The sequence below is a fragment of the Crinia signifera genome, chromosome 9, assembly GCF_055691185.1.
Source record: "Crinia signifera chromosome 9, ASM5569118v1, whole genome shotgun sequence".
Classification (NCBI taxonomy): domain Eukaryota; kingdom Metazoa; phylum Chordata; class Amphibia; order Anura; family Myobatrachidae; genus Crinia; species Crinia signifera.
Window position 1 is genome coordinate 129806799 of NC_139225.1, and position 116607 is coordinate 129923405.

At 44.5% G+C, this 116607-nt stretch overlaps 2 protein-coding genes and 1 pseudogene across 5 annotated transcripts; all 3 read right to left on the minus strand.

Moving 5' to 3' along the window:
• Positions 1-5123: 5123 nt before the first annotated feature.
• LOC146036028 (cytochrome P450 2C18-like) lies at positions 5124-34634 on the minus strand. Its single transcript, XM_083159792.1, has 10 exons — positions 34510-34634; positions 34198-34405; positions 19445-19607; positions 19178-19327; positions 17132-17292; positions 12972-13148; positions 12567-12708; positions 10352-10539; positions 7168-7309; positions 5124-5816 (listed from the first exon to the last, which is right to left on the minus strand). The coding sequence occupies exons 2-10, from the start codon at positions 34375-34377 to the stop codon at positions 5635-5637; spliced, it is 1485 nt and encodes a 494-aa protein (XP_083015918.1). The 5' UTR covers positions 34378-34405; positions 34510-34634; the 3' UTR covers positions 5124-5634.
• Positions 34635-59039: 24405 nt separating this feature from the next.
• Positions 59040-83020, minus strand: LOC146036029 (cytochrome P450 2C18-like). 3 transcript variants are annotated; one of them, XM_083159795.1, is made up of 10 exons: positions 82886-83020; positions 80535-80742; positions 76711-76873; positions 76367-76516; positions 69766-69926; positions 67413-67598; positions 66597-66735; positions 64437-64624; positions 59555-59696; positions 59040-59363 (listed from the first exon to the last, which is right to left on the minus strand). In XM_083159795.1, exons 2-10 carry the CDS (start codon positions 80712-80714, stop codon positions 59182-59184), a joined length of 1491 nt encoding a protein of 496 aa, XP_083015921.1. In that variant the 5' UTR covers positions 80715-80742; positions 82886-83020; the 3' UTR covers positions 59040-59181. The 3 variants fall into 3 exon arrangements, with proteins under 3 accessions (XP_083015921.1, XP_083015919.1, XP_083015920.1); XM_083159793.1 differs by having other exon boundaries at positions 66597-66738; XM_083159794.1 differs by having other exon boundaries at positions 66597-66738; positions 82877-82997.
• Positions 83021-86483: 3463 nt separating this feature from the next.
• LOC146036923 (cytochrome P450 2G1-like) lies at positions 86484-103815 on the minus strand (annotated as a pseudogene). Its single transcript, XR_014460973.1, has 7 exons — positions 103607-103815; positions 99742-99904; positions 99363-99622; positions 96252-96531; positions 92123-92310; positions 87701-87842; positions 86484-86921 (listed from the first exon to the last, which is right to left on the minus strand). The product of XR_014460973.1 is annotated as a cytochrome P450 2G1-like (transcript).
• Between the last annotated feature and the right edge of the window lie 12792 nt (positions 103816-116607).

Consider the following 116607-nt stretch of genomic DNA (forward strand, 5'->3'; position numbering starts at 1 on the left):
TCAGTCCAGCTGTGCTGCCCAGTGCCCCGTATCAGTTCAGGGGTGCCCGCTTCTGTCCCATATCAGTCCAGGGGTGCCCATATGTGTGCCATATAATTCCAGGGGTGCCCCCATGAGTCCCATATCAGTCCAGGGGTGACCGTATGTGTGCCCTATAATTCCATGGATGCCCCCATGTGTCCCATATAAATCCAGGGGTGCCCGCATTTGTGCCGTATAATTCCAGGGGCGCCCCCATGTGTCCCGTATCAGACCAGGGGAGCTGCCCTTTTTTTAACGAAATGAAAAAAAATGGTGTTTTACTGTTATTATTTTTATTTTTTATTTCAAGGGCTGTTAAGTGTGCTGTATCAGTCCAAGGGTGAGCCAATTGTGCTGTATATTTCATTGGGTGTTGCTAAGTCTGCCATATAAATCCAGGTGTGCTGCTCTTTTTTTTAATTAAAAGTTTTTATTTTTTTTACTCCAGGAGTGTCGCCATGTCTGCCGTATATTTTCATGTCTGCCGCCATGTGTGCTGTATCAGTTCAGGACTGCCGCCATCTGTGCCGTATAATTCCATGTGGGCTGTATCAGGTCAGGGGTGCCCGCATGTAAGACGCATAATTCCTGGGGTGAGCCAAGTCTGCTGTATAATTCATGGGGTTATTCCAAGTGTGCTGTATCAGTCCAGGGGTGATGCTAGGTGTGCGATATCAGTCCAGTGTTTGTGCCCCCCACTTGTGTCGCTTATCATAGTCATCCAGCTACCTTGGTGCAATATTGTGAGATGTTCATAATAGACTGGAAATGAGTGGAAATGTATGTTATTGAGGTTAATAATAGCGTAGGAGCAAAAAAATAAAAATGATGCGATTTTAGCATTTTTTATGCTTTAAAAATAAAATAAAAAATCCTAAACCTTGAGGGGGTGTTTTGGAAAAACCTATTAGAACCCAAAACCTGAAGGTAATCAGAACCCAAAACCCAAAACGCGAAAAGTGGCCGGTGCACAACCCTATTATAAAGGTCCACCTATTGAATTTATATTGAAAAATATTATGTTTAAGCTTCATTATGAAAATCTCACTGAATACTACTGCATAGGTAGTTAGAAGAGACAGGGTAAAAGTTTGCCCCATTGTATGTGGATTCACATTTGGATAATTACAATATCTCCATCTTCCTTCCATCTATGTAACATAATCTTCTTCCTAAAACCATTCATATTAGAATCCACTGTTCGGCAGCTCATGGTGAGGCAGTTTCAATCAGTCTTTTGGCAATCAGTCAACTGTGCAAACTAGATAACACAATGCTGCAATGTGTTCTGACTGCTGATTACTGCAGCTGAGTTCAGAGCCTTGCTTAGTATCTGGACTTGTGGTATTCTGTTGATCATTGCATATAGGGAGTTCCCTCTTACACTCCGTTGTGGGTTTGAATCAGTTGGATTCCTTCAGTTCTGGTGATTACTTGTTATGTGCTCTTCAGTAAAGCTCATTTACAGAATCTTTGTCATTTGGAAAATGCAACAATGCACTAATCTAGGCAGGGCCGGATTATAAATGGGCCTGATGGAGCTACAGCTTCAGGCCCACTTTCCAAATAGGCCAATTTTGTAGATGAGGACTGGAGCTTTCCAACGAGCCTCGCCCCATGTCGCTAGCCCACTGGAAACCGGAGATACTGCCGGGTAAATCTGGAACGTTTTCCCCATAGGATAACATCAGACCTGCTAATTCTGACCCCCACCCAGATCCCACGGCTGCCAGTTCCCCCCCTGGCATCACAGAAGCTCAAGGTTGATCTCATTCAAACCCAAATCGACAATGGGCCTTCAATCTGATACCAGGCTGGTTTATATGCGTTAATTGGGGGATATTGCGGGTAAACTGATTTTTTTTTATTTCTGAAATGTAATTTCATGGCTGGTCATGTTGTTTGAGGGCAGATTTCTCTGGAACCAAATGGCCCAGTTTCATGAGACCAAAATAATTTTAAGACCACTTAAAAGTTATTCAATATGATAAATGTAATTTGATTCCAAAGATATAGCCGGTAAAATGATATAGCCGGTTAAAGGGGGAGGGGGGGGGTTATCTCCCCTTCACACCACAAAATGCAGGGACAAGGCTGGTGTAAAAGGGGCTAGCCCGGGAATGTCCCTGCATGATCCTGGGACAATATTCCTGGATAAGTCCCTGCATTTCCTGGTGTGAAAGGGGTATTATTTCAAATAGCTGGGACCCCCCTGAATACAGCTGGGCACCCAGGGCCGGTGCAAGGTTTTGTTGCACCCTAGGCAAAACTGTTGCCAGCTGCGCCCCCCCGAACACCCCCACCCCCCCACCCCCTTCACAGGCCTGATGGATTTTATAAAAATTACAACTATACACTCACTGGCCAAGTCTGCCTGCCCGAACATGGACCACCCTGTTGCCGGGCCTCTGTTACTTCAAATAGCTCCATAGCACCGCTGGCAGCCGGATTGACGCTGCTGCTGAAAGACGGGAAGGCGGCACTGACGACGGCTGCGCCGCTGCTGCTAGGGTGCACTGACGGTTTAAAGGAGGACGCTGCTGCTGCTGCGGAACGGGCAGGTGTGACTGATGACAGCGGCACTGCCTCTGCTAAGGGGCGCGCAGATCGTATAAAGGACTCTGCACTGCTGCTGTTATGAGATAGATGGGCGATATTGACGACGGAGGACTGGAGCTGCTACTGATAAGGGGTGGACGGGAGGGTGGCTGAAGGACCGCAGATTGCTGCAGAACAGTATACCTTTCCTCTCTCTCCTAACCCGGCTGCCTGCTGCCTCATCCTCTCCCTCTCTCTGCCCACATCGCTGGATATCTGTTTCTGGGTGCTGGGTGAAACGTGGATGCCACAAAAATCATCATAATAAAATGTTGGGGAATTAAGTGGTGCCCTCTAGTGGCCTGCGCCCTAGGCAGCTGCCTTAAGCTGCTTAGTGGTAGCTCCGGCCCTGTGGGCACCCCCCCGCTCTCTGCCCGGCTGTCAATGGCTGTCACTTCTGCCCGGCGGTGGCTGTCCCCAGTTACCGCGGCTATCCCCCAGTTACTCTTGGCAATGAGCATGTAATGCCACACGGCAATGAGCATGGAGCCCCTGGCAATGAGCACGTAGGTATGCAGCACTTAGGTAGCATCATTTTTAATAGGCATATGGTGTGTGGCTTAACATGTAATGGGCATTATGGTGTAAATTTTTAATGCATGCCTTTGGCGTGCAATGTCCCCGTTTGTGATGCATATTGTGACTTTTGGCTCAATCTGTTTGGTATAGTGTGTATTTTGGCTCAATCCATGTGGCATAATGTGTTAGAGGCAAGTACAGTATAAGGGGGTTATTATTGTGTTGCATGATTTGTATGAGGGGTATATGGTGTGGTAAACTTAGGTGACCACATAAAAGGTGCTGAAATGTTGTCTACCAAGTTTTGGCTTTCAGTATTTTTTTAATGACTGGAGTGCCTCCTCACCATGCAAGTATCTTAGGATATCGGCGTCCTGTGGGTGCACCTTTGGAGGACACGCAGCATAATATCTCCCTGCATCCTGCGAGTGTCGGAATTTGTAATATATATTACAAATATATTTTATATGCCATTGCACTCTTTGGCTGGAGTGTATGTATGTATATATATATATATATATATATTATACTGCATAAATATATAATTAGTTGAAAGTATAAAGACACACCCATGAGCTGACCACCCAACCAGAACACATTATCAGGTGCTGGCCACAAATCCTATTATTATAATAGGCCCATGATAATTTTCAGCTCCAGGCCCATTTAGACCTTAACCTGGCACTGAATCTAGGTAATTTATTAAATCTACCCAGCGTCGCTTTCCAGTTCATTTACCTGTGTAATTTAGGAGTCCTGCCAGCATGTGTCTACAGTGCAACTAATATGTACTTGTATGTACTGTAGTGTAAGGTTTACAAAAATAAATACTGTAGACGGGGATGGAAAAGGAAAGGCCACTATAAAAGAGAGCAGCTGGGAAATTGGGTAGAGTTCAGCTTTTCGAGACTGAAGGCAGATGGAAGAGGAAGTTACTGGCATGCTGGGGAAGGATGGATTTAGGAGCCCGGGGAGAAAGGGGTTGTGGTGTAAGTGGGGGAGAGGAAAGGGTAGGAAAGAATGGTGATTCTCATGTCAAGGCAGTTGTACAGTATAAGTGAGAGATAAGAGGAGAGAGAATAATGGATGGGTATGAAAGAAGACAACACAGCCTCTCTGTATGCTTGTTTTCATAGATTTATCATTGTCAGTATGTTCTTGCATGAGCTCTATACTTTGTGTGCAAGCTCTGTCTGAAAACAGTTGTATTTAGGTCATACCTGCCTACCTGACCCTCTCCATGAGGGAGAAAATGCTCTGTGCCTGGACTTCCCTGGTAATGTAGGATTGCCATCACCTGTGGGGAGCTAGGTAATTGAGAAGAAAGGTGTCACCACAGGTGATGGCAATCCTACATTACCAGGGAAGCCCAGGAACAGAGCATTTTCTCCCTCATGGAGAGGGTCAGGTAGGCAAGTATGATTTAGGTACCCCTACAGTACAACTCTGCATAGCCTGCAGTTCAATTTACATGTCCTAACTGAACTTATCCTATAAGAAACCCCTCCTATTTCTGCCTACTCAGTCATCGGGATGGCCATTGGTGCAGTTGCCATCGATAGTAGTAAACTATGTGATGGATGACCATTGATAGTTTTATCTATCGATGGTCATCCATTTTCTTTGACTGACTGGACCGTGAGAAAATAAGGGGTGGGGTTTATTGGGTGTGGGGGCGGAGCTATGCTCAGTGTCCCAGTACTTTGAAAAAAAAAAAAACATACATTTTGGTGTGCCATTGATGGAGGGGTTCTCTCCCGTAGATGGCAAAAGTTTTTGACATTGGCCGTAAACCATTGCTGATTTCAAATCATCGATGGTTGATGGCCATCCCTACTCAGTCACAAAGAAGATATGCAGTAATACACTCTCTCACACACACACACACACACACACACACACACACGAAACAAAATACAGTACAAATGGTTTTGAGACTGAAATAGTTGCTTTAAAATCACTGTTGGCAAAATCAAATCTAGGACAATTTTGAAATGACTAATTCCTTTATTTATAAATCAATTTTTAATTATTTGTAACATGCCACCATAACAAAATCCATACTCCTACCAAAAAACATAAAGATAAGTAGAAAAACCTACTAAAAAAGGTTACTAACAGTGCAACAAATACATTTTACTTCTCAGAGTCATAACCCGAGATGCAAAACATAAACAACCAACTAACAGGAACAGAACTGTGCAAATCTACAATGCTCATGAAAACTAATATAACCATTTGATTATCAGCTTAGCTAATTTTATTTGTGTTACTGACAATGGATGACAGGAATTGTACAAATAAGTCAGCAGCCTGTATGGAGGCACTTTTATGGTCAGTGATGAGATTATCAGTTTGAGAAAGTGAATCATGTAACATAGGTCCCCTATATGGTCTTGTAATTGGAAATGTTGAATGAATGTAGCAGTAAATACTATGTAATACAAGTAACATCTTAATTCACTCTGGAACTTATTGAACAGCTAGATGAAGCAGTTAGCGTGGGACAAAACGCATTTCATAAGGGCGAGGGATAGCGCCGTTGGTGTTGGGCAGAGGGGAAATGTCTATATCTGAAGGGTCCTCATCAGATTTTAAGTTGAAATTCTGCAGGACATAGGTAAGGAAAATAAAGATCTCCATCTTTGCCAACCCTTCTCCAAGACACATCCTCCTACCTGTATAGACAGCAAGACAGGAACATTTACAGGATTGGTTACTTTTAATTTAATTTGCAGAAAAAAGCAACACATTCATGCATTAATACATAGAAGGCACGAATAAAGGAAATAATGGCACTTATGCACAGCTGCAGTTCGAAATTACTGTATTATACAGAGTAGTCTAGCCGTCCGACGGACAGGTGAAAGTTTATGCTTATGCAATTCTTGTTCCACCTTCCCCACCCAACCACAGCAGGGCAGAAGTTGCTTCAGCAGGTACAGCAAGTCTCCAACTATTCACCTTCCCTTCCCAACCACAGCAGGGCAGAAGTTGCTTCAGCAGGTACAGCAAGTCTCCAACTATTCACCTTCCCTTCCCAACCACAGCAGGGCAGAAGCTTCTGCAGTAGCCAGTCCAAGGGGTATATTCAATGCCCTATGACGAGCTGTGACAGTGAGCAGTGCCTATTGCTCACCGTCACAGCTCACGGGTCAGTATTCAACTGATCCCCCTGCACTCTATCCTCACCAAAACAAGCCACACCCTCCCCGGCGGCATTGAATACCGCCCCAAGTTTCCAACTCTCCACCTACCCTACGCCAACCACAGCAGGGCAGGAGCTGCTGCAGCAGGGACAGAAGATCCCGAAAACCCTCAATGAATAAGCAAACAATGAAAGAAAAATAAATAACTTACTGGGGATCTCACAACGATATCTACATAGTTCAATTCACAGACCACTCTGCCGATGATTTGCTTATTCGTTTCAATTTGTCAGAAGTTTTGTAAAGTGAAAATGACCCTTATAGTCCTTTAAGGGTCAACTTAGGGGAGTTTGTTTATTGTGTTGTATTCAGAAAGTCATAAGCTTTCCAATGACATATCTCAATACAACAGACCTTTATGACAGCACCCTTAAGGGCTCGTCCGATTAAACCCATCTCCGAACTTAGATTATCCCTTAAGATGATAAGGTAGTGTGCAAAGTTTGAAGACGATTAGGTAAACCGTTCAAGAGTTAATGTGGGACATCCATACACACACACACACACACATCATTCAATTATACTTACAGTATGTAGATAAATTTTACAATATAACAACGTTCCTTTTGTTCTGTTAGTGAAATGAGAGTGCCACAGCTGGGTATGTTATATGTGACACTGTATTAAATATCCTTCACTTATTAAGTGACTATGAGGTAGACTTTGGTTGCACTCCATTTGTTGTTGGTTTTAATGTAAAAATAAATAAATTATATTTATTTTCCTTTGTTGTTTTGTACAACTTTATGTATATTTTTTTCTGTAATTTATTTTTCGTTTTCATTTGACTCCCCCCCCCCCCCCTTATTATTTTTTATACCTGTGGAAAAGGGCATGAAAGCTTCATTTTTTTGGAACCTGCCGTTCTCATCCAGAAAGTGACCTGGATCAAATTTCTCTGGGTTTCTAAAGTGTTTTACATCCTTCAAGACAGAGGTCAGAAGAGGAAACACGGTGGTGCCCTAATCAAAAAGACAATCAAAATAAAAACAAAGAGGGAAAATTGTAAATGTATAGTTCCAATGCTTTGGATTACAAATACAGTACTGTACTGTGGAATGTTCTAAGAAAGAATTGTATGAAATAGTTTTGGATACAAATAGTTTTTGCTGCAAGACACTCATTGGCTATTTTCACAGGAGTCTGATGGCGGGCTTAGAAGAGTGGAGCAAATGCCAAGACATGGGTTCCCCATGGTGGTTATAGTGCTAAGCGTTGCTGCTCATCTGGATACACTACTACAACATACACTATATAGACAATAGTATTTAAACGCCTGACCATTACACCAACAGGGACTGTAATGACACTGTATACAAATACATATACTTTAATGTGGAGTTTGCTCCCCTTTTCCAACTCTAGCAGCTTATACACTTCTTGGAAGGCTTTCTACAAGATACTGGAGTGTTTCTGTGGGAGTCTAATGTTGAATGATGGTTCCCAATCTGTGTTCCAGTTCATCAGGGCTCTGTTCAGGCCAGTCAAGTTCCACTTCCACATTAAACCATGTACCTTTAGTTAGTCATTGCTTTGTGCAATGTTAGAATAGAAAAGGGCCTTCCTTAAACTGTGGCCACAAAGTTGGAAGCATAGCATTGTATAAATGACTCGGTAAAACAATGCCCTTGCTCCGGGCACCGTGACACCTAGCTGCACAGCTGACTGTCCCATACCCTTATCCCTCCGCCATGAAACTTCACAGTTGGCATATTGCAGTCAGACAGTTAAGATTCTCTCGGCATCTGCCAAACCTACTTGCCCATCTGACTGCCAACCAACCAAACAAAGAAGAGTGATTTGTCACTCCACAGAACATGTTTCCACTGCTCAACAGTCCAGTGTTGGTGTGCTTTGTACCGCTACATTCGACACTTGGCATTAGACTTGGTGATGTGAGCTCATGGAAACCCCTTCTACTAACCTCCTACCATCAATGCTTCCACTTTCTAATAGTATCAATTATAGTATCAATTATAGTTGACTGTGGATTATCCAGCTTGGATGAGCTCTTCAAAATGACCCATTTGTAACACCAATCGTTGCAAATGGAGACTGCAATGCTAGATGCTTGGTTTTATACGGGTTGGGATCATTTGGTCTACAGCATTATGGTCGACTGTCATTAGGTCAACACCATTATGTCAAATTTGGAAAGGTCGACATGGGAAAAGGTCAACATGGTTCTTGGTCAAAAGGTCATTAGCTCGACAGGTCGTTAGTTCGACATTGTCTAGGTCGACATCTGGTTTTTCACTGTCAAAAGGTCAACATCAGTTTTTTCACTGTTTTTTAACCTGAATGTCAACACAGTCAACATGGACACAGTTTAAAGTGCACCGCATCTGCTCGCTATGCGTCGGGCACGGTGCCTCGCTGCGCCTGGCACACTATTTTATTCTCCCAGCGCCCTAGTGGATGGTAGGGCATGAAATACTGCCTGTCGGCACATGTTGGCTCAAAAAACAGTAAAAAACTCCATGTCGACCTTTTGATTGTCGACCTAGACGATGTCGAACTAACGACCTTTCAACCTTTTCCCATGTCGACCTTTTACCATGTCGACCTTTTCCCATGTCGACATTTTCCCACCTAATGGATGTCGACCATAATGCTGTAGACCAAATGACCGCATCCCGTTTTATACACCTGTGGCAAGGGGTCTGATTGAGACACCTGAATTAAATAACTAACATTTGTTCAAATACTTTTGTCCATGTAGTGTATATTACATACATCTACGCCTGCACAGTATATTTATATGTGCTCAGAGGCATCCCCCGCACAAGGTAGTCAGTGCTGCAGCCAAGGCTGATTGCATGACTTTGTTATACACAGCGGCAAATGCAGTTGGTATATGTCACCTTAATTAAGAACTCGCAAACTTATAAATAAATCAGGGTTGCCGACCCTCCCGGAATTTCCGGGAGTCTCCCGAAATTCGGGTCCCCCTCCCGGCACCCCGGAAGGGTGGGCAACCCTCCCGGATTCAGGGGGAACCCCCGCTGACCCCCGGATCGCGGCATTAAAATGCCGCAATCCTCGGGTCTCAGAGGAGGGGACGGAGCTAAAATGACACAATCGCGTCATTTTAGCCCCGCCCCCTTAATGGAGATCCCTGAAATCGCTGGTTTACCAGCATGGGGGCGGGGCTTAGTGATGTGACGCTTAAGCCCCGCCCCCTGAGCGGCTACTGAAACTCTCCTCTCCGGGCTTCTCCCGGAGAGGAGAATAAGAAAGTCGGCAACCCTGAAATAAATAGACTAGTATCTTAAAATTAAGACTGTTGTATCTAGCAAAATAATGCCTAGAAGGGGAGGTTTGAGGCATACTCCATCATCAAAAGCATACAATGTAGCAGTATAGTACATTTCCATCAATTTCATTAACTGCAAGCAGAGCAGTTTGAGCCACAATCACGATATGAAGATGACAATTCTGTCCATCATAGTATATATTTCCCTTTCCCTTCTAACTGATGCGTCTAAAGCTGGGTAGACACCTGAAGATGTATCTGTCCTAACTGTCTAGTGGGAACAAAGATATGAAAAAGAGACATTGGGGCAGATGTATTAAGCCTGGAGAAGAGATAAACTGGAGATAAATTGAAAGGAGATAAAGAACCAGCCAATCAACTCCCAACTTTCATTTTCAAACACAGTTCATTGGTTGGTTCTTCATCTCCTTTCACTTTATCTCCAGTTTATCTCCAGGCTTAATACATCTGCCCCAATGGTTGTTAAGACAAATTGGTTAAATCCATTTGTTTTAACAAATTTATCCAAACAATAATTTTTTGTCCATTTTCCAGAATTTTTGCGCAAATGGTTGTTTATCATTTTCTCCCATAGATGACCTGATTTTTGTTCCCATCAGACAGATTACACAGATACATTGTTATGTGAGTACCCAGCTTCAGTATGCTAGATCATTATATCACACATTAGTATATAAGATACATTATGCATAAACAGATTATAGAATTAATAAACAGTCCCTCTGACCTTGGGGATTTTGTAGCCTCTGAAGTGGGTGGTTTCAGATACTGCATGGGGTACACTCATAGGCACGATATCTGCAGTTCTTTGTATTTCATGGATGACAGCATCTGTATATGGCATTTTGTCCCGGTCCTCTATAGAGGGTAGACGGTTCTGGCCAATCACCTGGTCAATTTCATCCTGAACCTTGGCTGAGGAAAGATGAATAATTGTGTAAATTAAATGTACGTTTAGACTTTGGGCTCCAGCCTCCATATAATAATAAAACGTAATCACTTTAACAATTGCTAAAATGGTTATTTCCTCCGTTCCAGTAGCAGTGTGCTTGGCTATAGCTGTCCATACTTGTTTTGCCATATGTAAGTCATCTTGTTACTAATTATTTTATAATCTGTCAGCATTACACCCTTTTTCTGTACAATAACATTCCCATATTTATATGTATGGCCTTATTGCTCTAATCCAGCGGTTTTGAAACTGTGTGTCATGACCCCTAAGTGGGTCGCGACCAACTCAACATGTGGTCGCGCTCCATGTTGCTGACCATCAGGCTGATGATTTCTCGTCTCAGAAGTCAGTGATTTGAGGAGTCTGAAAAATCTATAAAATTTTCTGTTACTTCAGACTCCTCGTATCATTTTGTGAGTCCACAATGTTGCCATGCATGTGCTGTCTGCTGACCACACATATGTTGTGACCATTCTGTGGTAACTTGCTGGAGTCCTGTAATAAATGTTATTGACTGATGGGGTCCCTGTCATGTGGTAAACATAATATAATAAGGACTTTTCTTTTTAAACTCTGGACATGTTTAAAGGTCACAGACCGGCCGTCTATTACAAATCTTTTACTAGGGGCAGGATCAGTGGCGGCTCTTACCATTATAAAGGAGGGGGGCTGCCGCAATTTGCCCCCCTCAACTTCTGCTGCAATCGCCGTCCCCAGCCACTGCCGCTGTCCCCAGAAGTCCGAGGAGGCGCGCACCCCCGTCCCCTAAACGGGGCCAGCGCATGCGCAGTACCTTCATACAAACTGCGCATGCACTGGCCCAAGCCTCCGGGGGCTGCCTTTGCAGCAGCCCCCGGAGGCTTGATCGGTTCCCTGGTTCTGGCGCATGCGCAGTATGGTCCGCGATACTGCGCATACGCAGAACCCGTTTTGGGGGCTGCCGCACATTTGCGTAGAGAGAGGCATCCCGGAGGCAGGGAACACCTCCCGATGGGATGCCTCGAGTGACTGGCAGGTCAGACTTCCAATAGGTAATCACTGCCAGTCACAGTGAAGCCAGTGCAGTCTCATAGACTGCATCTGGCTTTACTTTAGGCAGAGACAGTGTCGGATTTTACCTGGGGGGCTGCAGCCCTGCAGCCCATAGGTAAAAACCGCCATTGGCAGGATGTATTAAGATACATTGCTGCTCCTCGCCGCGCCGCCACACTGATGCTAGCGCATATGTATTAACATATGTGGCTAGCATAGCCGTTCAGTGACGGAGGCCCCTCCTCCCCCCTGCAGTCGGACATCCAGCTGTGACATATGCTAGGGGGAGGAGTTTCACAGAGGACAGGGAGGGGGGCAGGATTCTGCGACGGACGATGGGCAGCGATCGACGATAGAAGCCCCCAGGCTTTTATAGGGTATCGCCACCCAAATTTGACGATACCCTGCCCTGCGATGACACGGCGGCCGGGTATTAGTACATTAGAAAATGTGGTTAAACGGGGGTTTTACCGCATTTTCCTCTTAGTACATCATTCCCTCAATGAGGATAAAGTGCTTTCAACTTTCAACTTTAAGTTTTAAATGTTTTTAAACACCTATTCAGAATTCAGCTGTGCCTGCATTAATTGTACAGGGCAATCATCAAAAATGGGTTGTTTGCCTCATCCGGCATAAGTACGTGGGCACTATGCACACACTGCAATCTATAGGAAAACATGGGTATGAGTACTATCGCAAACAGATCGCACCTGGCACAAATCATGGTACATTTGCAAATATGGCCCATTTGCGCATAACAAGTACCACCTACAGTCAGGAGTTAAATTAAAAAATTGTCCTAAATTACATGAAATCTCAAAGAAAATTTAAAAAAAATCTCAGCACTCTCTTCAGTGCCACCAAATCACAGAAAAAGGGCAGCACTAAAATATCCCCCAAAAGGAGGATTTTTTAATAATTGAACCTTACAGTATGTTTCTGATTATAGCTACTGTACCTTGAATGTCAGAGTACTTGAGCAAAATCCTCAAACTATATCTTAATGTTGTGGTTGTCGTTTCTGTCCCAGCTAAGAAAAGGTTCATCACGGTGACAAATAAGTTTTCGAAGTGGAACTCTGTGTCAGGATTTTCCTTCTCCTGAAAAATGTAGTAAAAATATTAAAGAATTTTTCTGACCTAGATACATTTTGAATTGTTTCAATGATACTAACTCAGTTAAGTATAATTAGTGGAGGCATCTAGTTTGTGGACATTTTCTTCCATTTTCTTATAGAAAATTCATTAGAAAACAATAATATCTCTTAAACAAACATTATGTGGGTTGAACAAATATTAATTTATAGTCCAGGTTACAATAATTCTGCCTCCAATATCGGTAGGCACAGGTGAGAGTTACGTGCCTCCTCCATCTTCATAAGGTAGCAATCAATAAAATCCCTGGGGAAGTTCTTGTCCAACGTCTCCTGATGTTCCTTCACTTTTTCCTTCACAAACTCTTTCAATGCGGAAAAGATGCTAATTACTTTCTGGTGAGGTCCAGGAATATTACTGATAAGTTTTGGAAAAGAGTTGAGAAGCTGTAATGTAAATACAAAAAAATAATAATTATATATATATATATATATATATATATATAAATACACACACACACACTCATATATATATATATATATATATATATATATATATAATTATCCTGTTTTTAATTATTATAATAATTAAAACAAATTGATGTGAGAACTTTACCAAGGGCATTGTAAAATGTAGATGAATGACTATTAGCAGTACCTAGAAACTCTGTAATTCATCAGTGGTCCAGCTCTGACTCTGGAACTAGCTTCCCTGTACATGTTAAGTTCCCCTTGCTAGTCTCAAGACTTTGCTGTTTTCTCAAGCATTTCCTCAATGTCCTTTTATTATCCCCATGCTCTCTATATTTTATAAAAAGCTTTTCTGTACTTCATTGTTTCAATGTACTATCTGTTAAGCACCTTGAGTCATATTGTAGAAATTGCAATATATTAATAAAATAATAATAATAATACTTATTATTATTAAATATCCACATCACACTATTAGCATATCTCCCAACATTCAACACTTGTCAGTCGGTACATTTATGCAGAAAGGCCACATTGGTGTCCAAAAGGGGTGTGTCCTCAACAAAAAGGTGTGGCTTTACAATAATGATGCTGTCACAACAGTCCCTGAAAAAAAAAACAGGACTGTCCCTTGAAAAATGGGGCAGTTGGGAGGTATGCTATTAGGATTCATTTGCATATTTTTGGTGCAAGAAATTGGGTATGGATCATTAGGTCACCAGAGAGTAGGAGAGTAGGTCGACAAGCATTAGGTCGACACCACTAGGTTGACATGCAGTAAAGTCAACTTGACTTAAGGTTGACAGGGTCATTAGTTCGACATGGGTAAGGTCGACATTTAAAAAGGACATGTTTTTTTTTCACTTTTATTTTACCTGAATTTCGACACAGTCAATATAAACACTAAAACTTACTACTGCGGCCCCTCGCATGGCTCGCTATGCTCGGAACACTCTTTTATTCTCCCACCACACCTAGTGGATGGTAGGGCATGAAATAACGCCTGTCGACACATGTCGTGTCAACATGGACACTGAAACATACCACTGCATCCCCTCGAAGGGCTCTCTACGCTCGCCATGGTTTGTGCATGGTGCCTAGCTACGCTCGGCACACTATTTATTCTCTCACCACGCGTTAGTGCATGATAGGACATGAAATACCGCCTGTCGGCACATGTTGGCTCAAAAAACAGTAAAAAAAACTGTCAACCTAACCCATGTTGACCTTACGTCATGTCCACCTTCCCAGTGCCAGATTAAGGTCTAAATGGGTCTGGAGCTGAAAATTATCAAGGGCCTATTATGCGCAATAATAGGGGTTGTGGCCAGCACCAGTGTTTAGGTGGTCTGCTCATGGGTGTGTCTCTATTTGTGTTAATACTTTCAACTAATAATATATGCCTGGAAAAAGCAGGGGGCCAGCATAGGAAAAATGCAGGGAGATATATTGGCGGGTGCCCTCCAAAGGTGCACCCACAGGATGCCGATGTCCTAACATACTTGCGGGGTGAGGCGGCACTCCAGTCATAAAAAAAAAACCTGAAAGCCAAAACTTGGTAGACAACATTTCAGCACCTTTTATGTGGTCACCTACAATTAACACACCATACACCCCTTATACAAATCATGCAACACAATAGTAACCCCCATATACTGTACTTGCCTCTTACACATTATGCCACATGGAATGAGCCAAGATTTACACTATGGCACACTGATTGAGTCAAAATTCCTGTTATGCCACACAGACTAAATCAAAATTCACATTTTGCCACATGGATTGAGCCAAAATACACACTATACCAAACGGATTGAGCAATAATGCACAATATGCTTCATAAAGAGGGGCATTGCGTGCCAAAGGCGCGCATTAAAAATGTACACCATAATGCCCATTACTTATTATGCCAAACACCATAATGCCTATTAAAAATTATGCTACATAAGTGCTGCTTACCTATATGCTCTTCGCCAGGGGTTCCATGCTCAGTGTCATGTGGGATTGCATGCTCATTGCCAAGGGGGAATACATGCTTGCAGTAACTGGGGGACAGCCACCGCAAGGCAGAAATGACAGCCATTGAAAGCCGGGCAGAGAGCAGGGGGCTGCCCAGCTGTATTCAGAGCAATGCAGGTCCCGGCTATTTGAAAGAACCAGAAAATGCAGGGATTTACCCGCCTGGGCCCTTTTACACCAGCCTAGTCCCGGCATTTTCTGGTGTGAAGAGGAGAGAAAACTACCCCCCCCCCTTTAAACAACCAGCTATATCTTCGGAACCAACTGACCCATTTACATGTCGGCTTCAAATGAATTTCAAATTATTTTGGTCCTGTGAAACTGGGCCGTTTGGTTTCAGTGAAATCTGTCCTCAAAAAACATGAACAGCCATAAAATTACAATTAAGAAATTAAAAAGATCGGTTTACCCGCAATATCTCTAAAACCAATGAACCCATATGGACCAGCCTGATATCAGATTGAAGGCTCAGCGATTTCGGTTAGACTGAGATCAACCTCGAGCTTCTGTGATGTCGTCGGAACTGGGTGGGGGTCGGAATTAGCGGGTCCTATGTGGAAAAACATTGGGGAAAACATTCCAGGTTTGCCTGACGGTATCTCCGGTTCCCGGGCGGCTAGCGACGCGGGGCCAGGCTCGTTGGAAAGCCCTTGGCCTATTCGGAGAGTGGGCCTGGAGCTGTAGCTCCATCAGGCCCATTGATAATCCGGCCCTGGACCTTCCTGCTTGTCGACCTAATGCTTGGCGACCTACTTGCTGGTGACCCAATGACCGTATTCCAATCCATCTTAAGTCAGAAAGATCTCTGCATGTGCTCAACTCTGAATAACCCATTATTTGCCTACACACCCATGATGCTCCCTGATTCTAATCGGAGGTCCAGCTGACACCCAACTACACCCATACAGCAGTAAGTGGAGATACCACAAGTGGGGATGCAGCTGAACCATGTACAGATCTGTCCATAGTTGCATATTATTGGCCATGGTTCATGGACAGTGTGAAAGATTTAAGTTACACAATATCGACTTGAGCGCAACTCTGAATCAGCCACAAGATGAGCATTCCTGTATATCTCCAGTATAATTGACCGAGTGCTAATTATTATTATTATTATTATTATTTGTGCATTATTTATAAATAATACATACATATTACTGATTACTTTTCAGATAATGAGGCAGATGTATTAAGCCTAGAGAAGAGATAAATGCAAGGGTGATAAAGAGAGATAAACGTCCAGCCAATCACCTGCTAACTGCCATGTTACAGGCTGCGTTTGAAAAAAGTCAGTAAGGAGCTGATTGGCTGGATGTTTATCTTTCTTTATCACCCTTGCATTTATCTCTTCTCCAGGCTTAATACATCTTCCCCCTATTTGCTTCTTTCAAATCAGTTTCTGCTCAGTGGAAATTCCAATCTATATTTCTCCATCACACGAACACACAAGGGTTTATTAACCCGCTGGTATGCTTTTGGAGTGTGAAAGGAAACCAGAGTACCCGAAAGACAACCAATATTGGGAGAACATACAAACTTCAGACAAATCATTATATGGACATTGCCTCATGTCCCAAAGGCTGTAAGGTTTCAATGCTAACCACTTCAAACTATACTACTGTTTTTGAATAATTTAGGCAGAGGTGGAACTACCATTGGGGCAGTAGGTGCAGTGCACAGGGCCCCTGAGAAGTTACGGCCCCACTGCAGCCCCATGTCGATATTTTGATTGTCGACTGTCCCAATGTCGACCTAATACTTTTATCAACCTATTGACCCTGTCGACCTAAGCCATGTCGACATTTTGCGTGTGTTAACCTAAGGCCTCGACACCCAGTGGACAAAATGCACGTTGACCTTTTGACTGTCCTAGTGACCATACACCTATCAGCCTATGTGTCTCTTCAATGCTTTGAAATAGTCCCCAAGACAGCATTTACCGGCCCAATGAAAGAGTTTCTTATTTTGAAGGATTCTTTCAGCATGGCAAGTAGGCCAAGGAAATTCTTGTCTTCATATTCAAAATGCTCTCCAAACACAATAGAACAGATCATGTTCGAAACAGCAATGGTCAAGATGTAAGTGGGGTCAACCGGTGCACCTAGGAAGGGGTTGCAAAGTTATTCAAGAGTCAAGACGTTTAAGTACAGTAGTTAAAATAACAGCTTCCAAGGGATAACTTTTTAATGGTGCAAACAGGTAAAACTTGTAAAGATACAGAAAACAGCAGATGTACTATTAAGAGATGTGGAAAATGTTCTTGTGATTTCTCAAGATTACACTACAGTATTGCCTGGCTTTAAAGATGTATGTCTCTATAAGTAGGTGGTACACCATTCCCTGGAAGATACACAAGTGGCATGAATTACGTTATGGTACATTGAAGAACAATGACATCAATCAATCCATGAAATTCTGCATACAGACACTAGTTATGTGTATTCACAAGTGTAAAACACAACTGGTGACATTTTAATAGGATGTGAAAAATTTTTTAGGTGATATTTTAGCAAAAACCGTCCGTTTTCCCACTTTTTCCAAAATCGCATATTTAATGTGATGCGAAATGCGGCAAAAAACACGCATTTTGCTGCGTATTCGCACATTCTAAATTGGCAATTTTTAGTAACGCCGGAACTCGCATCCAGATGGTTTCCCATTATAAAGTATACAAATCGCATATTTAATGGGATGCGATATTGGAGAAAAAGTTACTAAAAATCGCCACACAAACAGACCAGGTTGTAATGGGCGAACTTGACAGAACCATGCACAGGGAAGTGTGATCTGTGCATGGTTCTGTCCCAAAAAAGTTAAAAATTATTAAAAACAGGAAAAAAAATGGCCGGAGGTCCCCCCTCCTGAGCATAACCAGCCCTGGGCTCAAATAACCGGTCCTGGTTTCAGAAAATCACAGGGACAAAAAAATAGGGGTCCCCTGGATTTTCTAAAACTAGCACCATGCTCAAGGGCTGGTCCTGGTTCCCAAAATATGGGGGGACAAAATGAATATGCCTCCTACTTCCTGAATTCTACACAGGCTCACATGTGGGTGATTGCTTGGGGTATTTAAGGGTGAGTGCTTTGCATTAATTTTATGTTTGCTGTTCTTGATTAAAGCACTTCCATCGGTGAAACATTGATTTAACAACGTTGCCTTGTGTTTCTTTTGTCCGTCCGGAGTGCCTCTGCCATTGGAGTGCATGTGGAGCTGTGTTGGAGGACACCCGGTCAGGAACCTTGATGATTTTCTGAGTTTTTCTGTATATGCATGTTTGTGTGTCTGTGTATATTGGGAGCATAAGTTCTTCGACCTGAGGCAAGTTGGAGTTTCGTGCCCCACCCCAAATATGGTGTATGTCAACATTCACATGTGCATACCTCCCAACATGACCCTCTCCAGGAGGGACACAATGTTCTGCTTCTGGACTTCCCTCTTAATCTATGATTGCCATCATCTGTTTTAAACAGGTTAATGGATAAGAAAGGTGTTTTAACACAGGTTATGGCAATCATACATTAAGAGAGAAGTCCAGGAATAGAGCATTGTGTCCCTCCTGGGGAGGATTCTGTTGGGAGGTATGCCTGTGCATATCATCTCAGAGTCCAGCACCATCACTTGCTGCAGACAGGAGCCATTTTGTCCCGTATTGAAGATGTCAGCTGGTATAGAGCCAATTAACTACAGGTGTGCTGCAGAGCTCCATTGCAAAAACAGTGGTCACACTTGGATCCTGCTGTGAACCACACAAGCGCTGCTTTACATGCAGGTGTCCCTTCAGGGCTTGGAGCCCAGAGGCTGGAGCCTCCATTGCCTCTGGGAGTTACGCCCCTGGTGAATATAACAATTTGAGTACTTTAATAGAGTAAGTAGTTTTATGTGCAGAGAAATATATATAGATAATATGGCCAATATGGCTACTAGATTAAGCACCAATGTATCTGTCTCCTTTTAAAGAGTAAACCTGTTTTATTTTAAAACCAACCTGAGGTTTTCTTAAGCTCATCTCTAAGATTCTGACACTCCTCCAGGATCCGTTCCTCAATGCTTTTCTTCCCCATTCCGAAATTTCGCAAGGTGGTAAGGGAGAAGCGACGTAGCTGTTTCCAGCGCTCCCCATTACTAAGCATAACTCCTTTAGACACAGAGATAACAATTAATGGTCAATTACAAGTTATTACAATTTATCTCTACAAGTCACTATAAACAAGTGTGTGTGTGTTTGGGGGGGGGGGGGGGGGCTTCTACATACCATAGTCTTTAAAAATAAGTTCAGCAGCAGGAACTCTTGCTCTATGGCTAAAGACATTACCATTGTCCACCAATGCCTCCTTAACTGCATCGTATCCATGTAATACAACCACGGCCCTTGGTCCAAGATGAATAGTAAATACATCTCCATAAGTCTTGGCAAGCTATGACGAGACAAACATAAAAATATTTTATCTTTTTTTGGGATCACTTAAATTATGTAAATTTGTCATGGCAATTTGATCATAGATGGACTGACTCATTAAATATATCACTGCCCTTAAGTACACTTTGGTCCTAGAAACCTTTGACTTAATAAACATTACTGTTGTAGATGGAATATAGTAATGATAATAATCTTAATACAGCGAACACCAAGAAGTCAAAGAAACAAACGAGATCTCAGAACTTAGCTTAGACCAGGAAGCTGCAGCAAAGGGGTGCTGGACACTAATAGTTCGCAGCCCAGGAGAACTAGGATACTGGCAGCCAATTCTCACCCATGGATCATCAAGGCAGCACTCAGATACAAGAAGTATAACTGGCACCTACCATTAGGCTTGTCAATCAGTGGTCCGGGATTCAAGTGATGTCAGCCGCCTCCTTCCTCCTGCATCCCAAGTGTTGAAGCACCCCTAGAAGACAAGTACAATCACCCAACAATGGCTCCGACACTTCCACCCAAATGCCACTGCCTGGCAATGGACTTGATGTCACCTCCCGGCCAGCATCCAGCCTCAGATGTATGCTCCCAGCCACTGCTGAAGAACACAATACCTAGACCCCGTCAGTGCCTCTGCACCAGTAGCATGCGATTGCTGGCCATGTGACAGTACCCCCCCCTTGATGAAGGGTTACAAAACCCCTAAACCCTGGTTTAGAAGGGAACAACTGTGGGGCATGAAGATGCTTATCCAGAACCCATGACCTCACTTTTGTACCAAAATCCCTCCAATGGCCTAAAAAACGTAATTGATTCCTCACAACTTTGTAATCTGAGATTTTGTCTATAACAAACTCCTTTTGACACTGAAAGACGATAGGGGCTGATGTATTGATCCCACCTCTGTTTTTAGGTTGGAGCATAGGCTTCAAAAGGGAACAATGAAACGTATTATTGATCCTAAGAGAAATTGGCCAATAAAGTAAGGATCCAACTTTCTTGAAGCTTGCTGTTCTTGCGATGGGACAGAAAACAGAGAGGATAAGAATCCAGAGGAATGGGCTCAAATGAGTTCGCTCTTGGTTGAAGACCAATGACGCAGAATAAAAGTGAAATCTTTGTAGCCGTATGTTTGAAGTTGTTGTAGGTGAATTATGCTAATGAAAGATGCTCTGACCAATCACTATGACATTTCAATACGTAGCAGGGTAGAATTTGTTCTAATGATTGATTTAACATCTGTCCGTTGGACTGTGGATGGTAACCTGAAGATAGACTCATGTGGATCATCTTCCAAAGTGTACAGAACTCCCTCCAAAACACAGTCACAAATTGAAAACACTGATTGGACACGATATCCTGAGGCAGCCCATAAATCTGGAAAACATGCAGAAAAAGAACAGCTAGTCTTCCTGCTGATGGAAGTTTCTCCACTGATACAAAATGTGCCATCTTAGTGAATTGATCAAAAGTCCCCAAGATACAAGAGTACCCGGAAGATCTGAGAAGATCCATTATAAAATCCATTGAAATATGTGTCCACGGTTTTAAAGGAATAGGTAACGGATGTAATAGCCCTAACTGTGGACCCTGAGGGTTCTCAATTCTCGCACATACAGTACTTCACAAGAAGCAATACATTAACATCCTTCAACATGGTTAGCCACCATACTGATTGGAAAAGTAATTCCATAGTTTTTGCAACACCGGGATGGCCTGCCATTCTAGAATCATGAGATTTCTCTGGAATAAACAGCAACTTCAGAGGAGTAATTCTAGGTGCCTGTTCCTGCATCCCCCTCATATGAAAAAAAAACAATCCGGAGCCATCCCCATCAAGATACAAGCAGAGGGAAGAATCACGTATTGTACTTACTTCACCTCCTGAGTGGCTGCAAAACTATGCATATGCTTGAATATATTTGGAGCCTGGATAATAAGTAATGGTAAATTTAAATAGTGCAAAGAACAATGCCTATCGAGCTTGCCTGGCTTTTAGACATTTTGGCTGAATCCAGATATGTTAAAATTATATGATCAGTAAGAATGCTGATATGAAATTAGCACTCTCCAGCCAATGCCTTGACTCCTCCAATGCACATTTAATGGCCAATAATTCTCTATTGTCCACATCATAGTTAGCCTCCGCCAGAGAAAATTTAGGAGAGTAGAAGGCATATGGGCAGAGCTTGCCCTTCCGCTTACTATTTTGGGAGAAGACTGCTCAAATACCCAAATCCGAGGCATCTACTTCAACCACAAATGTAAGGTCAGGGTTTGGATGACACAACACTCCTGCTGATGTGAAAGCTTTCTTTAGCTTCAGGAACACTTGCCAAGCCTTATGACACCAGTTTGTGGTGTCATGGTTAGAGACAATATGGGGACATCAATATCAGGAAAAAATCTTCTATGACAGTCTTTAATAGCCTTTAGACTTGTCGGTTGAACCTAAGCCAAGACCGATTCCAACTTAGAGGGATCCATTTGAAATCCCTCAGGAGAAATAATATAACCCACAAATGACCCTCTAGGAACCTTAAAGTCATACTTTTCTAATTTTGTGAATACATGATTTTCCCTTCTCTTCATGAAGACCGATCTCACGTGAATATGGTGTTCCTCAATATATCTGGACTAAATTAAAATATTTTAACGAGCTCACAACAAACCAACCCAGGAACTCATGCAGGATGTCATTAATGAGGTCCTGGAAAGCCACTGGAGCATTAGACAACCCAAAGGGCATCACCAAATACTCATAATGACCCGAATAAGTGTTAAAAGCGATTTTCCACTCATCTCCTTCCCTTATTCTGAAGTTTTATAAGCTCTTCGTAAATCAAACTTAATAAATAATAACAGCAGAACGGAGCTGGTCAAACAAAACAGACATCAGTGAAAAAGGATACAAAATTGTTATAGTAATCTTTTTCAACTCACGAAAATCAATACAAAAAATCCTTCCCCTGACAGAAGATTTGGATAGCCTAATAAAACCTTTCTTCAGGTTCTTCTCAATATTCCATGGCCTTAGATTCAGGCAAAGAAAGAGCATACAATCTCCTTTTGGGCATTTTGGCCCTAGGCATAAAATTAATAAATAAACAGTAAAAAGTAGCGCAGGGTCATTGCGGATCAATGGATAATAAGACTGACAATCAAGATATAAGATAATCTTCTATTGAAATTCAAAAAATCTTAATGGTATAAAAAGAATATTTGACAATATAAAACACACAAACTGTTATCATAAGCAAATCAGAATAAAGAGTTGGGTTGGACAGCCTGGACCGTGAGGCTACAGCAAAGGGGTGCACTAGGCATCCGTAGCCCAGGAGAACCAGTAGACCAGCGGCCAAATCTCATCCATGGATGATCAAGGCAGCACATAGATGCAAGAAGTGAGGGGAATTGGTGGCGGAGGGGCAGGTATTCGATGGGGTGGCATCTCTGGAGCTCGGTGAGCCAACCAGAATCAGGGCAGAGCCACAGTTGAAATTATAGGTATGGTAGCAGAAACATTTTGAAAATGTTTGTTTGTTCCTAAGCGGGTGGTGACAGGCAGTTGGCTTTGTCAACACATGGCGATGGTCCACTAATGGGTGTTGTGGGCATGACACCGCATTGGTTGCAAACTCAGACACATACTCTATTGTACTCATATGGCCATGGTCTAATGAACAATCTGCACCAGTGTTTTCAATCGCTTTGTCATGGCACACTACTGGGCCTTGAGCTGTTCTCAAGTGTGCTACCAGATCTAGAGGTGTCCATGCTGATTTAAAGCCACCACCACCAATTGTTATTCATGAGGGCCAATGCATTTTCATTTTTTTTACCTGTGGGGACCAGTGTGATTTGTATTTTCATAAGGGATGACTGGGTTTGTTTTTATTCCTGTGGGGACCAATGTATATTTCCCTGTGGGAAAAATCTTGTTTGGTGTGCCGAGAGTTGAAAAAGGTTGAAAATCACTTGATTTATACCAAGCATAATGCTTATACAGGATGCGGTGGTGGGAACGGAAGTTGCATCTACAGATACACCAAGCAGAATTTAAGCATCTAAAGATGCCTAAAGTGTATTTCTCAGTCCTTACACATTCAGTCCCATAGATGTACATCAGGGAAGGTTTTTAGCAGGGTTTGTATGAAGTCATAGAAAAAAGACACAAATTCTGATTCTGCCACATATGACATATGGTCCTAGTGCTGGGCTGACCTGATACACAACAGAGATAACATAATGCTGTGTTATTCTTACTTATTGTAAGTTCACATTGTTTACTTTTTTTAAATTGTATTTATTAGACACCCCCGTTGTACTTTCTATTGCTACTGACATACAATACTGTATATAGAATTTTTTAGTAGAACATTGTGGCGGCAAGATGGATCTCAATGTCAGCATTTCCTAGACTCACATAGGGAAATTTGCTAAGATCAAATGTGTTCGATTGCACCCATTCAATCCTATCCACGGTCAGGACCCGCTGCCCGGTGTCATGACACTCTTATGGGACAACCAAGCATGTGTCTATTTCAACACAATCTTCGCTTGGCACCAAGCAAAATAATTTTAGGACCTGTTCCACGGCAGCTCTGGTTTGCCGGCACACAAAATTATTAATTTGACAATAGCGCTCTTTCAAATACTTCAGAGTCTTGAGCTGGATAGACATCAGGATAAATTATACATTTTAATTTAAGTTAAAATACTATAAGGCTTATTACAATAGAAGGTTTACAAGATATAATGGTAAAAGTTAAAGTCACAGCTAAAAGACACTTTCAAAGAAAATAAAAATAGGGAAATAAAAACCCATCGATCCAATTTTACACAGCAGGAAACAGTGGGACAGAGTGGCATCGCTCCTGGTTGATGGAACATCACAGAGACAAGTTTAACCCCTGTCCCACTCCACGATAATGAACACTTTCCTTACTGTGAGTGGCATATTTAAGATCTCACTCCACTCACTCGCAGCCCCCACCTCAGGAAATATTAACCCTGTCCAAACCAGAATTAGGTATAGTGCTCTCTTCTAAATCTGTATTTTCTTTACTTTTTTAAATTTTTTAACACTAATTTTCCTTACACATTTTTGTAGGTCCACAAAAATTTCAAAGGGGTTCACCTCTGCAGTTGGGGCAAATTTTAAACCTTTGGTGAGTATTGCAGTTTCTTCTTCTGATAGAGGATATTTACTTAAGTCTTTCCTCCCTCATCCTTCTGAGTATTGAGAGGGGATTTTACCTTTTTTTGTTTTTCTTTTACGTTTCCACCTCTCTTTCCTCTTTTGATTTTTGGTTTATTTTTGCTTTTAGGGCTATTAGCTACTTCCTTCTTGGAATCCATGGTTCCTGTCGTAAAAAAGACTGTTTGGATCTTTGAAATGAGTTATCAGTTCTTAAAACGTCATATCTATTCCTTACTGGAATTTCATAATGCCTTTTCCTTTCATTGTCTTTCCTACCTGTCCTATAATAATAATAATCCTGATAATCATTGTCTGTCCTACCTGTCCAATGATAATAATTCTGGTGTCATGATTTGTAATCTGCATTATTAGTCCCTTTTTCTTTTATAGTACCCCGTATTTTTAGGTTCTCTTAATCTACAGTTTCCCTGTTGGTTATTTTCAAACCTATTCTGATTTTTATATTGTCTTTGAATCCATCTGTGTAAATTTTCCCTTTTTTTGGGGGGAATGGATTTTTTACCTGTCTGTTAGGACTCTGGAGGGAAACCTGACCTCTAACTCTGTTGCCTCTCCTCATGGTTGATGGACACGTGTGGTGCTAGTCTTCACCTATAACAACGTCATTCGAAGGAGCTGGTTATGCTCCAACCCAGATGTCGCCAGGCCTTACGTGAGACAACGTGTCCGCCAAGGCAAGGAGAGTGCAAGAGGAAAGCTGACTAAAGAGACACACAGGATGGGGTACCCCCAGAGTCTACACAAATGTGGGTGCAACAATGCACTAAGGTGGTAAATAACAAAACATGCCCAGACTACTGGTCAAGGAAGGAATGACCCCCAGAGGACAAACCAGATCCCCAGTGCGAGCTGCTGCAACAATGCAGAGATGGAACTGTTCAATATAATAATAACAGAAGCAGCTGCAGGGAGAGCCCCTGGCTTATTTGGAATGATAATACACAGCAGACAGAACTCAGGAAGCTGCAGCGCAGGCAGGACTGCTGGCCCTGGACCAGGAACACGGACATCGTAGCACAAGCCAGGCTTGGGGTTCAGGACACTCGACAGGAAAACTTGCTGGGGTACACAGGGCAGTATCCGGGTTCTGACTGGACTAGATAAGGCTCAGGACAAGGCTAACAAGCACTAGGACAGAACTCTGACTAGACTAAACAGAACTTAGACTGAACTATAACTGGCAAGGTCTGCATGCTAAGAACCTACAGATGGAGCCCTCCTCATCTAGCGCTTTAATATGATTAAGTGAGTGATTGGATTACTCTGCTTATCCCCTATTGTATTGTTCTATGTATTGTATGGCTGCTGAGAACAATAGGATAGCCATGGCTCACCATGGTGAGCCAAGACTTTAGGAAGATAGTTGAGAGGGGCTCCATCTGTAACTAAATAACCTTGCATGCAGCCACAACCAAGAAGCAGGGTATACATGAAACCCAGGGAGCTGGATCCACAAAATCCGGAGTACAGATCCAGGGACAACATTTGACATAGAGCTATGGATCCCTCACTATGGAACTGGATGTATTAAGGGTTAACACTGTTAGCTAGAATTATCTATAGCACAGAGTATATGCCCTTAGTTAGGTTAAAGGTATAATCTTTCTTAGAAATGCATGTGTTTGAACAAATGTGTCTTTGAATAGAGCTTATGGGATGGTCATATAGGGGTCAGGAACATGTAGAATGATGGATGGAGGATTGTCTTTGACATGTGGCCCCTACATGACCACCAGTAAGATCTTCATGGTCATAATTATGTATACTGCTGTGTCTAGTGTTTAGCTATAAGTCTTTATATGGTGTAATTAGTTCTGGTTGCAGCTGTGTCATTTGTAGGTTGTACCAATACTATTTAAACAGTGTCCGGCCTAAATAAATTTGTCACTTGGTCTTTGCGACGAAGTCACCCATATGCACATGACAATAATAATCTGTGATGCTGTTTCAACTGATCCTGGTCTATCCTCTCGTTTATTGCAATCACATTTGGTGCCGTGACTCGGATTGGATGATGCATCATTACACGGGACAAGCAGCCCACTGGACCTTCTATCACAGAAACTACTAAGCTGCAGCTGGGTAAGAAATTATTTTCTACCGTCTATTTTCTGAGGTATAACAGTACGGTCAGCCTGTCCTGTGTGGTGACGCTCACTCCAATCAATGAACCTCTTTTTCTGAGGTAAGGATCAGGTGAACGCATAATTATTTTTTGATTGATCATTTAGTAACATACAGTTGGAGCCCCTGTCAATTTAGGTCGTGGCTCACCATGGTTAGCCATGGCTATCCTATTGTTCTCAGCAGCAATACAATACATACAACAATACAGTAGGGGATTAGCATAGTAATCCTATTACTCACTTAATCCAATTAACAGGCTAAATGAGGAGGGCTCCATCTGTAATTCATGTGTATAGGTTATTGATCATTAGACATTGACTATTGACTGTAATGAAAGTAACCCTGTGCATTTCATGTTTCTTGTTTTTTAGTTTTTAACCTTTTTATTTTTCCCATAAGGGTAAAATGTGTTACATTATTTCTGCATCCTGAGTGAAGGGAAGTGTATTTTTATGGTATTGTATTCTTGCCAGACGTAGTGATTGCGGGTAGACGCAGTGTTATGAAATATTGGTCCTGTTTCTTGCTGCGGGGAGAAACCTCATTACTGCCTAGGTAGTCGGATAAGGGAATTGTGTACGTAAGTTAAGGTATAATGGGGCAAGGCCAGTCCGCGAAGGGGGAAGTCCCCCTGAATACTCCAGCTGAGAGAATGAATCGTAAGCATGGTATGATTGCAGAAATATTTGAGTAAATGGAATAATAAAACAAAAGCACAGAACTCACTAACCTTTCCCGTTACAGGAACTTTTGACAGGGACATTTTAAATAACCTAGTAAAGTAAAGTGTTATATATGGAAATCGTATTGTTTGTGGGTAGCTGAATCTGTAGCATTATTACCCCTAGTTGAAGGTCCCCCACCTTATAAAGCACATGCTATGTCTCCAAAACAATCCAGGAAGAGCAGTGCCTACAATTCCATCACACCTTCCTGCCACAGAGGTACAATTGATTACTTTCAGCTCCCATGTTCTGACATGTGTATGCTTATTTAGTGGTTGGGTAGAGGCATGGCCTGTTGCCACAGGAACTGATAGCATAACTGCTAAGAAGATAGTGCAGGAGTTAGTATGTAGATAAGGGTTTCCCCAGGTAATCTCCTCTGACCAGGGTACTCACTTAAAAGGACGGGTATTCCGAGAAATGCAAGAAATGATTGACATTAAACAAAACCTTCATGTGACATATCATCCCGAATCGAGTGGTCGTATTGAAAGAGTTAATTAAACTATAAAAACCAAATTACAAAAATGTATCAAACAGACTGGACTTGCATGGCCTGCATTCAATCTGTACTACCCCAACTGGATCTTTATGACTCTCCCCCTATGAAATCCTATTTGGACGACTGCCAAATATGATGATGACCCCTGCCCCCAACCTTTGCACAGGTCATGATGTGACTGTCATGATGTGACTGTCAGTACTCAACATGAGTAAACAGATCACACAATGCTGTTGTTTCACGTCAATTTGAGACATGCTATGATTTAGAGCCCGGTGGCTTTGTGATGATTAAAAACTTTTTTCATTCCAGCTCCTTTTCAGATCGATGGAAAGGACCTTGCCAGGTGTTGCTGATGACTCCAATAGCCATGAAAGTCAGAGAAAAGTCCACCTGGATACACGCTTCCCATTGCAAAAAGGTTCGCTCGGACCCGCCCAAAGATCAGCCTGAGGACATCCTGCTGACCAGCTCACCTCTTTTTCTTACAGGACTGTGACCACCAGGTAGGACATTATAAAGCCTCCGGTGTGTTGCCACCTAAGTCGGAAAGGAGTAAAACTCTCCTCTACCCGTGAAGAAATGAAGAGGTTTTGGATGCTGTGGATGTTGATTGCTCCATTCATATTGGAGACCCAGATTACTGACTATGGAAAAGAGATTAAGGAGAGAAATGCGATGTTGACCATACATAAAGCGGTTGCTAGAGTTAATAACAAAACTGATTGTTGGGTGTGTACACATTTGCCTATGACAGCAGAATCAGGGATTCCTCTAGTGGCCATTCCAACCTGGGAAGAGGCGATGAGATATGATTGGAGAAACTGGGAACAGAATATCTACCTAGCTAGGAAATATGACAAGATTAGCAAAGAGGGAGCAATCAACTCACCCCCATTAGCAATAGTGGCCCGAGTAGGTACACCAACCATATGCGTAGTACACAATGACACCCCACTTGAAGAAGTTAGCTATGAGAAAAAGGGAAAAGCCATCCGAATATCTCATAGGCAACAGATGGGTGATACTGATTGCCCACAAGGTCTTCTGGTCCTAAACCGGAAAGAAGGTATGATGTTTTCCTTTCAAGATCGCTATGGAAATGTAAATGGTTCAATGCTAAGAATTATTGAAAATAATTTAGATGTTCATGGTCGCAACCCATATAGTGAGGAAGGTAACAATACACATTCATTCCTATCCACCCTACTCATGAACATAAGAACGGGAGGAATGGCCCTCCCTAGAGGCTTTTACTGGTTCTGTGGTAACAATGCGTATTCCTGGTTGGCAATAGGAGGAATAGGTAATTGTGTTTTAGCTAAAGTAGCCCCCATGGTGAGAATTACTCAGGATCTCCACGGGATCCCACAAAACATCGATGAGATACAAGTGTTTTACAGAGTAGTCTGAGGAGTAGGCATACTTTCAGAAAGATTATAAGAATACACACAATACATGGACAAAATAGTGAACGAGACAAGCCATGCCATGCGAGACATGAATGAGGAATTTACCCAGGTATGAGAGGTAGCCCTGCAGAACAGATTTGCTTTAGATCAGGTGTTAGCCTCAGAGGGAGGAACCTGTGCTCTGATAGGACAAGAATGCTGCACATTTATCTCAGGCAATGAGGATATAATAGAGGGACACATCAAGGAGGTAGAAAAGATGCAAACAGAGATAACGAAGATAGGAGGAGAAGGATGGATCCCTTTGGATTCCTAGGGAGACAGGTATCCACCTTGATAGGAGGAATAATACAGTACAGTTTGTTTTTGGGTGTGATATTATTATTCATATATATATAGGAGTAAAATGTATACCAAAGGTGATTAATGGGATGTGTCAGATGAAGGTTAAAAATGAGGAGCTCCCTTCTTTGACTTTCCCGCCCTCTGACTATGTTCCAATGTACCAAGGAGTAGTAGCCCCCCATCAAAGTTTCCTACCACAAGACCCTCCAACAGTGTTTGCCCTATGTGCGGTAACCTTTTGGCCTATCAACGATACCGACCCAGTGGAAATGTATGAGAAAGTGGGTTGTAAGTTTAGACAATGGAATTGTCAGAGGGAGGAATGTCATAGAAATATGGATCCCTCATGATGGAGCTGGATGTATTAAGGGTTAACACTGTTAGCTAGAATTATCTATAGCAGAGTATATGCCCTTAGTTAGGTTAAAGGTATAATCTTTCTTAGCAATGCATGTGTTTGAACAAATGTGTCTTTGAATAGAGCTTATGGGATGGCCACATGCGGGTCAGGAACATGTAGATGGATGGAGGATTCTCTTTGACATGTGGCCCCTACATGACCACCAGTAAGATCTTCATGGTCATAATTATGTATGCTGCTGTGTCTAGTGTTTAGCTATAAGTCTATATATGGTGTCATGTGTAATTAGTTCTGGTTGCAGCTGTGTCATTTGTAGGTTGTACCAATACTATTTAAACAGTGTCCGGCCTAACTGAATTTGTCACTTGATCTTTTTGACTAAGTCACCCATATGCGCATGACAATAAAGATCTGAGATGCTGTTTCAACTGATCCTGGTCTATCCTCTCGTTTATTGCGATCACATTTGGTGCCGTGACTCTTATTGGATGTTGCATCATTACACAGGACAAGCAGCCTACTGGACCTTCTATCGCAGAAACTACTAAGCTGCAGCTGGGTAAGAAATCTATCCTCTCGTTTATTGCGATCACACATTCAAGCTATATATAAACTGCACATTTACACCGATCCGCTGGAGGCGGATAATAACACTGTCTCTCTGGTCATCAGTTTTGTTTGAGGGTTCCGTTGTTTTTCTCAGGGATTCTAAATCTCTCTGATATTTCGTCCTTTTTTTAAAATTTTAAATCAATTTGTGTTTTTTATTCTAATTTTATTAGAATGTCTTTTTCTTTCTCCCTAACTTCCTCTGATTTTGAGAAAGCATTGACAATAATTTTTATAAAGTCAATTTCTATATTTATTTCTTTAAGATCTTTACATCTTTCTTCAATAATTAGATTAGTAAGAGCTTTTGAGCAATTATGTAATATATTGCTCCACTCCACTTTAAAACTTTCTCTGGAGGAATTAAAGGAGGGTGTTTTTTCTAGTTGGAGACCTTTGGGCACCATATTGGTGTTCACATATTGTTCTAAGGTCGCACTTCCCACCATAATCGGTTTTCCTTCAACATTAATTTCTCCAATTTTCTTAAGACACTAATCAGATCTTCGTCACACACATTAATATCTTCAGAAGTAGAAAAAATATCACTATATTTTTGTCTAGATTCTCTAAATGAGAATAATTTTTCAGCAGGAAATAGAACAAACTTGGTGTGTTCGTAGAACAAGTATTTGGAAGTTTGTCTGTTCTGTATTTTGCACAATAAATTATGGGATTTGCAGCCTTTCGGTGCAATTGGAGGTACAGCAACCCCTCAAAAAGAACAACCTTCTTTTATTATACTTTTAACTTATAAGTCAGATCAGATTCAAACCAAAACCCATAGGAAGCCCACAGACTCAAATTCATACATTAATATGAACAGTGAACACCATCAAAGATGGCTGATAAGTATACCATAAGGTCAGTACAAACATCTAAAAAGAAATTGTACAAATCAAGATATCTTAGAACAGGGGTGGCCAACCGGTCAGAGGTAAAGAGCCGAAAAATATCGGTAGTCAAGCTAAAGAGCCGACATCATGCGCGCGCCGAAAAAAGGGGTGTAGTCTATTTTGACCCCGTGGGTGGGTGTGATACAAATATGCCTCCAATAGTGCAGTGCCATATATACATATGCCCCCAATAGTGCCAGATACACATATGCCCCCCACAGTGCCAGGTATGCACCACACGGTGCCGGGTATGCCCCTACGGTGCCAGAAAGCTGGTATGCCCCCACAGTGCCACAAACTGCTATGCCCCCACAGTGCAAATTTCCCAGCAGCAGCACTCACCGTTGTTGCATCTGCTGCCGGGCAGGGAGAGGACAGTCTGGTGTCCCCCTGCAGTCCGACTCCTGTCATGTCACCGAGGGGAGGGGAGGAGAGCACACAAGCACAGCAAAGCGCACGTCTCCTTCCCCCCTTACTTCCCTGTGAATGGTCCGTCCACCAATCAAAGCTCGCTGGCCGGCTTCTGATTGGCTGCTGGCCACGGCCCAGTCACAAGGATGCACAGTAAAGGGTAGGAGAGATGCGCGATGCGCGCTCTCCTCCCCTCAGAAGGAGAAGGGATTCAGGGAACTGGGAGCAGTGGGGACTGGAACGGACGGTGGGCGGCGGGCAGCAGTGGGAGCAGGAGCCGCACTTTACGAGGGGGAGAGCCGCATGAGGCTCAAGAGCCTCGGGTTGGCCACCGCTGTCTTAGAAGAACAACTAATAGAGATAGATAATAGGTTCCAACCAAAGGGCTATCCACAATTTTTTTTTTATAAGAATCGAGAACAAAAATGAATACTATAGAGAGATCAGATCTCCTAAAAGTAAAAACAATATGGCACCTACCATAGAGATATCGAAAAAATTGTTAAGAAAAACTGGAGGATCTTATTGGATGATCCAATTTTGGGGGAAAATATCACTAAAAGACCCAATTTCATCTACAGGAAAGCGCCATCTTTAAAAAGCCTTTTGGTAAGAAGTGCCCTTCCTGAGAAGAGCACAGGTAGTGAAAGAAAAAAAGGGTTCCACGGGTGTGGCACATGCCTTTTGTGTAATAGCACTAGTAATATGCCATACGAAAGAAAAAACACCAGTTTTGTGATAAATGGGAAAACATTTAAATAAATAGTTGTATTACTTGTAATTCCAGATATGTTATATATTTTATATGTAAATATGGCATGTTCTATAGTGGTAAAACGACCAGAAACTTAAAATTAAGGACGGCCGAACACATTTACAATATTAGAAAAGGATGTCTAACACACCCCTTATCAGACCATTTTCTAAAAAACACAATAAATGTGAAATGGGTCTAAAAAGATTCTATGGCATACAACAAATCAAAACAAATTGGAAAAATAGGGACCTAGAGACCCAGTTAGCAAGATTTGAAATGGAGTGAATATTTACTCTAGATATCCTTTTTCCAAAAGGGCATAATGCCGACTTTGAGTTGAAATGGTTTTTAGACAGTTAATGATTATTGTTATTATTGTCTTTAGTCAGTGTCTCATTTTAATTTTTTATATCTTTTTATATTTTTCATGTATTTATTTCCACATAATCCTGGACAAGCCCCCCATACAAAGAATAATATGCCCTCCCGGTATTTTAGGGAAGATCAATGCCGGAATACAAAGTACGGCATAGTGGGTAGAGGAGGACACTTATTTTCATGTACATATTCGTAAAATAATAATAATAAATAATAATAATAATAACACAATTATATATTTTAAATTTTTTAAATATCCAGTTCTGGTAGATACGATAATTTTGAAAAGAGATTTATCAGGGGCAGGTATGCTTTGGCTTTGGTCTTATGCCCTATACACACTAAGCGACTTTATAAATTATGTTTCACATTTTGCCCTTTCTCAACCATATACGTATATACTCGAGTATAAGTCGACCTCAATATAAGCAGAGGCACCTAATTTTACGACAAAAAACTGAGAAAACTTATTGACTCAAGCGGGACCCTCACTCGAGTATAAGCCGAGGGGGGCTTTTTCAGCATAAAAAATGTTCTGAAAAAGTAGGCTAATACTCGAGTATATATGGTAATTTATAATATCACCTAGAACCTGATTCTGGTCCACTTGCTCTCTGCGTGTTCGCACAGGGGAGCGTTGGTAAATGCCTGTGCATGTGCATACACCGTTATACGCATGTGCAGCCACTTGTGCGGGCAAAAGGCAGAATTTGAAGCTTTGCGTGTCAACCAGAATAACCCCCTTAGCCTGTATACTCCCAGAATATCAATGAAAATTTCACTGAAATCCCCATGGAAATCAGTTCAATACATACAGATGAACAATGAGAGATAGAGTTATCACCTTTACTAATGACTGCGGCAGCTCTTTCATGTTCAGCTGTAGGATGTTCCCCAGCAAAGGAAGCGGAGTAGGTCCAGGCGGCATGTCCTTCCCCTTCCTGTTCTCAACATACATGAAGAGGAATATGAGGCAGGTGACACAGAGAACCAGAATAAGGGTCCCAGTTCCAATGAGGTCCATTTTCAGAGATGGTTGAGTGTGAATAAGTCTACAATGTAGACAAAAAACATGGAGGGTAATTTGCTGCTGACAGTGGTCATTACATAGTTAATGGCAATTTAACTAATTGTTAGTATAAATACTAATACTTACTTTAGCAATGTGGTACAATGGCAGAGAAGTGTTATTGTGATCTGGCACTGATAATATGCAGCTGTGTGGTGCTTTAACGGCTAAGTCAGGCCTGCTAAGATGATTTCTTAATAGTACAAAGTCTGAGCAGAAGTGGATGTCCAAATATGTCTGACACAGACACACTGCCAAGTCAGAAGGAGGTGCCAGGGATCCAGGTCACACAGCTCAAACAACTCATCAACTTGAAAAAACAAAAGAGTTGTGCCTGCGCTGGCTGTTCCAAATAATTGTACCAGACGTTTCTCAAAAAATATATATAACAATTTATTACACATAAAAAACAGGGATAATGTTTAAAAATCACACTCTGCATACAGGTACCTAGACATATAGTCCAAGGGCTGGGGTTTTTGAATCACTGGGATAGCAGTTGTGAACACTGGGTAGCTGAGATATAAAAAGGTGCTGACAGGGGTTATATTACCATCCTGGTCGGTCTGGAAGATGTTTGTTTGTCCAGACAATGGAATCACAGTCCAGAGTGTGCCCTGTGATGGCAGGGGCTCAAACTCTCCACTTCGATGTATGTGTCCTTTTTGGAAACTGGGAGAATTAGGGATCAAGCAGATATCCCAATAGATGGAACTCCAGATTTCTCCAGGGAGGACGTCTGTAAGTGGAATGGTCTGTGTACCGTAGTTTCGAAGAAATATCATGGACCAATATTTGGATGGATCCCGTTAGGGAGGTGCGGGGTGTCAGTCGCCAATGTGGGTATTTGGAAAGCTCAACGCATTTCCCCGGATCTGACCTCCGGCTTCTTCAGGAGCAAGTACTCATCAACTTGAGGCTGCGGGAGGAAGCACCTTTCTGCTCTTTGTATGGGCTACAGTTTAGTCTTCAGCATAAGTGGGTAAGGAAATGTGAAATAATGTATGTTTTATGGAGGTATTATTTATTGCTCTAAAGCAGGGGTCTTCAACCCATGGCCCGCGGGCCACGAGTGGCCCGCGGAGCTGATCTCAGTGGCCCCTTGCCCGCCAGTCCGCCATGCACAGCATTTTTTTTTTAAGTAAAAGAAAACGCTGCCGAGGGAGGCAGCGTAATGGAGTCCCCCCGGGTGCCGCCTACCCGATTTCCATTGGCTGCAGGCAGGGCAGAGGAGTGGATCCAGCGCGGCTGAGGGAGGAGGAGGCACGTCTGGTCACGAGCTGGGGAGTTGGGACCCGGCGAAGCTGCGGGAGGAGGAGACGCAGCTGGCGGGAGCAGGGGACCCGGTGCTGGAACTGCAGGAGGAGGAAGCACAGCTGGCTGAGGGGACCCGGCGAAACTGCAGGAGGAAGCATGGATGGTGGAAGCAGGTGACCCGGCAAAGCTGCAGGATGAGGAGGTACAGCTGGCGGGAGCAGGGGACCTGGCAATGCTGCAGGCATTACTGGGGGCATTGTGTGTGGGGCATTACTGGGGGCATTGTGTGTGAGGGGCACTGCTGGGGCATTGTGTGTAAGGGGCACTGCTGGGGCATTGTGTGTGAGGGGCACTGCTGAGGCATTGTGTGTGAGGGGCACTGCTGGGGCATTGTGTGTGAGGGGCACTGCTGGGGCATTAGGTGAGGGGCACTGCTGGGGCATCATATGTATAAGCAGGAGTACAGCTGGCATTATGGTCTGTGGCATAATGGGCATCAGTGTGGGGCATAATGTGCAATGGGCAGAATTTTTGTGTGGATTAATGTGTAATGGGCATCACGGTGTGCGGCATAATGTGTAATGTGTATTATGGATAAACAGTGTAACAGTGTATATTGATTTAAGTAGCCTGTCATTGTTTGGGTTCGATCTGTGAGGCGTACTAGGTCACTGTGTGGGCCTTCATGTTTATATGTCACTGTGCAGCCTTCAGTCAACTTAAGCGTGTGAGGACAACGACCATTCCTGCGGTAACCAATGTCTGGTCATGCAGGTTGCAAAAGAGGTGTCAGGTAATTGTTTTCCTGCTAGTTCACACTCGTTATAATTAGGCCACACCCCTTTTTTGGGAGCGCGCCTACGGCGCGTGCAATTTATTCAATATCAAATTATATATGGGGGGGGGGGGGGCACAAATTTTACTGTTTGCACTAGAACCCAAATCGGCTGCTGATAACTATTTGGGTGTGTGTGTGTGTGTGGGGGGGGTTATGTGCTGAGTATGGGCGGCTGTGCCAACTATCTATGAAGGACTGTGCTGACGTTATAGGGGAGCTGTGATTCTATGAGGCTGTCCGAAATACCGCAGTAGAGTATAGTGGCCCTCGGGCTTCACTGGATTTTTTTAGGTGGCCCACGCTGTCTTAAAGGTTGAAGACCCCTGCTCTAAAGGGACATAAGAAGACATCTGATTAAATTTTAATAGGCATGGGGTGAGATCTAATGGCATGTGTGGTGGAGTCTAATGGCATGTGTAGCGGAGTCTAATGGCATGTGTGGCAGAGTCTAATGGAATAAGGGAAGTGACTGATGGTATGGTTATATTATTATATATGTAGTAAGTCTGCTGTCATGTCAAATGTATTATTATATATTTATTAACAGTTTCTTATATAGCGCACACATATTCCGCAGCGCTTTACAGAGAATATTTGAACATTCACATCAGTCCCTGCCCCAGTGGAGCTTACAATCTATATTCCCTACCACATGTACACGCACACACAGACATTCTAGGGTTAATTTGTTGGGAGCCAATTAACCTACCGGTATATTTTTGGATTGTGGGAGGAAATCGAAGTACCCGGAGGAAACCCACGCAAGTACGGGGAGAATATACAAACTCCGCACAGTTAGGGCCATGGTGGGAATCGAACCCATGACCTCAGTGCTGTGAGGAGGTAATGCTAACCATTACATCCTCCGTACTGCCCTAAATGGGCCTGATTGCATGTGGAGAGGGTCTAATTCAGCTGATGAAGCCGCTGACACACTATTAGGCGGAGAAACGCGTATTGGGAGCCCCGCGTTAGCCCGGAAACAGCCCAGCGCCGCTGCTGCATTGGCACACAGCCTTTACTACACCAGGCAGCAGATTTGACTAACTGGACGGACACCACCTGGAGCCGGTCCCTCTACAATGAGGTAGACCATCCAAAAGGATTACAAAATTCCAATTTGGCTCAGATAAAGGGAGGAAGTCCATTTTTTGATCTCACAGCTAATCCTGCAAAGATCCATTCCAATATATACGGCCCTGTGGACTGGTAATTATAAATACAAAAGCCTCTATAATACAAAAAGCCTCTGTGTTATAATGAACACTTATTTCACAACTAAAGCCTCAGTCTATATGGACTTTTAAAGCCGCACCCAGCTTTGCCTATGATATTATGTGTATGTTATGTTTGTCTAGGAATATCCTCACAGAATCAAGTGAAATAATTAGCACAGGCTTGCCTACCCTCCCAGAATTACCGAGAGGCTCCCAAAAATCCGGTCTGCATCCAGGCCTCCCAGAAAGGTGGGCAAGTCTCCCGCTTGCCAGCCAAAGCCCCTGCATCCCCCTTCCCCGCTGATCGTATTACTGGTGTTTACAGCAAACCGCGGGTCTGCGGAGAGGGGACGAGGCTAAATGATGCAAATTGCATAATTTTAGCCCTACCCCCTACTCGCGGACCCGTGCATTACAGTGTTTGCGTGGATTGGTTGGCGGGGCTTTGAGTCAGCCGCCTTGTTCCCGCCCCCCGACCATGAGATTCAGCTGGCCAATCGGGGCTTCTCCCGGAGAGGCAACTGTAAAAGTCAGCAAGTATGAATTAGCTCCACCTGTGGATCTTTTAAAATGTGTCAGTCAGTAATGAGTGCACCTGTTGGGTGACCTGGAAAATGTGAATTGTGTCGGGTCCTGAGGACCGAGTTTGAGAACCACTCACTGCTATATAGAACATTAGCAGACTCTGACATAAGACTCTGTTGCAGGGAGACTAAAAGGGGGTTGCTGAGAGTCGACATTAGAGACTGCTTTGCCAGATAGTAAACCACTGTGTTTTCAAACTCCTTGGTGGTATCTTGGCTGCAGTAAACAATACAGGAGATTTAATTTATGATGCAGAGCATCAGAAGATAAGAATAAAAATTTCGACTCTCCTGCAGGATCCTGGAGGGTAGGTAACTATGACTTGATGCTTAGAGGAGCCCAGGCAATGGGGCCCACTTTGGGTTTCCCCTGTTCCCCTGTGTGCCATACAAAGCATAACTCAGCATATGGGTTAACAACATTATCTCTGGTTCTGTTAATGCTAAACTTAGAAAATACAGTTCAACTCAGTTTACACTGCTGTGACCCCGGACACTGCAATAACAGAAGAAAAACAAACATACGGAAATCACACTATGTACATTATGGAGAGGATAATTCATGAACGGTCAGCAGTATATAAAAATAGTAACAACTATCAAACACTACCGGATCGATCAATGTGCATATAAACAAATAGAGCTAAAGATACCCAATATTCGTAGTACTAAAAGAATATAGCTATAGAAATGAAGACAATGTGAACTCCTCATTTTAATGGGATACGGGCGTTTTACCGAACAACAACACATCGAATTCATTTACATCGAACTCATTCCACCGAATCAAAACACATCGCCATATCCATCACATCGAACAAGCATACATCGAAATGCATTCTACTTCGAACACAACTTTATCGAACACCACAATACACCGAACACATAACTTACCGATATACAATACACCGAACACATAACTTACCGATATATGTAAAGTCGAACACGGGGTTTTTCGATTGCTATGAACTCGAAAATTATTACATCGAAAAACATAACTAGAAATTTCTTACTTCGATAACATTTATATCGATACTATTTACGTCGAATACATTTAACGCGAATATTTAACTATCGAATGTCATTGTCTAGAAATTAATTACTTCGATTGACATTTGATAGAAGCAATTTACATCGAACAGAATTAAGTCGATTACCTCATTTTTCGATTGCCTTTTTATCGATACTATTTACGTCGAATACATTTAACGCGAATATTTAACTATCGAATGTCATTGTCTAGAAATTAATTACTTCGATTGACATTTGATAGAAGCAATTTACATCGAACAGATTTAAGTCGATTACCTCATTTTTCGATTGCCTTTTTATCGAAGCAAACAGCTTCGATCATTATCTTTTCGAACAACAATACGTCGAACATCATTACACAGCCCCCCGCCTATGCAGACGGCAAGATCCATCTTGCGCCCTGCCGTCAAATGTCCGCACTGACCTTTGAACCACAAGTCCCACAATGACCTGCCAATGTTCTGCCCTGCACTCCCTCTCCTATTACCCCTCACCCATCATAGTCTATACCCTGTTGGTGGGCACCCTCCCCCTATAAATCCGCACTGTCCAAACTGGCACAACCCCCCCGTCTGTGCAGACGGCAAGATCAGTGTAGCGCCCTGCCTTCTAACGTCTGCATTTACCGTGGCACCACAAGTCCCACAATGACCTGCCAATGTTCTGCCCTGCACTCCTTCTCCTATTACCCCCTCACCCATCATAGTCTATACCCTGTTGGTGGGCACCCTCCCCCCATAAATCCGCACTGTCCAAACTGGCACAACCCCCCCGTCTGTGCAGACGGCAAGATCAGTGTAGCGCCCTGCCTTCTAACGTCAGCATTTACCGTGGCACCACAAGTCCCACAATGACCTGCCAATGTTCTGCCCTGCACTCCCTCTCCTATTACCCCCTCACCCATCATAGTCTATACCCTGTTGGTGGGCACCCTCCCCCCATAAATCCGCACTGTCCAAACTGGCACAACCCCCCCCGTCTGTGCAGACGGCAAGATCAGTGTAGCGCCCTGCCTTCTAACGTCTGCATTTACCGTGGCAGCACAAGTCCCACAATGACCTGCCAATGTTCTGCCCTGCACTCCTTCTCCTATTACCCCCTCACCCATCATAGTCTATACCCTGTTGGTGGGCACCCTCCCCCCATAAATCCGCACTGTCCAAACTGGCACAACCCCCCCGTCTGTGCAGACGGCAAGATCAGTGTAGCGCCCTGCCTTCTAACGTCAGCATTTACCGTGGCACCACAAGTCCCACAATGACCTGCCAATGTTCTGCCCTGCACTCCCTCTCCTATTACCCCCTCACCCATCATAGTCTATACCCTGTTGGTGGGCACCCTCCCCCCATAAATCCGCACTGTCCAAACTGGCACAACCCCCCCGTCTGTGCAGACGGCAAGATCAGTGTAGCGCCCTGCCTTCTAACGTCTGCATTTACCGTGGCACCACAAGTCCCACAATGACCTGCTAATGTTGCACATCTGCCCACTCACATCACCCCTGCACGTTGTCTGCCTACCATATACGCACCCTTGTTTTTGTGCTATATCAAATTATGTTTTAAATAGATAAACCTATTATGTTTTACCCCTCATAAAGTTCTAGATAAAATCATGTCTCGAACTCTTTTCGATATAACAATGTATCGATGTAACGATAGTCGACTTAGTTATTTTCGGTATATTTGTGTCGATGTAATGTAAATTCTTGCATTTACCGTTCGATATTGAATTTTTCGATATCAATGTGTTCGATATAATATTTTTCGAACACTATGCTATCGAAGTAAAATTACTTCTACATTGTACACGTCGATCAATTAATAACTTCGATAAATTGAGTAGTCTACATTACAACGGTCGACAACTTTACTGTTCGACCTTAAAGGTTCGACATAGAGACAATTCGACCTGTAACCGTTCGATATTTTAAACATTCGATCTACCATGCTTCGAAATTTATTGGTTCGATTACATGCTACGTTCGATGTATACACATTCGACAGAACTATCCTATCGAACTAACGGGGGCGACATAAATACACTCGAATTTGTGTTCATCGGCAAAACGATCCCATTCCATTTTAATTCATGACCGTTCATGAATTATCCTCTCCATAATGTACATAGTGTGATTTCCGTATGTTTGTTTTGTCTTATATGTGATGTGTTTATATCTTTATTGTGATATTTTCCTACAGGTACATTACGTATCTGTGCATCTCATTGCCATGGTAACCCGGTCTGACACATCCGGCCTGGCACCTGGGAACTAAAAAACCGTCCCCGCGAGCTGGAACACGGAAGATGGCGTCTGACGTCACTTCCGGGTACCCGGCGAGACGCGAGACGGTGATTGCAGCTTCCCGGTGTGCGGTAACGACAGACAGGTGAGTGAGCAGCTTCACGCTACTTAAGGCAGCCTCCCAGTCACCACATTGTGCAACACTATTCTCATTCCCTTTTGAGAAAGGCGTGAGTAACGCCGAAACGGCCCGTTAAGGGATCCTCTCTGTGGCCAATGAAGCCGGATACGTAACGTATACCTGAGGGTGTTATTCTCCGATACTGTTATTGCCATGTGATGTTGGGACTTTGGCTTTTGAATTTTTGATCCTCACTATGGATTATAAAGAAATCTTTTACTTGCAAAGTGTTTTCTGGTGCTGGTTTATCTGAGGACTTGTGACCACATTACTTGGATATGGAAAATTGTTATTATTAACCTGGCCCAGAACTATCCATTGGAAGCGGGTGCGGCATAACCATATATTTGTGTATATATATATATATATATATACACGTACAGAGATGGATGTCACTCGGAAATGGCAAAAAGAATTGACAGACAATAGTCTTATAGCCAACGTTTCAGGACCAATGTCCTTTTATCAAGACCTACAAACCACAAGTGAATACAGTACATATATAGACAAAAAGACTTACAGTCAGGTGCACCCTCCACCAGCCTCGCCTCCCGATCGGAGTCCGGTGACGTCATCTGAGTGCGACTGCAGAGACGATCAGGTCCCACCCCGGGGGGCGCGGTTAGTGACGAGATCTCTGGTAACCATAGCGCCGTAATTTGTATACCTGTGATACAGTCCGTGCTGCCCGGCTTGTAAATAGAGAGCGCTGTGTGACCTGTCACCTGCAGCGCTGACGGCCGGGATTCCTGACGGATAAGTGGCACAGCTAGGTTGGAGAGCCTCTGTAAATGAGATAAACAAGTGAATAAATATAAAATATAAAAATAGATGTGAAGGCAACACACGGAAAAGGTACAGGACAAGCAAAATATGATTAGAGGGAATGCCAGGTATAACAACATGGGGGGCCAGCTATCAGGTCAATGCAATGGATAACCAGTTGAAGAGACGGCTGATTAGACCTGTGGATGAGAACAAATTCATAAGAGAACAATAGCACACCATGAATGCAGGGGTGTATGCTGACAGTAATATACTGTAGGAGACTCCCGTAGGGATCGCTCCTGTGCGTACGACCTAGATAGCTGGTATAAGTCTTGAAAATAACAATCAATGGGCAGCCGAGGGATGAACTGTGGAGATACAGTTACCGAGGGTTTATAGAAATGCTGAATAAGAAAGTATTTCATTGAGGCCTTTAGGGTGCATGGTTTGTAACGTATGTATCCAATAGGCTTCTCTCTGTAGAAGTATTCTACCTCTGTCGCCACCTCTTTTGCTTGCTGGGATATGATCAATCATCTTCATTTTGATATTCGTGATGCTGTGGTGGGCATCCCTCCAATGGCGTGCTACAGGCTGATCTGCTGATTTGCCCTCAATCGCTGCTTTGATATGTGATCTGTGTAGTGCTAGTCTCTCTTTAATTTGTCTCGTAGTCTTGCCGATGTATAACATGCCACACGGGCATTTTATTTGGTAAACAACGTACCGGCTGGAGCAAGTTAACTTGCTCCAGCCGGTACGTTGTTTACCAAATAAAATGCCCGTGTGGCATGTTATACATCGGCAAGACTACGAGACAAATTAAAGAGAGACTAGCGCTACACAGATCACATATCAAAGCAGCGATTGAGGGCAAATCAGCAGATCAGCCTGTAGCACGCCATTGGAGGGATGCCCACCACAGCATCACGAATATCAAAATGAAGATGATTGATCATATCCCAGCAAGCAAAAGAGGTGGCGACAGAGGTAGAATACTTCTACAGAGAGAAGCCTATTGGATACATACGTTACAAACCATGCACCCTAAAGGCCTCAATGAAATACTTTCTTATTCAGCATTTCTATAAACCCTCGGTAACTGTATCTCCACAGTTCATCCCTCGGCTGCCCATTGATTGTTACTTTCAAGACTTATACCAGCTATCTAGGTCGTACGCACAGGAGCGATCCCTACGGGAGTCTCCTACAGTATATTACTGTCAGCATACACCCCTGCATTCATGGTGTGCTATTGTTCTCTTATGAATTTGTTCTCGTCCACAGGTCTAATCAGCCGTCTCTTCAACTGGTTATCCATTGCATTGACCTGATAGCTGGCCCCCCATGTTGTTATACCTGGCATTCCCTCTAATCATATTTTGCTTGTCCTGTACCTTTTCCGTGTGTTGCCTTCACATCTATTTTTATATTTTATATTTATTCACTTGTTTATCTCATTTACAGAGGCTCTCCAACCTAGCTGTGCCACTTATCCGTCAGGAATCCCGGCCGTCAGCGCTGCAGGTGACAGGTCACACAGCGCTCTCTATTTACAAGCCGGGCAGCACGGACTGTATCACAGGTATACAAATTACGGCGCTATGGTTACCAGAGATCTCGTCACTAACCGCGCCCCCCGGGGTGGGACCTGATCGTCTCTGCAGTCGCACTCAGATGACGTCACCGGACTCCGATCGGGAGGCGAGGCTGGTGGAGGGTGCACCTGACTGTAAGTCTTTTTGTCTATATATGTACTGTATTCACTTGTGGTTTGTAGGTCTTGATAAAAGGACATTGGTCCTGAAACGTTGGCTATAAGACTATTGTCTGTCAATTCTTTTTGCCATTTCCGAGTGACATCCATCTCTGTACGTATTCTTCTCTACCAGGATGAGCACCGGAGCAGTTGCTCTTTAAAGCGGAGTGCCGGACATTCCTTGCCCTATATATATATATATATATATATATATATATCCCCCCTGCAGTTACCCATTGACCAAGTTTATACTGCCTTTACTCTGTGTTTTCACAGTGTAATATTCTCCCATGCAGTTTTTGACCAGTAATGACAAGTGCAAGGGGACCCCCCTGTCTAAAGTGCCCCAGGCCCCCCAAAGGCTTAATCTGGCATTGGTTTTTAGGCAACAATTGTACTATACACTGATTACAGTATTTTTTTTTTTATGTGATAATTGTTTTATATAAAGAAATATAGTTACATAATAACATGGTAGGTGAAGTTGCAAAAAAACATTAGTCCATCAAGTTCAACCTACAGGTATAACTAATAATATTTTCTGTTAAAAATTTGTCTAAGCCACTTTTAAATGTATCAAATTTAGTCTGCCATCACAACCTTCTCTGGCAAAGAATTCCATATCTTAACTGCCCCTACTGTAAAGAAACCCTTAATTTATTGGGCGAAAAACTTCATCTCTTTTATCCTTAGGGGGTGACCACATGTCTGGTGCACTTGCCTACCCTCCCGTAATGGCAGGGAGGGTCCCGCAAATTGGGTCCCCCTCCTGACCCCCCGGGAAGGTGGGTAAGTCTCCTGCATTACCACCTACAGCCCCTGCTCCCCCTTCCCTGCGATATAAAATGCTGAATTTCTCGGGTCCGTGGGGAGGGGGCTAAAATGATGCAAATTGCCTAATTTTAGCCCCTCCCACCAAACACAGACCCACAAATTAATGCGGCAACCTGTCATGGGGGCGGGGCTTGGTGACATCCGCCTCGCCCCACCCCCGAAATTTAGCCTCTTCCCGCCTCCCTTTCACTCCTTCTCCCAGAGAGGAGTTTTCAAAAGTCGGCATGTATAGTGCACAGTCCTTTTGGACAAAAGATCACCAGCTACTGTACTTCACTCTTTTCCGATGTACACATACTGTATCTAACCTGGCTAGCCTTGCACATAACCCAAAGACCTTAAAACCTTAATCAATTGTGTTGCTCTTCTCTGAACCTTTTCAAGTTCCAAGATATCTTTTTTACAGGAAGGTGCCCACAACTGTTCACTGTATTCCAGATGGGGATATACCAATGATTTATACAGTGGCATGATTACACTGCCTTCCCTTGCCTCTGTGTCTCTTTTTAACCCCTTCAGTGATGCTCCCCACTAGGCAAATTTTTTAGGGGGGTGCACTCCCTAAAAAAAACACCACTCTGTCTTCTTGGGCCGGCAGCGCAGCTGAGCACTATGTCACCCGCTGCCCAGCCCTGCCCCTGGCAAGCCGGTGTGGCGCTACAGTCATGTCGCAGACTGTCACACAGCCGGGGAGGAGGTCTCGGGATTACCACTGAAGGGGTTAATGCATGTTAATACCTTACTGGCTTTTGCTGCTGCTCCTTTACATTCAGTACTGCAGCAGAGTCTACTATCAATGAGCATCCGCAAATCCTTCTCCAATAACTATTCCCCTATAGTTTCCCCATCGGCCTATTGTTTCTGCTACCAAAATGCATAACCTACAATTTATTAATATTAAACCTCATCTTCCATTTTGCTGCCCAATCCTTCAGTTTATATGCAATGCAATGGGATTTAGAACACCCCCACTATCCATTTCAGCCCGAAGCGTGGCGAGCGCACCCACTATCCACGTCGGCGTGGAGCTGATTTTATAAAGTGTGGCGAGCGCAGCAAGCCACTGAGCCTGAAGATTGGCGAGCGCAGCATGCCCCGCAAGGAGATGCGAAAAACGAGCTGAAGCGTGGCGAGTGGACGTGGAATACACGTCAAGTAAGCTGTGTCCCCTCGCGGGCCTCACTGCGCTAGATACGCTTCGGCCTCCTTTTACGCATCCCCTTGCAGGACTTGCTGCATTCGCTGTGCTTCGGGATCCGTGGCTTGCTACACTTTAGAAGATCAACATCGTGGATAGTGGGGGTATGAACAGGTTGGGAGGATGCATACTGCGCTCACCACGCTTTGGGCGTGGATAGTGAGGGTGTGCTAAATTGCATCACATGCGAATCACATGCACATCGCATGTGATTTGCATGCGATCCGCGGGCAGTGCCGCTGTGAAACTACACAAGTACCTAGAAATTATATGGGTAAGCTAGGAGAGGTGGATGAAGCGCCTAATATTTAAAAATTACTAAAAAAAAAAAGCACTATGCATAAGGAAATAGTGGTGCAGAGAGATGCAACATCTAAGGGGAAGAGAATAGTATCATTAATAAGATGCAAGGAAAGCTGTGTCTGTGTTTAACACCGAATCACATCACTATGAGGGGGGCATCCCAACCCATTGACAGACCCCGCCTTCTTAAAGCCTCCCTTCTCCTTCACAGTTCTCGCTGTGCACCGTTGTCAAGCACCGCCGGAGCTCACTCCCAGGCAGCTATTTAGTCTGCGCCCGCTGTCCCCTCTCAAGTCGCGGCACCTGCTCCTGGTGATCTGTGGTGGCGCTGCCCAGCTCCCTCTGGCTGTCCGTCACGCTGATCATGATTATGCAGTGAAAATACCATAAGTAGCATATTAAAAGAAAAAAAGTCTAAAAACCATATACTGAATGTTAAAGATAACCCCATTTTGTTTAAGGGACTCCATTTTCAGCTTCTGATGATTTGAATTTTAGCTTAGATAGTTGTTCAAACTCTTCTCATAAAAAGGCCTTCACATTCTTGTCTTGAACAAGTTACAGTGTATGAGCAAATAACAAAACATGATCATGTGGGAAGGTCACAGGACAAGGGGCAAGATGTTGCTGGGTTGGAAATGTGTCCACAAATGTATCTGTAGAAATGTATCTGTAGAAATGTCAAGCACAGCTATGGTTTAAGAACAATCAGGGTTTTCTGTGTATGTGAAGCAGAGTTATATTAATCAACCTATAAGAATATAGCTTGCTTAAGTAGGTGTATACTATGCTAATTAATATGCTATGATTACTGTTAGAAACGAATAAACTGGCACTTCTCTTTCTGTATTGAGAGAGTGACCTGGTTACACCAATTTTGTTGTGTGCCTAGTTACTCATCACAGCTGTGATTGAATTATTGGTTGATTGACTGACAGTGTATTGAACTTAGTATCCTGATGTCTTGAAAAAGGACCAGGCTTTAATATGCACAAAACAATATTTTACTATGGGGCCCACAAAGTGCTAGTTACACATCTTGAACAAGCGATGGTCCACTCCTAGACGAAAAGGTGGATTATTTTAAAAAGGAGCTCATGCAGTGGCATAACTATAGCACCGCAGCCCCCACCACCACGGGGGGGCGCTGTGCATATGGGGGCGCCGGAGGCTGCGGTGCTATAGTTACACCTCTCCTCAATCCACCGCAGGCTTACCTATTTCGCTGATCCCGGCGGCTCCGTTCTTCTGCTGAGGACCACCACAAAATGGCCGCCCCCATATAGCACACTGTTCTCTGAAACTGTCGCTGTATGGGGGCGGCCATTTTGTGGTGGTCCTCAGCAGGAGAACGGAGCCGCCGGGACCAGCGCGAAAGGTAAGGCTGCGGGGGATTGGGGGGGTTTGAATGGGCAGCGGGGGGGGGGGGGGGGGGGAGGGGGGCGCCCAAAATGTAGCTACGCTGCTGAGCTAATGGTTAAGTGTACAGATGTAGCCTTGCTCCTCGTTGCCACAATAGAGGCATGGAGCTTGGAAGGAGTAAAAATCTGGTACTGGATGGGTGCAAATGTAATTTGAAATGTATTAATTTGCTCCCAAAATCTGGAAATGGACAAAAACTGGCAGACCAGGTACTGTAGTTAAATGTGTTTGATTTAAACGATTTAACTCAATGTTTTTGTCCATTTTCCTGGGTTTGTTTGCTCTTATACAGTACCAGATTTAGTCCAAGCAACCAACCAACTAGTTGGATGATTGGATAAAATTTGGTCTAGAGTATGGCCATTTGTCCACATCAAGATCCAATATCACAGCCAACAGTGATCTCTCTTATTTGTTGGATAAGAGTGATAAATCCTCTGGTACCATCATATGCATATCTCTTAGGAATTAACACTACTTGATATGGATGGGGAAAAGATGGCAAGTTTGAAGCCAGGCAGTTAGCCATCATTTTAGCATAACGTTTAAGATCAACATTTAAAAGTGTAATTGTTGTATAGTTACTCAGTTCCAAACTGTCCCTGTCTTGTTTTGGAATAACAATTATTCCAGGTCTGGTTGTGACGTCACTGAGTGAATTAAAGTTGTTTTATCACTTCTGCCATTTCCTTCTTGGTAATATAGGAATTAAGAGATTTAAGTATCTGCTCTGTAATAATCTATTCTATTTGTACACTTACTGAATAAAGTGTTGTAGAAGATGGCATAATCTCGTATCTGCATATGGAATAATCCTCCTTACATCTCTGGTACATTAAAAGGAAAATAAAAATGGAAACAATGTGGAGCAATTATTACTTATTTCATATTCCTTTTAGTGTGTGTGTTTGTGTGTGTGTGTACATGTGTGTGTGTGGAGTAAGGGGGGCTGGAGCCATATTTTTTGTGCTAGGACTTGGATGGGATCCCAGACAAGAGGTTACCAGGAAGGATATGCCACGATCCCAAACCCAACGCTGTTAATCCCTCCAGAGGTTATGGGCACCTGCAGATCTAAGGCTTCACCTATAATAGCCACGTTCAAATGGGTAAATTAGGGTCACCCCAACTCCGGTGCCACCAGGACTTTGTAATGAAACAAGGTGCCCAAAGCCTCCAGAGCGGACATGAGAAAAGCTAACTAAAACCCGCAAAATTGGAAACAAAACAAAATATGACACAGCTGTCCTCCATGGGAAAGGATCAATTAACCACAACTGGCCCCACTTAAATCAATTACAAAAAAGTTAATGAGGTGGAAATAGGGGTACAATCCTCCAATGAACTACCATGAATGCAACAATGAAAGAAGATGTTATACGTAGAAATAATAGTTCTCAGCTAAACCTATGAGTGCAGGAATGGAGGAAGGTTTTAAACATAATGGGGCAGATGTATTAAGCTTTAACAAGAGATAAATCCAAGGGTGATAAGGAGAGAAAACGTCCAGCCAATCACCTGCTAACTGCCATGTTACAGGCTGTGTTTGAAAAAAGTCAGTAAGGAACTGATTGGCTGGACGTTTATCTCGCCATATCACCCTTGCATGTATCTCTTGTTAAGGCTTAATACATCTGCCCCAATATGTCACTGCTGACCTCATATATGCAACAATGCATGAAGGTGTTAATAAAATACAAAACAACCCATGTGGAGCTGGATGACAAATACATAAGTAAGAGAGACCATATAACTCCACACAGATATATACCAGCAATGGACAGCAGAAAAACTGTAGGAGATAGAACAAGCACTTATTTCTGTCTCTGCACATATACAAAGTAATTGACATATATATATATATTTTTTTTTCCAAAATAGTCTGTTTTTTTTATGAGTGTCTCTGATTTACTTGATCCTGTGACATCCTAGAGTTTAAGGTATTTCTTGTGATGTTCCAATAAGTGATAGGTGATCATTGCTCAACAAATATGTGAAAAAATACAAATAAAACATATGTGTAAATGATACAGTGTACTGATTATTGATTGAGACATTGAAATTCTGAAATAGTCCTATACGTCTCCAATCCACCCCTACTGTATAGGATGGGGCTGAAGAACGTGTGATGGTATGGGACTTCACATAGAACTAAAGTAGCATACCTCACTCACAATGAATGAGGATTTCATCATACATGTAATGGTTTCTTTTTACCAATAGGGTGGTGAGCCACTGTTAGTATATCTTGCTCACCTCAAAAAGAGAAACCTTAAACATGTAAAGGTTTCTTTTAAATGCAGATAGAAGAAATGGGTGGGGTACCCAACTTATGGAAAACAATATGTAAACAACACTTATAGTGGTTTCTTTTCTCTTTAACCCCTTATTAGGAAAAGACCATATGGCAATAAGATGGAGGTGGCGTACCCCACTTACTAGGAAAATAACAGATTAACACATGTAGAGGTTTATTTTCTCTCCTTATTCACAAATAAGAAAGGATGTAATATCCAATAGGCATACCGTTTACTCACTCACAGTCAAGTTGTATACAAGCATATCATGGTTTCTTTGTAATTTCAACACCCAGTTATCTTTTAAGGAATTTTCTGAGGCTCCAGTAAACCAAAATATACCTTTTTAATAGTAAAAAATGGGTTCCATTTTTTCATGCAAGGAAGGGGAGGCCCAAAACATGCAGACAAAATGGGCTTTATACAGAATCCATGAGAAGAATTTATATAAGGTCCAATACCAGGAACAAACAATTCAAAATGACACAAAAAAATTAAATAAATATAAAAAAAATCCAAAATGTTTAAAAATAGTCCAATAAAATCATGTAAAGGACAAAGGGGGTTATTCTAGTACACTCGCAAAGGCACAATCACGCTCTAATAGACAAAACCAAATGCACTGCAGCAGGTGGGGCTGATGTACATCTGCCCCACCTGCAGTGCATATTTATTTATTTATTAACAGTTTCTTATGGTTTTGTCCATACAAAGTGAACCAGAATAACCCCCAAAATACATTGTGTTTTTATAAAAATATGGCTGCTCACACGTTGGATCTGACAACGCATTTTGGTACACTGGATCTTTATCAAGACATGTCAACATGCTGACCTAATGCTTGTTTTCTAACATTCATATATATACATATATATGTATTCTTAAGTAATGCTTGTAATATAAGTAATGCTGGTAACATAAAAAAAGAGATTTTGCTGAGCGATCTGAGCGATGCTAGATCGCTCAGCACACAGCGCTGCACAGCGATGTGTCAGCAATGCGATCTGTCAGGGTCAGTATTCTCCAGTGAGTACACTGGCCCTGACCAACAATCTAACTTGATTTATCCAGCATGCTGGATCTTAATCGCTGGGCGATAGTGACACGCGGGGCTGCACACTGCTATCGCTATGGCCCCTACACATGGAGCGATGTAGGGGCATTTTCTAAGCGATCTAGTCAAACTAATGGTGTGTACACACTTGTACAAGGTGCATGAGATTTTGACTATATAGTCAAAATCTCATCTGGATCGCATGCAGATTGTATGGGTTTTAACCCTTGCGATCCCGATGCGCGCTCCTGCACCGCAGCCAGAAAGTCTTGGCTGCATAGACTATGTAGTGCAGATCTGCAATATATAGTCTAAATTGTATGCAGATAGTCTAAATTGTATACATAGTCTAAATTGTAATATAGTCTAAATTGTACAAGTGTGTACACACCTTAAGTCAGTTCTATTAGAAAATGTCCTGAAATTGTGTATAGACCCCATATGGGTACAACTTCAGACAAGAGCAGCCGCTGTCCTGGGTACTGAAAGAGGAGCAGCTGTAATGGGGGTGATTGAGAAATAAACCCGTCTTCTCTCACATAACCTGAGTTATAAACTACCCAAATCTGACACTACTATGGCTTTAAATTCTACCCAGCAGCAGCAATTGACCTCGGCATGAGACTGCAATGTTACAGGTTATGACAAGTACACAGCGCACCTCAGTATATGGCACAGCAATGCTATCTCTTTGTGTTAATACTAAACTTAGGAAATACAGATCATCTCAGTTTACACTGATGTGACCCCGGGTGCTGCTATATCAGTAGACAATCTCATTAGAATATCTGCTGATTTTACAAGGAGTTTCCAGCTGATAACTCATTTATCTGTCGCCTCTCACTATCATCTTTCCTAACAGTTGGTTGTTTCAGACTCTGGGGCATATGTGATGGAGGTGTGGGATGCCGACCAAGTTTTAACCCCTTCAGTGGTGGGTTTTCCTGGTTTGTCCTGCCCCAGAAATACTCCCCACTCTCCTGGGGCTGCCACCTGTCTTCTGCTGCTGCACCCAGCCTAGCGAGCAGATCTGAATCAGGCCCTTTGTCATCTGGCAAGTGGGGTAGTGAGGGGGACTCAGAGATTGCAACCACAAGGCACTTGTGAGATTGATACAGCTGTGTCATATTATAGCTTCTTACAAACACTGTATCTTTTTCCATGCGTGGGTTCTTCTTTTACTAAGATAGGAGTTCTATTAAAGATAGCAACCAATCAGAACTGCTTATTTATTTAGCACCTTCTAGAAGATAATGGATAGAATCTAATTGGTTGCCCCCAGCAACATCCCATCTTTAATAGAACTCCCATCTCAGTGAATAAATACAGACCCGCAAGCTGTGACGACAAGCAATCAGCACTGCTCGCCGTCACAGCTCGTTAAAGATCATTGAATACCGCCCATAAGAGTGAGCGAACGCACATACACTAGGGTTTGATAATGTCACAAAATAATGTACATACCTGTATGACACATGTAGAGGTCACTGGAGCACCTCAGTGTACAAGCATTGGAGTACACACAGCTCCATACACATTAGGTTTTGATCAGTATTTGCACCAATGCAGTAATTCTAACCACTATGCAACCATGCTGCACAATGGGCCTGATTCAGAGATGTGAGCAAAGGCTACTGTGGTTGCAAAGTTGTACGCAGCACCTGTGTAAATATTTGAAATTCGACCCGGGTTATAAGAAGGGTTAAACACTGGTTACCCTGTGTATAATTGGCAACCCAGGTTTATTGTGAAAGTGTTGCGATGTGCAAGCAGCATAAGACGTCGGGGCCATTGTAAATGACTACATACCTCCCAACTTCTGTCTGTATGAAATAGGGACACTCGCGCGGCGAAGCCGCGCGAGCGTCCGAAAAGGGGGCAGGGCGTATGCAAATGAGGCGCGGCTTATGCTAATTAGCCACGACCTCATTTTCATACGAGAATAGACGCTGTGCGCATGCGCACAGCGTCTATTCTACTAGATTGGGGGTCTCCCAACTGTCACCCCCCGCAGCGGGACAATGCCTGCCGCGGGTGGGACAGCGGGACAGGACCCGAAAATCGGGACTGTCCCTCCAAAATCGTGACAGTTGGGAGGTATGTGACTACGTGATCGCAGGCTCAAGCTGTCCTACACCTTTACATTTGGGTCACTGCCCCTATTGCAACCCAATACTTCTCCCTTACTGTCAATCACTGTAGAATCAATCCTCTCTGCAACAGGCATCGTTAGACCCCAGTGGCCAGGGCTATTTTTCTGCAGGCTCCAGCAGGAACTGAGGACCTTATTCTAGTTTACTCTTTCTGACAAAATATTTCTTAGATGGACAAAACCATGTGCACTGCAGGTGAGGCAGGTGTAAAACCCAACCCAAATCTAATTATCTCTGCACAAGTAACACCTGCCTCACCTGCAGTGCACATGGTTTTGTCCATCTACGAAATATTTTGTCAGAAAGAGTGAACTAGAATAAGGGCCACAGTTCCTGCTGGAGCCTGTAGAAAAATAGCCCTGCCAGTGGCACATGTTCCACATGACCGGCATGCACACGCAGTAACCTTGACGTTGCATACGGTACATCTCTGAATCAGGCCCATAATGTATTTACATTCACACAAAAAGTGCAGCCCATTGTGGCTGGAGAGGTGAATCAAGTGCACTACAATGAAGCATTAACACACAAGGCCTGCCCCCTAGTGGTGAGTCCTATTAAACTTACATCTGTATGCCTGGTACAAGTTACTAATTAATGATGATGCCTTCTGTACTTCTGTTCCACATACATCTTACATTTTTGGTTTGGTGCTATGTGCTCCATAGTACATACTGTAAAATATGCACCAGTGGGACAACATTAAATCTTTACAGTACAGTAAATAGCCAGTGTAAGTCGGGATTCCGACTGTTGGGACCATAGGTGCCGATTTATGTTTTTTGCTGGTGGGTGCTCAAGCCAAAAATATGAGGGAGTGGCTTCATGTAAAAGGGGTTTGGTCACAAAATAATACCAATTTATATTACTCAGCACAGTTGTCTCAGTCCTCCTTTTTACACAATACAGCCAAATACATAAATACCCCCACAGTGCCAAATAGATAAATGATCCCACAGTGCAGGTACATACAGTAAATGCCCCCACAGTGCAGGTACATAAATGCCCCCCACAGTACCTGTGTCGGCAATGAGGGGGGGGGGGGAGTGCGGTGGGACATGGGTGGGTGGGCCGCTACTGACCTACTCAGTCAGTGCGAGCTGTGCAGCACTGGCATCTAACGTCAGATGCCGGCACCACAGAGCACACACAGGCTGGCCCGTCCCACGTCCGCATATAATTCCGTGGAAGGAATACACTCTTCCCACTGTTCCGGCATAATGTTTCCTAGTAGGCGGGTCTGGTGATGCAGGTGCTGCAGCCGCAAATTAGCAAGATATTATGGCGGCCCAGGAGTGGGACTCGGGCCCGTGGGTGCTCATCAATTTTTCGTGGGTGCTCAGGCCCTTGAGCACCCACAGAATCGGCACCTATGGTTGGGATTCCAGCTGTCGAGCTCCCGATAGTCAGGATTCAGATGTAGGAGAAATTAATGTTGGAATCCCAACTGTCGGTGAGTCATCAGTCACCCAGCATGAGACAGTAATGTTACAGGTTATTACAAGTACACAGCCCGCCTCAGCATATTGGTCAACAACGTTATCTTGTTTTGTTAATACTAAACTCAGGAAGTATAGTTCAACTCAGTTTACACTGATGTGACCCAGAGCACTGTAGTATCAGCAGAGAGTCTCAGGATTAGCTCAGAACTACAGACTTTACAAGGAGTCTCGGGCAAATATTAATATACTGTATCTACTGTATCTCTTAACACTATCATCTTCCCTAATAGTCTGTTATGCTAGACTGTGTTTATTATGGTATGTAAAATCACCCAACTTTGGGAATTTAACAACATTGACTCAGCAACTTTCCATCTGTATTACGGGGTAAGCGCTTTAAGACATAAGACGCACCTGCTTCCTCAATTCTAAACCAGGCAAAATGACAACTTATATATAATTTGTGGAAGTGGCCTCATGTGGACGGCAACAAATCAATAATGGGATGATCCAGCATAAAAAAGGCGGGATTACTACACCAATATACTTAGAGACATCAGTGACAGGCTGTCACGTCTGAGGGGTGACTCTGGTCTGGAGCCAATGGCAGATTCAGGGGGGGGGGACACCCGGGCACGTGCCCCCCCCTGTCATTTCATTTTGTAGCTGAGGACCAGGACTTTCCAACGAGCCCAGCCCCGTGTCACTAGCCCCCCGGGAACCGGAGATATCGCCTGGCAAAGCTGTAACGTTTTTCCCCATAGGATAATATTCCGACCCCCGGCTGCCAGTTCCCCCCTGGCATCAGAAAAGCTCATTCAATTACAAATCGCTGGGCCTTCAATATGATACCAGGATGGTCCATATTGGTCAATTGGTTCCAGAGATATTGCGGTTAAACCAATATTTTTATTTTTTAAATGTAATTTCATGGCTGTTCATGTTTTTTGAGGGCAGATTACTCTGGAACCAAACGTTCCAGTTTCACTGGACCAAAATCCACTCAAAAGTTCTTCAATATGATACTTGTCTCATGTAAATGGGTCAGTTGGTTCCGAAGATTTAGCCGGTTAAATTAGATAACTGGTTAAAGGGGGGAAGGGGTGGTTTTCTCTCCCCCTCACACCAGAAAATGCAGGGACTACAGTAGGCTGGTGTAAAAGGGGCCAACCTGGGAATGCATTTTCTGGTGTGAGAGGGGTATTATTTAAAATAGCCGGGAACTGCAGTGCTCTGAATACAGCCAGGCTCTGCAACTGTCAGTGGCTATCACTTCTGCCTGGCGGCAGCTGTCCCCCAATTACCACGAGCATATATTCCCCCTTGGCAATGAGCATGTAATCCCACATGGCAATGAGCATGGAACCTCTGGCAATGAGCATGGAACCCTTGGCAATGAGCATGTAGATAAGCAGCACTTATGTATAATAATTTTTAATAGGCATTATGGTGTTTGGCATAATACATAATGGACATAATGGTGTGTAACTTAAGGTGTAAGGGACATTATGGTGTAAATGTTTAATGCGCGCCTTTGGCAGATAATGTCCCTGTTTATGAAGCGTATTGTGAATTCTAGCTTAATCTGTGTGGCATTATGTGAATTCTGGCTCAATCCGTGTGGCATTATGTGAATTTTGGCTCAATCCATGTGGCATTATGTGAATTTTGGATCAATCCATGTGGCATTATGTGAATTTTGGCTCAATCCGTATGGCATTATGTGAATTTTGGATCAATCCGTGTGGCATTATGTGAATTTTGGCTCATACTGTGTGTTATTATGTGAATTTTGGCTCAATCCTTGTGGCATTATGTGAATTTTGGCTCAATCCTTGTGGCATTATGTGAATTTTGGCTCAATCCGTGTGGCGTTATGTGAATTTTGACTCGCTCCGTGTGGCATTATGTGAATTTTGGCTCAATCCGTATGGCATTTTATGAATTTTGTCTCGATCCGTGTGGCATTATGTGAATTTTGGCTCATTCCATTTGGCATCATGTGTAAGGGGGAAGTATAATGGGGTCTAGTATTTTGTTGCATAATGTGTAGAGGTTGTATATGGTGTGGTACACTACACTCAAGGACACGCCCCCTGTTCATTGGCCACACCCACTTTTCCGGAGCCTTCGGCGCACGCACAACTACATCCTTCACTTTTGTCACCATGGTGGGCCTGCGTACTTTAAATGCCAGGGCCTATCTTTAATCCCATTCCCACCTCTCTCTGCCGCTCTCTTAGCATGTACACTGGCACCACTAACACCGCCCCCTCCCCCACCCAAACCCTCTTTTATCATGGTGCCCCCCTGGCATTTTATCCTGGATCCACCCCTGTCTGGAGCTGGAGTGTAGCGGAAGCTCAGTTCCTTGATGAACCAAGACTGCATAGAGAGTATCAGGAGTCTGTAGAGGAACCCCACACAGGGGAAGATGAAAACTTTGAAGGATAGGAAGAGCCAATAAGCAACTGGTAAGCGAGATTGGACTCAGGCTTGCAAGGGCAATGAAGAAGACTGCTGAATTAAATCACTGCTGGTAAGTATGCAGTGGCTATCACTATGGTCATCACAGAAGAGGGTCACCGATGATGATAAGGAGTAGGTATCTGGATTTACTGCAGATATGGATGTTAGTCTCTCTGACTGGTGACTTGACAGCTATATTGAGGATAATGCAATTCTGGAACCAATAGCAGGTAGACTGAACAACAAGTGTAGATGGCAATCAGAGAACCAGGTATACTGGAAGAGGATGCAATGTCCTGGACTGGACACTAGAGGGAGTCAGATAGCAGACAGAGTGGAATGCTGCAGGTGCTGAATTAGCAGAAGTACTGGAGAGCTGTGGAAGCTGCTACTCCTTAGGACATCATTGTACTGACTGATTCCTGGCTTCAGTCTCAGGGTATAAATAGGCAGAGCCTGTAACTGATTCGCTGTTGCAGGATGATGTCAGAATAATCATTCTTGGATTGGCTGATGAACTCCTGGGAATCAAACCAATATGGCCACTAACATGTTGGAGACACAAACGATATTTGGTGTGCATGTGGAAAGGCCTGAGGCCTGTAACAGAGAGAAGGCCCTGTGCTGAATGTTAGTGAGCAACAAGGCCGCAGGCTGCGTTCAGCGATGCCCACTGAGATGATCGTCTCTGAGCAAGTCTGACCAAGCACCTGGAGCAGAGGTAAGTATGTCTTGACACAGGCCTGACTAAGGCATCAATATGTCTGGAACTATATACAAAACACATGGCAGCATCCCTGGACGGATATGGGAAACTTAACAGCACCCTTGCAGTAAAAAACTTTCTTTTTCATTTGATAAAAAAGCCAGCTCCCCTGGACTGATGCAGTACACATGGGGCACCCCTGGAATTATACGGCACACATGGGGTCCAGATTGTATTATCCTACATTAAGGTATGGGCTACTAATTCCTTTTTTTCCCATCAAGTTACACTGGTTACACATTTACAGTCCTTTATTAACACAAACTAACTTCACTCATCTGCTGTTTGAGGCTCTTACTGGTAGGGCACTTGCTATTGGCTCACACAAGTCATGGCTCCTACTAGACAAGGCACCTGCATGGCACGTCTCTTACTGGTCAGGGCTACAAATGTCTTGGTCCCCGTTGGTTCTAGCAGTGACAGACATTTCAGCTCTCAGCTCCCTGTGCTGGCAAGCTGAATAAGTGAAAAGTAAACCATTTGCGTGCCCAAACAGCACTTTTCAGGTCATGCCCTGCACTTTGCTTGGGTCTAGCCATGTTACACATCTAAACTTGGCCTGGGTGCAATCAACCAGAATAATAATAAAAAAAAATCTCCCCCATTTCAATCATCACTTTCTAAAGTGTTGGTTGAAATGGGGGAGAATTTTTCATTCTTTTTAAAGGAGCGATAAAAAATTGAATCTCCCCTTCATGAAAAATATGCATTTAGTCATTTTTTAATTGCTTATGGTGGGATTACTTTATATATTATGATATGTTTATCTCCATTATCCTGATTGAGACAACTTATAAATTTAACACAATGAATAATATATATTTTATTAAAAAAACAGGTATTTTTATGTTATACAAGTATAATATTAATAGTAAACATTTAATAATACAATTTCATTATTTATTAATCCTGGAATTGATTGAACAGCTAGATGGAGCAGTTAGCGTGGGATAAAATACATTTCATAAGGGCGAGGGATAGCGCCGTTGGTGTTGGGCAAAGGGGAAATGTCTATATCTGAAGGGTCTTCATCAGATTTCAGGTTGAAGTTCTGCAGGATATAGGTGAGGAAAATAAAGATCTCCATCTTTGCCAACCCTTCTCCAAGGCAGATCCTCCTCCCTGTAAAGACGGCAAGACAAGAACATCACAGGATTAGTCTCTTGTATTTAAGTTGTTACAGATTAATATTATTATTAGTAGTAATAATAATAATAATAATAATAATAATAATAATAATAATAATAATAATAATAAAAATAAGGTTGTAGTTGTTTTTGTAATTGAACCCATCCCCTTTATATTATTTGTACCTGTGGAAAATGGCATGAAAGCTTCATTTTTCTTGAACCTGCCGTTCTCATCCAGAAAGTGACCTGGATCAAATATCTCTGGGTTTCTAAAGTGTTTTGGATCCTTCAAGACAGAGGTCAGAAGAGGAAACACGGTGGTGCCCTTCAAGTACATAATCATGAAAGTAAATGTTAAATGTACAGATGAGTCCTCATACACCATTGCTACAGTCACACCAAACAGCCACTCTTGGCGTGCCAGACCCGTAATAGCCACTGAAATTAACCAAGTTGTATTCAATAGAGTTTGTTTTCACAGGTAAACTATTACTCAGTGGAACAGAATGAACAAGAGAATATGTTGAGCTTGACATTGTTTGCTTCCAGGACAGTATGTGATGCCTTCTGTAGATTATAGATTATATTGGTTAAAGAATAACAACAATCTTTCCCCCCCACCGTGTAACCTTCATAGTGTGCCCAACATAGCTGCCTTACTTGGTGCACCCCCTCGGCCCTTTGACTTCGACTGTATTTTCCTGAATGCTAAGTATGTTATGGTTTTCGCCTGGGCTCTGGGTGATATGACAGCTGGCAGGAGGAAAAAGGTCAGGCGTGAGCCCGCAGCTGGGACCGCTGTTTAGAACGGCCACAGCGAAACCTACACTGACTCTGTTGAGTCCCCCGGGCAGATGGAATACCCCTGCAAGTGCTAGGCTTCGCCTGTAGCCGCCGCGTTCGACAGAGCCAGTTAGGCCGGCTCTGACCCCGATGCAGCCAGGTGTTAGGTAATGACAAGGGGTGAGCAATCGCCAGGGGGTAGCTCAAAAGGATGATCTGGCTAAAGGACCTAGCTGGAAAAAGACCCCTGACTACCGGCACCAGGCCAAGGACGGGAGTTGCGACCCAGTCGCAGACACAAGAGATACAATAGGGAATCTCAGAACAGGGGCACACCAAGGCAAGTGATTCCCCAAAACCGGTTGCAGATGGAAAGGGAAACACCCCTGCCTGATGGAAGCTAGGGTGACAGACAATAACAAAACAGGAGGAACAGCTGGAAAAATGACACAAAGGAATAACGACGGACCCACAGCGGGGAACAGCCACGGCGGGCAAATGAATAATGAAAGATAGAACCACCGGGCTCCAAAGGAGCACTTACATGACCCACAGGGAGAAGAGGGAAGTGGATCAGGCGCAGGCTCTGGCCCAGGACTGGATGACACACCAAGCAGACTTGGAAGCAGGAAACCAGGAGAGCACTGGAATTTCCAAAGGAGAACAGCAGGAACCAGAAAGCTCCGGGGTCCGGGTATACAGGCTGATGCTACAGTGAGCAATGAGCTGCAGAGGATAAATCCTGAGATCCAAACAGCAGACGGAACAGGGAACCAGGTAGCGAAGCTGAGAGCTGACAGAGAGTTCTCTCCACAGGAACTAAACATAGGTTAACAGGAAGCTATCACTGGCACAGATCCCCAGGAGAGCATGGCTTATAAAGGCCTCAGGTGATTGAAACAGCTGGTGAATCTCCAGGCTGCTCCTGATTAACGAGCTAATACCTCACAGCCTGTGAATAATAGCTCAAAGAACACAGGGCTGTAATGGCAACAGACCTACCACTGGAGGCCACCAGTGAGTCAAAAGCCAAACAGAAACAAAACAGATTGAACCATAAAACCTGGCTCCTGACAAAGTATGTTATGAACTCTTCTGTCTTTCCATTCTTGTAATATACAGTTCAACTCCCCTTACTGTTGCGAGCATGCAACGCAGTATCACCTACAGCACAGTTCTCCGGTCAATCCCTAACAGCACATATTACTGTTATTCCCAAGGAGGGGAAGGTCCCATGTTTGCTGGCTAGCTACAGACCTATCTCCCTCCTAAATGTGGATGTTAAGCTTTACGCTAAGCTGATAGTTAACCGGCTCAAACCGCTACTTCCGACCCTGATCCACTCAGATCTGGTGGGCTTTGTCCCAGGGAGGGAAGCTAGGGATAATACGATAAAGATGATCGATCTGATCTGTCATGCAACTTCTACTAACACCCCAATGGTCCTCCTCTCAACAGATGCAGAAAAAGCCTTTGACAGGATTGACTGGGACTATGGACGGGGTCCTAAAACGACTAGGCCTGGGGGATGGTTTTTTGCACAAACTATTGTCTCTATACAGGGCCCCATCAGAACAGGTGAGGGTCAATGGAATCCTATCTAATACAATTCACATTAAGAACGGTACTCGGCAGGGATGCCCCCTCTCACCACTAATATTTTTTCTATGCATGTAAGCTCTGGCAAGAGAGATAAGGGCTAATCTAGACATCTCGGGTATCCAGGTGGGGACGCAGGAGTACCGGTTGGCACTTTTTGCAGATGATCTCCTGGCAGTCATTACGAACCCGATGGTCTCTCTCCCTAATCTTATGAAAGAATTTAATCGATTTGATAGTTTCTCAAACCTCACGATTAATTATTCTAAATCCATTGCCATGAATGTCACTGCCTCAGAAATGACGGTCACAGCCCTCTCAGCTTCCTTTCCATTTAAATGGCATCCAACTCACTTGCAAGATCTGGGGGTACAGATCTGCAATAAATTGTATAATTTATTCTCCTTATATTTTAGCCCCATATTACATAATATACTTAGTGATCTGGCAAAGTGGCTCCCACAAAAACTCACCTGGTTAGGTCGTATAAATGTGATCAAAATGAACATACACCCCAGACTCTTTTATTTATTTCAGATGTTACCAATAACTCTCCCCCCACACTTTCTCTTTGCAATCCATAACATTGTCCGGGATTTTTTTTTGGGGGGGGGGCACCCAATCATCCTGGCACCTCAGGATGATTGTCACCTTGGCTGTCAGCTGGGGTCACCAGAATACACCAACTGATTTCCTCTGGTGCATATATACCTTTTGAGACATTGGCAGAGAAGACAGACCTGAACAAGTTGGACTATTGGTTTTATCTACTCGGCACTTCACCATGTCACTAAGGAGTCTTCGTATATTGGGTAGGATGCTTTCACTATTTCAGAAGATATGTTCCCAACCACAGCCACACACACACGTGATGTCTAATATCTATCAACTACTCTTATCTGCTTTTTTATGACTCCTGAGCCAATGCACCAGGAGGCCTTGGAGAGAAAATTTACTTCTAAAAGGATTAAAATGAAATGGGATAATGTATATCAGGCCACTAGTGCTTGTTCGGCCAGCCTAGAAGTAGTTGGAACCCAATATAAGCTATTGACTAGATGTACCATTGCCCAAGTGTTCTACACAAATTTTGCAGGGGTGTGTCCCCTCTCTGCTTGTGATGAGGAAGGAACAAGGCACTCTGTTTCACATATGGTGGGACTGCCATTTGATAATACCCTTTTGGGATGATATCAGAAGACTGGCTGCTGAAATACTGGGCCACCCTGTCCCAACCCGGGCAGTACTTCCAGTCCACTGGTGTTCGCCTGTATAGACTTCTATATGGCAATGGATAATATTTATTACTCCACTCCTAAAAAAAATTCTACATATGCAGACATGTGGGATGGCTGGTAAGAAATCAAAATGACCCCCTCTTATAAGAACCTAATAGCTTTAAGCTCATAAAACAATCGCCCACTAGTTGAGGCTTGGGATGGGTCTGGTCATCTGCTTTACTGTAGGATGCCAAGATACACCGCTAGATTGATGACTAGAACACCTGTATATGAACTCGAGCCCCCCTCTCCCCCCCTTCTGTCTTTCTTCCTTTTACTTTATTATTTCAATGTAAAAAATCCATGATTATTATAAGACTTGGACGTCATGGTATTGTAGATGATAGCGTTTTTGAAGTAGCTAGATTCTGTCTATGTTTTGAAATTATTTTCATTCACATGCTATGTTACCATGCCATGTTCCCATTGTGTTTCCTTGGATTATTTGCTATATTCTGTTTCTGATATTGATTGACGGAAACTTTTCGAAAATAAAGAATTTAGACCACACACTGTAATGCTCATTACATATTATACCACATGCTCTAATGCCAATGACGTATTGTACAACGCACTATAATGCCCATTACATATTATGCCACATACCATAATGCCCATTACACATTATACCACATCTTGTATTCACATTATATATTATGCCTCGCTTAGATGCCCCCTGCAGTGCCGCTTACACATATAATGCCACCTGTAGTGCCAATTATACATAATGCCCACTGTAGTACCTTTCACACAAAAAATGACCCCTGAAGTGCCAATTATACATAATGCTCCCTGTAGTGAAAGTTATAAATAATGTCTCATTTAGTGAACAACAATGCCCCATGTAGTGCCATTCCCCTGTAGTGCAGACTCACTGCGGCAGCCGGGCCGGCCTGCCTGCAACCGCCGCTGCTGAAAGGGTGGAGCGCATGATTCTTCCTCCCATCCTGCGGTCTTTGGCCATTTCAAATTTGGCACTGGCTTGAGAGCCAATTGGAGCTGATGGACCAGCAGCCAATCACCACAGCTGCCTATACTCAAGCTCTGATTGGCTCGTAAACTGGTGCTGCATTTCAAATGGCTGAAGAGGAATAGCAGTGTGGTACAGCCAGTGGCGCCGACCATTGACTACCACTGCTAATCTTTGCTGAACTTTGGATGGCGAAGGGAAGGGGGTGGACGGCCTCTGGGCAGCCAGACAAGCAGCTGAGGATCATTGATCAGGGCCAGATTCCAGAGGGTCTGTTCACAAACTCCTTAGGACCATTGAGCCCATGGTAAGTGCTTAGGTTGCCTAGTGGTAAGTCCAACTGTGCACACCAAAGGATAAGTAGCTCTGAAACAGTCAGATTTGATAAATATTGCAGATACCTACTAAAGTAATAATAAACATTTCCTCTGACCTTGGGGATTGTGTAGCCTCTGAAGTGTGTGGTTTCAGATACCGCATGGGGTACATTCAGAGGCAAAATATCTGCAAACCTCTGTATCTCATGGATGACAGCATCTGTATATGGCATTTTATCCCGATCCTCTACAGAGGGAGGGCGGTTCCGGCCAATCACCTGGTCAATTTCTTCCTGGACTTTTGCTAAGAATAGATAAATAATTATGTTAAATTACTCTTTGGTTTTGGGCTACATTTAAGAACAAGATATAATCCCTTCAGCACTAGCTAAATGGTTCAAATTTTCCATTCCGTATTTAACAAATGGAGTAATCTTAGCTTATCTTGTTTGTCACTGTATCGCTTACACCATGAGTTTTTCACTTTTTTTGGTCCCGAATTTTGACGTAAGTCTACACGGGCACCGTATCAGTGTACCGCATCCCCTCGCATGGCTTGCCATGCTTTGGGCACTATTCTGTTCTCCCTCCATGCCCTAGTACAGTGGTTCCCAACCCTGGTCCTCAAGTACCCCCAACAGTGCATGTTTTGCAGGTCTCCACACAGAATCACAAGTGCTATAATTAGCTCCACCTGTGGATCTTTTAAAAATGTGCCTGATTAATGAGTGCACCTGCCGGGTGACCTGGAAAACGTGCACTGTTGGGGGTACTTGAGGACCAGGGGTTCGGAACCACTGCCCTAGTAGATGATAGGGTATGAAATACCACCTGTTTGGGGGAAAGAAATTCAAAACTCATGTCGATCTTTTGACTCTCGACCTTCCCATTGTTGACCTAATGCTTGTGCCGAGCTTCCGACCCTGTTAGCCTTTAGTGGTTGACCTAATGTATGTCAACCTTCATAGTGTCAACCTAGCAACCGTTTCCCATTAAGCATGACTACATCTGTTGTTTATTAAACAAACATGTTCTGTAATTAGGACGAGAACAGAACTTAAAAAATAAGAACATTGTTTTAAAAATTAACATATGGTATTTAATAAGATGGGAGTTCTACTTCACATGAGATGTTGCTATAGGCAACCAATCAGATACTATCTATTATCTTCTAGAACAGTGATTTTCAACCTTTTTACCTTGCGGCACACTAAATAAGATTTTAAAATTGCCAAGGCACACCTTGAGATCCCCACAGGGCAAAACACATTGGCTCACACAGGAAAAAAACAAAAACTTATTGGCCCCCATATAAAAAATCAATCACACTGGTCCCCACAGGTAACAACAATAAAATATGTTGTCCCTTTACATGAAAAGAAGAAACCAGCAAATAATATTTTATTTATTATTTATTTACAGTTTCTTATATAGCGCAACATATTCCGTTGCGCTTTACATTTGGAAACAGCAGTGATTAAACAAACTGGGTATATAGAAACCGGTATGGAGGTAGGAGGGCCCTGCTCGCAAGCTTACGATCTGTAGGGATAATAGGCGGGATACATAAGGATAGAATTCCGTAGCATGCAGTGGCGTAACTATAGCACCGCAGCCCCCGCGACCGAGGGGGGGCGCTATGCATGTGCGGGCGCCGGGGGCTGCAGTGCTATAGTTACGTTACACACCGCCGCCCGCCGCACCAACCCCCGCAAACCCCCCCATCCCCAGTATTTACCTGTGTTCAGTATGCGCTGGTCCCGGCTCCCTTCTTCTGCTGAGGACCACCACAAAATAGCCACCCCCATATAGCACACAGTTCTCTGAAACTGTCTGCTGTATGGGGGCGGACATTTTGTGGTGGTCCTCATAGCAGAAGAAGGGAGCCGGGACCAGCGCGTACTGAACCTAGGTAAGACTGCGGGGGTTGGTGCGGAGGGGCGGGTGAGTGACTGGGCGCCCTCCCTTTAACGGCGGGGGGGCGCCCAAAATGTAGTTACGCCGCTGGTAGCATGGCGGTCCCGGTGCAATTAGAACTGGTGGTGGCTGTAAACTGGTTTCTGCATCTCTAGAGATCTGCGGGCACATTTGAGAACAGCTCAAGGCACACTAGTGTGCCACGGCACAGTGGTGGAAAAACACTGTTCTAGAAGGTGTTAAATAAATAAGAAGTAGATTCTGAATAGGCTGCTCACAGCAACATAAAATGTGAAATAGATCTCCCATCTTAGTTAATCCCCCCCCCCCCATAATTGTTCTAATTATAACTACTGTACCTTGAATGTTTGGATACTTGAGAAAAATTCTCAAACTACGTCTTAAAGTCGAGCTTGTTGTTTCTGTCCCAGCAAAGAAGAGGTTCATCACGGTTACAAATAAGTTTTCAAAATTAAACTCTGTGTTATGATTTTCCTTCTCCTGCAAATAGAAATTAAGAAATTAAGTAATACCTGTACATCAGTCTTAAGTAAACTTTGGATTGATTCAATGATATTGAATCTTTTAATTATAAATAGTGGAGTCAGCCAGTTTGTGGACATTTTAATCCTCTTTCTTAATGAGAAAGAGGGTTATTAATTGTTTAGATACTGTCATTGGGCTGATCAAATATTTATTTAAAGTCTATCTTTTCATCTGGAACTTCTGACATCGCTGAGTAATTGTTTCCTAGTGAATAGAAATTCTCCTGAACATTGGTTTGGTCATACTGTACTTCCCAAAAGTCCCGTTTTATGCGTAACCATCCCCTTTTTTGGGGGATGTTCCTGAGTCCCGCCTGGGGCCAGCAGTGTCCTGCGGCGGGAGATGGGGTAGTTGGGAGTCCCCCCTTTCACCGGTTGCTCTGATCAGCATCTATTCCCATAGGCAGAGGGGCTGAGGGCTATGACCCCTCAGTGGCAAAATGGGGACATGGCCTCACTGGAGTGATGCAATATGTAGGCCACAACCCCCTTGTTACCAGGCCATGCCCCCGAGGCACACGCAAGGGTCCTGCCGGAAGTAATTATGAAGCTGGGAGATATGGTTCGTTAATGTTACAATAAGGCGGTCTCCGCTGTCTGTAGGCATGCCGTAATGTAGGTGAGACTTACTGTATTTTCCTCCTTCATATTTATAAGGAAACAATCAATAAAATCCCTGGGGAAGTTCTTGTCCAATGTCTCCTGATGTTCCATCACTTTTCCCTTCACAAAATCTTTCAACGTGAAAAAATTGTGTAATACTTTCTGGTGAGGTCCGGGAATATGGCGGAAAATATTTGGGAAAGAGTTGAGCAGCTGTAATGTAAATTGAAAAAGCATATTGTATTATTCTATAGTTAAATCATTTAAATATAACAAGGTGAAAGCTTTCACAAGAGCATGTAAAGAAAAGCCAGTTAAAAAATACTGGAAACAACACATTGGGCCTAATTCAGACCTGATCACTGCTGTGGTTCCTTAAAAATCTGGAGCCAGTTGCCCTGGGATCCAACTCACATAGCTTGCATGTTTTTGACATGTGTAGGACCCAGGTTAAGGGGCAGTGTAATTAAATAACCTGGGCTTGGTCAAGGATTAAAAGATCAGAGAGTGTCTGTGGAAAGCTGTCATCAGGATTGGAGAAATTACAGCCTCCCTGTATGGTCTGGACTGTTCCGTTTATTACCCCATCCCACCAGTAACAGCTATCCACAGGCACCCTCCCAGCACCCCTTGGATGGACACCCTCCTGCTGCAAGTTCGTGGTCCGCTCCAGTTGGCGTTCAGCAAAATCTGGCACTTTGGAGATGACTACATCTACAAGCACCGGCACTGCATCCGTGTGCAGTGTGATTGACACTGACACCGGAATGGTGTGACTATGACATGCACGTGTGTACACACAAGCATGCCATTGAAGTTTATGGGCAATCACCAGGTGCGATGCTTATACCTGTTCACAGGCATTTTGACAAATGGATACATTTGTGATCTCGGGACGTGGCCCTAAAGTTGATGGAATTTTAATCCTGGGAGTGGAGTTTCCGATCCAGGGATTTCGGGAATACGCATAATACTGTGAGCACCCACTCAGACGTTGCCCGGTTTCATCTATCTCTGGTTGTGTGGCTCTGTGCAGTGTGACATGGACAGAGGTCACGCTGCGCAGGCCTCCGACTGCACCTCCACACCATCTCTCTTGTCCGCAATGCTGCACCGCCCCCCTGCTCCGCTCGTGGCTACACGGCCCATGTGAGTAAATGTTCAGGGCAGCCGGTTTCATTTATTAGGGAGGAATCCCAAATCCCAGGGTTGAAAACATGCCCTGGGATTGGCATGCCTAAATTGTACTGTAACTATCATTTTATAATCTATGCTAGATAAATGAAAGAAGCTGATTGGCTACTGTGGGAAAATAAATCTCTTTATCTCTCTCAAGACCTGATTCATCTCCAGTGGCGTAACTATACATTTTTGCTCCCCCTGTCAGAAAAGTATCTGGCGCCCTCCCCCTCAAAAAAATGTGCCCCTTATGTAATATGACACACACTGTAATGCCCCTTACACAGTTTGCCACACACTATAATGCCATTCACTCTATATACCACACAGTATACGCTACAAACTGTAATCCCGTATACCACTCACACACAATATACCCCATCCCCATTATTTACCCAACACACACACACACACACACACACACACACACACAGTATACAACACCCCCATTATCTAACTGCTGCACACACAGTATACACCACTTCCGTTATGTACCCCTCACACACACACACACACATTGTGATACCCCTATAAGTGAAATCTTCATTCCCCCCTTCAGCAGACATATGTGCTGCACTGGACGGGTTACATATGGGTACCCCTTGAGAGGTGATACATAAGAGAACTCAAGGGCCGTTAGGAGCTAGGGTGAGCCTGAGATGACGGGTTAAGTGGAGCAGCGCTGAGAGGAGACTGTGCGCAGCGGTGCAGTGAGTCATGCTGTGAGGACTAGTGGCGCTGATAGGCAGGAGCCAGGGATCCTATGTACCTGAGCTGTTGGTGGCAGATCTCTGGCAGCTGTGCAGGGGAAAGAGGCACCTGAAAGCAGTTGTGGTCCCCAGTGACAGTTGCAGAGGCTAACTATCGCCTTGGCAGTGGTGGTGATCTGCGGGAGCGGCAGTGGTGATGGAGTCCACCCACCCTGTACACAGTAGCCAATAGCCGGCTCTGTGTACAGTTCAATTAAATGGGGATTTGTCTATGCTCTGTGTCATGGCCGCCCGCATGTTGGCTGACTCGTCTTCCGGTGCTCAGCCAGCGGGCAGCAACAGCAAGTCATTGAGCTGGGCAGGTGCCGGCCCCACAGAGACTGCCGATCGCTCCTCCAAGCGTCAGTGGGGTCTGCCTTACAGTAGTTACGCCACTGTTCATATCCTCTTTTGTCTCTAAATAGAGCACCAAGACAAACAAATAAGTTTACCTGCCCACTGGAAGAGTTTAATATCCTGAAGGCTTCTTTCAGCATGGCAAGGAGGTCGAGGAACTCCTTGTCTTCATATTCAAAACGCTCTCCAAATACAATAGAACAGATCATGTTCGAAACAGCCAGGCTCAAGAGGTAAGTGGGATCAATAGATGCACCTAAGAAGTAATTGTAAAATAATTCAAAAGACAAGGAAACTAGTAAAATAGTTAAAGCTAGATGTATCAAGCTTCAAAAAGTGATAAAAGGGAGAGTGATAAACAACCAGCTCCAAACTGTCATGTTACAGTCTGGGTTTGAAAAATGACAGGTGCTGATTGGCTGGTTGTTTATCACTCTCGCCTTTATCAGTTTTGAAGCTTGATACATCTGGCCCCTAATTACATAAAATAATAGCTGTGAATAATTTTCAGTAATAGCAAAAAGGTACAAATTCTATAGCTGCAAAAGCTAGCAGATGCACCAGTGTTAGGGGACCTTCTTGCAAGTGTAACTAGCTGTGGGGTTCCTGATCTGACATGATATAAAGTAGAAAGATGTTCTAGTTGAGGCCCCTGGAGTCTCAGCCAGCTGGCAGGTAGGAACACACCAAGAGCCCACCAAGTGAGCACCAAATCCTGTGGAACCCACCTCATTGATAAACAATTGGAACTGCAAGTTAGAGAGGAAGCGTGTCAGATCAGCACCTCATTAAGCTCCAATAGAAACTCATGCCAGATCTGAACATCCCTTTGGATGTCAATGAAATGAAATTGTATGGCTGACTATAATCTGCTGTAGCATGCTCAGGTTTACAATAAAAAACTCTAAAAATTCAAGCAAATTATACAGGCCCAGTAAGGACTTTTCTGCAGCCAGTGAAAGCACAATTGAATTATGCAGCTTCCTAAGCATGAATTCTGGGTGCCTGCAACCGCATGAGACAGTATCAACATGAATTCCAAGGTAAGAGGGAGGCAATTAGGTCCCTTCATACTTGTCCAGCGCAATGAGAAAGGAGATCTGCTCATTGCACCATAACAGATGCCCCTGTGCTACAGCGCATAAACACTCAAAATATGTACAAGACATGCAATACCTAATGTCAATAAAAAATACTATCCTCCAGCTGTAACCCCATAAAATGGAATGCATAGCGATGGAGAGACAACAAGCTAAAGGAAGACCTTATAGCCACCTTATACAAGAGTGGGTACAACCCAATAGATTGCCCAATTCCAAGAGCGTCAAAGGACTGATCATAGATTCTAACCCCCCCACCACCACCAAAAATATTGGTTTCATTCAATAAACAGTATGGCAGTTATTAGAAGCTCTGTATAAGGGAATATTTTCCCAATGTCTTCTTTGGTACTATGTACCTCAACCAGAATAGATCAGGTACAATAGATCAGGTACAATAGGCACGGTAAAAACACCATCCATGGGCCCCAGCTGAAATTCCATTTTGACTTTGTCCTTTATTACATAGGGCAATTCAATAGTTAACCAAGTACCAGTCCAGTCATTTCAACAAGACCCCTGGCCCTGATGGACTTAGGATCTTCAGAACTTCAGGGGGAAATCCTTAGCAGGATGGGATGCACCACAGCACATACTATGGTGACAAAAATGACAGTGGGTGCCTGCAGGAAATTGGGCATTTGTAAATGAACAGAAATGACCCTTAGAAATGCCAAATGGTAAGAAGACTACATGGATATGGGAGCAATGCATCAGAAGATGCTAGAGTGGGTTGAGTGACTTTGACAATTCTTAGACGTTGTTACATCAAAGGCCCATAATTACTACCAAATGCTGCTCGCAATGAATTTCCTTGTCATAGCACCTTCACATCAAGCAGTACATCGCACAGATTTAAAAAAGTTGATAGTGGATGAGATTCATGGGCTCTGTAGGCTGCATCTCCCGGTAGAATGCAGAAAATAAGCTATCAAGACCTTTTACATTTGATATATAAGCATCCTTTCCAATACCCCATTTTATTATTGCAGCCAGTAAGGTCTAATGACATCTAGACATCAAAGCAAAAACAAGATACTGCCCTCAGTGATTATGAACCCACATCCCTGCACAAAGCCCATGTAGCCCTGCTGTGTTTGCACATCCACCATGGCATCCCCAGACGCAGCAGCTATAAGTATCCACAGTCTCTACTACAGTGGGATGACAGAGAACTATTTATGTCAGCAAAATTCAAGACATGCTCCGGACTGGAAAATTCAGAAATAAATGACCCATCCTCGGCCTCCACAGAACCTGCAATAGGTGATACTGGTGCAATAAAAAGCCCTACAGTTGAGGCTACAGCATGTACAGGGGTAGAGGATGGAGGTGAAAACAAATGTATCCACGACTGTCCGGACCACATGCCCACATTCAACAGATGTCAAAAGCATGTTTATGGGACCACCGCCAGCTTGGGCAGCCAGAACTAGAAAAACAGAGCCAGATCTAGCCACAGCCAAAGAGACACTGGAGCACCTTTCCACCAGCACAAGCAGCCCCTGCATAGAGGGTCCTGGCAAGTCCTCATACACAGTGGATGATGGAGAGTTTGGAGATCAGCAGCACCCATGGGACTCCAGGAGAAAAAGCTGCAGCCGCTGGAGCCCCAGAATCAGTTGCAGGAACCTTGCCTACTGTGTGCCCTGTGGAACACAAAACCGCTGGAAGTCCGTACATAAAAGTGCATTCCCTGAGTTACTCCTGTAACCAACTGAGGAATCCCCTGACAATTGCTAAAGGTGGGGAAACATGCTAAGGATCACTAAGGAGTGTGTAACTATTAGAAAAAGGGGTTAGTGTTTGTCCTGACAGCTCGAGTGGGTTCCCACAATAGGGATGCGGTCATTTGGTCCACAGCATTATGGTCGACAGTCATTAGGTTGACACCATTAGGTCGACATGGGAAATGGTCGACATAGGTCTAGGTCGATGTGGGAAAAGGTCGACATGGGAAAAGGTTGAAAGGTCATTAGTTTGACAGGTCATTAGTTCGACAGTGTCTAGGTTGACAGTCAAAAGGTCGACATGGAGTTTTTCACTGTTTTTTGAGCCAACATGTGCCGACAGGCGTTATTTTATGCCCTACCATCCACTAGGGCGTGGCGGGAGAATAAAATAGTGTGCCGAGCGTAGCAAGGCACCGTACCCGATGCATGAGGGGATGTGATGCACTTAAAACTGTGTCCATGTCGACTGTGTTGACATTTAGGTAAAAAAAACAGTGAAAAACCCCATGTCGACCTTTTGACTGTCGACCTAGACATTGACGAACTAATGACATGTCGAACTAACAACCTGTCGAACTAATGACCTTTCGACCTATAACCATTTTGACCTTTTCCCATGTCGACCTAGACCCATGTCGACATTTTCCCATGTTGACCTAATGGTGTCGACCTAATGACTGTCGACCATCATGCTGTAGACTAAATGATCCCAACCCCCACAATATTGGGTACCAATAAATTGTGATCTCTGTAATTGGCTGTAATATGGACATTACAGCTGCATGGAAGAAAAAAAATGCCTTGCCGCAAATGATTACAAGTAGAAAGCTTGGTGATACAATTTCTGTTGGCTTGTTGATATGTATAGACTATCACATCCATATACATATATCCATGCATTTAAATTTACCAATTAAGTTCTGCAAACTAATTGTATGAAAGAAAATTTAACAACACTTTACAAAGTTACTGTATTACAGGTTGAGTATTCAACATGCTAGGGACCAGGAACATTTCGGAAAGGGGATTATTCCAGATTTCGGAATATCTTTTTATTTTCATACTCACCTGGGCCTCCCGGTGTCAACGGCAGTGTCTCCCGGTGTCAATGGCATCCCCTGGGTGTTCATCTTTTGACGGTCTCAATGATGCATTGGGTGTGTGCATGTCATGATGTCACCAGCGCACCTTCACAATGCATCATTAGAACTGGAAATGCCTCTGATGATGGACACCATGGATGCAGGAGGACCAGGTGAGTATGACAAATAAAATAAAACTAGGTCCAGGAGGTTAAAAAAAACTGGATTTTCAGAAAATCTACAGTTTTTGGAATATTTCATTTTTTGGGGGTATTCGGATAAGGGATACCGGACCTGTATCAATTGGAGTTAATTGAATTATCTTATGTGTGAACTTTTAATATTGTAATGACTATGGGCGAGATGTACTAAGCATTGAAAAGTGATAAAATAGAAAGTGATAAACCACCAACCAATCAGCTGTCATTTTGCAAACACAGCCTGTGACATGGCAGTTACGAGCTGATTGGCTAGTGGTTTATCACTTTTGAAGCTTAGTACATCTGGCCCAGAGTTTGAATGTGAGACCATTTGCAAACTTACTGTACTTTATGTATTGTATAGTGTTTTTGAAATACAACGGTTGATTGGAAAGTGTAGCTTCTTTAGATAAATGCATCTGTTTATATTATTGTTACAAAAGCTTGAAAGTGTGGGATTGGATTATAAAACAATTAAATGGATAAGAACCTGGTTGCAGGATAGGAAACAGACAGTTGTCGTAAATGGAGTGCATTCTATGGAGGGACATGTTACCAGTGGAGTACCCCAGGGATCTGTACTTGGACCAGTGCTCTTTAATATCTTTGTCAGTGACATTGCAAATGGTATTGAAGGGAAAGTATGCCTTTTTGCAGATGATACAAAGATATGCAACAGAGTAGACACACCAGGAGGGGTAAATCAAATGACTGATGATCTAAGTAAACTTGAGAATTGGTCAAGAGAATGGCAACTACAGTTTAATGCTAAAAAATGCAAAATTATGCACTTGGGACTCAAAAACCCAAAGGCTCAATATAGTATCAAGGGTACTATAATGGAAACTACTGAGGAGGATAGAGATCTAGGAGTCACTATTTCAAGTGACTTAAAGGCAGGGAGGCAATGTAACAAAGCAATGAGGAAGGCTAGTCAGATGCTTGGTTGCATAGGGAGAGGAATCAGTAGCAGAAAAAAAGACGTAATAATGCCACTTTATAGGTCATTGGTACGACCTCATCTGGAATACTGTGTCCAGTTCTGGAGGCCATATCTTCAGAAGGATATAAATACATTGGAGAGTGTACAAAGAAGGGCAACTAAAATGGTTCATGGCCTACATCACAAAACTTACCTGGATAGACTAAAAGATCTTAACATGTATAGTTTGGAGCAGAGAAGGGAAAGGGGGGACATGATAGAAATCTTCAAATATATCAAGGGTTTTAACATAGAACAGGTGGGAAATTTTCTTCAAAGGAAAACAAGTAATAAAACACGAGGACATGCACTGAAACTGGAGGGAGGTAGGTTCAGGGGAAATGTTAGAAAGAATTACTTCACAGAAAGGGTAGTGGATAAGTGGAATAGCCTCCCATCAGAGGTGGTAGAGGCTAAGACAGTAGAACAATTTAAACATGCTTGGGATAGGCATATGAATATCCTTACAAAGAAATAAGGATTAAAAAGGGTTGAGTTTACCTGAAGGGTAAAAAAGGGGCAGACTAGATGGGCCAAATGGTTCTTATCTGCCGTCAAATTCTATGTTTCTATGTTTCTATGTACACATTCTACATATTAAACTAGATGCATTCACCATGCCGGCAACTGAGATGCCGGCAGTCCAAATCCTGGTGCTGGAATCTCGATCGGCAGCTCCAACACTGGCGCCAGAATCCCGACATCAGTAAAAATGAAGATGCCAGAATCCCAGCAGCTGTGTAAGTATGCCCAGAGACTCTGAGCATGAGGCCAGGAGGCCATGAGGGTGGTGGTGATTCGGGTTGGTGAGGCGAGTTGTACTTAGGTTGCGGGGAAGGAGAGTTATAGTTAGGCACTAAAAAGTGCCTAACCATAACCCTCCACCATAACACATAGATTTATGCTATGTGGGTGGAGGTTTAGGGTTAGTGGGAAGAAGGCAGGGACGTGCGGTGAGGTAAATGTCTGAAGGAGTCCCTGGCAAGTACCAGAGTCAGATTTGCACACAATTTATGAGCCATGGGGTACATGCCGGCATTATACAGGCCGGCATTATACACATGTGCATGTACACATCTCACTGCTGGAGATTCGCTGAGTGTTAATAAGAGATGTACAGAAAAGGTAGCCAGGTGAGGCACTGCCTCACCTGCCATAGACTTTTTACTCCAGAGTTTTGACTATAAAATTATTAAAATAATAAAAATAAGATTTTTAAAATATATTCTTTGTACTTTTGACATACTTTATAAACTCAAAACTCCAACATATATGTTAGGATGACAGAAAAGACTGTGCCCCACCTGCCTCACCCCACCGCATGCCACTGGAAAAAGGTACAGTAAGTATACCCAGCAACTGTCCTGATTCTCATAATCGGGATGCCGCTGTCTTCTGACTGCCAGCATCTCGACCGCTGGCCACCAAATTTATAATTTTTCTTAAAAGATCTTAACATTTTTTTAAGGATACTGCTTACTTTTTTTTAAACTTTTTTCTTTTACATACTGTATTTATAAAAAAGTAATTTTACTTCTATAACATATGACCATATATTAAGCACTTTTCTAGAGTTTTCAAATTTATTTTTAAACCAACCTGATGTTTTCTTAAATTCGTCACTAAGATACCGACATTCCTCCTGTATTCGTTCCTGAACACTCTTCTTCCCCATTCCGAAATTTCGCAGGGTGGTGAGAGAGAAGCGACGCAGCTGTTTCCACCGTTCCCCGTTACTAAAAATAACTCCTTTAGACATAAAGAAATACATCATTTAATGTTTAATGACCTGAAATTATAATTGAACAAATCTTATGCCCTGTTGGTTTATGAGAGAGAGAGAGAGAGAGAGAGAGAGAGAGTGTGTGTGTATGAGCACGTGCATGCACGTGTGTGCGTGCGTATGTGTGTGTGTGCGCGTGTTTTGGGGGAGTACTACCTACCATAGCCATTAAAAACAAAGTCAGCTGCAGGAACTTTTGCCCTTTGGCTAAAGACATTGGCTTTGTCCACCAAAGCCTCCTTTACGGCATCATATCCATATAAGATCACCACCGTCCTTGGTCCAAGATGAACAGTAAATATAATTCCATACATCTTGGCGAGCTATGGCCGAACCAACAAAGAAATATATTAGTCTTTATGGAAGCATTTAAATTATGTCAATTGATTGCATCCCATATCCATACCTCAGATAATCAGATCATTATTGTCCATGGAAGAGATATAGCGTGACATTCTATGCTATGCGCTAAATGCGCATGTTTTATTTGCGCACCACATCGCCGCAAATCGCACTTTTAGAAATCGCATTTTTCAGTCAAAATGCGCATATTTAATGTGATGCGCATTGGAGGCTGAAAAGTGCGAAGAGGGGCGATTTGCAGCGAAGTGGTGCGCTGTATTTAGTCCTGAAAATGTGCGATTGTCATGTCTGAAAATCGCACATTTGCAGGACAGCGCAAAGTGTAAAAAAAAAAAACGAGCGCGGGGTCCCCCGCCCGAGTATAACCAGCCCCGGGCTCACTGAGCCGGTGCTGGTGACATAAAATCAGGGTCCCCGACAAATAGGGGTCCCATTGATTTTATGAAACCAGCACCAGACTCAAGGTCCGGCGCTGGTTCCCAAAATACGGGGGACAAAGTGACTAGGGGTCCCCCGTATTTTAAGAACCAGCACCGGACACAACCAGCCAGCAGGGTAATGCCACAGCCGGGGGAAACTTATTATATAAGCTCCCGCGTCCAAAGCATTAACCCCCTTGCTGGTCAGCATGGGCAGGGGTCCATGGGGAAGTGGGGACCCCCCCAATGAAGGGGTCCCCCCCCTCCAGGACTTACCAGCCCATGCTGATAGTCCGGGGCTGTCCCCGATGCCCCTGGGCGGTGGGCATCGGGCTGATGACTTGTGTAAAAAAAAAGAATTAAAACTATTGTTTTATACTGGCGAACCATCAGTCCCAGCAAGCCTACCCCGCATGCTGGGACTTGAGGAACCACAAGTCCCAGCATGCGGGGCATTAAAGGGCCCGCTGGCACTTGTAGTTCTGCAGTGCAAAAAATAGTTCACAAAATCACACTGACACACTGTAAAATAAAACTTTAATACACACAAAACACACACACACTGATACTTACCTACCTTGAGCCCGTAGGTCGGTCCCTGGATCCTGGGTCCGTCCTCTGGGGCTCCAGGGCAGAAGAGTCCGGTTCCGGGCCTTGGTCCTGGTTCCGGGGCTGCAGAATCCGGGGTCCGGGATCCGAGGTAGTCCCCAGGGGTACCTAAGGAAGCAAATCCAACTTACCTGGTCCCCGGCGGCGACCTCGGACTCCTCACCGGTGACTGCGCTGCTCCCATCTGGTACCCGGCTCGCAGGACTTTGACAGGCGCTGAGATGTTTCCTCCTCGGCGTCTCTGCACAGAATGATTTCTTGGCCAATCAGGAGCCGAGAAAGTCGGCTCTTGATTGGCCAGAAATCATTCTAACTAGAGACGCCGAGGAGGAAACATCTCTGCTCTAGATGTGCTGAGATGTTACTTCCTCGGCGTCTGTATTCAGAATGATTTCTGGCCAATCAGGAGCCGACTTTCTCGGCTCCTGATTGGCCAAGAAATCATTCTGTGCAGAGACGCCGAGGAGGAAACATCTCAGCGCCGGTCAAAGTCCTGCAAGCCGGGTACCAGATGGGAGCAGCGCAGTCACCGGTGAGGAGTCCGATGTCGCCGTCGGGGACCAGGTAAGTTGGATTTGCTTCCTTAGGTACCCCTGGGGACTACCTCGGATCCCGGACCCCGGATTCTGCAGCCCAGGAGCCCCGGAACCCCAGGACCAGCCCCGGAACCAGGACCAAGGCCCCGGAACCGGACTCTTCTGCCCTGGAGCCCCGGAGGACGGACCCAGGATCCAGGGACCGACCTACGGGCTCAAGGTAGGTAAGTATCAGTGTGTGTGTGTTTTGTGTGTATTAAAGTTTTATTTTACAGTGTGTCAGTGTGATTTTGTGAACTATTTTTTGCACTGCAGAACTACAAGTGCCAGCGGGCCCTTTAATGCCCCGCATGCTGGGACTTGTGGTTCCCCAAGTCCCAGCATGCGGGGTAGGCTTGCTGGGACTGATAGTTCGCCAGTATAAAACAATAGTTTTAATTCTTTTTTTCACAAGTCATCAGCCCGATGCCCACCGCCCAGGGGCATCGGGGACAGCCCCGGACTGGTAAGTCCTGGAGGGGGGGGACCCCTTCATTGGGAAAATCCCCACTTCCCCAGGACCCCTGCCCATGCTGACCAGCCCGGGGGTTAATGCTTTGGCCGCGGGAGCTTATATAATAAGTTTCCCCCGGCTGTGGCATTACCCTGCTGGCTGGTTGTGTCCGGTGCTGGTTCTTAAAATACGGGGGACCCCTAGTCACTTTGTCCCCCGTATTTTGGGAACCAGCGCCGGACCTTGAGTCTGGTGCTGGTTTCATAAAATCAAGGGGACCCCTATTTGTCGGGGACCCTGATTTTATGTCACCAGCACCGGCTCAGTGAGCCCGGGGCTAGTTATACTGGGCGGGGGACCCCGCGCTCGTTATTTTTTTTTTTTAACCCTTTCTTTTATTTTTTACAGCAGAACCCTGCACAGAACATTGTGATCTGTGCAGGGTTCTGGCTAATTCGCCTAACAGACCCTGGTCTGAAATAAGTGCGATAATTAGTCACCTAAATAATGCGATGTGCAAATGCGCATTGCATTAAATAAGCGACTTGTATAGTTTTCTATACGAAAACATCTGGATGCGATAAAAATGCGAATTTATCTCGCATTTTTATTCAGCATACCTTAACGCACATAATATGCGATTTCAGTCCCTGAGCGCATCCCATTAAATAAACGATTTAATGGGAAAATGCGATATCGCCATTTTGTGGTCTAATTACCGCAAAAAAACGATAATCGCATCCCATAGAATGTCACCCATAGGGTGAGATTTAATAGGATGAGAGATTCAGAAAGTGAGAGATTTTGGAAGAAATCTCGGTACTTGTGTAGTTTCTGGGTTCTATGCTCGCCACAAACTTAACTCCATGCCAACATGGATAGTTCATACCCCCACTATCCATGTTGGCATGGAGTTGATTTTAAATAGCGTGGCGAGCGTAGCGAGCCACCGAGCCTGCAGCGTGGGCGAGCGAAGCGAGCCCCGCAAGGGGACTCAGACGCACGGCGCCATGCTGGCGCCGTGAAACTACACAAGTACCGAAATCTCCAGTTTTTTTAAAGCGGCAATCCCTTACACTGCAAAACCAGTTTGATTTTGATGTGTAAATGATTGCCGCTTTAAAAAAACCTGGAGATTTCTTCCCAAATCTTTCACTTTCTAAATATCTCACCCTATTTAATCTCACCCAAATAATCCCTAAATGAAAAAAAATCAGGTACTGTATTGGCCTGGTTCTGAGTCTGAAGCAATGTTGAAGCGCGGAAGCAGTTGAGAAAAGTCACACTGTGCTTGCATCCTCAGAGTGGTACTGCAGCGGATGGAGTCAAAAACCCGGCGGTCGGAATCCCGGCGGTCGAAATACCGATGCTGGAATCACGACCGCCACAATGCCGGAACTTTGTCCCTCTATGGGTGTCCACGACAATAAAATAGTGTGCCGAGCGTAGCGAGGCACCGGGCCCGCTGCGTGGCTGCAAGGGGGGCCGATCCACGGCCGCAATACTACATGAAATATGCAGCTAGTAATAAAGAATGGTGCTACATGGTGCCATAAATTCTCACCTTTACAAAAGACTTTGGCAGCTCTTTCATGTTCAGTTGTAGGATGTTCCCCAGGAGAGGAAGCGGAGTAGGTCCAGGCGGCATGTCCTTCCACTTATTGTTCTCAATATACATGAAGAGGAATATGAGGCAGGTGACACAGAGAACCAGAATAAGGGTCCCAGTTCCAATGAGGTCCATTGTCACAGCTGGGTGTTGGTGAATTAAACTATAATGTAGATGCAGAACAAGTGGGGTAAGTCATTGTTGACTAGATGAAATACCAACTGAAACATACCAAGGGTCACATGTCAGCCGTAGCAAGAACAATTCAGCAGCTTAAATGATCTTCAACCTCATAACTGCCATTTAATTGTCCTAACACCATGGTTGTCATAGTGGTTAGCATTACTGTCTCGCAGCACTGATGTCATGTGTTTACATTTGCAGTCATGACTGATCTCTCTAGAGTTTGCATATTTTTATTATTAGATTTCCAAACGTACTATAATGGAGTGACACCCCATCGGCAGGTTACACCCAGGTGCAGCACCCTCCTAGTGATGCCACTGACCTGTACCTGGAAAGGTGAATCAGGGGCATTTATAGGCACATGCATTACAAAAGAGGCATTAACAAACAAGTTAGTCCTGCCATATGAAGATGTGTCCTATATAACTTGATTGAAGTTTATGAAATTATTATGTTTTCTATTTTAGGCCTTTTAACATATTTGCAGCTAAATGAACAGATTACAGTATCAGTAGCATCTCAGTAGCATCACTAGTGAGGGGAAGGGGGTGAGGGCAGTGTCACACCTCAGTGTCACCCTCTAAACCATCCCCTGGCTTCATGCAAGGGGATGGTTTCTCAAACATGGTACCGAGGGGATTCAACATTTCATAGCTGGCTAAGCAGCGAATGACTGCACACATATTCCGTAGCCCTTTACAGAGCATAGTTGAACAGTCACTTCAGTCCCTGTCCCAGTGGAGCTTACAATCTATATTCCCTAACACATGTACACGCACACACAGACATTCTAGGGTTAATTTGTTGGGAGACAATAACTCTATTACTCTACCAGTATATTTTTGGACTGTGGGAGGAAAACAGTGTACCCGGAGGAAATCCATGCAAGCCGGAGGTATGGCACTGTGCTGCTGGGGGCCCGGACTGTAGGTCAGTCCCAGGCCCCAACATTTCTAGTGGCGGCCCTGGTTAGGACCATGGTGGGTATCAAACCCATGACCTCAGTGCTGTGAGGCAGTAATGCTAACCATTACACCATCCATACTGCCCTAAATAAATGCAATTAAATCAAAAGTGTACCATTATATTCTACTCTAAAAATGGCCAACAGCTGGTAACAGTCCACAAATCTTACATTCAGTGCTAGATTTTACAAACATATCCTTACGAATTGTTCCAAAAAGAAACATATTTTTTCAATTGTTTGATGAAATTAAAATCTGCCCTAACACTGTGGTACGGAGTTGCTGGGCTGTACCTGGAGACCAGTCTGTGTGCAGCAGACAGAAGTCAGGTGCTGCACATTATGTTACAGTGCAGCACCAGGCTTTTGTCACTGAGGAGGGGTCAGCAATTTGGTGTCAGCATGCCATTGCATTTCTCCCTCCACAATACACTCATCAGGAGCTGTTTTCTACTAAACCTAAGTACTGTAGATGCTCATCTGTTGCACAATGTGCTGTGTCACCGACAGATCTGTATGATAGTAGCAGAGCTTTGGCATGCTGAGACCTAGGTGTAAGAACACAGGTGTGATAAACAGATCATCATTTTTGTTACAGTATAGAGCAGGGTTATTCAAAATGTCACCCTCTAACTGATGTGGAACTGCACATGCCAGCATGTCCTTCCACAGTTTTTTGAATGATGTAATAGCAAAACTGTGGCAGGGCATGATGGGATGTGTAGTTTTACAGCAGCTGGACAGCTGCATGTTATATTTTCCCTGATATAGTATAAATGCAAATACTGGGTTCCTTGTTGCACTGAGTCTAAATTCCTTGTATATCATAAAATAACTTATTTTATTATTATTTTATTAACAGTTTCTTATATAGCGCACACATATTCCGCAGCGCTTTACAGAGTGTAGTTGAACATTCACATCAGTCCCTGCCCCAGTGGAGCTTACAATCTATATTCCCTACCACATGTACACGCACACACTGACATTCTAGGGTTAATTTTGTTGACAGCCAATTGACCTACCAGTATATTTTGGGATTGTGGGTGATAACTGGAGTACCCAGAGTAAACCCACGCAAACACAGGGAGATAAACACAAACACTGCACAGTAAGGGCCATGGAGGGTGTCGAACCCATGACTTACGTTTCTTACCTGCTCTTAGATTTCTCTGCAAAACCAGGTCCACTGCAGTAGGTAGAGACCAACAGCCCACAGCTGGATAAAGTAACGTATTCATCAACAGTGGACACAAACAGCTTGTGAGCTAGAATATAACAAGTCCTGAATAATCCGGCCAACAATATATAAGGGCAAGGTAACAATAGGTCAGACTCAGGTTCCAAAGTCTGGCAACACGGTATACAATATGCAAGAAAAAAGCACAGTCAGGTCAAGCCGGGTCCCCGGATCTGGCAGCAAGGTACCCAATTTGCAGGGCAAAGGCAGTGATAATAACAAGAGGCTCAGAGCCAGCAGAGAAGCATCTGTAGAGTAATCTGACAGCAAGGGGTTTATTTACTAATGCTGCATTCACACCGCAAAACCTGCCTAGACCAGGTATTTAAAATGTTTTTTAAAATGGGGAAGTTTAACCGCTTTCACACCGCATATAAATACATGGTCTAAAGCAGGTTTGCGGTATGAAAGCAATAGTGAAAGCAGAGAAAATCACTGCCCCCCCCCCCCCCCCCCCCCCCGGGCAACCTCCCCCCGGACAGCCTCGCACCCCCCTACTCTCCTACCTGGATTGTGCTGCATTAGCGGTGACACGGAGCTGAACCATTCTAGCCACCCCGCACAGCCCGTTACCCCCCTGCTCCCCGTTGTCAGCCATCTTTCAGTTATATGACAGGGGACTGGAGATTGCAGCTTAGCTATAGGGCAGCGCTGTTTAGAGTGGCGGGGTCCTAAATACCGTTTCAGACCCGTTCAGACACAAAAAAAACGGGTCTGAAACGGGTAGGACCCTGCTTTTTAGCCATTTCCAAAAACCGTTTTTTTGGGGAAATGGTAAAATCACTATGCACCTTTCAGACCGCACATATAACGGTTAAAAATCGGCAAAATAACGTTTTTTTTGTGCGGTCTGAAAGGGGTATTAGATAGGCGTTCAATTGAAGATAAGATGTTGCCCATAGCAACCAATAAGAGTCTTTTTCTTGTTTAATTAGCATCTTCTAGAAGATAATAATAATAAATAATAATTTCAATTATATAGCATGCTTTCTCCAAGAGGACTCAATGTGCATAATAGATAGAATGAATGTAAAACAGTACAGGAACAATGAAGTACAGGAAAGCTTTTCATAAACAATACTTAAGGGAATTAAGGAAATGTTTAAGTAAACAGGAAAGTCTTGAGTCTGTTTTTGAAGGATTCTAGAGTGGGGGATTCTCCATATGTGTGGAAGTGAGTTAGATAGAGTCGGAGCTGTATGGCTAAAAGCTCGACCCCCAGAGGAATTACAGGAGATCCTAGGTACTGCTAAAAGTCCTTCATCTACAGATAGCAGAAATCGGATGGGACAGTATGGAATCAGAAGCTGCTTCAGGTACCTTGGGCCTTGGTCATGTAGGGCTTTGAAACTCAGTAAGTTAATCTTGAAATGATTTGCCATTTTATGGGCAGCCAGTGAAGGGAGTAGAGAATAGGAGTTATGTGGTTAGAACGGGGCTGGTTGGGTAACAGCCTGGCAGCTGTGTTTTGTACCAGCTGTAATCGGAGCAGTTCTTTTGCTGGGAGACCAAGGTAGAGGGCAATTCAGTAATCTAATAGAGATTATATAAATGCATGTATGACTTTTGGCAGATCTGCCAGCGGCGTAACTATAGCACCGCAGCCCCCGCCACCGCGGGGGGGGCGCTGTGCATGTGGGGGCGCCGGGGGCTGTGGTGCTATAGTTAAACCCCCCCCCCCAATCCCCCCGCAGACTTACCTATAGCGCTGGTCCCGGCGGCTCCGTTCTTCTGCTGAGGACCACCACAAAATTGCCGCCCCCATATAGCACACAGTTCTCTGAAACTAGGTAAGGTAAGGCTGTGGGGGATTGGGGGGGGTTTGCATAGGCGGCGGGGCAGCGGGTTAGGGCGGTAGGGGTGCTTGGCGGGGCGGCGGCGAGGGGGGGCACCCCACCCTAACGGTGGGGGGGGGGGGGGGGGGGCGCCCAAAACGTAGCTACGCCACTGAGATCTGCATAGGGAATTAAGTGTTTGATTCTGGCTATGTTCCTCAGATTAAAGACTAAGGATCTGACTGTGGCTAATATCTGATGTTTAAGCCACCATACAGCACCAAGCCAAGATTCTGCACATGATCAGTAGTTTGTAATTCTGTACCTGTAAGTGTCAGTCCAGTTGGGTGGCTGTGCTTGAGTCTTGTCCTGAGATGTTGAGGTCCTATCATAAGAACATCTGTTTTATCAGGATTCAGTCTCAGCCAGCTGGCACTCATCCATTCCTGGAGCTCAGCTAGACAGCCATTTATTACATAATAGGATCTGATTGGTTGCCCATAGCAACATCCCATCTTCAATAGATCTCCCATCTTAGTAAATAAACCCCCTAGTATCAGGAGAGATGCCCTAAAATAGTGCCTGGCAGATTGGAAAGTCAGCACCGGTCTGCACCTACAGTGCATCAAAACTTCTGGCTGCTACATTCCAATAACTGGTATTCGAAGCCTTCAGTCCGGCGGCTCTCTCTGTGCCCCGATGAGGTCCCGGATATAGGGGGGCACCACACACACCGCGATTCCCCTCTCTCTAAAAAGCCAGGAGAGGCAGTGCGCGCATGCGTGGTGCATGTGTGCACATGCGCAACAAAAGGGATACGGTCATTGGGTCACCAACATGCTGGTCGACAGTCATTAGGTCGACATCATTAGGTGCATTTAGTTTGACATGACTCTAGGTTGACATGCAGGAAGGTCGAAATCAGTTAGGTTGACAGGATCATTAGGTCAACATGGGTTAGGTCGACATGGGGTTTTTCACATTATTTTTGTCCCAAATGTTGACACAGTCGACATGGACAATGAACTTATGACTGTCGACCAACATCCTGGTGACCTAATGATCCACACCCTGACCAAGCGCGAACAAATGTCAGGACCTCTTCGGCGACCCAGTCCATCGTTGTCCTTACTGAACTTAAACATAGAAACATAGAATTTGACGGCAGATAAGAACCACTTGGCCCATCTAGTCTGCCCCTTTTTTTAAACATGTTACCTCAAACCATATTTGATCCTTATTTTTTTGTAAGGATATCAATATGCTTATCCCAAGCATGTTTAAATTGTACTACTGTATTTGCGTCTACCACCTCTGTTGGGAGTCTATTCCACTTATCTACTACTCTTTCTGTGAAAAAATTCTTAGCCTAAATGAGCCCTGCACTGCCTACTCTTTAATAAATTATGCCTGAAATGTTTACGATTCTGCATAACACACACTTGTATATTGCTGATTGAGGAACAAAATCAAGAAAAATATGTTCTGCAAGCAACGCAAAAATTATTTTGATAAGCAAGAGTTTGCTTAGAAATGACTGACGGTGGAATCGCAGGTACAACAAAAATTATTTCCAAATTCTGGATCTATATTCCCATGTATGAAGGAAATACAATTAAAACAAATTAATTTACTTAAACATGCTGACAAATAAAATCCATATTTATTTCAAAACAAACAAAAATTAGTACTCTAAAAAATAAGTGCAAAAAGTAATAAAAAGATATTAACAGTGCAACAATTATATTCTGCTTAGTGTATATAGGATTTTATAACCAGAAAGAAAAAAAATCATCATCTTCACTTCAATTTTTGTACGTTTTATGGACATATTAGTGTCTGACAGGAACGTTACAAAAAACAAAGTCATCAAATGAAGAATTGTGTAAGGTAGATGCTTAGGAATTGTCTTATGATTAACTTTCTAATTTTTCTAATGAGTTTTTAGAACTTCAATTTTAAAAACTTGGGATATTTGAACTTATTGCGGAGCTGTTAGCGTGGGACCAAATGTATTTCATAAAGGCGAGGGATAGCGCCGTTGGTGTTGGGCAGAGGGGAAATGTCAATATCTGAAGGGTCCTCATCAGATTTCAGGTTAAAATATTGCAAGATATAGGTTAGGAAAATAAAGATCTCCATTTTCGCCATCCCTTCTCCAAGGCAGATCCTCCTCCCTGTAAAGAAAACAACACAAGAACATTACTGGTTTTGCAACTGTTATTGAAAGTTGTGTTTAAAGGTGCCCATACACGCACCAATATGTGTGCTGTGCGTTTTGTACTTTATTTGTGCCGTGCGATTTTGGCACTTGTAGGGGGATGCAACGCGATGTACTGTACTTTGCGGGTGCGATGCGATTTTAGCCAATTTATTTTTATTTTTTTAAAGTTAATAGGTTCTAATGGACATCGCATCGCATGTACTCCTTTATTGATGCGATGCAATGAAGCACAAAAAGTACTGCCTGTAGATAAAGCACTTACAATATTGTACCTGCGGGGACGCGCATCGCATCCCCACAGGTACACGGTGCGATTATCACACATGTGATGCGTTTTGTACTTATGGGCACCTTAAGGGAGATATCCATTAGCAGGGCGATTCACCATTCCTAATATGTTCGGACAGGGGCTAGCCCCAATGCCGGAATCCCTTCTCCCTGAGACCCACTGTTATCAGACCTGCAATAACTCATGGGATTTGGGATTTATCCTAAATCCCATGTGTTTTCATACAATTGCGGGTCCATTCTTGGCCAGTAAAAATTTCCTCTAAATGGATACAGCGATCCGTCATTACTCGTGATGTCCACCTAATTTTATTGGCCGGAGTAGCATCGGGGAAAATAGGATACCGCCATAAAATGTATACAGAATAAACAAGTTTATTTATAGTTGATTTGCAATTTAGTTTTCATGTCAATCTTAACCCACCACGTATATATTATTTATACCTGTGGAAAATGGCATGAAAGCTTCATTTTTCTTAAACCTGCCGTTCTCATCCAGAAAGTGACCTGGATCAAATTTCTCTGGGTTTTGAAAATGTTTTGGATCCTTCAAGACAGAGGTCAGAAGAGGAAACACGGTGGTGCCCTTAAAGTAGATAAATGCAAAGATACAATAAAACAAACAGAAAATCTTAAAAATATAATTCTCATGCTTTATCTTGTAATATCCTTATCACGTATGAGTCGCACATTGAAATGCATTGCCATTATAACTAGCTGTGTCTGGGCGCCACTCATTCATGTGAGTATATTCACCATGCAATCCTAGAGATCATGCGTGCGTACAAAGGGCCCAATTCAGCGCCAGGAATGCCGAGAGGGGGGGGGGAGCAGGCACTAATTACCCGGGCCCGAGCTTGCTGGAGGGGCTCGGTGGGGGTCCTGGTCCGAACCCCTCCCCCTCCATCCCACCCGGACGGTAGCAGCAGCAGCACACAGGTACAGTATTTACGCCAGTGTGAGAGCTCATGCTGAGCCTGCTGTCAGCACATGCTGTAGGTGTGTGCTGCTGCTGCTGAAGGGGTGCGGGAATAATAACACCCCCCCCCTTTACTTTAGATGTTTTTTTCACTCTCCCCGTAATAATTTTGGGGGCATGACCTAATTGCGGGAGGTGGGCATGCCTCATGTGATTAGACCATGCCCCGATTTAACCGGGGCCCGGCAAACCTCTCGGCTGCCCTGTCTATAACTGCAGATGGGTACTGACATATGCCCAGGGGCCGACTCAGCTAACAGTGGTGGTTAATGGGGCACCCAACAGTAGTGCTGGATGGGTGCAGTGTATCTGCAGCAGAGTAGCTTCCTTCTCCAACTCTGACTCCGGACAGCAACTGTACTCTGGACAGACCCGGACTGACAGAACTTCTGCCATGGAAACATTTTAAAAAGTATGTATTATTATTATTATTATTATTATTATTATTATTATTATTATTATATTGTGTGTGGGTTGGGGGGGGGGGGGGCACTAAAATCTATGTCGCCTCCGGGCACCTGGTAGTCGTTAGGTTTCGGGTGTGAACCCGCAGCTGGGACTGCTGTTTAGGACAGCCACGGCGGGACCCCGCGCTGACTCTGTTGACCCCCAAAGTAAGGTGACCGGTTCCTGCAGATACTAGCTTTTGCCTATAGCCACCATGTTTGAAAGGGCGAGTTAAGCCCGTCCTAGCTCCGATGCAGCGGGTGTTATGATAGGACAAAGAACCTGGGACCACCTAAGGGAACAGTCAAAAGGTAATCTAGCTAAGGAAGCCTTACTGAAAATTAAAGAAAAAGGCAACTTGCCGAAACTAACTAATGCAGCTAATAGCACCAGCGACCTAGTCGCCAATAACCAGCGACCGCATTGCATACACAAGAAAAATATACAACACGAAAAGCACACCACGGACAATATGCACGGAACACTGAACACAGAATAAGGATACGGCGAACTGCTGAAAGGACTCCCTTGCAAACCAAGCAGAGGGTGGGTAAATAACAATATGCTCAGCAGAGCAACAAGAAATAATGAAATAAACCAGGCCCCTAGCAGTGGTATTCACAAGACAAGGAACCAGCTGAAGAGACAGAAAACCACCACAGGGAAGTATTCCCTGGCACTGACAGGCACTGGTTCAGAGAAGGAATATGGCAGCTTACCAGAACTTGATAAATAAACAAGGAACAAAACCAGGATCCACTGGAGCACTTACATGACCTGGAACAGGCACAGCAGGACCGTGGAACATCCAGCAGCTCAGGATGGTAAGGAGCAGGCTGGGACAGGCTGGGGCAGACAGACAGGATTCTACTACTGAAAGTATGCAGGCTGGAACTGTCACAGGCCAGGAAGGCTGAGTGCAGGATACCAACAAGGCTAAAACAAGGCTAGCAAGAACTCCCCTAGTGAATAGGAGCTCAGACAAAACAGACTTGCATACAGCACTGGGAACTAGGAACTATGAGTTCCTACCAGAGCAGTAACCTAACAGAGGCCAGCAGGAAACAGGAACTTTCAGCTACCTGCGAAAGGAACAGGAAGCTAGGACTCAGGAACTGAAGCTATCACTGGCAGGGCAGAGCTAGAGAGAATCCGCTATGAAGGGCTCAAGTGATTAATCAGCTGAGAGAGATCCAGACAGCTCCCAAGCTGTAATAATGAGCTTGTTACGTCGCAGACTTGTGAATAAATTAAACTCACAGAATATTGAGCTGCAATGGCACAGACCTACCACTGGAGGCCACCAGAGAGTCCAATGACAAACACAAACTGAACAGAATACAAAACAGAACTGAACCATTAATCATGGTTCCTAACAGTAGGAACTTACGCCCCTGCATTCGATGGTTACTTACTATCAAATGATTTATCTTACTGTTCTCAGTACTCGCAGCCAACATGTGAACCAGAAGTCAGGCAGCGGCTGCATAGATATACCCGAGCAGGCAGGGGAACAGCTGCATTCACTGGGCTTCACCAAGCGTTTCTATAGCCACGCCCACAATTTTTGTGGGAAAGCTCATGGAATGCTGGGCTTCCACCCAGGAGCACTCCTGCCTTTGACTCAGGCTGCGACTGCCTCTGTGATGAGAAACTTAACCAAAGTTACTCACAGCCCCAGCCTGCACATGTGCATTGGTTACAATGCCCATGCGCAGAGCCAAACATTGGCGATGGGGCCGAATCTGAATCAACCCCAAATGACCTGTGATTGTGAATAGTCAAGGGTAAAATTATTATGGAACATCTGTATGTGGGACATGCCTCCATAAAACAAGCAATCCTGGTATGAAGTTAGTTATATTGCACAGTAATCCTGCACCAGGTGCGTATTTCCCTGTGAGTCCCAAGAGGCCCTATAAAAAAGTGCAGCCCATCCAAAACATTCCGAGAGGACCTTGGGCCTGATTCATATTTGTATGCTATGCTGATGTTCACACAACTGAGCATTTATTGGTAGACTGCACACTCACCAAGGTACTTTTACAAAGAGTGAAAATATAATGCTATGGACATTTGCTCCTGAGGAAGCCGGAGTATAGCATCCGGGGAAACGTTGAGCCTTGAGTCTTGAGCCTTTATTTTCCTAACTCCAACAGTTTGCATTCACCATTCCTTGGCTGATTAACCCTGTGAGTTCCATCATCCATCTCCACAACTAAACTTTGCATATGGGACGTATATTGCACTTGTTCCTAATTAACCAGCTTACAGGTGGGACCGACCAATTTCCAGGACTTTTGAAAGCTCTATAAAAAATCTCACCAAGGAACTTGTGGGAGACACGCTTTACAAATGTGGGAGTTCTGCCATCACTTCCAAAAAATCACATCAGCCATTACATCATAAGGATTGGTAATATACATTCAAGCATATACAGTTGGAAAGTATATCATAATTATACCTCAACATTCAGCAAACACAGCTTTAGTTGATGAAGGGGGAAATTTACTAAAGGAAATTTGTAAAAAAATAGTAGTAGTAGTAGTACGTTTAATTATAAGGCGCTGCAAAGTGTCCGCAGCGCCGTACATAGCAAACAAAAAAACAAATTACAAGGTAACGTACAGGGTGTGTTGAAAAATACAGTATAAATAGTGGTATAGCTGGTAGAACTAAAATCAGCATCAGTTCAGAAGTAGGTGTCAAAATTGTCGAGGAGACTGAAGATGAAGTAGAGGAAGGGAAGAACAGGACAGGAGCACAGGTGAGGTAAAGAGGTAGGGTGAGTACGTGAGGAAGGAGGGCCCTGCTCATAAGAGTTAACATACTAAAAGGAGGTGGGTGGACGAACGAAATACAATAGGATAAGTAGGAACGGAGGGGAACGGAGGCAGGATAGGAGGATCAAAAGAGGTTAGGAGTAGGGATAGGCTAGTCGAAAAAAGTGGGTTTTGAGGGAGCGCTTGAAGGAGGTAAGGGAATCAGATAGCCTGATGGGTGGCGGGAGGTTGTTCCAGTGCAGGGGGGCAGCGCGAGAGAAAAATAGGTGTATTTGTATCCAGAAATACACTTATTTTTGGCATTTACTATCCCGAAAATACGGCAATTCGTATTCGTATTGATAGCACAATACGACTACGAAATGACGTATTTTCGGGATAGTAAATGTCAAAAATAAGTGTATTTATGGATACAAATACACCTATTTTTTTACAAATTTCCTTTAGTAAATTTCCCCTGAAGTGTCTTTGTCAAGACAGGCAACAACAGCATAATAGTTCAGTGTGTAGGTAGGTTGTCTGTCTTGACAAAGACACTTCAGGGTTGAAATGTTGAATTTGGATCATGAGTTTAATACCACACATTAGTACACCGGGAAGCAGATATGATAAATTATGCATAAAACTAATATAGTAATAATAAACATTTCCACTGACCTTGGGAATGGTGTAGCCTCTGAAGATGGTGGTCTCAGATACTGCATGGGGTACACCCAGAGGCGCGATATCTGCAACTCTCTGTATCTCATGGATGACAGCATCTGTATATGGCATTTTGTCCCGATCCTCTATAGAGGGAGAGCGATCCTGTCCAATCACCTGGTCAATTTCTTCCTGAACTTTGGCTGAGGAAAGATGAATACTTGTGTAAACTAAAGCTGGCCAAACCAGTCCTCAAGATCTACCAACAGTTCATGTTTTCCAGACCACGTAGCTGGTGCACAGTTGTAGACATTCCTGATGGTCACATTGTGAAACCTGCTGCATTCATTCCTAACCAACATATTCTACAGATCCACAGGTGGCCTGGAAAACATGGACTGTTGGTAGATCTCGAGGACTAGTTTGGCCACCACCAGTGTAAATGTATATTTACTTTTAGGCTTTGGGCTTCATTATAGAAGCATGGTAACCTTTTCAATACTTTCCAAAGGGTTTATTCTATATTTAGCTGATCTTATCACCTGTTTTTCACTATACCACTTACATCTATAGAAAGCACTAGCACTATGGTCCCTATTGTCCACTCCAGAAAAGCCTTCTAAGTTTTGATGAGTCTGCCTGGTGGTAGCACAACAGGCAGACTGCATAGACAGAGTGATACTATATATATATATATATATATATATATATATATATATATATATATATATATATATATATATATATATATATATATATATATATTATACATATATATATATATTACTTGGCAGCTTCAACAGGGCCATCTCTTCCATTGGGCATAATGGGCAGTTGCCCATGGGCACCATGATTATAAAGGCCTACACTGCCCTTGGTCAGGTAAGCCATGCCTCTCACTCCATTCATTCTGTCCTCTGTCTTCAGGGGACTTGCTGCCGGAACAGATAGCCACTTCCTGTTAGCACTGCTGCTGTGGGCCAACCCTGCCAAGATTGAATCAGGAGGCAGGGAGTCTGCACAAACAGTTGCATCACAAGTCAGCACTTTGTGCAGAATGCATTCTTAGTCACAGTCCACAGCTATCAACAGCTCCATGCGTTCCTCACATTTCTCCTCCCAGCACTAGGTTCCTGCTCTCTGGCTGCTACCTAAAACTGCCTCAATGGTCAGAGAGCACCCGCTGCTCGCGGGGGAGGGGGGCGATCTGGGGGTGTGTGTGCGAACAGACCCACTGCTCCTGGGGGTGAGGGCAGACCTGCTGCTCCGGGGGGGCGTGAAGACCCGCTGAGGGGGGGGGGTTGCGGGCAAACCTGCTGATCCAGGGGGTGGGGTGGTATGCGTGCAGACCCACTGTTCGCAGGGGTTGGGGGTGCAGGAAGACCCGTTCGGGGGGGAGGTGCGGGCAGACCCGCATGGGGGGGGGGGGGCAGGCAGACCCGCTCACGCGTGCGCAGGGGGGGGTGTTTGCGGGCAGACTCGCCGCTCACCTGTTGGCTGTGGAGTGTGGTGTATAATGGTGGATGGTGGGCGTGTGCTGTAGCCCTGGCTGGGCAGGGGGCGGTGTTTTCCAAGGGGGTGGTGGTGTGTATAAGGCTGGTCTATCCCTGGGGGGGGGGGGGGGGTTGTGTATAACGCTGTATAACTCTGTCAATCACTCTTGTAACCCCACCCAGTGTTATACACAAAGGGGATGAGTGACCGATCTGGCTAAATATATAAGAGATTTGTTTAGTTGTCCTTATGTGTGTTTATATCTTACTGGACAAGAGAAATGATACAGTATCTACAGGAATATCTATTTCTCATAGCTGTAAACATAATTCAAAAAGGAGTTTTCGCTTAACCTCTTGATATATTTCCAAGTCACAGACTGGCCTTTTACTAGATGAGGACCTTTTAGTATTTACATTTTACACATGTACCACCTTCAGCACAAATGACAGTAAATTAGAGAAAAAAGTTACAAGTTAATGAATGTGTCTTTAGGAAAAGAACAATGGCCCTGATTCACTGTTCAGATATTTAGGTGTCTGCCCAAGAGCAAGCGTGTATTTGTACATGTGCAGACCTTAGCAACCATTGGCATCAGTGAGTTACACACGCGCCAGGCCGGGCCATTCATTGAGAGGACCAGGAGCGGCGATGACGCTGGACCATTGGAATGCCCAGCGTTTTATTGGCATCTCCATGAAAATGTTGGCCATTTCCATGGGTACGCAGGCGGGCTGGTGCCTGCCGGGGTGGGTGGCTGACATCACAGCCGCCTGCCTCATCTTCGTCGTAGCGCTCGCATATGAAAGGCAGTTGAGGGCAGGAAGAATCATTCAATGGGGGGGGGGGGGGGGGGGCAGGTATTCAGCCAACCAGAATTATGGCCCATGTTTAAAAAAAAAAAATACGGTACTTGTGTATTTTGGCGGCGCCCATCGCATCGCATACCATAAAGCATACGATGGTATGCGATGCGACGCGATATCGCGCAATGCTGTACAATGTCATACAATTTTAAAATTGTATAATTTACAATTTACAATGCCATACAATGCGATGCGACGCGATTAAACATTGTATAAGCATCCTAATGGGTGCTTACAATGTGAAATGCACCCCCACGCCACCCCCCCACTATAAATGTGAACCCGAAGCGTGGCGAGCGCAGCGAGCCCGCGAGGGGCGGCGGTACACATCCTCCGACCTTTTCATACCCCCACTATCCACGTCGGTCGTGGAGTTGAGAATAGAAAGTGTGGCGAGGGCAGTGAGCCACCGAGCCCGAAGCGTGGCGAGCGCAGCGGGACGCGGATACCTGTGAAGCCCGCGAGGGGACTCCGATACCTGTGAAGGTATCCGCGTCCCCTCGACACGCTTCAGGCTCGGTGGCTCGCTGCGCTCGCCACACTTTCTATTCTCAACTCCACGCCGACGTGGATAGTGGGGGTATGAAAAGGTTGGAGGACGCGTACCGCCGCCAGTGGGCCCACTGACGAAGTCCATGACGACGAAACGCGTTTGGGCGTGCCTCACCTGACGCAAGAACCTACACCCAGCACTGACACTGATCGGGAGAGGGAGAGCTGCTGCCGTTGAAAAGATCCTGGTAAAAATCATCCATCCGGTGTATCTTGACCAGCGCGGTTCCCCAGCTGTGTACTCCGACGGTGACGTGTTTTTGGTTGTTATACATATCATGTGGTACTCAAGCCCACACTGATGAATAGTGGGGCACGAGCATATGTATTTTATTGAATCTTTTATCAATTGGCGGTCTGCCTTTTAAAATAAAAAACGTTGTTGCACTAAGAAGCGCTTCCCTCTGTACCTTTTCTGCAGATTGTTTTAATCCCTTTGGATCCAGGGATTCCCCATGAGCTGGAAGCTGCGGTTCTAAATGAGAATCTAGTGCCCCTTTACAGACCCGGAGAAAGGACTGTGAACTGTGATTAGACCCTAACACTCAGGTGTAGTGGTTTTTTAGAAAGACTTTGAAACCTAAAAAAACAGCGCACCTCCCTTCTCCAATTATAAATATATATATATATATATATATATATATATATACCGTATATATATATATATATATATATATATATATATATCGTATATATATATATATATATATATATATATATATACTGTATACACCACATGAAAAGCCTGTGTTTGTCCCTCTGCACCTTACTCTGTAGGACTGTAGGAGACCTCACAGTCCCAGTGCTGCCTCTGATTAAAAACCCTCCCATGAATAGGCTGCTGCTGCTGTCCTCCATGGGCCTGAGAAGCATGTAATGAGCTCACCCAATCAGAGCTCAGCACAAACCTCTCAGCCTCCGCCCTCTTGTACAAAGTGTCATGGGACCTAGTCAACTGCCAGTAATGCACTTCACACTTGTGCAGTCAGTGTGCCTTGGGACCCCATGCTCATTACCATTAATCATTGTCACAATGGCAGATAGGTAAAGCTGCAGCACTACCCCACTCCCATGCACAAAACCTTCAGCTTAAAAAAAAATAATACATGGCAACCACAGGGGGCCTAGCTAGAGGGACGCCCAGGGGTACTGACCCCTTTTGACCCTGCTTTAATCCGGCCCTTTACTGCCGACCTTCGTGAATTTACCTTCATGTGTCTGATTATAGCTACCTAGAATTTCTGGGTACTTGAGCAACATCCTCAAACTATACTATATTACAGTTATGCTTGTAGTTTCTGTTCCGGCAAAGAAAATGTTCATCACGGTAACAAATAAGTTTTCAAAGTGGAACTCCGTATTAGTATTTTCCTTCTCCTGCAAATAGAAATGAAATAATATATCAGACCACCAGTAGATACATTTTGGATTGATGGAAGGATTGAGAGCCCGATGTACTAAACATTGAAAAATGCTAAATTGGAGAGGGATAAGCCCCCAGCCAATCAGCTTCTAACTTATTTTTCAAACCCTGCCTGTAACATGGCAATTAGCTGCTGATTGGCTGGTGGTTTATCACTTTCCATTTTATCACTTTCAAGCTTAGTACCTCTGGCCCTAAATCTGCTAATTATAAGTAGAGGAGGCAGCCATTTTATGGATATTTCCTTCCATTTTCTTAGTGAGAATGATATCTTACAATACATTAGAAAGAAGGGTATGGATCATTAGGTCACCAAGCATTAGGTCGGCATGCATTGGGTCAATACCATTAGGTCGACATGCAGAAAGGTCAACATGGGTCAAGGTCGACATGACATTGGGTCGACACAAGCATTGGGTCGACTTGAGCAAGGTCGACAGTCAAAAGGTTGAAATGGGGTTTTTCACTGTTTTTTTACCCGAATGTCGACACAGTCGACAGGGACCTTGCTTTGGGCACAGTGCCTCGCTACGCTTGGCACACTATTGTATTCTCCCACCCCACCCTGGTGGATGGTAGACCATGAAATACCACCTGTCAGCACACGTCGGCTCAAAAAACTGAAAAACCCCATGTCGACCTTTTGACTGTCGATCTTGCCCATGTCGACCTATATCAGGTTGGTCCATATGGGTCAAATGGTTCCTGAGATATTGCGGGTAAACCTATTTTTTTTTTTTTATGTAATTTCATGGCTGTTCGTGTTCTTTGAGGGCAGATTACTATGGAACCAAACGGCCCAGTTTCATGGGACCAAAATTATTTAAAGTCCACTCAAAAGTTCAATATGGGTGGTTTTCTCTCACACCAGAAAATGCAGGGACTAGGCTGGTGTAAAAGGGGCCAACTCGAGAATGCATTTTCTGGTGTGAAATAACCTCGCGCTCAATGGCTGTCACTTCTGCCCGTCGGCGGCTGTCCCCCAGTTACCACGAGCATGTATTGCCCCTTGGCGTCTGACATCTCTGAGTCCTGTCCCCCCGCGCCGCTCTGCCGGGCAGCGTCAGCGATCTCCTCACCCCCTGCGCCACTCTGCCGGGCAGCGTCTGCGATCTCCTGACCCCCTGCGCCACTCTGCCGGGCAGCGTCTGCGATCTCCTGACCCCCTGCGCCACTCTGCCGGGCAGCGTCTGAGATCACCTGTCCCCCTGCGCCGCATATAGCCGCTCTGCCGGGCAGTGTCTGAGGATGATGAGTGAGCGCTGTCCAGCATGTGCTGTGGCTGCCGCACAATCCCGTAATTACGGGATTGGAGTGTCCAATCCCGGGATGGAAATCCCGCTGATTTTGGCCTAAAATCCCGGGATGCCGCCTGTACATTAAACTGATTTATGTATAAGGAGGCCAATTCTGGGCCATTTTCTTCAATCCCATGATTTGGGATTGATAATTCTCATTCCCGGCATTCCAGGGATAACCGGTATTGGCCTTTAAATGGCAAGCTGCACCGGAACTGGTGTGAAGCTGTTCTTAAGCTGGTAGAGGGGGCAGGTAGGTGTGCAGCTGCGCAGCATGACCTCTAGCATCACGCTGCGCAGTCACACAACCTGGTTGCCGGACAACACCTGGGCCGAGTGCTGCTGGTGTTTAGCACTGCACCGTAGGAAAAGGGAAAATGCACATTTTTATCCCAAAATAAAAAGAAAAGTAGAGGCTCAAATTCCAGAATTTACATCCTGGTGATTTTTGCCCTACATTCTAGGATTCAGCCAATCCTGATCCTACAGTATATCAAAATAGACCAAATCCATCTGTGTGTACAGGGCATTGTTGTGAGTGATTGGCAATGAATTTCCCCAGGTGTGAACGACTGTGAATGTACTCTTTGAGTGCCAACGTCTCTGTAAAATAACCGCTAAAAATGCAAGCGTTGCTCACATTTGTTCAAATAAATTAAAATAAAAAATGTTGTGTAAAAAATTATTATATTTCCTATACAAGGTAAACATTACAGGTCATTATGACGAATAAAAATGTTTACTTGGCAATTTACACACCTATTTTGACAAATTCACTTTACATGTAAAGGGTTAAACAACACAAATAAAGAAAGAAGATACAGGTGGCACTATTGAAACATTACTAATTAGAATTGCCATACATTTTTCAATAATTAGAGATTTGGGCTTACCCACTAGGTTTAGGTAACCTCATCGGGTAAGTTCCTTAAGGGGCCCATACACATTACAATTATTGTATACAATATTGTATAGAATATTGCATCTCATCGCATCTCATCGCATCTCAGTTTTGAGATAAGATGAGATGAGATCTAGTACAAAAAGTATGTGCAGCACATACTTTTTGTACTAGATCTCATCTCATCTGATCTCATCGCAAAACCGATATGCGTTGAGATGAGATATTGTATACAATATTGTATACAATAATTGTACCGTGTATGGGCACCTCAAGATTCTAAGGGTTCAAATCTGGAGCAGGGGACACCCCCAAAACCAACCCGGCAAAACCACCACAAGGCATCACACTAGCGGAGTAAGTGAAGTGTTAAAGAGTGTAATGCTACTGTAGGTACACACCAGAACCATCCTGATCGTGATAAGATCGTGTGATGGTCGCACAATCTGTTGTAGAACATGATCTGCATATGATCTGCTAACGATCTGCATCCAATCCGATCTGGATCTGGATCCAGATGAATGGATGTTTTACAGATCCGACCTGCAGCAGGTATGATCTGTAAAACGACCAAACGAATAATGGGGACGCGCATCAGATAGGAATCAGAGCTAAACATGCCAAAACATGCCCAATTTACCTACAATCAACATACAATCGGTCGGAATTGGATTGAAATTGGGGGAATTGAGGCCAAATCGTTCTGGTGTGTACCCTACATTAGATAGATGTTTGAATAGTGCACCCGCATTGTTTTCTTTTTGTGTGTAGCCCCTTTTATTACATATGGTGCACAGTCTGGGACTTCTCCCTGTTTAATTTTAAACCAACCTGATGTTTTTTTGAACTCATCTCTAAGATACTGACACTCCTCCTGGATACGTTCTTCAATACTTCTCTTCCCCATACCAAAATTTCGCAGGGTGGTGAGAGAGAAGCGACGCAGCTGTTTCCATCGCTCCCCATTACTAAGAATAACTCCTTTAGAGACAAATACACAATTTAATGGTTCAGAATGGACAGGAAATTCGAATTCTCTTTATACTTTGATAAACACTTATGACCTCTTAGTGAGACACCAGGAGGTAAGTACTACCTACCATAGTCTTTAAAAAACAATTCTGCTGAAGGAACTTTTGCCCTGTTGCTAAAAACATTGGCATTGTCCACCAAAGCCTCCTTTACGGTATCGTATCCATGCAAAATCACCGCTCGCCTTGGTCCAAGATGAACAGTAAAAACATCTCCATGGATCTTGGCGAGCTATGGCGAGACCAACATACAAATATCATAATCTGGGTATTTCCCTAGGAACACAGGCTTGGCATTGCCAGCTCGGGGTGGTGGCTAATGTCATATGACGTCAGCGCCCGCTCCTTATTTGGCGATCAGCTGAAAACAATAAAAGTCAAGACCATTGAATGATTTTTCTCCCCTTTGTTAAATATCAGTGTACAGGGCCCCAAGATCTGTGTTGCCGGCCCTGGCAGATGCAGCAGACTGCAGAGCAGTGGGGCCAGTCATAAACCCGGATCTCCACCCGGACCCTCCATATGGACTTCCCACCAATCTCATGGCACAAATGCTCAGGATTGCCTATGTTTATCCGCTGCTGGGCAGCGGCGTAACTATAGCACCGCAGCCCCCGCCACCGCGGGGGGGCGCTGTGCATGTGGGGGCGCCGGGGGCTGCAGTGCTATAGTTAACCCCCCCCTCAATCCCCCGCAGACTTACCTATCGCGCTGGTCCCGGCGGCTCCGTTCTTCTGCTGAGGACCACCACAAAATGACCGCCCCCATAGAGCGCACAGTTCTCTGAAACTGTTTGCTGTATGGGGGCGGCCATTTTCTGGTGGTCCTCAGCAGAAGAACGGAGCCGCCGGGACCAGCGCGATAGGTAAGGCTGTCACTGTGGGGGATTGAGGGGGGGTTTGCATGGGCGGCGGGTTAGGGGTGCTTGGCGGGGCCGCGACGGGGGGGGGGGGGGGGGGCAAAACGTAGCTTCGCCACTGCTGCTGGGGCCAATGAAGCTGCTTCTATGGACACAGCTACTGGCCCCCACATTTTCAGAAAATGGGACCAACTTGCCACCATTTTCTATAACACTGCTCATTGCTCCAATGTCCAAATGGCTTATGGGGAACTGCAACCACCATTGCAGAAATGGTATACGGTCATTAGGTAGACACTATTAAGGTCAACAGAGCTTGGGTTGACACACGAAAAAGGTCGACATGACATAGGTCTACAGGGTCAAAAAGTCAACACAAGCATTAGGTTGACAATGGGAAGGTCGACTTTCAAAAGGTCGACATGCGTTTTTACCATGATTTTGAGCCGACAGGCGGTATTTCATGCCCTACCATCCACTAGGGCAGTGGTCTCCAACCTTTTTTGGGTCGGGAGCTACTCGCGACAAAATAAACCGCCCGAAGAGCTACTAAAGTAAAAAAAAATTAAAAATCTGCATAATATCCCCAAAAATGCCCTTTACACATAATGCCACAAACTGTAATGCCCCTGACACATTATGCCACACACTGCAATGCCCCAAAACATACCTCCCAACACTGGACAATTAGAAGGTTCAGCTACTACCGTGGAACTCCTGCGAGGCTACATCCCCCATTTTTTCCGCTATGGGGGCATAGTCAGCTCTCTAAGAGCTGTAGCCACATGGGGTGCGGCCATGGAAAATGGGGGTGTGATACACATATGCCCCCAATAGTGCCAGAAGTAGGTATGCCCCCACAGTGCCAGAAACAGGAATACCCTCACATTGCCAGGTATGACCCCATGGTGCCAACAATGCCCCCACAGTGCCGGTTATGCCCCCACAGTGCCAGCAAGTATGCCCCAACAGTGCCAACAATGCCCCACAGTGCCAGCAAGTATGCCCCCACAGTGCCAACAAGTATGCCCCCACAGTGCCAATAAGTATGCCCCCACAGTGCCAACAAGTATGCCCCCACAGTGCCAACAAGTATGCCCCCACAGTGCCAACAAGAATGCCCCCACAGTGCCAACAAGTATGCCCCCACAGTGCCAACAAGTATGCCCCCACAGTGCCAATAAATAAGCCCCCACAGTGCCAATAAATAAGCCCCCACAGTGCCAATAAGTATGCCCCCACAGTGCCAATAAATATGCCCCCACAGTGCCAATAAGTATGCCCCACAGTTCCAAATATGCCCCCACAGTGTCATGTGCTCCCCAGCAGCACACTTACCATTGTTGCTGCTGCCGCCAAGGAGAGAACTATTCGGCCATCCGGTGCCCCCTGTGGTGCTGCTGGCACTGTCTCTGTCCAGCGGTGTCCTCCTGTGTCGGCGTGCTGCTTCCCTTTCAGGGGAGAAGAGCACAGCACAGCACAGCACGCATCTCTCCTTCCCCTCACTTCCTTGTTACTGCGCCGTCTGCCATTCAAAGCTCGCGGGCCGGCTGCTGATTGGCTGCCGGCCCGCGAGCTCTGGTTGGCGGACGCCGCAGTCACAGGGACCTGGGACGCACAGGGAAGGGTAGGAGAGAAGCGCAATGCTCTCTCCTCCCCTCAGGAAAAAATTGAAGCAGGGGCAGACGGCGGCGGATAATGGAGGGCGGGCGGTGACAGTGATCGAGCTACCCCGATCACTGCCGCGAGCTACTGGTAGCTCGCGAGCGACGGGTTGGCGACCACTGCACTAGGGCATGGAGGGAAAACAGAATAGTATGCAGAGTGTAGCCAGGCGCCATGCCCTACACAGGGCACCGATATTGTGTCCATGTCGACCATGTTGACAATTGGGACCAAAGTAAAAAAACTCATGTCCACCTTCCCATTGTCAACCTTTTGACCCTGTCGACCTTCTGTGGTTGACCCAATGCATGTCGACCTTAATTTGGTTGATCCAATGACCCATACCCAGAATCAGATCTGCACGTATACAGTACAGATCCTGCACATACTGGGGCAGATGTATTAAGACTGGCGAAGAGATAAACTAGAGATAAAGTGGAAGGAGATAACGCACCAGCCAATCAGCTGTGTTTGAAATATGACAGTTGGGAGTTGATTGGCTGCTGCGTTATCTCCTTCCACTTTATCTCCAGTTTATCTCTTTGCCAGGCTTAATACATCTGCCCCATTGTATGCAGATCACTTAACATCAAAGATGTGGGTAAACCATCGGGTTTGTGCAAATCTCTCAGGCCCTAAGACAGCAGATGGCAGTAGAGTAATGTGCAAGAGGCAAAATGTCCTATATTGCTAGTAGTATGTCAAAGTTAATTTGTAACAAGATCATAGGAAAGCATTGTGTCCGCTTTATCTGCTCAGCGAGACATATTTACACTTAATCGTAACAAATGCAGCCTTAAGGCCCCCATACACTAGGGCGACTTGTCCTTAGGACAAGTCGCCCCCGACTTCCCCCTGAGCTTCCCCGGCTGCTCCCCGGGGGAGCTTGATTAGATTGGCACTTGATGTGCCATTTTTTACATGTGATAAATCGTCTCGATTTATCACATGTAAAAAACCCGGGGAGCAGGGGGGGTGGGGGTGGGGGGGGGGGGGGGGGCTAAGAGGTGAGAGCTGGTGGGAGCAGGGGGGCTGGGGACGCTGCGGGGGACACATCTGTGTCCCCCGCTGCTGGGGACAGCGTCTGTGCGGCGATAAGGTAGAGGGAGCAGGGGGGGCTCTGTGCCGGCTACAGCTGAGCAAAGGTTAGAACTATTTTTAACATTATCTCATGCATATTTTTTCTACCATACAGAAGCAAATATATAGAGTAAATGCAGAATAATACAGCATTTACAGTACGGTAGGCGTTCACTAAATGAAATCATTTACATCATTATTTGTCAAACTGCTTATTTTTTATTTTACACTGAAAGGTTCTGGGATTGTTTCTGCCACAGTAAATGCCCTTATGTCCTTAGGTTCATACTAAATTGTCTTGGAATATACTGTAGAATATCCAATTCTCACCTTTACAAAAGACTTTGGCAGTTCTTTCATGTTCAGCTGTAGGATGTTCCCCAGGAGAGGAAGCGGAGTAGGTCCAGGTGGCATGTCCTTCCACTTCCATTGTTCTCAATATACATGAAGAGGAATATGAGGCAGGTGACACAGAGAACCAGAATCAGAGTCCCAGTTCCAATGAGGTCCATTGTCACAGATGGGTGTTGGTGAATATGACTATAATGGAGACAGGAATTGTAAGTCACTGTAGACCAGGGTTGCCTACCCTCCCGGAATGGCCAGGAGTCTCCCGAAAATCGCCGGAAGGGTGGGCAACCCTCCCGGATTCAGGGGGGACCCCCGCTGCGCCCCCGATCGCGGCATTTAAATGCCGCAATCCGCTGGTCTCAGAGGAGAGGGCTGAGCTAAAATGGCAAAATTGCGTCATTTTAGCCCCCCCCCTCCACGGAGATAAGCAAATTCACCTGTTTACCGTCATGGGGGCGGGGCTTTTCCCGGAGAGGAGAATATTAAAGTCGGCAACCCTGCTGTAGACCAGTAATTGGCCAACTAAAACCCTTGAAGTGTTTCAGCAATAAAAACAAAATCAGCCTTCCACATGATCTCTGATCCCCACTTCACATCTGCCATTAAATTGTCACTAAAACATGGTTACATAGTGTTTAGCATTACTGCCTGAGAGCATGGACAATATTTACTAAAATCTAATGGCTATTAAGGAGGCAAAATCTGCCGGGAATCCTATTTTAGAAATTTACTAAGCACAATAATTGTCAGATTTCTCGAATTTAAAAAAGTAAGTCACAGTAGAACATACAGTTCATATACAAAGAAAAACAGTGTAAGCGGCGCTTTAATGACTACAATTCAAGTATCAAAATATAATTTATTTATATATAAAAAAACAATAAATACAGTATATAGTACCACCGGCCGGCAGAAAATACAATTATCGAAAAAAATATATAGACAAAAATTATGTTTTAAAAACACATTACTGCATAATCAAATAACTCCTCCACGGTTATAGTATTCCAGCTAATCGACCTTTTTGTAGTCACCCAGCTGTTTTTTTTTCCTAGAGGCTCTTTTAAGCCTTGGGTGAGGTTTTGCATAGAATAGTAATAATGTCCTGTTTGTTTCAGGGAGAATGAGTCTTAATGAGCAGAATGAGCAGTAGTCGGAAGTGACGGTAGGATGGATGACGCGTTTCCCCGCCTTCAATACGTCAGCGGCTTCATCAGATACTGCTACCACTCGAGCCGGGGAAACTAACGCCGGAGCCGGGAGTCCTTGAGAAGGCTGCATACAACGGGAAGACCAGCAGCCGGGGACCCGCTCCAGGTGAGCCGCATCTTGCCCCCAGTGGAGTACAAATCCAAACCCTCCTGCCCGGGTCCAACGGAGCATAAGTATTGAATCCATTCTATACTAATTGGCTGAATGAGTGAGCACTAAACAGCTTGTTTTGAAGTTGCCTGGTCTAAAAAGACTAACTAAAATCTTAAAGTGTGACTGACTAACCTGCTTACCATTAATTGCTTGATGCTGGATAAGATTAAAATCCTCACTTATTCTCCCTGAAACAAACAGGACATTATTACTATTCTATGCAAAACCTCACCCAAGGCTAAAAAGAGCCTCTAGGAAAAAAACCCAGCTGGGTGACTACAAAAAGGTCTATTAGCTGGAATACTATAACCGTGGAGGAGTTATTTGATTATGCAGTAATGTGTTTTTAAAACATAATTTTTGTCTATATATGTTGGGATAATTGTATTTTCTGCCGGCCGGTGGTACTATATACTGTATTTATTGTTTTTTTATATATAAATAAATCATATTTTGATACTTGAATTGTAGTCCTTAAAGCGCCGCTTACACTGTTTTTCTTTGATTGTTGTCCTTCCCAAGGGTTGAGTATCCCTTATAAGCGGCAGCTAGGACTATAATTAGTGCCCTGCGCTTGGTTATAACATCTGTCTAAGTTCATATACAAATCAATAGACCATCAGCCAAACTTAGCAGGACTTTTGCATAAGCACCAGCCCAACACGTAAACTTACTGTCATTCATATCAGTAAATTCATCCGAAATTTCAGTTGAACATACGAATGGCATATAGACCACCTTTTGCCAACCAAATTTGCAGAAGCATGCACGGCTCAGTGAGATAATAAAGGAGTCATACCCTGTCAGGGTACCCAAGGGCCAGGCCTGAAGCCTGGACTATCTGCAGCACCCCTGGCCAGTGGGTGCCAAGTTGATAGTATTTGTTGTAAAAAAAAAAATATATATATATATTGTGTTCTACCTGTAGAACTACAGTACCTGTCCCATCAAGTTGCCCCGCATACAGGTAGTTAGAGAACCACAAGTATCAGCATGCAGGACATTAAAGGGTTTAAAACTTTCATGACCAGAATGTATTGGATGTCATATGTTTTAAGCATTGTTTAAAAAAAAATTGGAAACTGTTAATTTTATGAAATAAAGACAATTCTATTCTTTGAAGTGGTTATTTCCCTCAAGCCTATGAGGGGAAGTTGTGGTTCCAAGGTGGTGGTATCCCACTAGCGCACTTTACTATTTCCATTCCTGTTTCTTTTTTCCTCCACTAACAGGGAGGATTAGTATAGTTGCTGCTACCCTCAATAGCACAGTTACCCCCCCCCCCACCCCCCCGTCTTGCCGCCTGCCGGGAGCTCACCTGTGGTCGGAGCCCGGGACCCGCAGAGGATTTGTCTGTGGTCCCGGCTCCCCTGTCCACTCCTGGCTCCGAGTCCAGTGTCTAATGAAAACGGACCATCACAAAATGTCTGCCCCCATACAGCAGATAATTTTCTGCTGTATGGGGGCGGACATTTTGGTATGGTCCGTTTAGATTAGAAGCAAAAGCCAGGAGGGGAGAGGGGAGCCGGCACTGCGGCGCAGACAAAGGTTCGGGGCTCCGACCACAGGTGAGCGCCCTGCAGTGGCAGCGGTATTACAATAGCCCCACAGACCCAGGTTCCCACACCTATACATCGCCTCCCCGCAACCGCGGGGTCTGTGGGGCTATTGTTATGCCAATGGACCGGCTATACAAAATAAAGATCTTCATTTGAATACCTGTGTATATATATATAATTACCAGGTAGTGTAGTTTCACAACAGCTGGAGGGTCCTAGTTTGGACATATCTGCTCTAGGGTACTTTCATCAGGATGCAAATGACAATCGTGATTGTTATTTTAAATCCCGGTAAAAAAGCCCTAGCGGCTTTGAAAAGTTCGGGTCGGATAGTAAAGTATGAACCAAGTCTACCTGCACCAAAAAATTTGAAACACTCACGTCGACCATGTGACTGTCGACCACACTCCCATCGACCTAACGCTTGTGTCGTTTCTGTCTATATGCAGTCAACAATCTTTAGGCATCTAACTAGACACATTCCACTAAGCAGGGTCGACCAGAAACAGGGGTGCCTGTCTGGGGGATTTCCCATCAGGTGGCGGTGCCTGTGACACCTGGGAGACGAGGAAGGAGAGATTGCAGCCTCCCTGTATGGTCCAGGAATGTAGTAAACCCGGAATTGTCCAAACCGTACGGGGTATATAATTTTATAATTTTTCCATCCCAAACACCCCCCCCCCCCCCCCGGTGACAGCTGTCACAGGCCCCCTCTGTACAGGACTCCCACCAGACAGGCACGGATGGGACACTACAAGCTCTGGAATGGCAGTGTTTGATGAATGGAGCTTGTCCAGTCCAGCATATTAGGGTCTGTTCCGGTTCCGGTTTTTACATTATCCCGGTCTTAAATTTTTTAACGTACAGGCATTTGCATAGAGGTGCAGCTTTATATTCTTTTCTAAATAAAGACAAGAGTTGATAACTGGGGTATGGGTCGATCACAGAATGTCGACTTGGCTTAGTTCGACAAATGAAATAGGTTGACATGGCTAAGACTGACAAAGGCTATGTCGACAGTCAAAAGGTTGACAGTCAAAAGCTTTTTTGCCCTGAATGTCGACATGGTCGACATAGACACCGTCAAAGTGTACCGCTACGCTCGACATGCTTTGGGCCCGGTGCCTCGCTATACTTGGAACACTAGTCTATTCTCCCTCCACCACCTAGTGGATGGTAGGCATGAAGTATCACCTGTCGGCACATAGCAGCTCCAAATAAAACGTGAAAAATTCATGTTGACCTTTGACTGTAGACCTAGCTATTGTTGACCTAATTCTTGTGTCGACATTCCAACCCTGTCAACATTGGCCATGTCGACATATTTCATGTGACGACAGTGGTGGACTCAATGCATGTCAGCCTAAAGACCGTATACCGATAATTGTACATAACGGCCTGTCCTAGGCTTTAAAGCTAAATATGGCAAACAATAATCACATTCAGTAAACAGGGCATGATGGGATCTGTAGTGCTTTAGGATCCCCTGCCATGCAGTAGCATCTCATGTGACCTGCAGATGGACACTGGCTCAGCAGCAAAATATTCTCTACATATTTTAAAACGTTGCTGTCAGTATATATATATATATATATACTTCAGAATGTCTTATATTTGAAAATCATGTATAATAAACCATAAACTGTAAAGTTACACGGTGACTATTGTCAGTTAGCATTGTGATATTCAGCCATTCACTCACACTTGCAGCACAACGCACATATCTTGTTTACCTCCTAGTACTGCTCTTCTAGTCTGCTGCCCACAGAACTTGCCCACAGTACTCAGTTCTTCTATACTGTACGTTACTGCATGTCAGGACCTCCCACATGTATAAGTATTGAACCCAGCTCCTCCCAGGGGCTCAGTAATTGAGGAGGGGGCCCATCCATGCCTAGCTACTCTAGCTGGTGATACAAGTGAGCAGTGTTTCCATCTCAGAATACACTGGTGCAACCTGTTTTTCCTGGACACAAAGTTCCTCATTTTTCCCCCCTGTCCATTCTTTTTGGATAAAACACTTTCATAGATGCTTTAAGGAACTAAGATCAGTTCAAACATTGCAAAATGAAAGTTCCTATAGGATTTTCTTTGTGCGTAGGGTGATCAGTCTGCAGCATAACAAGCTACAGTGACTACATTCCTTCTGCTGCTTTCCCTGATTATCTTCTCCCCGCCCTCCCCTCTTCATTCCATCCCGTCCCTTTTGTCTCCACCTTCTCCCCTATGCTAAATGGCCATATAGAAAGTATTATACCCCTTTCACATCGCACTTTTAAAACGGTAAATTGCCGTTTTTTTCCCTTTTTAAAACGTTTAAGCCTGCACTGTGAATGCACCACAGCCGATTTACCATTTAAAGTTAACTGGCATTTCGAACCGTGTAAAAAGCAGAGTCCTACACGGTTCCTTGCCGTTTTTTGTGCAATGTGAATGTGTACAATGTGTCTGAAACGGTATTTCAGGCAAACAACACAAGCTACAGAGCAAAATGACAGGCAATGTTGACACTCTGGCTTGAAACGTGTTCGTGATGAACCGGTTTCACTGCTATGTTGAATGAGACTTAACCGGTATTTAAAACGGTAATCTGCGGCAATGTTAAGGCTCTGACCCGTTTCAATTACCGTTTTAAAATACCGGTTTTTAAAACGTGTTTCGGCGATGTGAAAGTGGTATTAGAGAAGAGATCGATGCTCTTGAAATTCTAGAACAGTGGTGTCAAACTCACGTCCCTCCAGAAGTTGTGAAACTACACTTCCCAGCATGCTCTGCCACAGTTTTAGCAATCCTTTATATAAAATCTGTGGCAGGGCATGCTGGGAAGTGTAGTTTCACAACTGCTGGAAGACCATGAGTTTGACACCACTGTTTTATAACATGGTTGCCTACCTGACTTTCAGGGAGAAAATCCTTTGTTCCTGGCCTTCCCTGGTAATGTATGATTGCCATCATCTGTGGGGAGCTGGGTAATTGGTAAGATAGGTGTTTCACCACAGGCAGTGGCGTAACTACAGAGTGTGCAGCTGCTACGGGGCCCAGCGGCTCTGGAGGCCCGAGGGCCCAGCGTGCATTCCCCTGCATCCTCCTTAATTATTATTTTTTTTTTTTAACTAAAGGTGCGTGGCAGTGGCTGCTGTCTTGGCTCCGTTAGTTTGTGCAGCTCTGAGCGCAAGACCCGCCGCTGGCAGCACAGGGCTGCATCTCTCTGGTGCTGGGTCTCCTCTCATGCTCACACTCAATACAGCTGCAGGAACTGGCGCAGCCAAGGCAGCGTCGGCGGGGATCGCAGAGAGGAGGAAGCACTGCGTCGGGGATCGCGGGAGTAGGAGGCCATGCTCCTAGGTTTGCAGGGAGGAAGAGACAATGCTCCGGGGATTGTGGGGAGGAGGAGGCCAGCTGCTATGCATTGAAAACCTGGTGCCGCGGATCGCGGGGAGGAGGCCTCGCACTGGGGATAGGACCAAGTGGGAGGCCCAGCACAGAAGGAGAGCACCCTGAGGTACATGCACTATGACTGAGGGAGGATTAATGGCTGTCACTAAATTTTCAAACCCCTACTCTCCCCCCACTACAACCCCCCTCCTACAACCCCTCTCCTCTTCTACAACCCTCCTCTTTCCAACAATATAACCCTCCACTCCTGCTCTACACCCCCATCCTACTCTAACCCCCATCTCCTCCTCTACAATCCACCCTCCTTTAACCCCCTCCTCTCCTACAACCCCCCTCTCTTTCTCTGGTTGCCTAGCGGATCCGGATGCCAGGACTACGTGCTGCGATCAGTGCCTGATAAAAGGTTCCAGGTGCCCTAGGCTAATATACATGTAGCTCTCCCTGTAATACTGCTAAACACACGTGTATGAGCACTCAGGGACCCACCAGTCCTACTGCCCATGTGTAGGTAACAAAGGTAATACAACTGGCATGTATGATCTAATGCTTGTGGTGTGTGAAGGAGACATAGCTATCGGCTGCCCAGCTGACACTGTAGCACATTGTACATAAAGTAATGGTTCCATCAGTATTTTTCATTGGTTCATCCTTCTGGAAGTCACCTTTAGAACTCTATCCCTCACAGTACATTAGGGCAGAGGTTCCCAAACGCGGTCCTCAAGGCACCCCAACGGTCCAGGTTTTAGGTATATCCATGGCTCAGCACAGATGGTTAAATCAGACTGACTGAGATACTAATTAAGTCACCTGTGGCCAGGCATGGATATACTTAATACCTGGACCGTTGGGGTGCCTTGAGGACCGCGTTTGGGAACCTCTGCATTAGGGTGATAGCTAAGAACATACTTGCCTACTTGACACTCTTCAGGAGGGAGAAAATGCTCTGTTCCTTCCCTGGTAATGTATGATTGCCATCACCTGTGGGGAGCAAGGTAATTGATAAGAAAGGTGTCACCACGGGTGATGGCAATCCTACATTACCGTGGATGTCTGGGAACAGAGCATTTTCTCCCTCATGGAGAGGGTCAGGTAGACAAGTATGTTCTGAGCTATCACCCTAATGTAGAGGGTCAGTTAGGCAAGTAGGCTAAGAAGCATGGAATAAATTAGGCCTTATTATATTCCTCGACTGTCATCTGCAAGGGTTCTCCCCCACCAGTCCTGCCACCCTAGGGTGCAGCATAATCAGCCTATTGGTTAAACAGGCACTGGCTGCAATGCAGTGGGTTCTCTGTTCCTGTAGCTCAGCGGTGGGCAACAGGCAGCCCGCGGGCCGGATGTGGCCCGCGAGACGCTCAGGTCTGGCCCGCCGCACTGACTTCTTACACTATGACAAGCGGCCCGACTAGCTGAGCCGCTTGTCATTTAACCGGCAGCCGCAGGGCTAAAAGTTCGGTACTGCAAGACTGTGCCCGCCGCGCACAGAATTACTGGGAGTGTGGGAGTGACGCGGCAGCCAACTCCCCGCCATTGGTTGATGCAGCTGAGGCGGGCGCACTGAAGTCGGGTTTTGCCGGGTTGTGCATGACGCGGCTGACGGCTATGCAGGCATCTCCAGCAATGGCAGGAGGCTTCCCCTCTCTCAGCACCTGAAAAATAATAAATAAATAAAAATAATAAAAGTAAGGAGCTGACAGAAAATATTCTATGTGAATATGCTATATATATATATATATATATATATATATATATATATATATATATATATATATATATATATATATATATATATACAGGTCGGGTATCCCGTATCCGGGCATCCCGTATCCGAATTATTCCAAAAACCGTGTTTTTTTTGAATAATTAAAAAAAAAAATTGTTTCCCCCCTCCCCCCCCAACCCTCTTTTAATACTTACCAAGTCCTCCGGCGTCCATAGCAGGCCTTTAGCATCCTCTCCGGCGTCTCCAGCGGTCCCAGGAGAGCTTTGCGCGAGTGCGCGCGCGCGCCGGTGACGTCACCGGCGCGCCTGCGAACTTGCGCAAAGCACTCCTGGGACCGCTGGAGACGCCGGGGACGGTGCTGGTGGCCTGCCGTGGACACCGGAGGACTCCATGGACCCCGAGGGACCATCGGGGACCCACCAGGGGCAGGTAAGTATGGCTAAAAAAAATTATTCCAAAAAACGGAATATTCCCTTATCCGGAATGCTCGTGGTCCCGAGCATTTCGGATAAGGGATACTCAACCTTTATATATATATATATATATATATATATATATATATATATATATAAATGGGCAGTGATGGGCGGCACTCGGAGGTAACTTTCAAACGGTTTAATCAGGTGCGGCAAACGACCAACGTTTCGGGGTGCGGTAACCCCTTTGTCAAGGTGCTCAAACGGAAAACAAGTGCAAAATAAAACATCTTACCTTTAAAGGTGAACATGGACAGTCCTCCCCGTCCTCCCCCGTGTGTGCGCGCCATGCAGAGCCTTCCGGTACGGAAGTTCAGAGGGCGGAAGTCGTCAGAGCCTGTGTGCTACTGACACGCTGGTGACCCGCATGCTGTGAGTAGTCATGGCAACCTTCCGGATACAGCAGTGTCTGCACCGTCGGCTCTGTCTGACGCGGACAACACTAAAGGGGCAACAAAGAGAAATGTTTACAAGTGCATCATGGTGACTCAATATAATAAAAGCGTGCATATCAATAATACAATTTAAAAAGCATGTTATGGTGCCCTGTGTATAGACGCATCAGAGTGCGTGTATCAATAAGACGCTCCTGTCATTCAGTAAGGAGCGACCGCTGTGCAGTACAGTAAAGGGGCTGATTGAAAGTGACATGTGCATGTAGTAAACTAAATTAAAAAGCGTTTCCAGTACCCCTTAGGGGGGGGGGGGGGGGGTTGTAGTCAGGTTATCAGTTACAGTGAAACATGGGACATATAATGTACTTGAGGAGCGAACCTCTTTAGGCATTTATTGGGTGGCAGAAACCCTTGTTAAGGGGGAGAAAAGAAAAGGAAGTTCTCAGATACTCGGGAGAGAGTCACGGCCACCGTGGTGGTATTGCAATGTTATGACTACTGTTTGGCAATTCTTTTAGGGGGGTTTCTTTCTCATAAAAATATGGACAACGTTCACAAAGAAGGGCGAGGAGTGCAACCCCCAGAATACCGGCACATTCATCAGATGCGGACAGTGACTTTCAGGTGGAACCTGATACACCCAACCAAGCTGTCCCTTTAGACGAACCGGCCGGAAGGCCACGAAGGGCCAAAGGGGCTTACCAAACCGCAGACCGACCACCCGTAGGGGGGGCCAGAGCACGCGGATACATAAAAGCCGCTGCACGCCAGAATCCATAGTGTACAATCTGTCTGACCGACAGTTCAGTGAGGTGGAGATGAGAGTTCTCAATTACGGCCTATCCTTTATACCAACTACCAAACACGACGATTTATCGTGGAAGACTGATCTGCATCGGTTTGGCCGAAGCTTGAGATTACAAGAATATTTCCAAGCCCAACCAAGAATAATTGATTCCTCTCCTCACCACCAATTTATTAGTCAAAGAAAACTATCCAAATTTGACCCACAGTCCAATAATTCCTCCATTTCGTCCTACCTGCGCCTCATGGATGACTCGGTAACGAGATATCTACAAGCCCCGCACCCGACCCATAGCAACCTGACCAGACAGGAGCAAGAAGCACTTAAAGCACTGGGGTCTTACCGGGATGTGGTATTCAGGCCAGCTGATAAGGGCGGAGGTTTGGTTGTGCAGAACCTGACCACGTACACATCTGAGATCAATCGACAACTCAGCGACACGTCAGTGTATGAGAAGCTGTCCCAAGACCCCACCGATAAATACAACCGGGAGGTGGATACCACCCTCAAGGAGGCCTTAAACTGTCGATTCATCACAGAGAAACTCTACACAGCCCTAAAACAAGAACATCCTGTGGTACCAATTCTGTTTACGGTTCCTAAAATACATAAGGCACTACAGGATCCACCTGGCCGTCCGATCATTAGTGCCCATAATTCCATCTTTCAGCCAATCTCTCAACTTTTGGATGGGATCGTACAACCAATAATCATACGGCAGCCGTCACACATACGTGACACTACAGACTTTTTAAATGTTTTGGCCCAATTACCATCTATACCAGATGCGGCCTTATTGGTCACCATGGACATAACTAGCTTGTACACTAGTATCCCCCAGGAGGAAGGTCTGGAAGTGATGAGAGAGTTTCTAAGCAGCAATGACATGACTGACCTGAACTTGGACTTGTTCATGGACCTCATGAGACTTACCTTGACGAGGAACTATTTCCTATTCAATGGTGCTTTTTACAGACAAAAATCGGGTTGTGCAATGGGGAGTCCGATCTCTCCATCTTTTGCCAACATCTATATGTTCAGACAAGAAAAACAGATGTTTGATGAAAACCCCTTAGCCAGAGGCAAGATCCTGGCACTAACCAGGTATATTGATGATCTCTTCCTGGTATGGACGGGCAACTCCAACGAGGTGGAGGCCCTAGAAAACAGCATTAACAGCAGACAGTCACCCATTAAGGTCACCTGTCAATGGTCTGAGAGAGAGATAAACTACCTGGACGTCCTGGTCAAATTAGAACACGGCACACTGTCCATGAGCTTATACACAAAGCCAACGGACCGCAATGTAGCCCTAAAAGCCAACAGCTTCCATCCATTGGCATTAAAGAAAGCCCTACCGAGATCACAAATGATCAGAGCGGCCAGAATCATCAGTGATAGAGATTCTTTACCAGAGGTCCTGGAAGACATCAGTGCCAAGTTTGAAGTTAGAGGCTATGACCCCCACCAACTGGCTCAGCAGCAAAAGGCGATTCTAACGTTGGATCGGAATACCCTGATGTCAGCTGAAACCAAAACCGGGATCCATAACACAAACCGCCTACCATTTGTGGTCAAACTAAGCACATCCAGCAGCATACTACCTAGGGCAACCAAGGCCTTGTGGCCAATAATTAAGACGGACAAGAGCCTACCAGGTCTCAATAGCCAGGTGCCCATGCTGTGCTACAAAAAAGGCCGCAGTATCAAGGACACCATAGTCCATAATGACATCACGGACTTTGGGAGATCCAGTCAGCCTTCACAGAATTTTCTATCCAGGGCTAACGGGTGCTACAAGTGCATCAAGTGCACCACCTGCCAGGACATGCTAACAGGTCCAGCCTTTGTACACCCTCGTAATGGCAGGTCCTTCCCCATAAAATATGTCCTCAACTGTCTGTCCACACATGTGATATACGTCATCAAATGCCCATGCAACCTGCTATATGTGGGTAAAACTATCCGAACAGCCAGGGAGAGGATGGCCCTCCATAGATCGGCCATCAGTCAAGTCTTACATCCCAAGAAGAAGAATAACAGCCAGGAACAACCGGTGGCCAAACACTTCGGTGAACACAGACACAAACTGTCGGATCTTAAACACATGCTAGTTGACCACGTCCCACTTTCCATCCGAGGAGGTGACCGAGATCTAAAATTATTGAGACTAGAAGCGAGATGGATCCATCGTCTCAGTACCACCAAGCCTGAGGGACTTAATGACACACTGCCGTTGTCCATATTTTTATGAGAAAGAAACCCCCCTAAAAGAATTGCCAAACAGTAGTCATAACATTGCAATACCACCACGGTGGCCGTGACTCTCTCCCGAGTATCTGAGAACTTCCTTTTCTTTTCTCCCCCTTAACAAGGGTTTCTGCCACCCAATAAATGCCTAAAGAGGTTCGCTCCTCAAGTACATTATATGTCCCATGTTTCACTGTAACTGATAACCTGACTACAACCCCCCCCCCCCTAAGGGGTACTGGAAACGCTTTTTAATTTAGTTTACTACATGCACATGTCACTTTCAATCAGCCCCTTTACTGTACTGCACAGCGGTCGCTCCTTACTGAATGACAGGAGCGTCTTATTGATACACGCACTCTGATGCGTCTATACACAGGGCACCATAACATGCTTTTTAAATTGTATTATTGATATGCACGCTTTTATTATATTGAGTCACCATGATGCACTTGTAAACATTTCTCTTTGTTGCCCCTTTAGTGTTGTCCGCGTCAGACAGAGCCGACGGTGCAGACACTGCTGTATCCGGAAGGTTGCCATGACTACTCACAGCATGCGGGTCACCAGCGTGTCAGTAGCACACAGGCTCTGACGACTTCCGCCCTCTGAACTTCCGTACCGGAAGGCTCTGCATGGCGCGCACACACGGGGGAGGACGGGGAGGACTGTCCATGTTCACCTTTAAAGGTAAGATGTTTTATTTTGCACTTGTTTTCCGTTTGAGCACCTTGACAAAGGGGTTACCGCACCCCGAAACGTTGGTCGTTTGCCGCACCTGATTAAACCGTTTGAAAGTTACCTCCGAGTGCCGCCCATCACTGCCCATTTATCTACCTCCATTCGGGAAGGCACCGGGGCCTGCTGCAATATTTAGGAGAGTGCCGGGCCGCTACAAACCAGTATATATATATATCTATATATATATATACATATATATATATATATATATAGAGGTATATATAGGTATATATATAGGTATATATGTATGTATAGGTATATATATATATA

Bases quoted from the DNA above. Each gene is read 5' to 3' on its own strand.
- LOC146036028 (XM_083159792.1), bottom strand. From the start codon at position 34,377: ATGGACCTCATTGGAACTGGGACCCTTATTCTGGTTCTCTGTGTCACC. The intron at 19,608-34,197 runs GTGATAACTCTA...GTCTCGTCATAG, and splicing joins TGCCGCAGTCATTAGTAAAG to CTTGCCAAGACTTATGGAGA. The intron at 5,817-7,167 runs GTATAAAAAATA...CTGTCTATACAG, and splicing joins TTTCATGCCCTTTTCCACAG to GTAGGAGGATGTGTCTTGGA.
- LOC146036029 (XM_083159793.1), bottom strand. From the start codon at position 80,714: ATGGACCTCATTGGAACTGGGACCCTTATTCTGGTTCTCTGTGTCACC. The intron at 66,739-67,412 runs GTAAGTCTCACC...TTCTATTTGCAG, and splicing joins ATATGAAGGAGGAAAATACA to GAGAAGGAAAATCATAACAC. The intron at 64,625-66,596 runs GTACAGTAGTTA...ATCTATTCTTAG, and splicing joins CAAGTATCCAAACATTCAAG to CAAAAGTCCAGGAAGAAATT.